The sequence below is a fragment of the Silene latifolia genome, chromosome 10 (assembly GCF_048544455.1).
Source record: "Silene latifolia isolate original U9 population chromosome 10, ASM4854445v1, whole genome shotgun sequence".
NCBI lineage: Eukaryota > Viridiplantae > Streptophyta > Magnoliopsida > Caryophyllales > Caryophyllaceae > Silene > Silene latifolia.
The window spans coordinates 165,320,093-165,462,464 of NC_133535.1; the positions used below are offsets into that span (position 1 = coordinate 165,320,093).

The 142,372-nt window shown below is 40.6% G+C and overlaps 11 protein-coding genes across 35 annotated transcripts; 5 read left to right on the forward strand and 6 right to left on the reverse strand.

Annotated features, from left to right (window-relative positions):
- Positions 1-36,133: 36,133 nt before the first annotated feature.
- On the reverse strand, positions 36,134-37,536 carry LOC141606899 (uncharacterized). Its single transcript, XM_074426260.1, has 2 exons — positions 37,274-37,536; positions 36,134-36,822 (listed from the first exon to the last, which is right to left on the reverse strand). The coding sequence occupies exons 1-2, from the start codon at positions 37,433-37,435 to the stop codon at positions 36,298-36,300; spliced, it is 687 nt and encodes a 228-aa protein (XP_074282361.1). The 5' UTR covers positions 37,436-37,536; the 3' UTR covers positions 36,134-36,297.
- Positions 37,537-38,966: 1,430 nt separating this feature from the next.
- Positions 38,967-40,421, reverse strand: LOC141606900 (putative ribonuclease P/MRP protein subunit POP5). The gene is made up of 4 exons (XM_074426262.1): positions 40,281-40,421; positions 39,675-39,868; positions 39,405-39,542; positions 38,967-39,226 (listed from the first exon to the last, which is right to left on the reverse strand). The coding sequence occupies exons 2-4, from the start codon at positions 39,832-39,834 to the stop codon at positions 39,084-39,086; spliced, it is 441 nt and encodes a 146-aa protein (XP_074282363.1). The 5' UTR covers positions 39,835-39,868; positions 40,281-40,421; the 3' UTR covers positions 38,967-39,083.
- A 1,042-nt stretch (positions 40,422-41,463) lies between these two features.
- LOC141606902 (uncharacterized) lies at positions 41,464-44,031 on the forward strand. Its single transcript, XM_074426264.1, has 2 exons — positions 41,464-41,581; positions 42,390-44,031. Exon 2 carries the CDS (start codon positions 42,397-42,399, stop codon positions 42,832-42,834), a length of 438 nt encoding a protein of 145 aa, XP_074282365.1. The 5' UTR covers positions 41,464-41,581; positions 42,390-42,396; the 3' UTR covers positions 42,835-44,031.
- Positions 44,032-44,896: 865 nt separating this feature from the next.
- On the reverse strand, positions 44,897-48,789 carry LOC141606901 (uncharacterized). The gene is made up of 13 exons (XM_074426263.1): positions 48,451-48,789; positions 47,894-48,083; positions 47,657-47,718; positions 47,233-47,434; positions 46,914-47,075; positions 46,692-46,753; positions 46,568-46,621; positions 46,252-46,369; positions 46,090-46,136; positions 45,878-45,904; positions 45,682-45,757; positions 45,455-45,588; positions 44,897-45,374 (listed from the first exon to the last, which is right to left on the reverse strand). Exons 1-13 carry the CDS (start codon positions 48,493-48,495, stop codon positions 45,279-45,281), a joined length of 1,275 nt encoding a protein of 424 aa, XP_074282364.1. The 5' UTR covers positions 48,496-48,789; the 3' UTR covers positions 44,897-45,278.
- A 12,652-nt stretch (positions 48,790-61,441) lies between these two features.
- LOC141606906 (protein RESPONSE TO LOW SULFUR 2-like) lies at positions 61,442-62,176 on the reverse strand. Its single transcript, XM_074426267.1, has one exon. The coding sequence runs from the start codon at positions 62,074-62,076 to the stop codon at positions 61,762-61,764; it is 315 nt and encodes a 104-aa protein (XP_074282368.1). The 5' UTR covers positions 62,077-62,176; the 3' UTR covers positions 61,442-61,761.
- Positions 62,177-62,682: 506 nt separating this feature from the next.
- On the reverse strand, positions 62,683-66,778 carry LOC141606903 (autophagy-related protein 13a). 2 transcript variants are annotated; one of them, XM_074426266.1, is made up of 4 exons: positions 66,466-66,679; positions 64,474-65,810; positions 64,192-64,373; positions 62,683-63,198 (listed from the first exon to the last, which is right to left on the reverse strand). In XM_074426266.1, the coding sequence occupies exons 2-4, from the start codon at positions 65,596-65,598 to the stop codon at positions 62,853-62,855; spliced, it is 1,653 nt and encodes a 550-aa protein (XP_074282367.1). In that variant the 5' UTR covers positions 65,599-65,810; positions 66,466-66,679; the 3' UTR covers positions 62,683-62,852. The 2 variants fall into 2 exon arrangements, with proteins under 2 accessions (XP_074282367.1, XP_074282366.1); XM_074426265.1 differs by having other exon boundaries at positions 64,474-66,778.
- A 4,802-nt stretch (positions 66,779-71,580) lies between these two features.
- LOC141606910 (uncharacterized) lies at positions 71,581-75,784 on the forward strand. Of its 4 annotated transcripts, none has more exons than XM_074426289.1 (7): positions 71,581-71,856; positions 71,956-72,049; positions 72,231-72,955; positions 73,083-73,194; positions 73,595-73,690; positions 73,772-73,883; positions 75,235-75,784. In XM_074426289.1, exons 1-6 carry the CDS (start codon positions 71,798-71,800, stop codon positions 73,853-73,855), a joined length of 1,170 nt encoding a protein of 389 aa, XP_074282390.1. In that variant the 5' UTR covers positions 71,581-71,797; the 3' UTR covers positions 73,856-73,883; positions 75,235-75,784. The 4 variants fall into 4 exon arrangements, with proteins under 4 accessions (XP_074282390.1, XP_074282391.1, XP_074282392.1 ...); XM_074426290.1 differs by having other exon boundaries at positions 75,357-75,784; XM_074426291.1 differs by having other exon boundaries at positions 75,218-75,325.
- Positions 75,785-76,377: 593 nt separating this feature from the next.
- Positions 76,378-84,734, forward strand: LOC141606909 (membrane protein of ER body-like protein). 18 transcript variants are annotated; one of them, XM_074426275.1, is made up of 20 exons: positions 76,386-77,004; positions 77,452-78,018; positions 78,495-78,551; positions 78,746-78,796; positions 79,195-79,254; positions 79,385-79,444; positions 79,558-79,608; positions 79,731-79,781; positions 79,955-80,038; positions 80,831-80,875; positions 81,229-81,309; positions 81,462-81,536; positions 81,684-81,758; positions 81,920-82,018; positions 82,177-82,227; positions 82,326-82,373; positions 82,457-82,504; positions 83,319-83,540; positions 83,999-84,060; positions 84,178-84,734. In XM_074426275.1, exons 1-20 carry the CDS (start codon positions 76,698-76,700, stop codon positions 84,613-84,615), a joined length of 2,532 nt encoding a protein of 843 aa, XP_074282376.1. In that variant the 5' UTR covers positions 76,386-76,697; the 3' UTR covers positions 84,616-84,734. The 18 variants fall into 18 exon arrangements, with proteins under 18 accessions (XP_074282389.1, XP_074282376.1, XP_074282384.1 ...); XM_074426273.1 differs by having other exon boundaries at positions 76,451-77,004; positions 79,192-79,254; XM_074426269.1 differs by having other exon boundaries at positions 76,587-77,004; positions 79,192-79,254; positions 82,457-82,519.
- A 483-nt stretch (positions 84,735-85,217) lies between these two features.
- On the forward strand, positions 85,218-89,183 carry LOC141606907 (uncharacterized). Its single transcript, XM_074426268.1, has 6 exons — positions 85,218-85,317; positions 86,071-86,625; positions 86,711-87,976; positions 88,062-88,386; positions 88,488-88,749; positions 88,832-89,183. Exons 2-6 carry the CDS (start codon positions 86,089-86,091, stop codon positions 89,058-89,060), a joined length of 2,619 nt encoding a protein of 872 aa, XP_074282369.1. The 5' UTR covers positions 85,218-85,317; positions 86,071-86,088; the 3' UTR covers positions 89,061-89,183.
- Positions 89,184-90,265: 1,082 nt separating this feature from the next.
- LOC141606912 (anaerobic nitrite reductase HB2) lies at positions 90,266-91,464 on the forward strand. Its single transcript, XM_074426298.1, has 4 exons — positions 90,266-90,451; positions 90,536-90,650; positions 90,976-91,092; positions 91,173-91,464. The coding sequence occupies exons 1-4, from the start codon at positions 90,357-90,359 to the stop codon at positions 91,314-91,316; spliced, it is 471 nt and encodes a 156-aa protein (XP_074282399.1). The 5' UTR covers positions 90,266-90,356; the 3' UTR covers positions 91,317-91,464.
- A 78-nt stretch (positions 91,465-91,542) lies between these two features.
- Positions 91,543-105,897, reverse strand: LOC141606911 (vacuolar protein sorting-associated protein 54, chloroplastic). 4 transcript variants are annotated; one of them, XM_074426296.1, is made up of 20 exons: positions 104,629-105,835; positions 104,398-104,460; positions 103,999-104,078; positions 103,533-103,650; positions 103,160-103,234; positions 102,309-102,465; positions 102,040-102,128; positions 99,127-99,383; positions 97,574-97,745; positions 97,383-97,466; positions 97,130-97,286; positions 96,901-97,030; positions 96,510-96,663; positions 95,568-95,649; positions 94,877-94,956; positions 93,997-94,158; positions 93,555-93,622; positions 92,696-92,776; positions 92,399-92,617; positions 91,543-91,959 (listed from the first exon to the last, which is right to left on the reverse strand). In XM_074426296.1, exons 1-19 carry the CDS (start codon positions 105,445-105,447, stop codon positions 92,473-92,475), a joined length of 2,973 nt encoding a protein of 990 aa, XP_074282397.1. In that variant the 5' UTR covers positions 105,448-105,835; the 3' UTR covers positions 91,543-91,959; positions 92,399-92,472. The 4 variants fall into 4 exon arrangements, with proteins under 4 accessions (XP_074282397.1, XP_074282398.1, XP_074282395.1 ...); XM_074426297.1 differs by having other exon boundaries at positions 92,318-92,617; XM_074426294.1 differs by having other exon boundaries at positions 92,318-92,617; positions 96,901-97,286; positions 104,629-105,897.
- Between the last annotated feature and the right edge of the window lie 36,475 nt (positions 105,898-142,372).

Sequence of the window (142,372 nt, forward strand, 5' to 3'; positions counted from 1 at the left end):
CTCGAAATAAAATTTTCCGGAAATCACATAGAAAGTTGCTCGGGTCGATAAAGCGACCACGCAAAGTTTGGGCGAAACGAGAAGACATTTGGGGTGCTTGGTGTGCCACAAACCAAAGATTCGCCAAACTCGGATTATCGTGAAAAATGTGTTAAAGCTCATTATTTGAGGCTGAAATCGAACGAGTTGATTTATGAGATGAGCTCGGACGCGTGATTGAGAAACAGGAGAAAAAGAAACAGGTTCCTGTTTACCTTCCGAACGGTCAAATTGAAGTGTATAATACACATTTTTTTGGGATTCCGGAGTCCCGAAATAAAATTCTCCGGAAATCACATAGAAAGTACCTCGGGTCAGATAAAGAGACCACGCAAAGTTTGAGCACCAACGGAAGACATTTGTGGGTGCCAGTGTGCCACAAACCAGCATTCGCCGAAACTCGGATTATCGTGAAAAATGTGTTAAAGCTTGTTATTTGAGGCTGAAATCGAACAGGTTGATTCCTGAAATCGAACAGGTCGTTTCCTAAAATGAGTTCGGACGCGTGATTGAAAAACAGGGAGAAAAAGAAAGAGGTTCCGGTACGACCTTCCGAACGGCTGAAATTGAAATGTATAATACACGGTTTTTCGGGATTCCGGGGTCCCGGAATAAAATTCTCCGGAAATCACATAGAAAGTTCCTCGGGTCAGATAAAGCGACCACGCAAAGTTTAAGCACCAACGGAAGACATTTGTGGGTGTCAGTGTGCCACAAACCAGCATTCGCCGAAACTCGGATTATCGTGAAAAATGTGTTAAAGCTCATTATTTGAGGCTGAAATTGAACGGGTTGATTCATGAAATGAGCTCGGGCGCGTGATTGAAAAACAGGGAGAAAAAGAAACAGGTTCGGTACGACCTTCCGAACGGCTGAAATTGAAGTGTATAATACACGTTTTTTCGAGATTCCGGGGTTCCGGAATAAAATTCTCCGGAAATCACATAGAAAGTTTCTCGGGTCAGATAAAGCGGCCACACAAAGTTTGAGCACCAACGGAAGATATTTGGGGGTGCCGGTGTGCCACAAACCAGCATTCGCCGAAACTCGGATTATCGTGAGAAATGTGTTAAAGCTTGTTATTTGAGGCTGAAATCGAACAGGTTGATTCCTGAAATCGAACAGGTCGTTTCCTAAAATGAGTTCGGACGCGTGATTGAAAAACATGGAGAAAAAGAAAGAGGTTCCGGTACGACCTTCCGAACGGCTGAAATTGAAATGTATAATACACGGTTTTTCGGGATTCCGGGGTCCCGGAATAAAATTCTCCGGAAATCACATAGAAAGTTCCTCGGGTCAGATAAAGCGGCCACGCAAAGTTTGAGCACCAACGGAAGACATTTGTGGGTGTCAGTGTGCCACAAACCAGCATTCGCCGAAACTCGGATTATCGTGAAAAATGTGTTAAAGCTCATTATTTGAGGCTGAAATTGAACGGGTTGATTCATGAAATGAGCTCGGGCGCGTGATTGAAAAACAGGGAGAAAAAGAAACAGGTTCGGTACGACTTTCCGAACGGCTGAAAATGAAGTGTATAATAATACACGTTTTTTTCGGATTCCGGTCCCTAATAAAATTCTCTGGAAATCACATAGAAAGTACCTCGGGTCAGATAAAGCGGCCACGCAAAGTTTGAGCACCAACGGAAGACATTTGGGGGTGCCGGTGTGCCACAAATCAGCATTCGCTGAAACTCGGATTATCGTGAAAAATGTGTTAAAGCTCGTTATTTGAGGCTGAAATCGAACAGGTTGATTCCTGAAATCGAACAGGTTGATTCGCGAAATGAGCTCGGACGCGTGATTGAAAAACAGGGAGAAAAAGAAACAGTTCCTCGACCTTCCGAACGGCTGAAATTGAAGTGTATAATACACGCCAGATTTCGGATTCCGGTCCCGGAATAAAATTTTCCGAAAATCACATAGAAATTTATTCGGGTCAGATAAAGCGACCACGCAAAATTTGAGCACCAACGGAAGACATTTGGGGGTGCCGGTGTGCCACAAACCAGTATTCGCCGAAACTCGGATTATCGTGAAAAATGTGTTAAAGCTCATTATTTTAGGTCAAATCGAACAAAGTTGATTTATGAAATGAGCTCGGACGCGTGATTGAGAAACAGGGAGAAAAAGAAAAACAGGTTCCTGATTTACCTTCCGAACGGCTGAAATTGAAGTGTATAATACACATTTTTTCGGGATTCCGTCCCTAATAAAATTCTCCGGAAATCACATAAAAAGTACCTCGGTCGAGAAAGCGGCCACGCAAAGTTTGAGCACCAACGGAAGACATTTCGGGGTGCCGGTGTGCCAAAACCAAAGATTCGCCCAAACTCGGATTATCGTGAAAATGTGTTAAAGCTCGTTATTTGAGGTCAAATCGAACAAAGTTGATTCCTTAAATCGAACAGGTTGATTCGCGAACCGAGTTCGGACGCGTGATTGAAAAACAGGAGAAAATGAAACAGTTCCTGATTTACCTTCCGAACGGCTCAAATTGAAGTGTATAATACACGATTTTTCGGGATTCCGGTCCCGAATAAAATTTTCCGAAAATCACATAGAAATTTACTCGGGTCAGATAAAGCGACCACGCAAAATTTGAGCACCAACGGAAGACATTTGGGGGTGCTGGTGTGCCACAAACCAGTATTCGCCGAAACTCGGATTATCGTGAAAAATGTGTTAAAGCTCATTATTTTAGGGAAATCGAACAAAGTTGATTTATGAAATGAGCTCGGACGCATGATTGAGAAACAGGAGAAAAAGAAAACGAGGTTCCGTACGACCTTCCGAACGGCTTTGAAATTGAAGTGTATAATACACATTTTTTCTGGATTCCGGGTCCCTAATAAAATTCTCCGGAAATCACATAAAAAGTTCCTCGGGTCGATAAAGCGGCCACGCAAAGTTTGAGCACCAACGGAAGACATTTGGGGGTGCCGGTGTGCCACCAAAGATTCGTCGAAACTCGGATTATCGTGAAAAATGTGTTAAAGCTCGTTATTTGAGGCTGAAATCGAACAGGTTGATTCCTGAAATCGAACAGGTTGTTTCCTGAAATGAGCTCGGACGCGTGATTGAAAAACAGGGAGAAAAAGAAACAGGTTCCGGTACGACCTTCCGAACGGCTGAAATTAAAGTGTATAATACACGGTTTTTCGGGATTCAGGGGTCCCGGAATAAAATTCTCCGAAAATCACATAGAAAGTTCCTCGGGTCAGATAAAGCGACCACGCAAAGTTTGAGCACCAACGGAAGACATTTGTGGGTGCCAGGTGTGCCCAAACCAAAGATTCGCCGAAACTCGGATTATCGTGAAAAATGTGTTAAAGCTCATTATTTGAAGCTGAAATCGAACGGGTTGATTCATGAAATGAGCTCGGGCGCGTGATTGAAAAATAGGGAGAAAAAGAAACAGGTTCGGTACGACCTTCCGAACAGCTGAAATTGAAGTGTACAATAATACACGTTTTTTCGGGATTCTGGGGTCGCAGAATAAAATTCTCCGGAAATCACTTAGAAAGTTACTCGGGTCAGATAAAGCGACCACGCAAAGTTTGAGCACCAACGGAAGACATTTGGGGGTACCGGTGTGCCACAAACCAGCATTCGCCGAAACTCGGATTATCGTAAAAAATGTGTTAAAGCTCATTATTTGAGGCTGAAATCGAACAGGTTGATTTATGAAATGAGCTCGGACGCGTGATTGAGAAACAGGGAGAAAAGGAAACAGGTTCCGGTACGACCTTCCGAACGGCTGAAATTGAAGTGTATAATACACGGTTTTTCGGGATTCCGGTCCCTAATGAAATTCTCCGGAAATAACATAGAAAGTTCCTCGGGTCAAATAAAGCGGCCACGCAAAGTTTGAGCACCAACGAAAGATATTTGGGGTGCTTGGTGTGCCACAAACCAAAGATTCGCCAAAGTCCGATTATCGTGAAAAATGTGTTAAAGCTCGTTATTTGAGGTTGAAATCGAAAAGGTTGATTCATGAAATGAGCTCGGGCGCGTGATTGAAAAACAGGGAGAAAAAGAAACAGGTTCGGTACGACCTTCCGAACAGCTGAAATTGAAGTGTACAATAATACACGTTTTTTCGGGATTCGGGTCGCGAGAATAAAATTCTCCGGAAATCACTTAGAAAGTACCTCGGTCGAGATAAAGCGGCCACGCAAAGTTTAAGCACCAACGGAAGACATTTGGGGTGCTTGGTGTGCCTAAAACCAAAGATTCGCCAAACTCTGATTATCGTGAAAAATGTGTTAAAGCTCGTTATTTGAGGCTGAAATCAAACAGGTTGATTCCCGAAATCGAACAGGTCTATTTCTGAAATAAGCTCGGACGCGTGATTGAAAAACAGGGAGAAAAAGAAACAGGTTCGGTACGACTTTCCGAACGGCTGAAATTGAAGTGTATAATACACGGTTTTTCGGGATTCCGGGGTATCAGAATAAAATTTTCCGGAAATCACATAGAAAGTTGCTCGGGTCAGATAAAGCGACCACGCAAAGTTTGGGCAGCAACAGAAGACATTTGGGGTGCCGGTGTGCCACAAACCAGCATTCGCCGAAACTCGGATTATCGTGAAAAATGTGTCAAAGCTCATTATTTGAGGTCAAATCGAACAGTTGATTTATGAAATGAGCTCGGACGCGTGATTGAGAAACAGGAGAAAAAGAAACAGTTTCCGTCACGACCTTCCGAACGGCCAAATTGAAGTGTATAATACACGTTTTTTTGGGATTCCGGAGTCCCGGAATAAAATTCTCCGGAAATCACATAGAAAGTACCTCGGGTCAGATAAAGCGGCCACGCAAAGTTTGAGCACTAACGGAAGACATTTGGGGGTGCCGGTGTGCCACATACCAGCATTCGTCGAAACTCGGATTATCGTGAAAAATGTGTTAAAGCTCGTTATTTGAGGTTGAAATCGAACAGGTTGATTCCTGAAATCGAACAGGTTGTTTCTTGAAATGAGCTCGGATGCGTGATTGAAAAACAGGGAGAAAAAGAAACAGGTTCCGGTACGACCTTTCGAACGGCTCAAATTGAAGTGTATAATACACGGTTTTTCGGGATTCCGGGGTCCCGGAATAAAATTCTCCGGAAATCACATAGAAAGTTCCTCGGGTCAGATAAAGCGGCCACGCAAAGTTTGGGCAGCAACGGAAGACATTTGGGGGTGCCGGTGTGCCACAAACCAGCATTCGCCGAAACTCGGATTATCGTGAAAAATGTGTTAAAGCTCATTATTTGAGGCTGAAATCGAACAGGCTGATTTATGGAATGAGCTCGGACGCGTGATTGAGAAACATGGAGAAAAAGAAACAGGTTCCGGTACGACCTTCCGAACGGCTGAAATTGAAGTGTATAATACACGTATTTTCGGGATTCCGGGGTCCCGGAATAAAATTCTCCGGAAATCACATAGAAAGTACCTCGGGTCAGATAAAGCGGCCATGCAAAGTTTGAGCACCAACGGAAGACATTTGGAGGTGCCGGTGTGCCACAAACCAGCATTCGTCAAAACTCGGATTATCGTGAAAAATGTGTTAAAGCTCGTTATTTGAGGCTGAAATCGAACAGGTTGATTCTTGAAATCGAACGGGTTATTTCCTGAAATGAGCTCGGACGCGTGATTGAAAATCAGGGAGAAAAAGAAACAGGTTCCGGTACGACCTTCCGAACGGCTGAAATTGAAGTGTATAATACACGGTTTTTCGGGATTCCAGGGTCCCGGAATAAAATTTTCCGGAAATCTCATAGAAAGTTACTCGGGTCCGATAAAGCGACCACGCAAAGTTTGGGCAGCAACGGAAGACATTTGGGGGTGCCGGTGTGCTACAAACCAGCATTCGCCGAAACTCGAATTATCGTGAAAAATGTGTTAAAGCTCATTATTTGAGGCTGAAATCGAACAGGTTGATTTATGAAATGAGCTCGGACGCGTGATTGAGAAACATGGAGAAAAAGAAACAGGTTCCGATTTACCTTCCGAACGGCAAAAATTGAAGTATATAATACACGTTTTTTCGGGATTCCGGTCCCTAATAAAATTCTCCGGAAATCACATAGAAAGTACCTCGGGTCAGATAAAGCGGCCATGCAAAGTTTGAGCACCAACGGAAGACATTTGGGGGTGCCGGTGTGCCACAAACCAGCATTCGTCGAAACTCGGATTATCGTGAAAAATGTGTTAAAGCTCGTTATTTGAGGCTGAAATCGAACAGGTTGATTCTTGAAATCGAACAGGTTGTTTCCTGAAATGAGCTCGGACGCGTGATTGAAAAACAGGGAGAAAAAGAAACAGGTTCCGGTACGACCATCCGAACGGCTGAAAATGAAGCGTATAATACACGGTTTTTCGGATTATCGTGAAAAATGTGTTAAAGCTCGTTATTTGAGGCTGAAATCGAACAGGTTGATTCCTGAAATCGAACAGGTTGTTTCTTGAAATGAGCTCGGATGCGTGATTGAAAAACAGGGAGAAAAAGAAACAGGTTCCGGTACGACCTTTCGAACGGCTCAAATTGAAGTGTATAATACACGGTTTTTCGGGATTCCGGGGTCCCGGAATAAAATTCTCCGGAAATCACATAGAAAGTTCCTCGGGTCAAATAAAGCGGCCACGCAAAGTTTGAACACCAACGGAAGATATTTGGGGGTGCCGGTGTGCCCAAAGATTCGCAAAAGCCGGATTATCGTGAAAAATGTGTTAAAGCTCGTTATTTGAGGTTGAAATCGAACAGGTTGATTTCTGAAATCGAACAGGTTGATTCCTGAAATGAGCTCGGACGCGTGATTGAAAAACAGGGAAAAAAAGAAACAGGTTCCTGTACGAGGTTCCGAACGGCTGAAATTGAAGTGTATAATACACGGTTTTTCGGGATTACGGGGTCTCGGAATAAAATTCTCCGGAAATCACATAGAAAGTTCCTCGGGTCAAATAAAGCGGCCACGCAAAGTTTGAGCACCAACGGAAGATATTTCGGGGTGCCGGTGTGCCACAAACAAGCATTCGCCGAAAGTCGGATTATTGTGAAAAATGTGTTAAAGCTCGTTATTTGAGGCTGAAATCGAACAGGTTAATTCCTGAAATCAAATAGGTTGTTTCCTGAAATGAGCTCGGACGCGTGATTGAAAAACAGGGAGAAAAAGAAACAGGTTCCGGTACGACCATCCGAACGGCTGAAAATGAAGCGTATAATACACGGTTTTTCGGATTATCGTGAAAAATGTGTTAAAGTTCGTTATTTGAGGCTGAAATCGAACAGGTTGATTCCTGAAATCGAACAGGTTGATTCCTGAAATGAGCTCGGACGCGTGATTGAAAAACAGGGAGAAAAAGAAACAGGTTCCTGTACGAGCTTCCGAACGGCTGAAATTGAAGTGTATAATACACGGTTTTTCGGGATTACGGGGTCCCGGAATAAAATTCTCCGGAAATCACATAGAAATATCCTCGGGTCAAATAAAGCGGCCACGCAAAGTTTGAGCACCAACGGAAGATATTTGGGGGTGCCGGTGTGCCACAAACCAGCATTCGCCGAAAGTCGGATTATCGTGAAAAATGTGTTAAAGCTCGTTATTTGAGGTTGAAATCGAACAGGTTGATTTCTGAAATCGAACAGGTTGATTCCTGAAATGAGCTCGGACGCGTGATTGAAAAACAGGGAGAAAAAGAAACAGGTTCCTGTACGAGCTTCCGAACGGCTGAAATTGAAGTGTATAATACACGGTTTTTCGGGATTACGGGGTCCCAGAATAAAATTATCCGGAAATCACATAGAAATTTCCTCGGGTCAAATAAAGCGACCACGCAAAGTTTGAGCACCAACGGAAGACATTTGTGGGTGCCAGTGTGCCACAAACCATCATTCGCCGAAACTCGGATTATCGTGAAAAATGTGTTAAAGCTCATTATTTGAGGCTGAAATCGAACAGGTTGATTTATGAAATGAGCTCGGACACGTGATTGAGAAACAGGGAGAAAAAGAAACAGTTCCGATTTACCTTCCGAACGGTGAAATTGAAGTGTATAATACACGTTTTTTCAGATTCCGGTCCCTAATAAAATTCTCCGAAATCACATAGAAAGTACCTCGGTCGATAAAGCGGCCACGCAAAGTTTGAGCACCAACGGAAGACATTTGGGGGTGCCGGTGTGCCACAAACCAAAGATTCGTCGAAACTCGATTACCGTGAAAAATGTGTTAAAGCTCGTTATTTGAGGTCAAATCGAACAGTTGATTCCTGAAATCGAACAGTTGTTTCCTGAAATGAGCTCGGACGCGTGATTGAAAAACAGGAGAAAAAGAAACAGGTTTTAGATGCGACCTTCCGAACTACCAAATTGAAATGTATAATACACGGTTTTTGGGATTCCGGGGTCCCGGAATAAAATTCTCCGGAAATCACATAGAAAGTTCCTCGGGTCAGATAAAGCGACCACGCAAAGTTTGAGCACCAACGGAAGACATTTGTGGGTGCCAGTGTTGTAATACTCCGTATTTATGGTCTTGGGGGTACTCTATCGAGTAGCCCTTACTCTGTCGAGTAAGGGTATGTTGCAGAATAAAATAGTTTCTGACTGTTGGGCACTCGATCGAGTAGTCAGGGGCACTCGATCGAGTAGGGGGTACTCGATCGAGTACCTTGGGTACTCGATCGAGTGTCCCGGTTTGGGGAGTTTTTCGCGGGTTTTGTTAATTATGCGATTAGGGTATTTAAACTTAATCCTCGTTGCTTTAATTCACTTTTACCAAAACCTAAAACCTGTTTAAGAGAGAAAGCAGTCAGTCATCTTCCTAATCGCATCCTTAACAATTCCCGGAGTTCAGACGGTCAGTTCGTATCGTAGTTCGTGTCGTTGGATTCCTTGCGTCGAGGGTAAGCTTTTAATATAATTTATATAATGTTTTGCTAGGTTTGGTTAAACCCTAATTTGGGATTTGGGGGTTTTATGAATAGTAAGTAATTGGTAGTCTTTATATGTTATATGTTAGGAGGAGAATTCATAGAAGAGGCGTTTTGAGACAAATTTGTAGATACCGTCTGCGTGTTGTGCTTTCCAGGTAGGATTTCCTACTCAGTATTAGTCCCATAATGGGATATTGGTGATGTGCTGTAGTTAGTTGCTTGATATGATGATTGTGTTTGTAATTGTGTTTGTGGTTGTGTTGTTGATGGTTCTCGAGATGCGTTCTCGGCTGAGTGGGGTCACTTGCGGGAGTGATCTCACGCCCTAGTTTCGCCCTTCGTGGAACCCGCCACGAAAGGGGATGTGCACATTAATGGACAGGGTTATCGCTCGTACGATGAGCGGGGCTTAGGTGGGAACGGGCTGCGTCCCCCATCGGCGTGGCTGGTCCAAAGGGACGGTCGATTGAGATGATGGGAGTTGGTGGTGTATGTGTGTGTGTGACGGTTCAAATTGTCTCTGTTTGTCTTATTGTTGTTATTTATATTGATTGTGTGATTAGTACTGCGACCCCTGTGTTGTTTTGTAAAACTGCGGTGATCCATTCGGGGATGGTGAGCGATATTGAACAGTATAGAGATGATATCTTTGGGATAGCCGGGATGGCCACGACATGACGATAGAGTCTTCCGCTGTAGTTTAGTATTTATTTACTTTTCAGTTGAGAACCGATAGTTTGGAATAATGTATTGTACTTTCAGTTTGGTTTCGAGGATTGTACTTATTCATTAAATTACTTATAATAAATGTTGGTTCTGTTTTGTCTATTTGATTATCATACCTCGGGCAACCGAGATGGTGATGTCTTCATACCTGAGTGGTCCTGGTAAGGCACTCGGAGTATGGGGGTGTTACAAATGGTATCAGAGCGACGATCCTGAAACCTGTAACCAATGAACTTAATGAACATAGGGAGTCAATTAAAATGAACCCGGGGTAAAAGTTGTAGGAGCTAGTGCAAAGGCTTGGGAGACGTCCTAAAGTCGCGGGGGTCGCCCTACAACTTTGAACCGGTCACATGGGGAAAGTGTTTGTCGAGTCATCTGTATGTTTGATTAACGTGTGCAACAAAGTGATGAAGTGTGTTGATTGTTTGGTGTTGAAATAGGAAGTTGAGTAAGTGAAAGGATATGATATGTTGAACATGTTAGTGAGATGATAACATGTTGAATGATTTACAATGTGGCTTTAGTAGCATGATGAATTGATCTTGTTGATATATAATAGATGCGTAGCATATGTATTCTGATAGCATGTGATTTTATAAAGTTAGCATGTTAGTATACGATGTAATATGCGGGTAGCTCTTACGTATTGGAGGTACTTGATCGAGTGAGGCTGACTCGATCGGATAGGTTTTTGGCGATTTTGAGTCCAGAATCGAGTTTTGGGGCACTCGATCGAGTAACTAGGGGTACTCGATCGAGTAGAAAATCACTCGATCGAGTAGCCTAGATACTCGATCGAGTGGGTTAGAGATCAGAAGGTCTGTTTGGTTCTGGAGTTTGGGTACTCGATCGAGTACATGGGGGCACTCGATCGAGTAGCCCGTTACTCGATCGAGTGGGTTTGGATACTCGATCGAGTAGGTTCTGGGCAGCGTGTTTTCGTGTTTTGAGGTTTAGTACGCGTGTTTATGTTTATCCCTTTCTTATATAGCTTCAAGATGCCGCCCAAGAGAAATGCCTTGTACGCGAGAGCCGAGCTTATGACTACGGATGACATCGTTAAGATGTTGGAACACCAGGACGCTCTTCGAGACCCCAAGAGAGTGAATGAGGACAAGGATAAGAGTAAGGAGAAGGAGGTTGACCATGCTAAAGTCAGCCTCTATATTGTGAGGTTTAACCCGAAGGAGTACAAGGGAGTTGAGGAGCCTAACCATCTTGATAGTTGGTGAGGGAGATGGAGAACATCTTGGATTTAGTCCGTTGTCCCGATGAGATGAGAGTGGATCAGCCGCATTCTAACCGAGGGAGGCACTGGCAAATGGTGGGATTCAGTAAAAGTGAGTGCCAAGGAGATATATACCAACCAGGGGTTACCCGCTATACCTTGGGAGGAGTTTCGTAGGGGTCATGAGGAAGGAGTTCGTACCTGAACATGTGAGGAGTAAGTTGAGAGAGGAGTTCGACAAGTTTAAGATTACTACCGAGATGTCCGTGGGTCGAGTACTACAGCGGTTCAATGAGAAATCCAGATATGTTGAGGACATGGGTTTGAGTGAGGAGAATCTGGCTTTGAGGTTTGAGAGAGGGCTAACCACGAAGATTATGGATAAGTTACCCGTGGGAGTCCTTACGATGTGAAGGAAGCATATGAGAGGGGGGGAGAGCCGAGAGGCTAGTGGAAATGGCTCAGGAGAGGTCGGGTGGAGAGAAGAGGAAGTCCGAGAGCGAGGGTGGTGGCCAATCTAATTTCAAGAAAGGCAACCACAATCAATCTAAGGGATTTTCTTCCGGGTCCGGGTTTAGTCTTTGGAACTTCCTTTGGGCGAGGTCGTGGGAGTGTGAGCAACAAATGGGAGTGACTGACTGCTTTGGTTGTGGTGGCGTAGGCCACAAGAGACATGAGTGCACGAGCGCACCGGATCTTTTCGAGACCCGCACGAGCTTTGCGAGCAACGGACCACCGGATCATGGCCAAACCGGGAGGTCGAGCTATCGAGTGGAGGCAACCGCAACGGCGGTAATTCTTATGCGAAGACACCGATGAACAACAACAACAATCAAGGGTCGGGTGCTAAGCCGACCGCATCAGCCTAATCTTGTCCGGGGAGGTGGGCGAAAGACCGATGGCAAGTTGTTCATGATGGACAAGAAGGCAGCGGAGGAGGATGCGCACGTTATCACCGGTACATTCCTTGTTAATGGTATTCCTACGTTTGTTTTGTTTGATTCGGGGGCTTCTCAATCGTTTGTGTCTTCGAGTCATGTAAAACAGTTGGGTTTGAGAGTATATGAGTCCGTTAGGGAGCAAGTTTTCATACCTTCAGGTGAGTCCGTATCGTGTGGGAGGTTGTTTAGAGATGTATCTTTGATAGTTGGGCAAGTCGATTTCCCTGTAGACTTGCTAGAGTTTCCTTTTAATGGTTTTGAGATGATAGTTGGGATGGATTGGTTAGGAAAGTATAAGGCTAAGATAGACTGTCATCAAAAGAAAGTGTCCCTAAGAGGTCCTAAGGGTGTAAGTGTGTCTTATCGTGGGTTTCTAGTCAAACCCAAAGTTAAGTTGATTGCACTGGTTCACCTTGAAGTCGTATCTGAGGAAGGGATGTCCTCTGATTTTGTGCCATGTGAGAGATGACCGGATAGAGAGCCCAGCGATTGATGAGATACCGGTGGTGGGAGATTTTGCGAGATGTTTTTCCGAGAGGAGATTCCGGGGTTGCCACCGAAGAGGGAGATAGATTTCAGCGTTGAGTTGAAACCGGGGACGGGGCCAATCTCTAAGGCACCGTATCGTATGGGTCCTAAGGAGATGGAGGAGCTTAGGAAGCAATTGGATGATTTGATAGAGAAGGGGTACATTAGACCAAGTGTATCGCCTTGGGAGCACCGATTCTGTTCGTGAAGAAGAAGGATGGAACTTTGAGGTTATGCATAGATTACCGGGAGCCGAACCGTGTGACGATAAAGAACAAGTATCCTTTGCCAAGGATAGATGACCTGTTTGATCGGTTGAGTGGTGCAACGGTCTTTTCTAAGATTGATTTGAGGTCGGGGTACCATCCGGTGAAGATTAGAGATGTGGACATACCGAAGACAGCTTTCACGTCGAGGTATGGCCATTATGAATATGTGGTGATGCCATTTAGGTTGTCTAATGCGCCGGCGGTGTTTATGGATTTGATGAATAGGATCTTGACGTTCTTGGATCGATTCGTAGTAGTGTTTATCGATGACATCTTAGTCTACTCTAAGACTAAGGAGGAGCATGAGGAGCATCTGAGGATCGTGTTGCGGACTTTGAGGGATCATGAGTTGTATGCTAAGCTGTCCAAGTGTGAGTTCGGTTAGAGAAAGTTGCTTTTAAGGGGCATGTAATCTCTAAAGATGGGGTAGCTGTGGATCCGGCGAAGATTGAGGCGGTGACAAAGTGGGAAGCACCAAAGAATGTTCTTGAGGTGAGGAGTTTCTTGGGTTTAGCCGGATACTACAAAGGTTCGTGAAGGATTTCTCCAAGATAGCTAGACCAATGACGGCGTTGATGAGGAAAGAGAACAGGTTTCGTTGGGATGAGAGTTGTGAGACGGCGTTCCAAACCTTAAAGGAGCGTTGACCACACTCTGTCTTGCATTACCCGAAGGGAGCGAGAATTTCGAGGTCTATACGGATGCCTCGAAGAATGGGTTGGGATGTGTGTTGATGCGAGAATGGTAAAGTAATTGCCTACGCTTCTAGGCGATTGAAGCCCTATGAGGAGAACTACCCTACTCATGACCGGAGTTGGGTGCGGTGGTGTTTGCTCTCAAGGTTTGGAGGCACTACCTTTATGGAGCAATCTTTAAGGTATTTTCCGATCACAAGAGTCTCAAGTACATCTTCACGCAGAAGGAGTTGAACATGAGACCGAGGAGGTGGATGGAGCTGATTGGTGATTACGACATGGAAATCATCTACCATGAAGGAAAGGCCAATGTGGTTGCTTGATGCTTTGAGTAGAAAGAGTGTACATTCCTTGTGTACAGCTCTATCTTTGATGAGGCCGAGGGATGAGGTAGCGAGCTTTGGGATTCATATGATGCGAAAGGAGATGCTATGGGGGATATGACAATGACATATGGAGTTTTATGATGATATTCGGGATAAGCAGGCTTTGGATCCTAAGATAGTGGAGTGGAGAGCTGGAGTAGAGAAAGGGACAGTGTCCCGGTTTTCCATTCATACAGATGGTAGCTTGAGGTTTGATGGTAGGTGGTGTGTTCCTAATGACGAGGAGTTGAAAAAGACAATCATGACAGAAGCGCGTTGCACACCATATTCATTCATCCGGTGGAGACAAGCTTTACAAGGATTTGAAGAAAACGTTTTGGTGGCCTGGGATGAAGAAAGAGACAAATGAGTTTGTGTCCGTTGTTTGACATGCCAGAGAGTTAAAGGGGAACAGAGAAGACCACAAGGTAAAGTTCAGTCTTTGGAGGTGCCTGAGTGGAAGTGGGAATCCATTTCCATGGATTTCATTGTGGGTTTACCTAAGAGTCAACAAGGTAACAACATGATTTGGGTGATAGTGGATCGTTTGACCAAGTCAGCTCACTTTGTTCCAATGAAAGATACATGGACTAAGGCACAACTGGCTATGGCCTATCGAAAGAACGTGCTTAAGTTACATGGAGTCCCTAAGGATATAGTGTCCGACGAGATGCGAGGTTTATATCGAGGTTTTGGAAGGAGTTGCGGGAATCGTTGGGAACGACTTTGAAGATGAGTACAACATTTCATCCTGCGACGGATGGGCGACCGAGAGAACAATCAAGACTCTTGAGGATATGTTGCGAGCTTGTGTGATGGATTTTGGTGGTAGGCCGGGAGCGAGAGGTTGGACTTGATAGAGTTTTCGTACAACAACAAATCTATCACACCAAAAGATATTGGCATGGCACCGTTTGAGGCTTTGTATGGGAGGAGATGTAGGAGTCCGATCTGTTGGGACGATAGTCTTTGAGGCAAAGTGGTTTTAGGACCAGAGATGGTACATGAGATGGTGGAACAGTTTAAGATGATCGGGGAACGGATGAGAGCAAAAGGGATCGACGAGAAGAGTTATGCAGATCTACATCGTCGGGACATAGAGTTTCAGGTTGGGGACAAGGTTCTTCTGAAAGTGTCTCCTATGCGAGGGGTTATGAGGTTTGGGAAGAAAGGCAAGCTAAGTCAGAAGTTTATAGGGCCGTATGAGATCTTAGAGCGAGTTGGGGAAGTGGCTTATCGGTTGGCTTTACCGGCTGCGTTGGAGAGAGTGCATAATGTGTTTCATGTATCGCAGCTGCGGAAGTATGTGAGTGACCCGTCACATGTGTTGGAGGCAGAGAGCTTAGAGCTGGATGAGTCTTTATCATATCTTGAGGTACCTAAGCAGATCCTAGACCGAAAAGTTAGGAAGACCAGGAGTGGTGAGACAGTTTTGCTTAAGATCCTTTGGTCTAACCATGAGACTGAGGAAGCTACATGGGAGGCGGAGGATATCATGAAAGAGCGTTACCCTTTCCTTTTGATCAGTATGTATGGTTACGGGGACGTAACCTTGTTTCTTTTAGGGGGGTAGGAGATGATCGCGAGAGTTTTTAAGAGTTTTTACACCCCTTTTATATGTTGTGTCGGTATGTTTGTCGGGATAAGTTGGGTTAGTAGCATGTTTTACGTTGTGTTTATTTTGACCTTCGAGTCGGGAAGCTTATGGGAGTACCTTTGTTTTGGTAGTGGTTTGAACTTCGGGGACGAAGTTCCTTTTAAGGAGGGAAGACTGTAATACTCCGTATTTATGGTCTTGGGGGTACTCTATCGAGTAGCCCTTACTCTGTCGAGTAAGGGTATGTTGCGAAATAAAATAGTTTCGACTGTTGGGCACTCGATCGAGTAGCTGGGGCACTCGATCGAGTAGGGGGGTACTCGATCGAGTACCTTGGGTACTCGATCGAGTGTCCGGTTTACGGGGAGTTTTTCGCGGGTTTTGTTAATTATGCGATTAGGGTATTTAAACTTAATCGTCGTTGCTTTAATTCACTTTTACCAAAACCTAAAACCTGTTTAAGAGAGAAAGCGATCGTCATCTTCCTAATCGCATCCTTAACAATTCCCGGAGTTCAGACGGTCAGTTCGTATCGTAGTTCGTGTCGTTGGATTCCTTGCGTCGAGGGTAAGCTTTTAATATAATTTATATAATGTTTTGCTAGGTTTGGTCAAACCCTAATTTGGGATTTGGGGGTTTTATGAATAGTAAGTAATTGGTAGTCTTTATATGTTATATGTTAGGAGGAGAATTCATAGAAGAGGCGTTTTGAGACAAATTGTAGATACCGTCTGCGTGTTGTGCTTTCCGGTAGGATTTCTACTCGCATTAGTCCCATAATGGGATATTGGTGATGTCTTTGTAGTTAGTTGCTTGATATGATGATTGTGTTTGTAATTGTGTTTGTGGTTGTGTTGTTGATGGTTCTCGAGATGCGTTCTCGGCTGAGTGGGGTCACTTGCGGGAGTGATCTCACGCCCTAGTTTCGCCCTTCGTGGAACCCGCCACGAAAGGGGATGTGCACATTAATGGACGGGGTTATCGCTCGTACGATGAGCGGGGCTTAGGTGGGAACGGCTGCGGTCCCCCATCGCGGCGGCTAGTCCAAAGTGGACGATCGATTGAGATGATGGGAGTTGGTGGTGTATGTGTGTGTGTGACAGTTCAAATTGTCTGTTTGTCTTATTGTTGTTATTTATATTGATTGTGTGATTAGTATCGACCCCTGTTGTTTTGTAAAACTGCGGTGATCCATTCGGGGATGGTGAGCGAGATATTGAACAGTATAGAGATGATACTCTTTGATAGCTGGGATGGCCACGACATGACGATAGAGTCTTCCGCTGTAGTTTAGTATTTATTTACTTTTCAGTTGAGAACCGATAGTTTGGAATAATGTATTGTACTTTCAGTTTGGTTTCGAGGATTGTACTTATTCATTAAATTACTTATAATAAATGTTGGTTCTGTTTTGTCTATTTGATTATCATACCTCGGGCAACCGAGATGGTGATGTCTTCATACCTGAGTGGTCCTGGTAAGGCACTCGGAGTATGGGGGTGTTACAAGTGTGCCACAAACCAGCATTCGCCGAAACTCGGATTATCGTGAAAAATGTGTTAAAGCTCATTATTTGAGGCTGAAATCGAACAGGTTGATTCATGAAATGAGCTCGGGCGCGTGATTGAAAAACAGGGAGAAAAAGAAACAGGTTCGGTACGACCTTCCGAACGGCTGAAATTGAAGTGTATAATACACGTTTTTTCGGGATTCCGGGGTCCCGGAATAAAATTCTCCGGAAATCACATAGAAAGTTACTCGGGTCAGATAAAGCGACCACGCAAAGTTTGAGCACCAACGGAAGACATTTGGGGGTACCGGTGTGCCACAAACCAGCATTCGCCGAAACTCGGATTATCGTAAAAAATGTGTTAAAGCTCATTATTTGAGGCTGAAATCGAACAGGTTGATTTATGAAATGAGCTCGGACGCGTGATTGAGAAACAGGGAGAAAAAGAAACAGGTTCCGGTACGACCTTCCGAACGGCTGAAATTGAAGTGTATAATACACGGTTTTTCGGGATTCCGGGGTCCCGGAATAAAATTCTCCGGAAATAACATAGAAAGTTCCTCGGGTCAAATAAAGCGGCCACGCAAAGTTTGAGCACCAACAAAAGATATTTGGGGGTGCCGGTGTGCCACAAACCAGCATTCGCCGAAAGTCGGATTATCGTGAAAAATGTGTTAAAGCTCGTTATTTGAGGTTGAAATCGAACAGGTTGATTTCTGAAATCGAACAAGTTGATTCCTGAAATGAGCTCGGACGCGTGATTGAAAAACAGGGAGAAAAAGAAACAGGTTCCTGTACGAGCTTCCGAACGGCTGAAATTGAAGTGTATAATACACGGTTTTTCGGGATTACGGGGTCCCGGAATAAATTTCTCCGGAAATCACATAGAAAGTTCCTCGGGATAAATAAAGCGGCCACGCAAAGTTTGAGCACCAACGGAAGATATTTGGGGGTGCCGGTGTGCCACAAACAAGCATTCGCCGAAAGTCGGATTATCGTGAAAAAATGTGTTAAAGCTCGTTATTTGAGGCTGAAATCGAACAGGTTGGTTCCTGAAATCGAACAGGTTGTTTCCTGAAATGAGCTCGGATGCGTGATTGAAAAACAGGGAGAAAAAAAACAGGTTCCGGTACGACCATTCGAACGGCTGAAAATGAAGCGTATAATACACGGTTTTTCGGATTATCGTGAAAAATGTGTTAAAGCTCGTTATTTGAGGCTGAAATCGAACAAGTTGATTCCTGAAATGGAACAGGTTGTTTCCTGAAATGAGCTCGGACGAGTGATTGAAAAACAGGGAGAAAAAGAAACAGGTTTCGGTACGATCTTCCGAACGGCTGAAATTGAAATGTATAATACACGGTTTTTTGGGATTCCGGGGTCCCGGAATAAAATTCTCCGGAAATCACATAGAAAGTTCCTCGGGTCAGATAAAGCGACCACGCAAAGTTTGAGCACCAACGGAAGATATTTGTGGGTGCCAGTGTGCCACAAACCAGCATTCGCCGAAACTCGGATTATCGTGAAAAATGTGTTAATGCTCATTATTTGAGGCTGAAATCGAACAGGTTGATTCATGAAATCGAACAGGTTGTTTCCTGAAATGAGCTCGGACGCGTGATTGAAAAACAGAGAGAAAAAGAAACAGGTTCCGGTACGACCTTCCGAACGGCTGAAATTAAAGTGTATAATACACGGTTTTTCGGGATTCAGGGGTCCTGGAATAAAATTCTCCGGAAATCACATAGAAAGTTCTTCGGGTCAGATAAAGTGACCACGCAAAGTTTGAGCACCAACAGAAGACATTTGGGGGTGCCGGTGTGCTACAAACCAGCATTCGCCGAAACTCGAATTATCGTGAAAAATGTGTTAAAGCTCATTATTTGAGGCTGAAATCGAACAGGTTGATTCGTGAAATGAGCTCGGGCGCGTGAATGAAAAACAGGGAGAAAAATAAACAGGTTCGGTACGACCTTCCGAAAGGCTGAAAATGAAGTGTATAATAATACACGTTTTTTCGGGATTCCGGAGTCCCGGAATAAAATTCTCCGGAAATCACATAGAAAGTACCTCGGGTCAGATAAAGCGGTCACGCAAATTTGAGCACCAACAGAAGACATTTGGGGGTGCCGGTGTGCCACAAACCAGCATTCGCCGAAACTCGGATTATCGTGAAAAATGTGTTAAAGCTCGTTTTTTAAGGCTGAAATTGAACAGGTTAATTCCTGAAATCGAACAGGTTAATTCCTGAAATAAGCTTGGACGCGTGATTGAAAAACAGGGAGAAAAAGAAACAGGTTCCGGTACGACCTTTCGAACGGTTGAAATTGAAGTGTATAATACACGGTTTTTCGGGATTCCGGGGTCCCGGAATAAAATTTTCCCGAAATCACATAGAAAGTTCGTCGGGTCAGATAATGCGACCACGCAAAGTTTGAGCACCAACGGAAGAAATTTGGGGGTGCCGGTGTGCCACAAACCAGCATTCGCCGAAACTCGGATTATCGTGAAAAATGATTTAAAGCTAATTATTTGAGGCTGAAATCGAACAGGTTGATTCCTGAAATCGAACCGGTTGTTTCCTGAAATGAGCTCGGACGCGTGATTGAAAAACAGTGAGAAAAAGAAACCGGTTCCGGTACGACCTTCCGAACGGCTGAAATCACGGTTTTTCGGGATTCAGGGGTCCCGGAATAAAATTTTCCGGAAATCATATAGAACGTTCCTCGGGTCAGATAAAGTGACCACGCAAAGTTTGAGCACTAACAGAAGATATTTGGGGGTGCCGGTGTGCCACAAACCAACATTCGCCGAAACTCGGATTATCGTGAAAAATATGTTAAAGCTCATTAGTTGAGGCTGAAATCGAACAGGTTGATTCCTGAAATGAGCTCGGGCGCGTGATTGAAAAACAGGGAGAAAAAGAAACAGGTTCGGTACGACCTTCCGAACGGCTGAAATTGAAGTGTATAATAATACACGTTTTTTTCGAGAATCTGGGGTCCCGGAATAAAATTCTCCGGAAATCAGATAGAAAGTACCTCGGGTCAGATAAAGCGGCCACGCAAAGTTTGAGCACCAACGGAAGACATTTGGGGGTGCCGGTGTGCCACAAACCAGCATTCGCCGAAACTCGGATTATCGTGAAAAATGTGTTAAAGCTCATTATTTGAGGCTGAAATCGAACAGGTTGATTTATGAAATCGAACAGGTTGATTCCTGAAATGAGCTCGGACGCGTGAATGAAAAACAGGGAGAAAAAGAAACAGGTTCCTGTACGAGCTTCCGAACGGCTGAAATTGAAGTGTATAATACACGGTTTTTCGGGATTACGGGGTCCCAGAATAAAATTCTCCGGAAATAACATAGAAATTTCGTCGGATCAGATAAAGCGGCCACGCAAAGTTTGAGCACCAACGGAAGATATTTGGGGGTGCCGGTGTGCCACAAACCAGCATTCGCCGAAACTCGGATTATCGTGAAAAATGTGTTAAAGCTCGTTATTTGAGGCTGAAATCGAACAGGTTGATTCCTGAAATCGAACAGGTTGCTTCATGAAATGAGCTCGGACGCGTGATTGAAAAACAGGGAGAAAAAGAAACAGGTTCCGGTACGACCTTCTGAACGGCTGAATTTGAAGTGTATTAATACACGGTTTTTCGGGATTCCGGGGCCCCCGGAATAAAATTATCCGGAAATCACATAGAAATTTCCTCGGGTCAAATAAAGCGACCACGCAAAGTTTGAGCACCAACGGAAGACATTTGTGGGTGCCAGTGTGCCACAAACCATCATTCGCCGAAACTCGGATTATCGTGAAAAATGTGTTAAAGCTCATTATTTGAGGTCAAATCGAACAGTTGATTTATGAAATGAGCTCGGACGCGTGATTGAGAAACAGGAGAAAAAGAAACAGTTCCGTTTACGACCTTCCGAACAGGTGAAATTGAAGTGTATAATACACGTTTTTTCGGGATTCCGGGATCCCGGAATTAAATTCTCCGGAAATCACATAGAAAGTACCTCGGGTCAGATAAAGCGGCCACGCAAAGTTTGAGCACCAACGGAAAACATTTGGGGGTGCCGGTGTGCCCAAACCAAAGATTCGTCGAAACTCGGATTACGTGAAAAATGTGTTAAAGCTCGTTATTTGAGGTCAAATCGAACAGGTTGATTCCCAAATCGAACAGTTGTTTCTGAAATGAGCTCGGACGCGTGATTGAAAAACAGGAGAAAAAGAAACAGGTTTCGATGACGACCTTCCGAACGGCTGAAATTGAAATGTATAATACACGGTTTTTCGGATTCCGGGTCCCTAATAAAATTCTCCGGAAATCACATAGAAAGTTCCTCGGGTCAGATAAAGCGACCACGCAAAGTTTGAGCACCAACGGAAGACATTTGTGGGTGCCAGTGTGCCACAAACCAGCATTCGCCGAAACTCGGATTATCGTCAAAAATATGTTAAAGCTCATTATTTGAGGCTGAAATCGAACAGGTTGATTCATGAAATGAGCTCGGGCGCGTGATTGAAAAACAGGAGAAAAAAACGAGTTCGATGCGACCTTCCGAACGGTAAAAATTGAAGTGTATAATACACGTTTTTCGGGATTCCGAGGTCCCTAATAAAATTCTCCGAAATCACATAGAAAGTTACTCGGGTCGAGATAAGCGACCACGCAAAGTTTGAGCACCAACGGAAGGCATTTGGGGGTACCGGTGTGCCTGAAACCAAAGATTCGCCGAAACTCGGATTATCGTAAAAATGTGTTAAAGCTCATTATTTGAGGTCAAATCGAATGGGTTGATTTATGAAATGAGCTCGGACGCGTGATTGAGAAACAGGAGAAAAAGAAACAGGTTACGTACGACCTTCCGAACGGTGAAATTGAAGTGTATAATACACGGTTTTTCTAATCCGGTCCCTAATAAAATTCTCCGAAATCACATAGAAAGTTCCTCGGGTCAAATAAAGCGGCCACGCAAAGTTTGAGCACCAACGGAAGATATTTGGGGGTGCCGGTGTGCCACAAAACCAAAGATTCGCCGAAAGTCGGATTATCGTGAAAAATGTGTTAAAGCTCGTTATTTGAGGTTGAAATCGAACAGGTTGATTCCTGAAATCGAACAGTTGATTCCTGAAATGAGCTCGGACGCGTGATTGAAAAACAGGAGAAAAAGAAACAGTTCTGTACGAGCTTCCGAACGGTGAAATTGAAGTGTATAATACACGGTTTTTCGGGATTACGGGTCCTGGAATAAAATTCTCCGGAAATAACATAGAAAGTTCGTCGGATCAGATAAAGCGGCCACGCAAAGTTTGAGCACCAACGGAAGATATTTGGGGGTGCCGGTGTGCCACAAACCAGCATTCGCCGAAACTCGGATTATCGTGAAAAATGTGTTAAAGCTCGTTATTTGAGGCTGAAATCGAACAGGTTGATTCCTGAAATCGAACAGGTTGCTTCCTGAAATGAGCTCGGACGCGTGATTGAAAAACAGGGAGAAAAAGAAACGAGTTCCGATTTACCTTCTGAACGGCTGAAATTGAAGTGTATTAATACACGGTTTTTCGGGATTCCGGGGCCCCCGGAATAAAATTATCCGGAAATCACATAGAAATTTCCTCGGGTCAAATAAAGCGACCACGCAAAGTTTGAGCACCAACGGAAGACAATTGTGGGTGCCAGTGTGCCACAAACCATCATTCGCCGAAACTCGGATTATCGTGAAAAATGTGTTAAAGCTCATTATTTGAGGCTGAAATCGAACAAGTTGATTTATGAAATGAGCTCGGACGCGTGATTGAGAAACAGGGAGAAAAAGAAACAGTTCCTGTTTACCTTCCGAACGGCTAAAATTGAAGTGTATAATACACGTTTTTTCGGGATTCCGGTCCCTAATAAAATTCTCCGGAAATCACATAGAAAGTACCTCGGCTCAGATAAAGCGGCCACGCAAAGTTTGAGCACCAACGGAAGACATTTGGGGGTGCCGGTGTGCCACAAACCAGCATTCGTCGAAACTCGGATTACCGTGAAAAATGTGTTAAAGCTCGTTATTTGAGGCTGAAATCGAACAGGTTGATTCCTGAAATCGAACAGGTTGTTTCCTGAAATGAGCTCGGACGCGTGATTGAAAAACAGGGAGAAAAAGAAACGGGTTTCGGTACGACCTTCCGAACGGCTGAAATTGAAATGTATAATACACGGTTTTTCGGGATTCCGGGCTCCCGGAATAAAATTCTCCGGAAATCACATAGAAAGTTCCTCGGGTCAGATAAAGCGACCACGCAAAGTTTGAGCACCAACGGAAGACATTTGTGGGTGCCAGTGTGCCACAAACCAGCATTCGCCGAAACTCGGATTATCGTGAAAAATGTGTTAAAGCTCATTATTTGAGGCTGAAATCAAACAGGTTGATTCATGAAATGAGCTCGGGCGCGTGATTGAAAAACAGGGAGAAAAAGAAACAGGTTCGGTACGACCTTCCGAACGGCTGAAATTGAAGTGTATAATACACGTTTTTTCGGGATTCCGGGGTCCCGGAATAAAATTCTCCGGAAATCACATAGAAAGTTACTCGGGTCAGATAAAGCGACCACGCAAAGTTTGAGCACCAACGGAAGACATTTGGGGGTACCGGTGTGCCACAAACCAGCGTTCGCCGAAACTCGGATTATCGTAAAAAATGTGTTAAAGCTCATTATTTGAGGCTGAAATCGAACAGGTTGATTTATGAAATGAGCTCGGACGCGTGATTGAGAAACAGGGAGAAAAAGAAACAGGTTCCGGTACGACCTTCCGAACGGCTGAAATTGAAGTGTATAATACACGGTTTTTGAATCAAAGGTCCCTTTAATAAAATTCTCCGAAATCACATAGAAAGTTCCTCGGGTCAGATAAAGCGGCCACGCAAAGTTTGAGCACCAACGGAAGATATTTGGGGTGCCGGTGTGCCACAAACCAAAGATTCGCGAAAGTCGGATTATCGTGAAAAATGTGTTAAAGCTCGTTATTTGAGGTTGAAATCGAACAGTTGATTTACAAATCGAACAGGTTGATTCCTGAAATGAGCTCGGACGCGTGATTGAAAAACAGGGAGAAAAAGAAACAGGTTCCTGTACGAGCTTCCGAACGGCTGAAATTGAAATGTATAATACACGGTTTTTCGGGATTACGGGGTCCTGGAATAAAATTCTCCGGAAATAACATAGAAAGTTCGTCGGATCAGATAAAGCGGCCACGCAAAGTTTGAGCACCAACGGAAGATATTTGGGGGTGCCGGTGTGCCACAAACCAGCATTCGCCGAAACTCGGATTATCGTGAAAAATGTGTTAAAGCTCGTTATTTGAGGCTGAAATCGAACAGGTTGATTCCTGAAATCGAACAGGTTGCTTCCTGAAATGAACTCGGACGCGTGATTGAAAAACAGGGAGAAAAAGAAACAGGTTCCGGTACGACCTTCTGAACGGCTGAAATTGAAGTGTATTAATACACGGTTTTTCGGGATTCCGGGGCCCCCGGAATAAAATTATCCGGAAATCACATAGAAATTTCCTCGGGTCAAATAAAGCGACCACGCAAAGTTTGAGCACCAACGGAAGACATTTGTGGGTGCCAGTGTGCCACAAACCATCATTCGCCGAAACTCGAATTATCGTGAAAAATGTGTTAAAGCTCATTATTTGAGGCTGAAATCGAACAGGTTGATTTATGAAATGAGCTCGGACGCGTGATTGAGAAACAGGGAGAAAAAGAAACAGGTTCCGGTACGACCTTCCGAACGGCTGAAATTGAAGTGTATAATACACGTTTTTTCGGGATTCCGGGGTCCCGGAATAAAATTCTCCGGAAATCACATAGAAAGTACCTCGGGTCAGATAAAGCGGCCACGCAAAGTTTGAGCACCAACGGAAGACATTTGGGGGTGCCGGTGTGCCACGAACCAGCATTCGTCGAAACTCGGATTACCGTGAAAAATGTGTTAAAGCTCGTTATTTGAGGCTGAAATCGAACAGGTTGATTCCTGAAATCGAACATGTTGTTTCCTGAATTGAGCTCGGACGCGTGATTGAAAAACAGGGAGAAAAAGAAACAGGTTTCGGTACGACCTTCCGAACGGCTGAAATTGAAATGTATAATACACGGTTTTTCGGGATTGCGGGGTTCCGGAATAAAATTCTCCGGAAATCACATAGAAAGTTTCTCGGGTCAGATAAAGCGACCACGCAAAGTTTGAGCACCAACGGAAGACATTTGTGGGTGCCAGTGTGCCACAAACCAGCATTCGCCGAAACTCGGATTATCGTGAAAAATGTGTTAAAGCTCATTATTTGAGGCTGAAATCGAACAGGTTGATTCATGAAATGAGCTCGGGCGCGTGATTGAAAAACAGGAGAAAAAAAACGAGTTGATGCGACCTTCCGAACGGTGAAATTGAAGTGTATAATACACGTTTTTTGGGATTCGGGGTCCCGGAAAAAATTCTCCGAAATCACATAGAAAGTTACTCGGGTCAGATAAAGCGACCACGCAAAGTTTGAGCACCAACGGAAGACATTTGGGGGTACCGGTGTGCCATAAACCAGCATTCGCCGAAACTCGGATTATCGTAAAAAATGTGTTAAAGCTCATTATTTGAGGCTGAAATCGAACAAGTTGATTTATGAAATGAGCTCGGACGCGTGATTGAGAAACAGGGAGAAAAAGAAACAGGTTCCGGTACGACCTTCCGAACGGCTGAAATTGAAGTGTATAATACACGTTTTTTCGGGATTCCGGGGTCCTGGAATAAAATTCTCCGTAAATCACATAGAAAGTACCTCGGGTCAGATAAAGCGACCACGCAAAGTTTGAGCACCAACGGAAGACATTTGGGGGTGCCAGTGTGCCACAAACCAGCATTCGTCGAAACTCGGATTATCGTGAAAAATGTGTTAAAGCTCGTTATTTGAGACTGAAATCGAACCGGTTGATTCCTAAAATCGAACAGATTGTTTCCTGAAATGAGCTCGGACGCGTGATTAAAAACAGGGAGAAAAAGAAACAGGTTCCGGTACGACCTTCCGAACGGCTCAAATTGAAGTGTATAATACACGGTTTTTCGGGATTCCGGGGTCCCGGAATAAAATTCTCCGGATATCTCATAGAAAGTTTCTCGGGCCAGATAAAACGGCCACGCAAAGTTTGAGCACCAACGGAAGATATTTGGGGGTGCCGGTGTGCCAAAAACCAGCATTCGCCGAAACTCGGATTATCGTGAAAAATGTGTTAAAGCTCGTTATTTGAGGCTGAAATCGAACAGGTTGATTTTTGAAATCGAACAGGTTTTTTCCTGAAATGAGCTCGGACGCGTGATTGAAAAACAGGGAGAAAAAGAAAGAGGTTCTTGTACGACCTTCCGAACGGCTGAAATTGAAGTGTATAATACACGGTTTTTCGGGATTCCGGGGTCCCGGAATAAAATTCTCCGGAAATCACATAGAAAGTTCCTCGGATCAGATAAAGCGACCACGCAAAGTTTGAGCACCAACGGAAGATATTTGGGGGTGCCGGTGTGCCACAAACCAGCATTCGCCGAAACACGTATTATCGTGAAAAATTTGTTAAAACTCGTTATTTGAGGCTGAAATCGAACAGGTTAATTCCTGAAATGAGCTCGGACGCGTGATTGAAAAACAGGGAGAAAAAGAAACAGGTTCCTGTACGACCTTCCGAACGACTGAAATTGGAGTGTATAATACACGGTTTTTCGGGATTCCGGGGTCCCGGAATAAAATTCTCCGGAAATCACATAGAAAGTTCCTCGGGTCACATAAAGAGGCCACGCAAAGTTTGAGCACCAACGGAAGACATTTGAGGGTGCCAGTGTGCTACAAACCAGCATTCGCCGAAACTCGGATTATCGTGAAAAATGTGTTAAAGCTCGTTTTTTTAGGCTGAAATCGAACAGGTTGATTCCTGAAATCGAACAGGTTGATTCCTGAAATAAGCTCGGACGCGTGATTGAAAAACAGGGAGAAAAAGAAACAGGTTTCTGTACGACCTTTCGAACGGTTAAAATTGAAGTGTATAAATACACGGTTTTTCGGGATTCCGGGGTCCCGAAATAAAATTTTCCGAAAATCACATAGAAAGTTCATCGGGTCAGATAATGCGACCACGCAAAGTTTGAGCACCAATGGAAGACATTTGGGGGTGCCGGTGTGCCACAAACCAGCATTCGCCGAAACTCGGATTATCGTGAAAAATGTGTTAAAGCTCGTTATTTGAGGTCAATCGAACAGTTGATTCCCGAAATCGAACAGGTTGATTCCTGAAATGAGCTCGGACGCGTGATTGAAAAACAGGGAGAAAAAGAAACAGGTTCCTGTACGACCTTCCGAACGGCTGAAATTGAAGTGTATAATACACGGTTTTTCGGGATTCCGGGGTCCCGGAATAAAATTTTCCGGAAATCACATGGAAAGTTCGTCGGGTCAGATAATGCGACCACGCAATGTTTGAGCACCAACGGAAGATATTTGGGGGTGCCGGTTTGCCACAAACCAGCATTCGCTGAAACTCGGATTATCGTGAAAAATGTGTTAAAGCTCGTTATTTGAGGCTGAAATCGAACAGGTTAATTCCTGAAATGAGCTCGGACGCGTGATTGAAAAACAGGGAGAAAAAAACAGTCGTACGACCTTCCGAACGGCTGAAATTGAAGTGTATAAATACGGGGTTTTTCGGGATTCCAGGTCCCTGAACAAAATTCTCCGTAAATCACATAGAAAGTTACTCGGGTCGATAAAGCGGCTACGCAAAGTTTGAGCAAAGAACGAAGACATTTTGGGGTGCCGGTGTGCCACAAACTAGCATTCGCCGAACCTCGGATTATCGTGAAAAATGTGTTAAAGCTCGTTATTTGAGGCTGAAATCGAACAGGTTAATTCCTGAAATGAGCTCGGACGCGTGATTGAAAAACAGGGAGAAAAAGAAACAGGTCAGGTACGACCTTCCGAACGGCTGAAATTGAAATGTATAATACACGGTTTTTCGGGATTCCGGGGTCCCGAAATAAAATTCTCCGGAAATCACATAGAAAGTTCCTCGGGTCACCTAAAGAGGCCACGCAAAGCTTGAGCACCAACGGAAGACATTTGAGGATGCCAGTGTGCCACAAACCAGCATTCGACGAAACTCGGATTATCGTGAAAAATGTGTTAAAGCTCGTTTTTTTAGGCTGAAATCGAACAGGTTGATTCCTGAAATCGAACAGGTTAATTCCTGAAATAAGCTCGGACGCGTGATTGAAAAACAGGGAGAAAAAGAAACAGGTTCCTGTACGACCTTTCGAACGGTTAAAATTGAAGTGTATAAATACACGGTTTTTCGGGATTCCGGGGTCCCGAAATAAAATTTTCCGAAAATCACATAGAAAGTTCGTCGGGTCAGATAATGCGACCACGCAAAGTTTGAGCACCAATGGAAGACATTTGGGGGTGCCGGTGTGCCACAAACCAGCATTCGCCGAAACTCGGATTATCGTGAAAAATGTGTTAAAACTCGTTATTTGAGGCTGAAATCGAACAGGTTGATTCCTGAAATCGAACAGGTTGATTCCTGAAATGAGCTCGGACGCGTGATTGAAAAACAGGGAGAAAAAGAAACAGGTTCCTGTACGACCTTCCGAACGGCTGAAATTGAAGTGTATATAATACACGGTTTTTCGGGATTCCGGGGTCCCGGAATAAAGTTCTTCGGAAATCAAATAGAAAATTCCTCGGGTCACATAAAGCGGCCACACAAAGTTTGAGCACCAATGGAAGACATTTGGGGGTACCGGTGTGCCACAAACAAGCATTCGCCGAAACTCGGATTATCGTGAAGAATGTGTTAAAACTCGTTTTTTTAATCTGAAATCGAACAGGTTGATTCCTGAAATCGAACAGGTTGATTCCTGAAATAAGCTCGGACGCGTGATTGAAAAACAGGGAGAAAAAGACACAGGTCTCGGTACGACCTTCCGAACGGTTGAAATTGAAGTGTATAATACACGGTTTTTCGAGATTCCGGGGTCCCGGAATAAAATTTTCCGGAAATCACATGGAAAGTTCGTCGGGTCAGATAATGCGACCACGCAATGTTTGAGCACCAACGGAAGACATTTGGGGGTGCCGGTTTGCCAAAACCAAACATTCACGAAACTCGGATTATCGTGAAAAATGTGTTAAAGCTCGTTATTTGAGGCTGAAATCGAACAGGTTAATTCCTGAAATGAGCTCGGACGCGTGATTGAAAAACAGGGAGAAAAAGAAACAGGTCAGGTACGACCTTCCGAACGGCTGAAATTGAAGTGTATAAATACAGGGTTTTTCGGGATTCCGGGGTCCCGGAACAAAATTCTCTGTAAATCACATAGAAAGTTCCTCGGGTCAGATAAAGCGGCTACGCAAAGTTTGAGCAGAAACGGAAGACATTTTGGGGTGCCGGTGTGCCACAAACTAGCATTCGCCGAACCTCGGATTATCGTGAAAAATGTGTTAAAGCTCGTTATTTGAGGCTGAAATCGAACAGGTTAATTCCTGAAATGAGCTCGGACGCGTGATTGAAAAACAGGGAGAAAAAGAAACAGGTCAGGTACAACCTTCCGAACGGCTGAAATTGAAATGTATAATACACGGTTTTTCGGGATTCTGGGGTCCCGAAATAAAATTCTCCGGAAATCACATAGAAAGTTCCTCGGGTCACCTAAAGAGGCCACGCAAAGCTTGAGCACCAACGGAAGACATTTGAGGGTGCCAGTGTGCCACAAACCAGCATTCGACGAAACTCGGATTATCGTGAAAAATGTGTTAAAGCTCGTTTTTTTAGGCTGAAATCGAACAGGTTGATTCCTGAAATCGAACAGGTTAATTCCTGAAATAAGCTCGGACGCGTGATTGAAAAACAGGGAGAAAAAGAAACAGGTTCCTGTACGACCTTTCGAACGGTTAAAATTGAAGTGTATAAATACACGGTTTTTCGGGATTCCGGGGTCCCGAAATAAAATTTTCCGAAAATCACATAGAAAGTTCGTCGGGTCAGATAATGCGACCACGCAAAGTTTGAGCACCAATGGAAGACATTTGGGGGTGCCGGTGTGCCACAAACCAAAGATTCGCGAAACTTGGATTATCGTGAAAAATGTGTTAAAACTCGTTATTTGAGGTCAAAATCGAAATCGAACGGTTGATTCCAAAATCGAACAGGTTGATTCCTGAAATGAGCTCGGACGCGTGATTGAAAAACAGGGAGAAAAAGAAACAGGTTTCTGTACGACCTTCCGAACGGCTGAAATTGAAGTGTATAATACACGGTTTTTCGGGATTCCGGGGTCCCGGAATAAAATTCTTCGGAAATCAAATAGAAAATTCCTCGGGTCACATAAAGCGGCCACACAAAGTTTGAGCACCAATGGAAGACATTTGGGGGTACCGGTGTGCCACAAACAAGCATTCGCCGAAACTCGGATTATCGTGAAGAATGTGTTAAAACTCGTTTTTTTAATCTGAAATCGAACAGGTTGATTCCTGAAATCGAACAGGTTGATTCCTGAAATAAGCTCGGACGCGTGATTCAAAAACAGGGAGAAAAAGAAACAGGTTCCGGTACGACCTTCCGAACGGTTGAAATTGAAGTGTATAATACACGGTTTTTCGGGATTCCGGGGTCCCGGAATAAAATTTTCCGGAAATCACATGGAAAGTTCGTCGGGTCAGATAATGCGACCACGCAATGTTTGAGCACCAACGGAAGACATTTGGGGGTGCCGGTTTGCCACAAACCAGCATTCGCCGAAACTCGGATTATCGTGAAAAATGTGTTAAAGCTCGTTATTTGAGGCTGAAATCGAACAGGTTAACTTCTGAAATGAGCTCGGACGCGTGATTGAAAAACAGGAGAAAAAGAAACAGTCAGTACGACCTTCCGAACGGTAAAAATTGAAGTGTATAAATACGGGGTTTTTCGGGATTCCGGGGTCCCGAACAAAATTCTCCGTAAATCACATAGAAAGTTCCTCGGGTCGATAAAGCTCGCACGCAAAGTTTGAGCAAAGAACGGAAGACATTTTGGGGTGCCGGTGTGCCACAAACTAGCATTCGCCGAACCTCGGATTATCGTGAAAAATGTGTTAAAGCTCGTTATTTGAGGCTGAAATCGAACAAGTTAATTCCTGAAATGAGCTCGGACGCGTGATTGAAAAACAGGGAGAAAAAAAAACAGGTCAGGTACGACCTTCCGAACGGCTGAAATTGAAATGTATAATACACGGTTTTTCGGGATTCCGGGGTCCCTGAATAAAATTCTCCGGAAATCACATAGAAAGTTCCTCGGGTCAGATAAAGCGACCATGCAATGTTTGAGCACCAACGGAAGACATTTGTGGGTGCCAGTGTGCCACAAACCAGCATTCGCCGAAACTCGGATTATCGTGAAAAATGTGTTAAAGCTCATTATTTGAGGCTGAAATCGAACAGGTTGATTCATGAAATGAGCTCGGGCGCGTGATTGAAAAACAAGGAGAAAAAGAAACAGGTTCGGTACGACCTTCCGAACGGCTGAAAAAGAAATGTATAATACACGTTTTTTCGGGATTCCGGGGTCCCGGAATAAAATTCTCCGGAAATCACATAGAAAGTACCTCGGTCGAGATAAGCGGCCACGCAAAGTTTGAGCACCAACGGAAGACATTTGGGGGTGCCGTGTGCCACAAACCAAAGATTCGCCAAACTCGGATTATCGTGAAAAATGTGTTAAAGCTCGTTATTTGAGGCTCAAATCGAACAGGTTGATTTCTGAAATCGAACAGGTTTATTCCTGAAATGAGCTCGGACGCGTGATTGAAAAACAGGGAGAAAAAGAAACAGGTTCCTGTACGACCTTCCGAACGGCTGAAATTGAAGTGTATAATACACGGTTTTTCGGGATTCCGGGATCCCGGAATAAAACTTTCCGGAAATCACATAGAAAGTTACTCGGGACAGATAAAGCGACCACGCAAAGTTTGAGCACCAACGGAAGACATTTGGGGGTACCGGTGTGCCACAAACCAGCATTCGCCGAAAGTCGGATTATCGTGAAAAATGTGTTAAAGCTCATTATTTGAGGCTGAAATCGAACAGGTTGATTCCTGAAATCGAACAGGTTGATTCCTAAAATAAGCTCGGACGCGTGATTGAAAAACAGGGAGAAAAAGAAACAGGTTCCGGTACGACCTTTCGAACGGTTGAAATTGAAGTGTATAATACACGGTTTTGGGATTAGGGTCCCTAATAAAATTTTCCGAAAATCACATAGAAAGTTCGTCGGGTCAGATAATGCGACCACGCAAAGTTTGAGCACCAATGGAAGACATTTGGGGTGCCGGTGTGCCACAAACCAAAGATTCGCCAAACTCGGATTATCGTGAAAAATGTGTTAAAGCTCGTTTTTTGAGGCTGAAATCGAACAGGTTGATTCCTGAAATCGAACAGGTTGATTCCTGAAATGAGCTCGGACGCGTGATTGAAAAACAGGGAGAAAAAGAAACAGGTTCCTGTACGACCTTCCGAACGGCTGAAATTGAAGTGTATAATTCACGGTTTTTCGGGATTCCGGGGTCCCGGAATAAAATTCTCCGGAAATCACATAGAAAGTTCCTCGGGTCACATAAAGAGGCCACGCAAAGTTTGAGCACCAACGGAAGACATTTGGGGGTGCTAGTGTGCCACAAACCAGCATTCGCCGAAACTCGGATTATCGTGAAAAATGTGTTAAAGCTCGTTTTTTGAGGCTGAAATCGAACAGGTTGATTCCTGAAATCGAACAGGTTGATTCCTGAAATAAGCTCGGACGCGTGATTGAAAAACAGGGAGAAAAAGAAACAGGTTCCGGTACGACCTTTCGAATGGTTGAAATTGAAGTGTATAATACACGGTTTTTCGGGATTCCGGGGTCCCGGAATAAAATATTCCGAAAATCACATAGAAAGTTCGTCGGGTCAGATAATGCGACCACGCAAAGTTTGAGCACCAATGCAAGACATTTGGGGGTGCCGGTGTGCCACAAACCAGCATTCGCCGAAACTCGAATTATCGTGAAAAATTTGTTAAAGCTCGTTATTTGAGGCTGAAATCGAACAGGTTGATTCCTGAAATCGAACAGGTTGATTCCTGAAATGAGCTCGGACGCGTGATTGAAAACCAGGGAGAAAAAGAAACAGGTTCTTGTACGACCTTCCGAACGGCTGAAATTGAAGTGTATAATACACGGTTTTTCGGGATTCCGATGTCCCGGAATAAAATTCTCCGGAAATCAAATAGAAAATTCCTCGGGTCACATAAAGCGGCCACACAAAGTTTGAGCACCAATGGAAGACATTTGGGGGTGCCGGTGTGCCACAAACCAGCATTCGCCGAAACTCGGATTATCGTGAAAAATGTGTTAAAACTCGTTTTTTTAGACTGAAATCGAACAGGTTGATTCCTGAAATCGAACAGGTTGATTCCTGAAATAAGCTCGGACGCGTGATTGAAAAACAGGGAGAAAAAGAAACAGGTTCCGGTACGACCTTCCGAACGGTGGAAATTGAAGTGTATAATACACGGTTTTTCGGGATTCTGGGGTCCCGGAATAAAATTTTCCGGAAATCACATAGAAAGTTCGTCGGGTCAGATAATGCGACCACGCAAAGTTTGATCACCAACGAAAGACATTTGGGGGGTGCCGGTGTGCCACAAACCAGCATTCGCCGAAATTCGGATTATCGTGAAAAATGTGTTAAAGCTCGTTATTTGAGGCTGAAATCGAACAGGTTGATTCCTGAAATGAGCTCGGACGCGTGATTGAAAAGCAGGGAGAAAAAGAAACAGGTCCGCATTTACCTTCCGAATGGCTGAAATTGAAGTGTATAATACACGGTTTTTCGGGATTCCGGGGTCCCGGAACAAAATTCTCCGGAAATCACATATAAAGTTCCTCGGTTCAGATAAATCGGCTACGCAAAATTTGAGCACCAACGGAAGACATTTGGGGGTGCCGGTTTGCCAAAAACCAGCATTCGCCGAAACTCGGATTATCGTGAAAAATGTGTTAAAGCTCGTTATTTGAGGCTGAAATCGAACAGGTTAATTCCTGAAATGAGTTCGGAGGCGTGATTGAAAAACAGGGAGAAAAAGAAACAGGTCAGGTACGACCTTCCGAACGGCTGAAATTGAAGTGTATAAATACACGGTTTTTCGGGATTCCGGGGTCCCGGAACAAAATTCTCCGTAAATCACATAGAAAGTTCCTCGGGTCAGATAAAGCGGCCACGCAAAGTTTGAGCAGCAACGGAAGACATTTTGGGGTGCCGGTGTGCCACAAACTAGCATTCGCCGAACCTCGGATTATCGTGAAAAATGTGTTAAAGCTCGTTATTTGAGGCTGAAATCGAACAGGTTAATTCCTGAAATGAGCTCGGACGCGTGATTGAAAAACAGGGAGAAAAAGAAACAGTCGTCGACCTTCCGAACGGCTGAAATTGAAGTGTATAATTCACGGTTTTTCGGGATTCGAGGGTCCCGGAACAAAATTCTCCGGAAATCACATAGAAAGTTCCTCGGGTCAGATAAAGCGGCCACGCAAAGTTTGAGCAGCAACGGAAGATGGGGTGTCGGTGTGCCACAAACCAGCATTCGCCGAACCTCGGATTATATTATCGTGAAAAATGTGTTAAAGCTCGTTATTTGAGGCTGAAATCGGATAGGTTAATTCCTGAAATGAGCTCGGACGCGTGATTGAGAAACAGGGAGAAAAAGAAACAGGGTCTGGTACGACCTTCTGAATGCTTTATCTAACCCGATGAACTTTTTTTTTGTGATTTCCGAAGAGTTTCATTCCAAAACCCTATAAAGCCAAAAAAACTGTATATATTATACACTTCAAATTGAGCCGTTCGGGAGATCGTATCGGACCCTGTTTCTTTTTCTGTTGGTTTTTCTATCAGGTGTCCGAGGTTATTCAGGATTTAACTTATTCAATTTCTGCCTCAAATAACGAGTATTAATCCCTTTTTCACAATTATCCGAGATTCCACGAATCTTGGTTTATCGCATACTGGCGCCCCCAAATATCCTCCGTTTCTCCTCAAATTTTGTGTGGCCGCTTTATCTGACCCGAGGAACTTCATGTGTTATTTTCGTAGAATTTTGTTCAGAGACCCTGAAATCCCGAAAAACCGTGTATTATACATTTCAAATTGATTCGTTCGGGAGGTCCTACCGGACCTCGTTTCTTTTTCTCCTGGTTTTGTATCAGGTATCCGAGGTCATTTCATTATTTCACTTATTCGATTTCAGCCTCAATTAACGAGTATTAACCCCTTTTTCACGATTATCCGAGGTTTCACGAATGTTGGTTTATCGCATACCGGCACCCTATATGTCATCCATTTCTCCTCAAATTTCGTGTGGCCACTTTATCTGACTGGGGGAACTTTCTATGTGATTTCCGGAGAATTTCGTTCCAAGACATTGGAACCTCGAAAAACCGTGTATTATGCACTTCAAATTGAGCCGTTCAGGAGGTTGTACAGGACCATGTTTCTTTTTCTCTTGGTTTTTCAATCAGGTGTCCGAGGTCATTTCAGGATTTAACTGATTCGATTTCAGCCTTAAATAACGAGTATTAATCCATTTTTCACGATTACCGAGGTTCGACGAATGCTGGTTTATCGTATACCGACATCCACAAATGTCCCCCATTTTTCCTCAAATTTTGTGTGGCCGCTCTGACCCAATGAACTTTTTGTGTTTTGTTGCGAGACCTCGGTATTTGGAAAAACCGTGTATTATACACTTCAAATTAAGCCGTTCGGGAGGTCGTACCGGATCTTGTTTTTTTTTCTCCTTGTTTTTCTATCAGGTGTCCGAGGTCATTTAAGGATTTAACTTATTCAATTTTAGCTTCAAATAACGAGTATTAATCAAATTTTCACTATTATCCGAGGTTCGACGATTGCTGGTTTATCCCATACCGGCACCCCCAAATGTCCTCTGTTTCTCCTCGAAATTTGTATGGCCGCTTTATCTTATCCGAGGAATTTTCTGTGTTATTTCCGGAGAATTTTGTGGGGTTAGGTGATTAAAATAAGTATAAAACTTTATTAAAAAAATGGAGGGGGGGGGGGGGAGTTATATGAATAGATGAAAAAAGAAAGGGGGAGAGTTATTATGAATAGGAGGGAGTATGTTTGAGGACAACAGCAACAACGTAATTCCTAACTTTCTGGTAAAATACAGTCACTAGTTAGGTAGAAGAGTAGAAAGCATCAAACAAATTAAATAGAAGAAAATAATATGCAATTCAGTTCAACATGGATTGAACATGAAATCTCCTGAAAAATGAATGATTGCCTAGCAACTACGGAGTAGTTATCATCATCAACTGTCAACCCATCCATTATTAAACTATCTAATGTAAACTATCTAAGGTTGTTCTTGGTCAGAATCAGCATGAGTAATAGCCCGCAATTCAACAGTGAAATCCAAGAAGTAGAACAAGACAACTAAAGTAAGACAGCTGCAAAACATAGGTATTGGACCAAAGATCCAAAGAAACAAAGGGAAAGAGAAGTAGAAGGCGCGCAATCCAAGGGACCAAAAGTAGCCGCCTTTGTTAACAATACGAGTAACATAGTCAGGAGTCAAGTAAGGGGAAGCAATGTTCTTGAAGGGGACGTTGATGAGGATGCTAGCGTGGCTGTAATACCTAATTGACTGAAGATTTAACAAAAAAGCCAATAGAAAGCAAAGGAGGATGCAGAAAAACTTAATGGAGAAACCCATAGCACTTGCATCTCCTAATACAAGTCCGAATACACGGCCGTTGCCCTGGCTAGTCATCAGAACAGCTATAACTGAGCTCAGTGTAATGCCAGTTGATGCCAATAGGGTGGATGCCATTATGTTGTTCCTCAATGTTTGTACTGCTAGAATTCCATTCTTTGTGTCCTAAATTATACATACATACATACATACACAACAAATTGAATTACTGGTAGCAGATGTAAATTTGCACAGAACAACCTCCAGATGTTTGAAATCAGAGGCTGACCAAATGTATATTATACGTACTATTTATGATGTATGTATTATCAAGTGACCAGGTTGGTTGTTCACATTCTAATTTAATTTAGAATTTTATCATAAAATCGTCAATTTTGCTGTGCACGAAAATAAGTGAGACAGTCGAGTAGAGCATTGCATGGATAATATAGTTAGTGTATACGAGTAATAATATGCGATTATTTTGGGAAGCTCCTGTATGTTGTGAATCAGATGGAAATTAATTAATAATCTGAGATGACATGCAAATAAGGCATGAGAGATTGACAGAAATTAATTATAATAAAAAAATAAAATAAAATAAAAAAGAATAGGATAGGATAGGATAGGATAGAACCTCCATCATAGCTTGAACCCAGAAACGACGATTGATAGCATGGATACCAACGACGGTTTTGGTGGGTTGTTTAACGATCTTAAGAAGAAGCCATAAATGATAGGAACCCATTATTAATAATCCAAGGGGTACCAACGTATAATCCAATATTTCCTCTTTCATTTTCTGAAGTTGATGGATCCCTAATTATTATTATTATGAGAAATATATATATATAGGTAATCAGAAAAGAGTGTGTGTAGAATGAATGGGATGAAAAAAGAATGACGCAAAACAGAGTTTAAATAAATAGGGGGGAGGATATTCGATATGAGTTGTTGTCTTGCTGAATGCTGATGATGCAATCACTTGAATCCCACCAAACTCCCCCATAAACCTCTACGCCGCTACCTTTTTCCACTCCTTTTATTTTTATTATTAATTATTAATTATACTACTCGTATTTGATTAATAAGGATCTTTATTCAATAATATAATCTTCTGATTTTGTCATGAGTCGAGTGAGCGAGTTCAGGCTAAACCTAATTATATACGAAGAATTACTTGTGTAATTAAATTAAAGATGGTGAAAGTTGAGAGACAAAAAGTACAAAGCGTCTTGCTTGTGACGACGCTAATCCTCATTCTGGTCAAGACCTCTCACAAAAAAGAGAGGACAAGGGGACTTCCCCCCCCCCACGCTGTCTTCCCCACTCACCTCTCATGGGTATTTTGTGAGAGAAAATGACGTCGTCTTCAATGAGATTTTGCCCAAAAAGTAAACCTTTCATTTCAATGGTTCACAAATGTGAATACAAAAACACTTTAAAAAGTAGAATAAAAAACATCATAAATAAATGGGCACAAGCGTGGATAACATGAGTGAGTGCTCCAACCTTAAAATGGGGGCTGTTGGAAGATGAAATGGGCCTGCCAATCTTGACTCTTGAGTCCCAAACAATGTTGTTTTAGTAACACCCATCACATAGATATTCCTTCTTTATATATCCATTCTTCATAGTTTATACTTTACTTTATATATACTACATTACCCAACTAGGAATTCTGTCCGACTCTCTGTAATGTAGCTCCTCCAATTCGACTTTGAGGGTATCCTAACTTAAGCTAATGTGTGTGCCACAACTCAATTCAAACTCATTTACTATAATTGTCTCCAATTCAAACTCAATTATTCATACTCACTCCATAACTGTTAATAGAGTGAGTGTATCTGTAAACTGTTTTAAAATCTACTCCCTCCATATACTTACTTCTTTTCCCTTATATACATACATACTACTCCGTAAGATTTACTAATACATATGCATGTGTCACGACTACCGATTACCACCCCTACATATCGTGATATACAAGGGACTCCAATTGGAACATGTATGTATTAGGACTACAAAGAACAACCGATAACCACATGCATGCCCACTGCAAACTCAAAACAGAGAAGCTAGTGTTCCTTTGTCTTCACATTAGGAAATAAATCACAAGTTGGGCACTCAAACTTGCTACACAATCAATCAGGCTACCATCATTCAAAAGTCACAGCAGACTGTAAAACATCCTAACATTTAAAGACCACCTGCTGAGCTTTAAACGTCAAGCGACATTGTACAAAGTTGAAGAAACAAGAGAAGAAGATTAATACGTCTACCCATGAACAAAGTCATCGCTTATGTGGATTCGAAGCAACACATGCAACTCGGGAATTAGTCGACATTTGTAAACCATGACTGAAATCATCTTCAATGAAACAAAGAAATTTAACATACAAAGCTACCAAAAATATCAGAGTCACCAATGTTTAAAATCAGTATCTTTAATGTTCTAAAACCTTAATCTTTTCAAGATACTTGTGCATTTCCTGATTTAACTTATCTGTGAGAGGAACTCCCTTTAAAAGCTGCTCAAATTTGGCTTCCTCACAGCTGATGGCAGCCTTTCTACAAGCCTTAATACTCCCTGAAACAAAATTATAAACATCATTTCAGCAAACGCAGACTTGGTTCATCAAGTAAACACAGACTTGGTTGATCAGCTAGAGTTGGTTGGTTGAAAAATAAAGTAACAATGAATCCTAACTACTAAAGTAGGTATTAGTGATAATAAAAAGTGATTAAGAAAATGTGATGGAACTCACCGGTCAAGTCAAGTAAATTAAATGAAGCAGGGAGATTTAGAATGGTTGACACCATTGTAATTGCTGACCAGACATTCTGGTAATCCTGCCTTGAAGTTCTAATGATGCAGAGTTTAGTTCTGGGGTTCAGGTACTTAACTAGAAAAGATATAATGCAAATGTAATCAGAAGAAAAAGATAGACACAGACATGCATGTATCTACCTTGTGTAGATAACATGAATGGGATAATGGAAAGAGATGATATGATAGGATATGATTAGGTGCTGACCCTGGAAAGAAGCAAGTGAAGAAGCGAGACCACACTCCCCAAAGTTAAGAAGAATGCTGTGTTTAATAGCTGTGGCCAAATTGGATTGGAGGTCATCAAGAGGAGCGGCTTTATCAATAGACACCTCGAACAGCATATACCTATTTTTAAATCCCACCATGGTGTGTCTGTGTGTCACAGTTTCAGCAAGCAAGCTGCCAACAAGAATAAAAACTCAGATTCAATACTAAAAAATAGAGCAAGTTAGAATGAGTACTCCGTATCGAGGGCATAGTAAATAGTGAAGTGATGAGAATTCAAAGAAAGAGTAATGAAGATACATTAGTTAGTTAGTTAGGGGTAAATGGGTAATGCAGGAATGAATCAATCAAACCAGTTGGAAATCCTTAATCTTTATTCCTAAAATAATCGGAATATGCAGTGAATACAATTACAATTACAATTGAAGGCAGCTTCAGATTGTGAATACAATTACAATTGCAGGCAGCTTGAGATTGTGAATACAATTACAATTACAATTAGAATTGCAGGCAGGTAGAAATAATAATGAAATTAAATTGGGGGATTCCAACAAAGACGACATAGATAATAAACTCAGCCGCTCACCTCTTGTTCTAACTCTGCTTAATGCCCGCCGGAACCCTACCCACTTCGATTTCTTTATTACGGATTTTATTTCCCCTTCACGCTTCAAATATCATCCTATTCATGCCCAATCTTTTTGCTCTTCCCTTTCATACTTGTCTTACGCCTCATAATTACAATTTCTATTTACTTAAATTGAAACAACAAGCTTGTTACGAGTTAAATAAAACCCACATCAAAGGATATAAATAAGTCATTTGTAATTTTTTATGCTTTTTACTTTTTATTTTATTCACTCACGTGATAATATTTAACCCGTTATAAGGTGAGCCCGGTTGATAAAAAAAATATCACGAGAGATCTATCTTAATAACTACACTTAATTTTGTCATGAGTAGGGGGCGTAGGCCCATGATTTTCATTAGTGATCCCAAAATCAAACAAAAAATGATGAAACGTTATTAACAAAACATGTACCCGACCCTCGAGTTGAATGAAACGGCTACATTCATAAATTAAAATCACAAAATGTTTATTTTAAACGGGTTAAGTAGTTTAAATAAAACAAAAGCAGAACACATAAGAAAAAATAACAGATTTGTCTTATATGTAAATGTAGAATGATATTTGACCCGTTTTAATATAAAGAGGGATATGTCGGTTTTAAAAGAAAGACGAATTGAATTAAAATTGCGGGAAGAAATCTTCAAAAAAAAAAAAAAAAAAAAAAAAAAAAAAAAAGGTGAGTGGGTCCGATGAATATATTAGAGGACGTGTGAAGATGGTAATGGTTAATAACAAAAGTGATAAAATAAAATAAAACACGTGACAGTAAATGCAGCTCCGTCTCACTCGCCAACATCTCCGTCACACTCTCTCTCTCTCTGTAAATGTATGTACGTATGGAGAAATCTGCAATATTAAATTACTAATTATTTTATTAAAGCACTGACATTTCCTTTTTGTTTATTACTTGCACTTATTCATCAAGGATATATATGTAATTTTAGATATGAGGAGAGAAAAGGCAGGGGAAAGAGACAAAAGTGGGGGAATTTGTTAGACATTTGGAGGAAATTTAAGATGAATTTAACATGATTTGACAATAACACCCCTTATCCTCTTCCTACTCATTATAAATATTCCAACTTTCCTTATTTATCTCATTTTTTCGAATATAACAAACACTGTTTTAGAGAGAGAAAGAGAGAGTTATAGAGAGAGAGTTTTGTTTTTGTTGTTTTAATTTTAATTTAAATTTTGCAGGTTGTTGGGAGTGGTTGTGTTATTAGGTCAACCTCTGTGTAATTCAGCTAAACCAAGTATGCTCCTTTCCTTGCTTTTCTTGCATTTTCCTTGTTCATTTTATTTTCATTTTTGATACTCACAAGGTAAACAAATGATTGCTCCATGAATCTTGTTGTTAAGTAGATCTGATGATTGATTATTATGCTTCTGCATTTGATTTGTTTCCAATTAGTTGATGAAGGATTATGCATCTATCAATGCCTATATGATGAATATATATGATTGTTATACCCTTAATACCAGAGATTTGGCTTACAGAACGCCTCGTATATGTGTATCTAGATATGCCTACTAATAGCACCGGAAATCATTTCTTTTAGGGCTACCAAACATGTTTTGATGTAAATGAAGAGGATGTCATACTTAACTCTCCCTGTCTAACTATAGCTTAGATAGCTTCAGAGTCGAGGACTTGGCATATTTGTTAGTGTATAACCACCTCTACGATTTGGTCATCCAAATATAACAACATTGGTTGATCTAGTCAGCCGCCTACTGCCTAGTAATGAGGCTTAAACACTCATTTGTTAATCTTTGATTAATTACACCCCTCACAAAGAATATAACGACCTTGGTTGATCTAGTCAGCCTACTGCCTAGTATATAAAACCTAAACAAATGATTGGGACAGAGAGACTCGATCACATCACATCAGTTTAAAGTGATTAACCAGCAATACAAGGTTTTTGAAAGGAAGACTCGTCCTGAAAGTTCTTTTGGCTTGGATATACTATATGTTTCTGCTTGAGCATTCCTCCATCGAGCATCAATGTGTAAAAACCTACATTGACATTGCTGCTTTCTTCTCTTCGGCTTCTGCAGACTTTCAATGGACGCACAGAACATGGCTCTCATGACGGCCTCTTCAAATGTTATTTTCATGTCTAGTATTCTTGGCCAGGATGGACCAAACCCTGGTCACAAGTGTGATTGGAAATGTGAGAACGAGCATGTTTGCGGAAACATGTACCGCTGCAGGCTAACTGGCCTGACTCACATATGTGACAAAAACTGCAACCAGAGAATTCTGTATGATAATCACAGCTCTTTCTGCAGAGTCAGTGGACAGGTCTTCCCCCTCACACCAGTGGAAGAGCAAGCTGTTAGAGGTGTGCGTAGGAAGCTCGAACCTGAGGCTTGCCCCAATGAAGGCTGCTCTTTCAAGCGTCGCCGTAGTTCAGCTATACATCCTTCTCCTTTTGAGAGATCATTTTCTGCTGTCAACCCTATCTGCAGTCCAGCTGGAGATGGCATGGACTTGAACTAGATCACTAGATAGATTCTGTTTCTCTAACCTTTTAGTGCTTATGACTTCTACATTTGGTGAACTATGTGAGACTTTCTTGTTGCGGAACCTAATGCGCCCCTTATGTGTGGCTGAAGACTCTTATTATTTCTAAATTAGTGGATATGTAGAAGAATTAAGACTTCATCTACTTGAGTATTTCTATATTGCCTTGCTGGTCATAAGCAGTAGTTTCGGTTGAGATTATTTGGTAGAAGGCATACCTTGTTAAAGTGTCGATTATTGATAATAATGTAGATTGCTCTTTTTGTCTGATGTCTGGATGTTGGCAGGAATATCTCTCTAGTCTGTAAAGCAATTTTATGCTATGGATACTATGTCCTCTTGTTGCAGTGTGTGGAACCTTCTCTTCAGATTAGTGGAGGATATCTCCTCCTTCCTCCTTCCTTGGGGGAGTAAAAAAGGGAAAATGAGAAACGGAGAGAGAGTGAGCAAACTATATTGGGATGATTGTGTTCCTGATTCATGACTGTTGAAAGTTTTAGTTCATCTCTTCAAATCTATTCTATTATTGTTACTATATTTGACATTTGACTTGTACTATTCTTTGGTGCTAATTTTTGCAGGTTTAAACTACTTTCCTATCTGAGAGTTCGCTTCTGCTTATTGTTGCTACTGTACAGCTTACTAAACTCGTTTTGAGTTGTGACTGAAATGCTGCACAGACTAATTTATCTTCATTGTTTTGACAGGAATCCAGAAAAGCAGTCAACTATGGTGTTGCATAAAGGTGTCCTAAGTAGTGCGAAAAGATTTCTGAAGCTGACGACTTGATACGTTATTGATATCCCTGCCTCTGCTATTAGTAAGATGAATGTATCTGAGGCCTGAGCAGCTTGTATCCTGTTCTAGAATCTAAACTGATTGAAACTGCCGTGTTTGAGAGCCAAAAGACTTTTGGTTGTTGACTCCCTTTCTCGACGCAGGCGAACCCACCGACAGATTGGCAAAAGCAGCGGCCGCGAAAAAAGTCCTAGAAATGGTGGTTCATTCTATTGTAGTGTAGTTCGGTCCTCGTCACCTACAACTATTTCTAGTTTTTGTCAAACCTTTTAGTGCAAGTAATCCTCAGGTTGTGAACTTGTCATGTAAAATGGTGGTTCATTAATTTATGTCACATTGACATGTTTTATTGACACATGGTTTGTGTCCCAGAAATTTATTGTGTTCGAGTCCACTGGTTCAATATTTATGCAACTTTTATTTGCTTGGCTTAAGAGCTGGTTTAGGAGAAAAGCTTGGCTTTACGGTTATTTTCCTAGACGTGGATCCAAGCAAGAAGTGAATGAAAACTTATGATGTTATCTGCTAGAAAAGGAAAGCACTCCCAAGGGCCGGCTAGCGGCAACTGTTTGTTTGAAAAGGATAAAAGTGAATGGGGAATATACTTTGGAGTACTGAGGACGTCTTCGTCTATGTCTTCCTCTATGTCACTATGTTTTAAGACTTGAGATTATGGAATCTGGTTGTACATCAAGTCTCACGTTCAAATTCTGCATATGGACTAGCCTTATTATAAAATCAAGCTAATGTTTAGAGTTGTATATTAGGTCTCACATTTGAGTTCCGCTTATCGGCTTATGGACTAGCCTCATTATGTATGTATCAAGCTACAGTATTCAGAGTTGTGATGCTGTTACTGCCTTATTGCTAACTGAAATGGTCTGATTCCGCCACCATAAATTAGCTTTCCTAATCCTGCCTATTCGGAGTTGGGCACTGTGCAAAATGGCAAGATTGGCTTCCCTGTTTGTATCCGAGTCACGTTTTTACATTGCCATCATTGAGCAGCCAAACCACAAACAATTTATAGAAAGGGAAGCCTTTTTAATTGAGCATCCAAAATAAAAATAAAAATATCACAAAGCCAAAACAAAGACAAGCTAGGCAGTAACTGTAGCAGAGCAACGCACGGCTAGGTACAGTATTTGACTATTTGGTTTCATTAAGCTATAGCTATATACTCCGTGTTGAGAACTGGTATGGGCGCTTACAGATTATATCTCTCAATTCTTGTGAAGGATAGAGAATCGAAGATAAACATAACATAATTGACATCCATTATATCCATCACTCAAGTGGACAGCAGAATGACTAAATCAAATCAACACGCTGTCTTAATGTACTGACTTAACAACTAATTATCTCATCGGTTACACTCGATAATATCGACTACAATTACTGGGTTTGCCTCCACCTATTATGTTTCAAATGACCTCCTGCACTTCTATACTCTGTGTTAGTATCATGTTCAATCTATGATATCAGAAATTAAACAATGGAGCGGAAAAGATAAATATCCTACTGTCTTCGTTGAATCAAGTAAATTTTCGTTAGGTCTGGCTTCTGGGTAGGTGCATACTGGGGCATTCTATTAGATAAGTGGAAAAATCACCGCTCATATTCTACTTCTTCGCCTTGCTTTTCTTAGTTGCCTGAGGTTTCCTTTTCTTTGGCAGCTGCTTGCCTCCTCCAGTTTTTCCTTTCTTTTGTGTTCCACCCTTCATTTTGTATCACTTTAATAAGATTGATGACATGCTAATATACAATGTATAACTACTAATAAGAGGTCAACGCATACCGCTTTTTTCTCCTGTTTTCCTTTAGGTTTTTTGCCAGTCTGCTCCTCAGCCCCTTCATTCTGATCAGCTTTAACATCTTTGGGCACTTTATCAGTTTCATCCTCGGAGTCAAAGGAGAATCCCTCCAAAGTTCCTATTCAAATATGCAATACAGAGAAAAGGAGATCAGCAACACTTACATTTTGCCGAATAAAAGAGAGTGAGTTGAATTCAAAGGAGGCCTAACCTTCAACCATGGTCTCAGCATCATAAACATTTGACTGCGCTTTCAGCTGAACAAAATCATTCATGATGGCCTCTATCTGTTCAAGGTACACAGTGAACTACTTCAACAACCCATGATCACAGGAAGTCCATCGGTATTTTGACCAAAATGCAATAGTTAACATTTCTATTGTTGATAAATGGTGAAGCTACCATACCTTAGCTTCTGACTGACCAACGCTAACCTGAAGGAGAAAAGTTCAAACTCACAAAAATCAACCTTCTTGCAATGGAAACATTTTATTTATGTAGTAGATAAATAAATCTCAGCTTTATGTTTCCGTTTGACAGTAATCACAATTGCATGACTTATGTCACTACGATAATGATACATATCAGAATAAAGATGCTAGATGAAGAGACCACGTACCACACAGAAAGTCCTTGATGGAACTATCGTAGTTCTGTATATGGTTCCTGAAATTAGAGACAGAAAGCGAGGAAAAATGAGTAGAAATGAAACATCAGAAGCACGGATTGTCCAGAAGATCAGCTATCATGGAATAATAGCACAATCTTTTACATAACAAACCTTTTAAGTCTAAAAACATTTCAGGTTCTCCAGAAGAAGTATCTGGAATAATTACCCTCCCGACAGCACCCATGTCACCACTCAAATCAATTGATTCACCTTCACACTCAACAAGGACCTGCAAAAACATGTACTGCTTATGAAAAGATTGCGTCAAAGGTAAGCACATGTATGACATGGTCTTTTGCCTCCACGTGTTGAATCCTTCTCAAGAAAAAGATGAGGGGGGATTGAGCCTAGTATTACATTGACATGGGTTGTCCGAGATACAGCAGAGAATTGAAACGACAGTAAACAATGGCTTTCACTGACCTACCTTACAGCGAGAAACTTTCTCAGGGAGTAGCAGCGCCAATGTAGATGAGCTAACCTGCAATTAGCATCACATCAACTTGCAAACTCTAACAATGTGGATAGTATAGAAATAAAACAATACCCACGCGAGATTCAATATGCTTCTCAGGTAATCCTTCCTCAACAGCATCAACATCACCTACTTCCCCTATTGACAATCGACGTGGTAAGATACCAGAATGATCAACAATAACAATTCAGAGGGGAAAAGTATACTAAAATCTCTTCCTTGTGACACTGAGGAACATGGGTGGCTGCCTAATTTTTCACAACATTTTCATGCTTCAATAAAATGGAGTAATATATACCTAAAACTTCATTATCTTCCATTTTAAAAGGCTCTTTTGCTTGATTATTGTCTGCAGATTCAACATCTTGAACCTCCAGCCTTTTCAGCGGAGATTTTCTCTTCTTGACCACTTTGGACGTAGAAGCCTCATTAACCTTTTGCTCTTCTTCTTTCATTAATTCTGATTATTTAGGAGTAGGTGATATTTCATCAGCTTTTTATTCTCTACACACAATATCTAGATAAGTAAGACTTAAGGAGTTTAAACAAAGATGAAAATTGTTAACAGATTGGTCTGGTGTCTTTAAAAGCACAGCTAGTTTTGAAGAAAATTGCACCTTCTACTTTCACAGGACTGCTTATTTTCTTCTTCCTCTTAGGTTTAACCTGGTCCAGTTTCAGCTGCTTTTTAGGGGGTTTTTCCTTTTCGGTTATCTTGGATGCTGCCACGTCTTCATCATGTATACCTTCCTCTCCTATGGCAGTATCAGTGTCAGACTCAGAATCTGATGACAGCGCCCAAACTGAATGATCCTGTGCCTGTCAAATCAAGAACGGAAATGGTGATCACTGTCATAGTCCTCAAAGTTAACGCTAACTTTAAGCTAAAAGACTGTGTGGCAAAACGCGGCAGGCGCCTTGATCTTTCTTTGTCTCGAACCCCCAGGCTTTTTCATAGGAACTGCTGTTAGACACATGAGGGAAGTCCGAAACTAATTCTAGAACTTAAGGATACAGATAGCAGGCTTGATGTGAGGTTACCGGAGTTCCGGTTGGCTTATCCAAAGATTCTTCGCACTTAAGATCATCGTCAACTTTAGTCCCTGTACGGTATGAGTGAGTGTAAGTGTGTAAGAACGAAAATGAAATAAAGAAAGAAAGCATGGGTTGGGGGATAGAGGAAAAAGAAATGAGTGGAAATGAAAGATGATGAGGCTTAATAATTGTATAAGTATGATTTCATAAGTGTTTCAGGTTTAAAGATACTAAAAGACAAACCTGGCTGATTGTGTTTTTGAGTTTTCCTCCTTTTGGAAGGTTTGTCCTGGTCGATTTTCAGTCGTTTTTTGTTGGATGGCTTAACAGTAGAAGTGGTTTCATCTCCTGTAGGATTTGGATTTGGATTTGGAATTGTATCCGCAGAAGCGTCAGAGTCAGATGATAAGGTTGTAACAGCAAGAGTAGGAGCCTGTTTGACAAGAATGCATTCAGAAACAACAATAAAGAAAGATGGATGCTTGAAATAGGGTTAGCAAAGCAGGAAGTGAGTATGTATGCCTAATCTTAAATGCTAAATTAAAGAGAGGAATTGCAGTGTGCAATCGAATCGACAGCCAAATGTATAAGCTAAGCTACATTCGATTCAATTCAATTCAATCAAGTATGTATGTATGTATGTATGTAGATTGAGCAGCAGCAGCATTAACAACAAACATGGAACCAGAAAAACACAAAAAAAATAAAACAAACTGCAGAGAGTAAGCAATATGAGCAAATACAGAAGATTGAATTAATTAATTAATTAATTAAATAGAAATGAAGAAAAGAAAAGAGACCTGAAAAGAACGCAACCAATCGGGAGACTCTTCTCTATCACCCATGATGATCAAGATTATAATCAATCAAAACAACCTAGGGTTTCATACTCATACATACACATACTCATACATACATCAATTTGTGTAAACTAACACACAAATCCTATTACGGACTACTCAGTCAGATACATACATCAATGTCGCCCAATTATTCAACTACACTACTGCCGCACTGCCGCTTATTACCACTACTTGGCTACCAAGTACCAACCCAGGATTATTTAGCTTTTCCAACCACTTTTGGTTTTGGCCCACCCCAACCCACATTTCGGCCTGTTCAAAAACGGTTCCATTCAGCCCCATTCACCGATTCGCTTATTTCTCGGTTTCATTTAACCAAACTCTAAAAGCCTAAACCTAAACCGCACCGTTTCTAACGCTTATAATAAACGCTTCAGTTAAAACCGATAATCATTCTAAATAAGTAATTTATTTTCAATTCCCAATTACTTTTCCAAGTAATTTTTTTTTTTTGTAGAAAGCCATAAAGGCCTTAAATTATATTACTAGCATCAGAAAGGGCTACAATACCAAACTCATTTGGCAAATCCGACGTCCAAAACCGACTACCATTAAACCATGGCATAGCATGTGCTAACGTATGTGCTAACTTATTGAAATTCCTACTAATATGCTTAAAAACAATCGACTCAAAATTTAAACTAAGCTGTCTAATCTCCTCATAAATCGTAAACAATTCACTTCTACCACTTCTATTCCTATTCAAATCATCAACCACGATCAGACAGTCGCTTTCAATGACAACCTTTCTTGACTGCATCCTGATTGCTTCACGCAGTCCCAACAATATCGCTTCAGCCTCCGCCATATCTACTGCACACCCCGAACCACGTTGCAACACCACAGCCCACTCAACCTCACCCGCCGAATTCCGACTAACCGCTCCCAAACCCACACCAACTCCTTCCACGACCCCTGCATCCGTATTAATTTTAGACACACCACTCCCTGGCGGTTCCCAGCTCCCCAGCCGGCTCCCTTCCACAATACTCGATACCTTATCATCCTGCACCGACTCCATCTCCCATACAATACCCCAAATTCTCCTCATAATTCCATCCACATCCCACCTTTCCTCCTCAAAAATCAACCTATTTCTCCTCTCCCATAACACCCAACAAGTGACAAGGAACAACACCCTCTTCTTCTCCCCCAACTCCCTCAACGTCGCCTCCACCCAATCTCTTACCACGGCAACACCCCGCCACTCCCCCGTACCAACTCCCACCTCCTCCCAAATCTCCTCACCCCAGCCACACCCGCGGATAGCATGGAGACAAGTCTCGCGCTCACTATGGCAGCGAGGGCACGCAACATCTACACTACCCAGACGACGAGCAATGTTCACCTTCGTTGGGATCGCTTCATGGCATAATTGCCACATAAAAACCTTAATCCGCGGGAGAACGGGTACCTTCCAAATCGTCTTCCATAACCACCCTTCATTAGCAAAATCGGACTGCTCGACCTCCGACGCCCCATCCTCAACTAGTAGCCTATATCCCGTTTTCACAGAGTACTCACCATCCCGTGTATGATCCCATACCCAACTATCCACATCACCAATACCACCAAGCCGAATACTTCGAATTCTCTCAGCTTCAAAAGGCAAAAACAACTCCGAAATCTTCGCTTCATCCCACCTATGCTCACCATCGACAAACAATTCTGCAACCCTCATATCGATACTCGCACCAACCCGTGGGGAAATAACACACCTTGACTTCGACCCCGGTACCCATGGGTCCGTCCAGACCCGGACATCAACCCCCGACCCCACACGCCGCCGAACCCCAAGCCCCATAACCTCCTTAGCTCCAAGGATACTCCTCCACGTATAACTCGGATTAAAACCAATTTCAGCATCCATAAACGAACAATTAGGAAAATACTTACTTTTCAACACCCGTCCCATTAAACTTCCATCTTCACAAAGTAATCTCCAAGCCTGTTTAGCTAATAAAGCCCTATTAAACTCCTCAAAATCTCGAAATCCGAGCCCTCCCCTGGCCTTGGACCGACATAAAATATTCCAGGCAACCCACGACATCTTCCGTCTACCATTATCCGAACCCCACCAAAATTTCGACACCATAGATCTTAATTCATCACAAAAATTGGTCGGTAGTCTAAAAACACTCATTGCATAAGTAGGAATAGATTGGGCAACGACCTTTATCGAATTTCCCTACCGCTTCGGCTAAATAGCATACCTCGCCACCCTTGTAACTTATTATTCAGCTTATCACGCACCACCCTTGCAAGAACTTGCTTCGAACTACCTATCACCGTAGGCAAACCCAAATACCTGTCATGCTCAGCAACAACACGCACTCCAAGGACAGCTTCAACAGCCAGCCGTCTGCGCACCTCAGTGCCCCTGCTAAAAGACACAGTTGTCTTCTCCTTACTCACTAATTGACCCGATGCCATCTCATACATATGAAGAATCTTCATTACACACTCCGCTTCCCTCACATTAGCCTTGACAAATATAATACTATCGTCTGCAAAAAACAGATGCGAAACCACCGGTGCCTGGGGAGCAACCCGAATCCCATGGATACTCCCTCTCTCACACTCCCGTCGTAATAAGCTCGAGAGAACCTCAGCACAAAGAATAAACAAGTATGGCGAGATAGGATCACCTTGACGAAGCCCTCGACCTGGAACCACCTCACGCGACGGTACCCCATTAACCAACACTCCATATGTAACAGAACGGACACAGCGCATCACGTTATCAACCCAACAAACATCGAAACCCATGGCTAGGAGAACCTTATGCAAAAACACCCACTCCACACGATCATACGCCTTGGCCATATCAAGTTTTAGAGCTAAATGCCCCCCATTAGACCTTGAGTTCTTCATATAATGAAAAAGCTCAAAAGCAACCAGAATATTATCAGAGATCAAACGCCCAGGAGTAAAAGCACTTTGATTTTCCGACACAAGCATACCAAGAAATAGCTTAAGTCTATTAGCTAAAACTTTAGAAATAAGCTTATATAAAACATTACACAAGCTAATCGGTCGATAGTCCGCAAGTTTATCCGGCGCCTTTTTCTTAGGAATTAAAACAATATGAGTACGATTTATCGAACAAGGAAACTCACCACCATTCAGAACACCCAACACCATTCTTGTAACAGAAGGGCCAACAATATGCCAATAAGTTTGATAGAAGAATGCATTCATCCCATCCGGTCCCGGGGCCTTTAAAGGGTGCATCTGACTTAAGGCCTCGACCACCTCCTCCGCCCTATAAGCTGCCCTAAAATGCTCATTCATCGCAGGTGTCACTCTACCCCGTACCCCATCGAACAAACTTTCAGCCTGCTCCGGCCTAGCCGACTCAAAAAGCTCCGTAAGAAAACCCTCAGCCTCCACCGTGATAGCCTCCCTGCCTACACAAAGAGTACCGTTCTTTCCCACAACTCGATGGATAGTATTCTTCTTCTTTCTCTGCCGAGCCTTCCGATGAAAGTACTTAGTGTTCCGATCCCCATCTCTAAGCCAAAGAGCCCTCGACCGCTGTCTCCAAAACACCTCTTCCTGCCGCAGCAAAGTATTAATCTCCCCCATCAATCTTTTCCTCTCTTTAACATTCCCAACAGACCTCTCATTCTCATTTAACCAAGCCAACCTCTTCCTTCTACGGGCCAAATCCCTCAAAATCTTACCAATACTCACTCCCTTCCATTTTTTCAATTCAACCGCACATCGAGAAATGGTCTCCAAAACATCCCCGTCATCAACCTCCCACACGCGCCTAATAGTATCTTCACACCCCTCCTCCCCCACCCAAATCTGCTCAAAACGAAACTGCTTCCCCGTCTCCCCCCCACCAACAGGACGCCCATCGAATTTAACCATAATAGGCGCATGATCAGACCACTCCCTACTCAAATGAAGGAGTTTTGCATAGGGAAATTGTTCACTCCAAGCCTCCGTCTTCATAGCTCTATCCAGCCGACACTGTCTATTATCCACCCCACTTTGCCCATTATCCCAAGTAAATCCGTAACCCTCATAAGATAAATCGCACAACCCACAGACATCCACAGCCTCCCTAAAATTATTCATCTGCCATTGTGCCCTCGACCCTCCCAACATCTCGTTAGCAAACAAAATCTCATTAAAATCGCCTATACACAACCACGACGAATGATCCTCCTCAGCTAGAATCCTAAGAAGATCCCAAGATAAGTATCTGTCCTGCACCAACGGCCACCCATAAAACCCAGTCAACCGCCACACCTCAGCACCCTCCCCGATATCAAAATCCATATAATGCGTCGACGCCGACCTAAGACTCACCCTAAACTCCTTCCTCCATAGAAAAGCAAGCCCGCCAGACCTTCCAACACTATCAACTTCCATACTACAATAACCCTCCAGACTAGATGTAATCCTTCTCATCTCGCTACTACTCAGCTTCGTCTCACACAGAAAGACTAAAGCCGGGGCCTCTCTTCGAATAAGATTTCAAGTCCGCCCTCTTGCATCGGGGTTGCCCAGCCCCCTGCAGTTAAGGCTCAAGCAATTCATTGGGCCCGGCGGGGTTGATAAGAATCAACCTCCGCCTCAGATACAAACATAGTCACATCCCTGTGAATCGCTGCCTTCTTCACCATTCCTTCACAAGATCCCGCCTCTTCCTCCCTTAACCTTTTTTGATTCAAGTTAACAGTACCATTAGTCACCTCTCCATCATCACCTACGGACCCAATAACCACGTCCCTCGGCCGCCTCACCCATTTCTTTCCACCCATCAACACCGACCCAGAACCAGCCATCCCTTCCCCTTCAACCACCTCAACATCAACTAAAATCTTCTCCCCTCCAGTCCTACTCTCCACACCCTGCCCCGCCACTTCTCCACCTTCACCAATCCCTAACATTAACACATCTGGCCTCTGCTCCATCAAAGCAGCCAACCTTCCCTCCTCATCACCCCCACGCTCCTGCCCCTCCCTACAATTCAGCCCCTCACCCATATCTGAGCCAATACTCACCACCACCGCACATCCCTTTCCCGACCTAGCATCAAGTTCCTCACCCGCCACAACTAACGCATCACCCACTAAAGGCCTACTCATCTTGTCCCCCTCAACGACCTCCACAGACCTCCACCTTAGCTGCTCCTTCAAACCCAGAGGACCGTCCTTAACAGGAGCATCAACCTCCGCGTCCAGCACACTCCTCACTCCCACAGTACCATTTACCCCATATTTCCTACCTTTACTTGTCAATGCAATTCGCTGTAACTTTTCTATCATCTCCTTCTCAGAACGAAGGTATTCCTCCTCAAACTCCGGTCTCAAATCTCGGCTCGTCTTCCTCCCCTCCGCAACACCCGCTCTACCAGCCCGTCGAGGTGAAGCCCGTAGTCCCTCACCATACAATAAATCATCTTCTCCATAGGGACCCTTCTCACAATCTTTCTCACCATGACCCAGGACGCCACAACCATAGCAAAACATCGGCAGCCTCTCGTATTTTACTTTGAACTCCATCGCTTTACCACTAGGCATACGAACCTTCGTCGAAGCAAGGAGCGGCTTCCGAATATCATGAAGAATACGTATACGAACCGCTTGCTCCATCTCCGGAAAAGGAGCATCATCACGCATCACAAACCTACCCAATTGCTCCCCAAGTCGGCATAAATTTTCCTCATTCGTACGCCCTTTAATTGGAAGATCATAAATTCGAGCCCATATAGGGAGATAAAACAAAGGTGTTTCCATCAAGGACTTATCCCCACTAGGCTCATTAAAACACCAAGCAAATTTATCAAAGTGCCATGGTTGTCCCTCAAGAACCCGAACTTTATCACACTCCTCCTCAAAGCGGAAAACAAAAGTCCTCTCCCGAGCATCAAGCAAGTTCCCTAACACCTTCCCTTTCGGATTCCATAGCCGGAGCATGGTATCTATGGCAGCCCGGCAATTAACCGATTTGGATGCCCAAATCTTACCCACAATAATTTTCTCCGTCTGAACCTCCTGCGTGTCTCCACCATCAACATCCCATACAAACGCATCTACCGCCTTCTCCGGACAACTCCCCAGCACCCCCTTACCCTTGCTACATTCACCACGATCCAAAGAACCCCTCGTTGGCATTACGAACAAGAGCAGAAACCGAAATCGAAACCAAACCCAAACGACAAACCTAGATAAACCCTAAAACCCTAACGAAACCCAAAAAAACGTAACGAAACACCAGAACCCTAGCGAAGAAAGCAAGTCAGTCAAACCTTAATACGCCGTGAGAAACAAAGGCCTTGAACAAAGAAGGAAAGAAAGATCACGAGCCTTGAGCAAGAAGGAAGAGCAGAGAAACCCTAGGACGAAGCTTTCATAGAGAAAGACAACAGCATTGGACAATAATAGTTTGTAAGTAAAACTATTTTAAAGTTACATAACTTGTAAATTTATCATTAATATAGTTTTTTATGACATATCTTAAAATTACGATAAAATAAAATATGAGACAAATTCACTACGCGCGCTATTAATATTTTACTTAAATCGATTGGTTAACTAATTGTTCATATATATTCTTTTGTTGTTAGTATTGTTACTTTTATTACATTCATTATTACTACTGATGCCCAATATCCTCCATGCTAGTACGAACCACAGGCAAAACACCTTTTCAACACTGATGGTAAGTAATCATAACTCAACTCCAACACGAACATTATATTGCTAAGATTTATGAGCTTTGCATTCGAGAGTTGGGCATCCCTAAATAGTACTCACTCTTTCTCCTTGTGTGTTTACTTTTCCAAGTAATTTAATTAAATATATACACGTATTAATTACAACTGAATTAAATACAAACATAATAAATGATGTATAAATCTCATTAAAATACTAATTATAATTTAATAAATTTTATTATAAAATTATATTAAATAATCACGGTGATTTGATTCTAAATTTACTAAAAAGTTATTTTGATACAAATTCTAAAATGTAAATAATTACGTTCATTGTGAAAAATGCTTTCAATTGAGTATAATTTTCATTATATTTATTGAAATATTTATTTTGATATGTAGAGATGATTAAAGTGAGTGTCTCACAATGTTTTACATTTACGTAAAAAAACATTTTAAGAAAGTTATAAAACTTAGACTATTAAATCCATTAAGAAACATATATTTGGAAGAGTCGTTGTATATATTAAAAACACCTTTTTAAAAAAACTACTAAGAGATAAGTTTGTATAGTCTGTGATAACGAGTGTGTATGTACATAGTGATCGCGAGTGCATTTGAATAATCAAAACAAAAGTAATGGTTATTAAGTAATATAGTATTATAAACGACATGAAAAAATAAAAAACACGTTAAATTTTTCTTTAATATCTTTAATTAAATATGTATAAGTCAAATATAAAATATTGATTATGACTAACCAAATACTCTGTATTACTTTTAGTTAAATATTTTATATGTTATCTTTTAAATACTTTGAAGTTAAACATAAAAAAAAAATATTTGAGAAAGTTCAACCTATTATATTTACAGGTAATAAACTCTTAAACATCGTTATATATAATTATTTAAAAAACAAAAGGTGCAAATTTCTCATAAATATGTTTGACACATATCACGTGCAAGACACAAACAAAACATTTAAATAAGTTGAGTTTGAACTCTATACGTTTGATAGATAAATGTCACATGTTATACATAAAAAAATTAAAAATTACATAAAATTATGTTCACATCATTTTGAATAAATATTAATTGATTTGAGACATAAAATATCGTGAAATGATATAATTTGAGAACTTATTGTTGATTGTTGTATTACTCGAATAAATTTTATTTTGATTAGTGTGATATTTCACCAGTCACAAATTTATTTATAAAACGTCGATCATGCATAATTAATTATCACTTATTAGTTTTAATAAAAACTCTTATGTATTTTATTTTAAAACATTGAAGTTAAACCTAGAAATATTAAATTTGAGAAAAAATTATTTATAAGAGAAAATATTGAAGGTTATATATGAATTATATAATTTTTCTTCAATTATAATCATAAAATATTAAAACAGGCCGCGCGAAGCGCGAGATACTACCTATTATATATTATGCCTACTATAAAATATAAGTAGATATACTTTAGTATTTACAAATTTAATAGTTTCTGAGTTTGGAGGCAATAAGAAAATTTAGTGTGTGTTTGGCCTAGCTTGAAAAAGTGTTTTTGGGCTCAAAAACACATTCTGGTCAAACATATTATTTTCTAAAAGTTAAACAAAAAATTCTCAAAAACTAAAAATTCATATTTTTGCCCATAGAAATAGAAGCAGCGATTTGTTGCTTCTGCTTTTGAAAAACACTTTTGAAAAATTAAACTTGAAAAACAAAAACTCATTTTTGAGAATGGAGGCCAAACATGGTCTTAATAGTTTTGGCCAACACTACCCATATTTAGGTGGTGTTTAGCCTTACTTATTTAAAATGACTTTTACTTTTTAGAAGGAGTTTCTTTACAAGTTACTTCTTGAAAAAAATCGGAGTGTTTGGCCAAACTTTTATAAAAACGTTTTCTTATAATTTTGATGTGTTTGGCCTAGCTACTTTTATCCAACTTTTTTGCTTTGTTTATTTTTTACTTTATTAATTATACAATTTATATTATTAATCTTCATGTGATGAAAATTTGTTGATGAACCATTTAAATTCTCCTAAATAAAAAAATGATGGAATTAATATTAGTAGAAGTAGAAGCATAAAATAGCTTGGTCAAACAGCACCTTATTAAAGATGATGATAATTTTTTTCGTCATGTGCCTCGAGAAATTGCAGCAAGTTATAGATGAATGAGTAAGTTATACCGATTGGTTACCTATTACTATTTACAAGGGCGGTCCCTAGATCTCGAACTTATTTTTCACGGACGATATGATACTGTTTGCAGAAGCTAGAGTCGATAATTTTCTTTTCTCCCAATACCACGGATTCTATTAAAAACGATATCACGAATGTTCTTGGTTTCGAATCTACGCTTGACTTGGGTACGTATCTAGGCATGCCTACTATTAATGGACGAGTTACTAAGGCGACTTTTGCTCACCTTGAAGACAAATTCATTAAAAGGCTAACTGGATGGCAAACTAAACACCTATCGTTAACGGGTATGAGTACTTTGGTTCAATCGACTTTGTCTACCTTGGCTAACTATAGTATGCATACGGCCAATTGCAAGCTTCCGAGATCGCTTTGTGATAATATTGATAGGAGGACTAAACGCTTCTTATGGGGGTGGGGCAGTGAGGAAATAGTCTCACTATAGACGAATATAGACGGATATATTCGTCTAAAGTGAAAGACATGTCAAATATGTTTAAAGTGATGACTTTTTTGAACCCCACCATACAACTTATTGCTTATCTTATGCTTAAAATGGGTGGATATTTGACCCGTTTATAACTATAGACGGATATCTCTTATTTGCTTTTACTTTTAATGACAATTTGTGGGAAAAGAAAAAGGTCCATTAATTAATTAGGAAGCGGTTCAAAGACCCAAGTCCCTAGGTGGCCTCGACATTCGCTCATCGAGACAGTCCAACGCAGCCTTCTTAACGAAGCTGGGATGGCGGGTTTTATCCGAGCTATCAAGTCTTTGGGCTTGTGTACTCCGTGCTAAATATTGTAACGGAAGATGCACATACTGACATACATACAATACAATTAGAATCATCTCCATTTCCTAAAAGTAATGGAGGGTCCATTTTCTATAAACGGTGTAGATTTCATCTTGCAACGATTTAACGGATCCGATTTTAGCATGAAAAATAAAAGTAAAAGCAAATAGATAAAAACAACTATATTAAATTGTGTTGTAAGAGGGAAATGAACTCTCTATTTCTTTTAGAAAATGGAGAGGATCCTTCGTATAATTTGTAGAATTATTGTTTTATGGTATGAAACTATAAATTACAATTACTGGTTGATATATACGGATGGGACATGGGAGTATGATATACAGTAGTAATTCACAAGTCAACAATATTTAAGCAGCCCACTTTAGTATTTACTTGTCATATATACCAATTCAAGGCAGGAATAATAATAATTATAATAGAGATTAATTGATGAGATGGAGTTTGATGAGTTGGATTATATATAGATAAACGAGTATGTAGTGGATGTTACAAAAAATTGAAATTGAGAAGAAATATCATCTCCAATATGAATAAAAGGCGTCAGGTAGGAGACGATGCATGTATGTATGATAGGATCAGATGAGAATTGAGATTATAGAGAAATGGCGGGATTGGTATTATTATTGTGAAGCTGGTCCATCAAGGAAGAGATATGAGCGTGATAATCACGTGCTTGCTCCACAGCTTCAACTTCAAGTTCACCTAATTGAGAAGCAAGCAGTTCCTCAGCCTCCTCTGCTATTCTCAACCTTTCCATTACTAACTCTAGTTGTTTCTTCATCATTTCTTCCCTCTTTCTACTCTCTATCAATTCTCTACCCAGTTCTTCATTCCTCTTCTTCATCTCCTCCATTAATATTATTATTTCCACATCTTCCTCTTTCTTTTTCCCTTTTTCTTTTGAGAATATATTATTAGTATTAGTATTAGTATTATGGTTTTGTTGTTGGTAGTTTGATGATTGAGGTATAGCTATTGTTGGTGCCATTTTGTTGTTAGGATTATTATTATTATTTATTATTATTATTATTAAGCTGAATTTGGAAATATTGGATTTGATTGTTAAAGGATGCAGCAATTGCCAATTGATGAGTTTGGATGAATTGGTGAAGAAACAATTGGGGAGGGCATCTAAATATAGGCAACCCAAAACTGTCTAGGTTCAAAAAGTAAAGTGAATTCTCTCTAAAAAAATCCTCTCTAAAAACCTAAATTCTCCATTTTTTTTTTATTCTGCTTTCCATCGATCATCCATCGATGGTAAAAGTTCCACAAAAGCTTTCTTAAACAACTAATATTATGCAGATCTATCTTATTTTCAATAATAGTCTCCCTTTTGGTGAGATCTGTTGTTCCGTCCCTTCTTTCGGGGTTTTTCCATTTTTTCGTGGGATTGTTATCAATATAATAAGTTTTAATCGACGAGGAGATTATCAGATTTGTTTCGTGGATGAATACATCAAGACGGCTACACTGTTTCCTTCCATCAAGAAGGATGCAAAGACATCGATTATTCATAGATTCAAGAAATTTATGATTTTGGAGCGCAGCGCATTCATTACAGATTTAGATAGTTATTTTGAATGTATTTTTTACGTTAGCAATCTTGATTTTCCTTTGTCTATTTGTTATCTTCATTGTAACCTACGCCTAGTTGATTATTAATGAGATGACAATTTCAAAAAAAACTGTCTAGGTTCAATGTATCTTGTTAATACTCGCTATTCAACTCATGTACTCCGTATTAAACAAAGTGTGTGTATCTTCACGATCTGAATCTCAGATTAATTTAATTGATTATGTATTGGATGAGCTATGCATTTCCGCCATTCATTCAATCATATGGACCCTACCATTTATTCTTTATTAAGGGAAGGGACCCTTTCTATTTCAGTTGCGTGCGTCGTCGTATATATGCGCGCCTCCTCTTTTTCAACTTTAACCCAATCCCTTGAAATGTAGCCACATACTTTTTTCAACCATACATACTTGGATCAAACATCAATAATTCATGTCCTCACCTATGTAAATGTAATCACCCTCATTCCCTCCCTATATATCTCCACCATTTATATTCCTTTTACATTGAAGATAAATATAGTCGTTTTAAAATATGATAACTCATAATATAACTTAATGGAGCACTAGTTAGTTAACATAATCTAATGTCAACTAACTCCCATGTCAACCTAGTTATGAACATCATTAAAATTCATAAATTCACTTCAAAATTCATCAACATTAAAATAAAATCTCCTCTATTGAAATCTCCTCTACATACGCCTCAAACCAATGTTGTGTATATGGTCATTACTATAAGAACCGATAGTCTCAATATGATGTTTTATATATCCCACATTTCAACACGATATCATACTAAAACGAAAAATCTTATATACTGCATTGCATGTAGAGTGTGAGCTTCACATTAGGGGTAAAATTACTCCAAACCAACTATAAAAGTAAATACGCCACATAGTATTTCATGTTTACGAAAGAGAAGATAATTGAACATAATCGTTTATGCTAATAAGTTTAAGATGAAGTTTCTTGAATCTACGTGTGAATACATGGAACCATGTATGAACAAGAACAATGGGGGATATTAAAATCCATTGATGAAGAGATTCGTAAATTGATTTAGGGAGAATTGTTTAGAGAGAGATGATGTAAATAAGATAAATGATTGTATTACCTTATGAATATGTACATAAGATCACTTGTATACAAAAGCATCTCTAGTTATTACTTCTAACTATGGTTAACTAGATGCTCTAGATCAACAAATTATCTAACAAATTATGTTAGTAGACTCTCTCCTATAAATAAATTTATAAATTCGACTACATGTATCTACTTGTGGTGCTAAAATAGCGGACACAAAATAAACTTTAATCAGCAATTTGGTCAAATAGCGTAATATGAGTGTTAAATTGGTTCAACTCTTAGTTATTCATCAGGAAAAAAAAATAGCAGATTAATCGTTCCTACAAAAAAATGTTTCGTATTAGATATAGTTATTGGACGTAAATTGAATCGAGTACCTTAAAATTTGGAAGCAACAAGGTTTGGACTTTGGAATAATAATAATAATAATAATAATAATAATAGCATTAACAATTTTAATTGAATAAACAGAACCAACACTATGAAAGTAGTCCATATTTGTTCTGTTCCCTTGTAGCTTGTACGAAGAGTAGAGATCCACCGGCTCAAAATAGTAGAAAAGCAATTAGGTATTTTATTTATATTAGTTGAGCAAATTTACAACCAGAAACAGAGAATTAAGAAAATGATATATAGTACTTCCTTTGTCCCAATCATTTATTTACCTTTGATTGAAATACTTATAGTAAAGAATATAAAAGGTAAACGAATGAACGAGACGGTTACATATCAAACATAATTATATATACTCGGTATGTAGTTAATAGTTTATGCATGTACAGAAAGCAATTGTACATGACATAGATATTGCGTGCCACACCCAATTACTCGGAATTAGATCAGATATATGAAGAGTTTGATCGGCAGTTGAAGCTCATAAGGTGAGGTTATGAGCTTGAAGCATGTTATGGGCACGAGAAAGCTGTTCCATTAACTGCAAAATACGGACATGATAATCACGTGCTTGATCAACAGCCTCAGCTTCAAACTCACCAAGCTGAGACGAAAGCATCTCCTCCGCCTCCTCGGCCAACCTCGCTCTTTCCAAAGCTCTTCTAAGCTCCTCCCTCATCTTCTCTTCTCTCATCTTGCTTGCTTTTAATCTGCTTTCCAACTCGTCGTTACGCCTTTTTAGCTCTGTTTCTTCCACCACCACCGCCTCAGGGTTTTCATCATTGTTGCGGAACATAATTGCAATGTAAGATAAGATGAGATGAGATGATTGTTTGGAGAGATTGGGTGTCCACTTTATTAGGCAAATAAGAAGCAGGCACACAAGACAAGTAATGTTACCTGCTATGCCCTTATTTATACATTATTATTACATGTCTAGGTTCCTTCCTTCAGTGACTATCTTGTCAGAATGCTGACTTTGCTGCTTCTCATTTTACTAATTTATTTATGGGGCCGTATTAGCAAATTGGCCTCAATTTTGGGATATAATACATCTGATAATCGGGATTAGTGCGGTTTAGAAGGATTCCACAAAGTTGTTAAATGAAATAAAAGGAGTATAATAAGAGAAGCTTGAATCAGACAAACCAACTGTTGAGGAAATCGGAGAGGTGAGTGTGTTCAGGGTTGATCTGCCCTGTCTTAAAATACAAGCAAACACGTGAGATTTGGGGAATACGTTTCCATCATATATGCTTACACACAATTTTAGTTGACATTTTCAGGATCCTAACTAATCACCAGACCCGCTTTTTAGTTTAACCCACATAATTAATCACTTATCTTGGAAGCAATGACCGCGTTAGAAAAGACAATTTTAAAAAAAATAGACAAGACCGTCTGAGCAAAGTTTCATAACAAAACACTCATCATAGAGTAATAATACATACTGGTTAACCAACCACCTATTTACAAGCTTTGTTAGTTTCCCCAACATCTCTACTACGAGTAGTTAACATTCTAATGCAATAAACATATTTACATGACTTATTCTCAATACCTCTCCTTCCACTAAATCTTCCTTCCTTTAATCTCCACAGGCAGAGCTTGACTATCCTTTTGGCTCAACTCTTGGTTTCCGGACTTAGACAGAAGAATGTCTTTCAACTCCCTGTAACTCTTGAGCTCTTCAAGCGCGTCTGCTGCCTTCCGAGGCATCAAGTATGCAGAACCTGTTCCAAAGTTGGTATCTTGTTGGGTGGTCTGCGAGTGGGATGAATAAAAGCTTGAATCTTGACGCAGTGGTGGGGCCGTCCTTAACATGTGTACTAGAGCACCCACTGCCGCATCCTGTGACTTCCGCCCCAATGACAGTCCAGAATTGAAATCGATCCCTTTTTTCCCATCATAACTCTGACTGCATCAACACATCACAAACTTGATTTTAGCCTACTTTGATAGCTTATACATTAAAATTATAATCATACATTTTCACTCTAGCTTGGTTCGTTACACCGTTCCTGTGACAACACTAAATTCAGTCAGCGCTATTTTCAAGTCCCAATTTGTAGAGAATGCTTAACTCAAGCAATCATATTTACTCATCATCGCTAAAACATGGCTGTGATATGAACGCACACGTCTGTCTACCCCCTCCTCTCCTCCCGTTTATAGGAAGAAATCTATCTCAGACCTATTCCACATCCCTTGATGGAAGTCTTGTGCAAGCCTATAAAGCAACATTCCCACCACCATCTCAAATGATACCGTTTCACCCCAACATTAAAACCAATACAGCAATGAGCTCAGGTGATACTGATTTTGTGAGATATCAAGTCCCAACTAGTACAATAAAACCTTGATTTCCAGGGTACTTTTGCTGACAAATTGAAAACCAACATATCCATTCCGGGTCTTTGAATTTTTTTTCTGCACCCCCTCCAAAACCACCCCACAAAACTAAAACAAACATCCACATGTTTTTACTACGTTAATTAAATGCCTCATCAGTCATCACCTCATGTGTCTCGTTTCTAGTGATTGTTACCCAGATTTCAGTTATTTCTGAAATTTGGGACACACACAGCTTTTTCACACTGTTAGCAAAAGAAGCTAGGAGGGAACTCAACTGCCATAATATGAGAATGGGAATTTTGGTTAATTCAAAAACTAGAGCACGCTAGAAGGGAACTCGGCTTTTTCACACGTTTTTCAGTCAAATAGTGATACAGACTTTAGCTTCATTGTCTAGGATCTTCATTTAAATTGCATTTATAGGCGAACAACACTTGTAATGGACTCCAACAATGCCATTATAAATCTAATCCAGCACAACTTCACATAATTACAGACGCTGGAACAATCCTTCACCATACATACAGCAAAATAAACAGAGGTGATATGATAGTACCTAGTTTGGGATTCTGACGTATCAACATCGTCAACATCGAAAGGACATGAGAAATCGCACTCATCTAAATCATCTTGAAAAGATAATTTACTTGAGCTTCTTGAAAATCCTTTATGCGGTGAGCTACCAGAAGAATACAACCCAGAAAATCGTCCAGATTCATCTTGGCTGTCTCTCAAGACCTAACACCAAATGCACAAAAAAAAGGTGAAAAAGGGTGAAGCATATGAAATTCCTTGATAAAAGCCTTTGTTCCCAGTTAACTGTCATGTAATTTATTACCTTTGGACCAATAGATTGGTTTGCCATCCCAGAATAGAAGTCTCCAGCCCGTGAAATGTCTAACTTTCGAGAAACCCTATTTCCAGATGGAGATGGAGACCCATGTGGTGCAGGTTCGGGTCTTGTATTCCTTGGAGAGAAGGGGGGAAGGGAATGTCTACTAGGGTCAGATAAATTCGGAGAAAGATATCTAGGACTTCTGTTCATCATTGGGTGAGGAATAGCCATAGGGGCAGACTCGGGCCGCAGACGAGACTGGCTAGGACTATGGCTAAAGTGGTATGCAGGTGCGGAAGGAGAGGAAGAAGGAGAGAAAGGAGGTGAAAGAGATTCTTCATAAGTGCTATTCTTATAAAGGCCCCTAGACATCTTAAAGTTTTGAGGTCTTTGGCCTTGTCTTCTGGTTTGATACGATGGATCATCATTTGGAGAAAAAGAACCACCATATACGGGTGGAGATCCACTTGAAGAATGAATTTGCATGTGGATGCCACTAGACCAGCTATGAGGGCGTTGGTTGGGCATTGAAGGTAGATTTTGAGTTCCTCTTAATGAGAATGAGGACGTACGAGGTACCCTCTCCATAGATGGAAAAGCCCTCATAGGATCAGTGGCAGGACTACCAACATAATCAGCAATTATCAAAGGAGGAAATGCAGTTGAATTTTCAAGACTAAACTCTGACAAATTTGATCTATAAGATACAGAAACACAAAGTTTACCATTTACACCCTCGACTGGGTTAAAACTATACTGCTTCATCAGTTGCTCCTCCTCCCGTGAGAAGGGATCGCTGAAAGAAGAAATCTTATACACAACATCAACATCACAGGGTTGACTTGAGGTACTAAGTTGCTTGAATATAGTATAAGCAGGCAAATGTCTCATCATTGAGAAGAGACATCGGAAAAGAATGATTGATTTCTGATACATCTTCTTATATAACGAAGAAATGTCGCCAGGATGAACAGGCATCGTCTTGTGACTTTCGTACTGAACCACCCATCTCTCAACAAGTGTCTCAACTGATGCCCCCTCAAACATGTCGCCAAGGTAAAAATCATGGGCAGAGGAATCCTGGGATTCTCGACGTACAACAATTATATCAATAACCATTGGATCCATGAGATTCCTATGCCAAAACTGGAGCTTGTCCAAAGCTTGAGGACGGTCCCCTAGCGCTAAATTGAACCATTTGTCAGTTTTTTTGGGCTTTGAATTGGCGAAGAGATCTCCACTACGATCTAGGGGTTTAAGTGAGGGAATCCTAGACTCGAGTATAACGTGGAGTGTCTTAAGAAGAAACTGAGAGACAATCTGCTCAAATCTTCCATAGTCTGATGAGGAAGTGACATGGAAATCCATAATGTTGTGTGATTAGAAAAAAAGAAAAAAAAACTGAGAAACAATCAGCCTATGCATTAAGAGCAAGGAATGCAAACCCAAATAATGAAATCCTGCAACAAGGAGCTGAGTAGTTGCCCATGTACCAAATCAATCAAGTCGACAATTAGTACTAGATCCTAGTTGAGGGTGGAATAGATGGAGACAAGCTTAAAACACAAACCAAGCTGTTTGTTTATTTAGGAGTATATTTGAATATTGTGATGAGCAAATAACAAGCAAACAGCAGTCAATCAAGATGATGGCTTTATGCCAAATAACAAGCAAACAACTGTCAATACCACATCCTTGGCATGAAAAGATGATGGCTTTATGCCAAATTACGATTAAAAAAATAATACCCAGTTGGTTTTGAATCAAAAGGAGGGAGTTTGACCAGATTCAGCAACACAACAGATGAACATAATAAGAAATTGATGATCAAGATGGAAAAATGATAATGATGAATCCAGGAATAAAGGAAACAACTTTGATGATAAACAAGCAAAAGGGCAAGTTTAATAATCCATTCAATAAATAAATTGAGTTAAATAAAAGGGATAAGAAAGAATATAAAAGTGAATAATAAAGAAACAGATGATGACTTACTACTTAATTACTAAAACAAGACGTGAAATTAATCAAGTGATTGCGTCGAGTAGAGGAATACACAGACCAATAACAATATGATATACTCCGGTGGAGGACTAAGTCAAAGTAACCGGCATTGATGAATGAGGAGGATATTAAAGATGAAGAAGAAAGGCCAATGTTTGGATCAAGGATGAATCATTGATTGAGGCCCGGATGGATTCAGAATTTTATATAAAATAAATAAATACGTTAATTAACTATGACTACCAAGTAGTCATAAGTCATAACTAATAAACACGAACACGAAAACCCGACACACAAAAGTAACGGGTTTGGGTTGAGGTTTAATTACCTATTTATATAAGTGGGTCGACACAAGTACGACACAATATTTAATTGGGTTGAGTTTGGGTTGAACTCTCTAAACACGAACTCGACACGAATAACTTGTTTACTAAATTAATCCTAGTTTTTTCCTGGTCCTACATCACATAAATAGGCTTAAACGTTTCAAATATGGACATGATACGAAAACACGACCCGAACCCGATACGAAATTAACTGGTTAGGGTTGAGGCTTGATGACTCATTTATATAAGTGAGTTCACATGACACGACGCGATATTTAATTGGGCCAGGTTTGGGTTGGAGAGTTTATGACCTGTTTACATGTAACACGAACCCGATTTTGCCAGGTCTAGTACCAGCTAACGTGTGTCTATAATTTACCAGTTTTTAGTAGAGGTGATCAAACGGCTCAAACCTATTAGACCGACCTATGCCGCTTTTTAAAAGGGATTGGGACTTTTATTTTGGCGCAAAAAAACCATGGGCGGCCCAAAAAAGCCAAAGTACTTTTGGGCTTAGCGTTTGGTAAATCGTAAATTCTAGGGTCCGAAATCCCAATTTATCCCATACGGCCCGAGATTGGGCTCGCTAAATAGGCTCACTCATTTGGCTCGGCCCGGTCTAGCCCGCACACATGGGCCCTTTTTATCATCCCGACCCGGCCCAAGCCTGCACGGGACCAACCCATGATCCGCTCTAGTTTGTAGGCCCCTTCTTTAATCTTAATTATAATTCTTATAAGTTTAGTTTAGTTTAGATTTATTAAGTTTAGTTCAGTTTAATTCAATTTAATTCAATTTAGATCTGCACAGTTCAGTTCAACTTATTATTAACCTTATTATTCAATAAGGGGGCGTTTGGTACGGGAAAGGGTAAGGGAATGAAATCAAGAAAGGGTAAGAAGAGGAAAGGTATGGGATCACCCCTAATATTCTTTATTGTTTGGTTGGATATTAAAGAGAAAGGGAATCGTCACCCTTAAAACTAACTCCACCACCTGCCACCGCCATCACGCACCACCTGTCACAACTACCCACACCGAGACCACCAACGGTAGCGTCGCCGACGGCCAACCGTCTTTTTCTCACCGACAACCACCTCGTTGTTCCCCTATCATACGGGAAAAACTTATAGGATCATAAAACCTCTCAATCAAGTTTGCAATTGTAGTCTGCATTATCAGAAAAAGAAACTGGAAGTTCAGTGCTCAGATCTTACCCTTGGAGGCACACTATCCTCCTTTTAAAAACATTCTTCTTAGCAATATAGTTCCAACTTCCAATTTTTTCAAGACTGAGCAAAGAAATCGAGACTTACTTTTCCGCCACCACTTGGGACAACAAGAGCGACTTTGGAACCAGGCTGCAATTTCAAGTTTATTCCCTGGAATTTGCAGGACATTGTCAAGTACCACATTTAGTAAGGACATAGGAGTATAGGACAGTCATCGTGATTAAAGGCAAGTAGTTTTTACCTTGAGGGACCGCCGGCGTCGCCGATGGTGGTTGTGTTGGTGGATATGGTTGACGGTGGGTGTTGGTGGCAGTGGTGGAAGGGAGTAGAAGGGAAATGGGTTATGGGGTTACCGGGGGGTGGAGGGGTATAGGTGAGTGTGGTTTTGGGGGTAAGGGAGGGTATGGGTTACCCTTTGATTGTGTCAAACAAACAACAACAAATGGAATCGTCCCATTTGATTCTCTTTCCCTTTCCTAAAGTCCCCGAACCAAACGCCCCCTAAGTTCAGTAGTTGAGATAATCTCAATCCAAATGAACAAGCTCTTATTGTAAAAAATTCATTTAATGAGTTTGAAATAAAGGAATACCGCCACTTTAACCATTTTCTCTGATCCCTTTCTTTCTTCTTTTATTTTGGAAAAGTGGATAAAAATTTACCTATATTAAATAAAGAGTGGCGTGAATCAATAAATTACGAGTTTAAAAGTTCATACATTGTGGGTTAATAACCTCAATAAAAATTTAAAATATACATTGTTTTTAATTACCAATACTTCATGACCTCATGTAACTACTTTTAAGTTTACATAAATTCTCATTATAAACGGATATCCGTCTATTGTTATAGACGGGTTATATATCCACCCACTTTAAGCATAAGACAAGCAATAAGTTACATGGTAGTATTGGTAGGGCCCAAAAATGTCATCACTTTAAACATATTTTACCCGTCTTTTATTTTAGACGAATATATCCGTCTATAATAAGACTAATTGTTAAGTTTAATATGGAGTAAAAAAAATCCTAACTTAATGTTTAAAATGTACGGAGTAAATATTATAGAGATAAAGTGAATCCATTTTTGAAATAATGGTCAAAAATAAAATATTTGTCGTTTTGGGTCGGTTTTGAAAATATTTGTCAAAATGGAGTCCACCTAGGCTTGGGATTTCTGGACCTAAAACACGCCACTACCAATGACGTGTTTATAATGAGTAGAGAAAGAAACTTCATTAAAAAATGGACTAAAACAAACACGCCATTGGGAATGGCGGGTTTCGGAGGGGAAACACGCCACCCCCTATGGCGTGTCTTATGTAATTTTTTTTTATTTTTTTTAAGTTCAGTCAGTTGAGGAAAAAAATTGTTGTAAAGACACGCCACTCCTAATGGTGTGTTTCCTTCACAAAACACGCCATTAGTAGTGGCGTGTTTCAGGTCTAGAAATTCCGAGCCTACGTGGATACCATTTTGACAAATATTTTCAAAACCGATCCAAAACGACAAATATTTTATTTTTGACCATTATTTCAAAAATGGAGTCAGATAAAGTTAAGATTAAATCCTCATGCTCACTCTATTATACTTAGGTCCTGTTCTTTTAGACTTCTATTTGCTGAATGAATTGAACTTATAGGAATTGAACTGAACTTATAGAAGCTGAACTGAACTGAACTTATAGGAGCTGAACTGAATTTATAAGAGCTGAACTGAATTTATAAGAGCTGAACTAAACTTATATGAGCTGAACTTATAGAAGTCGAACCGAACTTATAGAAATTTTACGCTATATATATATATATATATATATATATATATATATATTAATTTTTCTTACAATTACTACAATAAAAAATAAATTACATATTACATTTTTTTTTCTAACCATATATTTCCATATTATTATCATACTCGTCACTTTCATCTTCATTTTTATTTTCACTAACATCATCGAATCCATCTATTTTTTTAAGAATAATGTATATAGGATAATTTTAATATTGTTTTTTTTTGCATTGATTTTAATGAAAATTGTACTATTTTTTTTCAATTCGTCAATATTAAAAAAACGGTTATGAATTTACAGTTAATATACGTTGTATGAACTTGTCTAAACTGAACTTATAGGAGTTGAACTGAACTTATAGGAACTGAACTGAACGTATAGGAACTGAACTGAACTTATAAGAGTTGAACTGAACTGAATTTATAAGAACTGAACTGAACTTATAAAAACTTAACTGAATTTATAGGAACTGAACTGAACTTAAAAGGGCAAATAGAAGTCCAAAAGAACAGAGCCTTAGACCTGACAAACACCATGACACGAACACGAACACGACATGAAATTAACGGGTTTGGGTTAAGGTTTAATGACCCATTTATGTAAGTGAGTCGAACAGAACAGGACACGAGATTTAATTGGGTCGGGTTTGGGTTGACCTCACTAAACACGAACCTGACACGAATAACCTGTTTACTAAATTTATAGTATTTTTTTTATCCTCTATTTACATAAATACTCCATCACATCCAAACCGGCCAAAAAAACAAGTGTTAGTTTTGGTTTGAATGGGAGGGAGTATATATATTAACTTTTCAAATATCGGGTTTGCTAAAGATCGCCCCTAATTTTACTCATATCGCCCCTAAATATTACCTTTTTGCCCTTGTGTAATTAAAACCCCATTTACGTTCCTTTTTACTCATTTTCGATTTTAAATTTAAAATTTCAAAAAAACCGCTTCATAAATTAACAAAAACAAAACCGTCTCAAAATAATACGAAATAGGGATTTAAATTGAACAAAATTTGACGAATAAAGCCAAAAAACTTCAAACGATCATAACTTTGTGCTCAGGTGTCCGATTGTGACTAATTTTTTTTTTCAAATCACTTAACTCGACGAGACGAACGCAATGCAAAAAAAAAAAAAAAAAAAAAAAATTAAGAAATGGTCCATTCGTGTAAAAAACACGAATTGACCTGCAGCCAATCTTGTGGTTTACACGAACCGGCTGCCAATTCGTGTAATCCACATGAATCGCCTAGGCCCATTCGTGTGATTTACATGAACGGCCAAGGCTTGTTCATGTAAACCACATGAACCGGCTTAGCGCCAAACCGAGTTCGTTTTCACACGAATGGGCCCACTTTCCAATTTTTTTTTTTTTTTTTTTTTTTTTTTTTTTTACCATTGCGTTCGTCTCGTCGAGTTAAGTGATTTGAAAAAAAAAATCGTCAAAATCGGACACCCGAGCACAAAGTTATGATCGTTTGAAGTTTTTACATTTCTAATCGTCAATTTTGTTTCGAATTTAATCGTGCTTGATTATTAATTATCGTAAAATGGGTCACCGTCATTCATATGTTGAATTATCGATAAAAAATAGTTTTGAGAATGTGTTAGAGTAAAGGGCAAAATTGGAAAGTGAAATGAATATTAGGGGCGAGATGAGTAATATAGGGGCGATCTTTAGTAATTTTGTCAAATATTGACGTGACACGACATGAAATAAATGAGTTTGAGTTGAAGCTTGGTGATCAATTTATGTGAGTGGATCGACACGAACACGACACAAAATTTAATTGGGTCGAGTTTAGGTTAAAGGGTTCATGACTCATTTACATCTAACACAAACACGAACACGACATCACACTATCTATTTGACAGATCTAATTGTACTCCATCCGTCCCGATTATTTACTAAGAGTTGAATTTATTATAAGGAAATAGTTGAAATATGAAATAGGTCCGGTGAAGATGAATATGTGTTGCTGCCCCGTTTGTAGAAATCCAATACCAAGCTATGAAATCGAGAGGTATGATTTCCAGTTTGCATAATAATTTTACTAATTAATTAATTAATTAATTAATACAGTACAGTATAAGAAAAATGGAATGGTAAATGCAAAATGCAGGCATGTGAACAAACACTTTGAGGATGATGAAATTGGTAGGGATTTGGAATTAGCTCATCAAATTCAGAATGCCCCTCCTTCCCCTCCTCATTTGGTATGATTTATCCCCCCCAATATTATCAAAGTGGAACCCTAATTAGATTTATACATCATACATTTATACATCATACATGCACTTGGAGTTGTACTATGTGTAACCCTATCTATGGAGTTGTACTTGTTGTATGTGTTGTTGCCAATCAAGATTTTATTTCTATTTGTACTTGGATTTGCAGTTGGATTCAGACATTCCAGAAAGCAGCACTTCCAGGGATGAACCAGAAGATATTGATTTCCAAATTTGTTACATCATAAGCTTACAGACCAAGGCCCTCTTCCACAGAATTGAAGGTGGCTTTATAAACTTACTTAAAACCTGTTTAGAGACGGAAAAAAACGCCACCAGTATAGTCTCTGGATACGTTGATCATTTTCAAAGTATTCCGAAACAGGACATGGGATGGGGTTGTGGATGGCGTAATATTCAAATGCTTAGCTCACACTTACTTAGGGAAAGACCTGAAGCAAGGGAGGTTATGTTTGGAGGTTCAGCATTTGTGCCTGACATTGCTTCTCTTCAAAGATGGCTTGAACTTGCTTGGCACTTGGGTTTTGATAAGCCTGGCTCCATTTATTTTAAGGGCAAAGTTTATGGCTCTACCAAATGGATCGGAACAACTGAATGTGCTGCAGTGTTCCATTCTTTTGGTCTTCGAGCAAAGATAGTTGATTTTGATAATAGTGCCGGAAAGACAAGTGTAGGGAGGGTTTGTGGTCCTATGGATAAATTTGTTGTCAGAAGGAATCTTAACACCCACAATAGTCTGCCCAAGCCTTCTGATGTCTCTTTGCACAATAATAAACAGTACCACCTTCTTATGAAATGGGTTTGGAATTATTTTTGCCAAGACAGCCCCAAAGAATGTGGCAAGCAAAATGTTGTTGTTGTTACAAACAAGATGTGAGTGACTACTGGCTGCTGTCTTGCATGGTTGTTAAATAGTTTGTTCAGTCACCTCTTCTTCAGTTACTAGCTTTTCCTAATTGTTTCTTACTGAGTACTATTTGTTGCGAGCCTTCGTGACCAGGCCCTTATATTTTCAACATCAAGGTCATTCAAGGACAATTGTTGGAATTCAAGCCAAGCATCAAAATAATGGACCGAAGACCTACAACTTGCTGGTCTTGGATCCTGGTCATGTAAGGATAACCCTTATGCTTTCGAGCTTTCAGTCACTCTACCTTTCTTCGTGATAGGCGGTCCTTTCTTCATGTAAACATGAGCTGTCGTTGTTTGTTAGGCTTTTAGTTTACAACTTTTTCCGAAATATGCAGTATCTTTATTTCGAGAGGGGATCCTCTCCATTTCCTCTAATCGAACAATATTTAATCATTATCCACTCTCAACCTTTTCATTCAACTGACCGTTAGATCGTTTTGAGACGGAATCTAGACCATTAATAGGAAATGGAAGGAAATGGAGAGAGGAATAAATGGAGAGAAACTCAATTGCTTTATTTCCAGACTAGTTTCTGTTTTTGAATCTGGTTAAAAACTGTATCTTATATGCTGGGCGCTGTGAATGTGGAACTGTTTCCAGAGAACAGAAGCTTTGGAGAAGTCATTGAGAGAGAATTCAGGATGGCAGAAGTTTATCAAAAGAGGACTTCATACCTTAACGAACCCTCAGTACCAGGTGTGATTATCACAAATTCACAAAAGTTGCATTCAGTGGCACTCACATTTTGTTAATGAGCTTATGAGTTTTCCTGTCCAGCTATGTTATGTTGATCCCGGAATTGCACGAGGAGAGGAGGCGGAACAACTGAAGACTTTGCAAACTGTTTTTCTTCAATCGTAGAGCGGGCTCTTCAGTGTGCTTCTGGCTGGTATCTTCTATTTTTATTATTTTATCTGATCTGCTTCTCTTCCTTTGCCTCTCTCATTTTTTCTAAAATCTTTTTTATTGATCGAACAAACTAAATGGGTTAATCTTAAGGGTTAATTGTTGATTACACCCTTATAAAGCCAACTTTTTGAATCTTACTGCCTTTAATAATTTTTTTTAAAACTTACACCCAATAATTCACTTTTGTTGGAAAATTGCTTCAAATTGAAGAATCCGGTGAGATTGTTTAAAAAGTGACCGATTTACCCCTCACTTATAATACTCCTGCCTTACCCATTTCATGGTTACCGAATTCGCTATGAATACGTCCTTACCAATTCGCGATTCGCTCTTATAGAATGTGTGTGATATGTATTTTCAGTAAGCAACATGATAGAATTCGCTTTTAACAATTCGCGATTCGTAGGGCACCAAGCGAATTCGGTAACCATGAATTAACTCTCTCCTCTTTCATTACTTTTCCACTTAAAACCCCTCACCTTCCATCAAAACACTTCATTAATCAATCATTCAAAATCCTTCCAACTTCTGAACGAAGGTCTTATTGCTTGTGAGATGACATGACGGGAAATGTAACTCTTACATTCAAAACATAAAGAGTATAAGGTGAATGCATAAAGACAGGAGCAATTTCGTTATAAAAAATGAACTTAAGTGACCAAATTTTAAAATGGCCTGATTATTTCACGAGTCCAGCAATTTTCTATCAGAAGTGATTTCTTGTGTATATGTTTTTAAAAAATTTATACAAGGCAGTAATATTCAAAAAGTTAGTTTTACAAGGGTGTAATCAACAATTAACCCTAATCCTACTGTCCTTCTTTGTGCTCTGTTGCTTTACTTTCTAAGAATTTCCTGTGGAAGGAGAAGATAACTTACTCCGTATTGATCTAAGCTGTAAACCTGTAACTGAAGTTGTTTTGGTCATATACACCTTAGACATCAGAAAAAGGAAAACTAGGTAAACTTTGTCCACTGTTTGTGGCACCACGCACAAAAGAGCTGTAATTGTTCATAGGCCATTTGTAAATGATTTTGTTTCAGTTTCAGGATGTTCAAATGACTCAGTAAACTACATGACGTTTGCAGCAGTCTATAAATGTAATTCTTGGTGAAATTTCCATTATAGGTCATTCGAAAACAACTATTATGTACTCTGCTAACACGAGGATAATGATATGCTTCCATTCTAGCACACGTATCTCGGAATAGGCAGTAGTCTGTGATATAATGATGTGTGTCGGCAGGTAGAATTCTGAGCATGTCCATGACACTCAGTGTGTTGTGTCGTTGCCAACAGCTAACAACAATTAGGTTATTGAATTCTGTAGATGCTGAGCCTGTCTGACTGTGTTAAGAAAGGTTTGATGGAGCTGCTTGACACTTTAGGCTAATCCACCATATTCAGAGGCAGAAGTCCAATGTTTTTTGAAACTCTTGACTTCATTTTCAGAGTGACTGAAATCGTGTATGTGATGGACCTGGATGGGTGGAGGTATTCAGGTATTGTCCACATGCTCATTAACCAACATCAAATGGGAAGCGTGTATTAAACCCTGGGGGTCTCAGCTATAGAAGTCATCTATGATCGAGTGGATCTCCATGAAGACAATTATGGATTGTGAGAGTTGATCTCATGAACGGGACAGTAGAACTGTGACCATGGTGTAGTTGAGGGTTTTGTTGAAAAGCGTGTTATCTTTGATAGCTGTAATTGCAATTTGGATCTTGTCCATTTTGTTCACGTTTCCATCCCTCTCATGGCTCCCAGTGGCCCGGCTGGGGCTATTATTTGAGGTGGAGGAGAAATAAAGATTTAAAATGTGTGTATAAGAGGAAATGGGAGAAAATGAAGGAGCTAATTTATGGTTTTGTGCGTCTTAATGAAGAGTAATAATGATGTTAATTTTGGCAAAATGTGGATTCTGATTCTAGTCTGGAATTGGTTCCTAGTATAAGTCCATTCCTAGGACATTTCCTGTCAATTGTAGATGATGCGTCAATATCTTGGTTGCACATGAAAAGATGTGTTAAACAAGCAGTGTATGCTCGCTAATCTGTCTTATTAGCGGACAACGGTAAACAAATGAATAGAAGAGAGGAACGATAAAACAGGGTGTATAAAAAGAGAGAAAAGGTAATTGTGAAATCAAAGCGTCTTGTTTGTGACGGACAATATAGTCACAAGCTGAAGATGAATATTAATCCTCTCACAATAAGGCAAGTGGGAGGAAAATGGAGTACCCCATGAATAGTGTCACTTGCATATTGTGAGAGGGACACTATCCGTCTTCAACTTGTGACGGATCTGCAATGAGATTTTGTGTTGTGAAATAGAGGGAATAAGCGAATTTCCAAAATGTGGTTTCACATGACATGATGCAACAATATTTAGTTTTAATTTAATAATTGTGAAATCCGGTTTCACATGCAACAATATTTGTTGGAATTAATGAAGAAGGAAGCTTCCGTAGCAGATTATATGGATAGATGAAGTTAATTCCAACCAATAACAAACCAACCAACCAACCAATAACTCTCAAATGTGTCTGAATCGCAAATAATTTTCCACGATCAAAGCAGCCTGCAATTATGTCACATGATTCATATGGGTGGGTGTTGACAGCTCAAAGGTTGAACATCTAGACGATATATATAATAATAAAATAATGAGCAAAGAAAAAAGATGTGAACCAGAAAGTGTGACGATATAAAGGATGGATTGATGAGACTGACTTGGTAAAAGCAGATTAGATTAGAACGAAGGAGAGGTTGAAACTTGAAAAAAAAAACAATGGAGGTCCCATTTGAGAGAGATACAACAAATACTACAACGACAACAGCAACCATGGAGGTCCTAGATACTAATACAGATACAAATACTACAACAACAACAACTACGACTACAACAACAACAGAAAGCATCAAGAATATTAATAAACCATTAAGTCCCACCAGCAGTGACACCAGCAGCAATACCAGCTGTGTTTCTAATGACAACAACAACAACAACAACTTTGAGTATTTTGCAGATACATTGCCTAATCTTCATTTTCACGAGCTTCCTCCTTCTAAACCCACTCATTTAACACCAAATCTAGGTAACATTTTCCCACTATCTACCTTTTATCTTTTTTGTTTCTATTTTTGTCTGTTTAAAAAAAGTCAACTTTCAAGCTCTCATCTTATATGCTAGCTAACTCATCCAATTCCGATTTTGTGAGTCAACTTTGAAGCTCTCATATATATTATACCGTAATTGTAGATCCACAAATGACTAGTTTGGATTGAGGTTCACCTCTGGGTTATCTGTCGCTGTTACTCTTCCTAAGTTGCACCCAACTGTTACATTAATTCCTTACCTCCTTTTCTGGAAACTAAATCAATTAGACTACTTTCTTGCTTCATTCATGTACACGCATTGCTTCCTTACAATTATGACTGAGTATCACACTGCCTTTCAAGGAAAAAACATACACATTGAATATGCAACACAAGATTAATTATCAAGTAAACCAAACTCCTTCTTTTGCAATTTGTCACTGCAGGAACCAATGGCTTTTCTGTCCATCAAAATGGTACCACTGTTGTTCAGTCTGTTCTCAAAACCAATGTCGGAGATAACGAAATGGATGTCGGATCAAACACTTCTACTTTCTCTAAGACCCCAGATACTGCTGTTGGCCTCAAATATGTCGACAGTTTGTTACACGACAGCTCTAGTGGTGTCATACCCGCCGACATATATAATGCTGAAAATGGAATAGTGACTCAAAATGAAAACGGGGGTTTACAACAACCTCAACAAGGTGAACCTGAAGTTGAATATGATGTTGAAAGGGTAATACAAAAGCAGGAGACACATGATTTGATTTGTCCTAATTGTCGCACCTGTATTACCAAAAAGGTCATTCTACGCAGAAGAAAAAGGAAAATTCACGAAATTTCCCCAGCTGCAGATGCTTCTGGTTCAGGACTGGATCAATTTGGTTTGCCGGCAGTTTCTGATTATATAGCCAAAGAAACTCAGCAGCCTTCTCAAGTTGGCGCGCCTCCAGATTCACCTCTTGATGCCATTTCATGCTTCTCCTGCTTCAGCATTTTCGTCCCTAGTGGTAATGTTTTTCAAATCCATCTCACTGCTATATTGTATCGCTGCTATGTATTTCAAGCTTTATCTTCCAACATTGACCGCAAACAAGTTATTTCAACCTGATTTCTGTCCTTGGTCTATGATTGATACCTACGTTTAGGCTCAGAAGTTTAAACAACAGTTAGATGTTTTTGCCGTTGCTGCATTCTTTTCTTCAAGTTGTTGTTTTAGACCGTTAAGTATGATTATTATTGGATGGTCTATGTGTTCTATTATATACCCCAACTTCTGTCCATGAAACAGGTAAAAGCCAACAAGATACTATTCTGTATATTTTAAATGTTACACAAATTAATTTTCCTTTTGGTAGGATAAATTTTGGTTTTGGGATAAAGATAAGTTAGATGCTCTGTGTAATAATGGTTCTAAAGAAAGGGGACACAGAAGATTAAGATACTCCGGTAAGGTCCCTTTCTGACCACTGTGTTGACTTAACAGGAGAGGGATTTCTTTGCTGGAGATTCAAGCCTAAGGCAGATCTTTACCGACAGCCAGGTAACTTATCAGTGCCGGCTTTATTCAACTCCAAGCCATACATACTTGATACTACCATCAGAAACAATGATTATTTAAAAAGCCATGTCTTATGAGATTTGTCCAACTCTCGGCAACTTGCTATTACTCTATTAGTCTTTCCGAAGGCATAACCAAGCATTATTTCTCTGATTTTGCTGTTTATCGAATTGCAGAGACACTAAACAACGTTGGACAAGCTGTAGATTCCAAAACCGACAGCACAGGTATTTTACTTTCAGTAAAAAAAAGTCTTCCCTGTAACCTCATGGGATGGAGCGAGGATGCTTGGATCCTTCTAGAGTTTTGTTTGTTAGGAAGTATACTAACAAATGTGGCGAAGGGGGTGAATTTTTATCCAGTTTTTGCAGTCTTATATATCTATCTTGGAGTGGCTGTTTTTTCAATAAGGTTATATTAGTGAGTAGTGAACTCGTCAGCAATCGATATACAGGATTTTTAGAATCATGCATTTATGATAATGTAGGAAAAACTTCTGAGTGTTCGGCAAGAAATATGTATAGTGTACTAGATTTCCATGCGCTATCCTGCTCTGGACGATAATCATGTGCAAACAACTCGTCCTTGAAAGAGTTCTAACTTCTAATAATTGTTTCATTAGCAGGAACTAGTTTTCCTTTGTGGGTTGTGACCTGCTGTCAGCCAGCTGAAAGAAAGAAATCAGGTACATTATAATCAACTAGTTTTCATACTCGAAGTTCTGATAGACTTTGAGTGTATCAGTAATATGTCAAATCAGGATCTCCTTATCTTTAACAATTTCAAGTTCTTATGTTTTGGTCTGACACTCCTAGATTATGTAGATGAGACAGCAGCCACGCTTGGATCAATACATGGGACACTATCAGGAGATGGTAAATTCCATTTCCTATTTTGCTCCTCCGTAAATGGCTATCAGTTCCAGAAATAGTCTTCCCCAGTTAAAATTTTCTTAGGTGAATCGTCTTTTCTTGTTTCTTCTCTGCAGGTATAAAGGCCTCATCCAATCAGACAGAACCTCCTTTACCACCGTCTGATGGTTAGTGTCTTCACATGAATTATCAGCACAAGTTCCTCCACCTCCTCCTCAAGGCAGCAACTTTTATTCCACTCACACACTTTAGTAGTTAATTGGGTCTTTTTAATATTTGTAAATTGCAGATGTACAAGTATCATCTACCCTTGGAACTTTTGTGCCTGCGCACAGTACAGGTATGCGGGCACCTAGTAAATCGAATCTTGATATAATCTTCCACCAGTTATTTAACTAGATGAGCTACTAGTAGTTTCAAGTTTTCAACTCCTTTTGATCTGCCTTATTTAAGTAATGACGAGGCTTTATCTCCTCACTTTTCATATTCCTTTTCTTTTATCTGTTGCTACAGGCCGCCCACATATAGAGGGACCTCATTATGGTGCTGGAACGACATTACAAAATAAGCCCTTAAATCCCATAAAACCTGACGGTGGTACACATCTTCTCTCTATATACAGGATCGGCACGATCTAGTTTCTAGCAATGGAGGCTTACAACTTTATTTATTTATTTTTTGAGTCAAAAGGCTTGTAACTTTTTTTTTTCAGTCAAAAATACTTGTGACTTGTTACTCCCTCCATCCCAATTTTATTGTCCCCTCTCCCCTCAAAATTTATCTCAAAATTATTGCCTTCTTTCTAAATTTAGAATGTACTTGCACTATAAATCACTCATCCTTACTATTTTATTAGGCTTTCTTAAATCCATCCAAAATAGAAAGTAGGGCAGTATAAATGGGATGGAGGATTGGAGGGAGTATTATTTTAAAGACAAATTAAAATCTATTACCTTTTATAAAGATCATTTTAAAACTTGGTACCTTTTAAAATAGTGTTCAAAATTACAGAAGTCCAGACACATATCCAGTGAAAACAAGTTAGTTTTTCGGTCATTTAATTATCTATACCCTTTACCATGAGGAATTCTTGGTGATAAGGATAGTTTTTGAGGAGTGTTTTGGTTGCAAATTTTGATAAAATGCTTTAAAAGGCGAGTAGTAATTTTGAAAAAAATTAACTCAGAATGTAGTAAGATTGACAAAGGCCAACATTACAGGTAGCAAATCTTAATTTACTCTTATTTTAATTTGATTCAAAAGTCAAAAGGCTTGTAACCTTTTTTTTTTTTTTTTTTCTTCAGTCAAAAAGGCTTTTACGGAGCACCTTTTTTTGGGTCAAAAGGCTTGAATTTTCAATATTTTCTTAATGCAATTGTGATGATGCAGATGCCCCATCCTGTGAGACTCCATCTAATATAACAAATGATGAAGGTACACCTCTCTTTATCTCGGTCCCATCCTTTGTTTGTGTCTGGTAAAATGAGGTGCAAGAAATAATTTGATGGAAAAAGCTTCTATTTCATGCATCTCTTCTATTTTATTTTTTTTAACCGACATCATTCAGTGGCAGGATGAAGTAGTCAGGTTCTGTAGGGTCTGTTAGTTGAGCCAAGTTCTTTATCAGTGCATGCCTTTTGCATCTTTTTAATTAGTATGCCATTGAACAATCAGCCTCCTTGAGTTATGATGAACACATTAAGCCATTTGGATATTATCTCTCTCTTTCTGTACCTCTCAATTTCTCCGGAGTTGAATAGCGGAAGTTCCTTTTATCATTTTGTCAGGGAGGAAGTTTCCACTGTGGATCCTGACATGCTGCGAACCATCTATGGATGGAAAGAGGACGAGTCATCCAGCGAAGCTAGGTACAGCTTCAAAGTGACAAGCTCAAAGTTCAACCCATTTAGCTGTTGAGGAAGCATTAGATACTAACATTATGCTAGCGAAATTTGGAGACGAATTTAAGAAGCAGCTTGTCACACTCTTATTGCTATTGTATGCCTTCTTTTTTACGCAGATGGGACTGCACCACCACAGGAAGCTCCATCAGCAACATTCAACAACAAAAAATCTGACCATCCAGAGAAGCCAGGTACATTGTTGAAGTGTTGACTTCAAGAACTATTGTGCTGGTAGCTACATTTTAATTGTGTAAGAGATAGGATCATACTAGTGCACATAACTTGAGACTTTTTTTGGAGCCTCTATTTACTAACGTAAGGTCTTCTGTTTTATAAAGATAAAACTATGCTACCAAGGGAATCTTCATCAGAACCATCGGGCGGCACAGAATCTAATCATTTAGCAATGCCAGGTACAGTGTTAAATTGCTGATTCAAACCCTTCTCATCCATTGAAGAAACATTAGAGATAGTAAACACATCGATGTTTTGGTAGTATAGGCGGTAGCATACCGTATATTTAACGATAAATATGTTAGAGGCAGCTTAACGTTGTCTTTTTGCTAGTTTTAAGGCCTTCTGTTTTACGCAGATGGAGCTGTACCACAAATGGAATCTCCATCACTGTCAGAATCATCTGGCGAAACCATGCCTCCTTTAACCCCATCAGATGGTAAATTTCATCTTTTGCTTAGCTCAAAACAACTTATTCTCGCTTGACATCTGCGATAGTTAATTACACACTCGACTGATAACAGAGTGAGGTTTGTAAATAGTAATTTTATCGGTTAAAGACTTAAAAGGTAATTCTTCTTCATTGGAATTCTGCAGATAATCCAGTACCTCCCTTCAAGCCTAAATATCCAGCAATATTTGTTCCAGGTACAACCAGTTTTCCTTTCTCATTCTCTCCGGCTCGTTTGTGTCAATTAATTATAGCATGTTTTATTTCCTGCTAATTATTTTTTCTAACGATTTAGGCACATCATCACCATTTAAGCCCATTACTACAACAAAACCTGTCAATGGTAATCTCTGCTCAATAAGTAGAAATGATACATTTCTGCATTATTTTACTTAAAGGCTCCCATTTGTTCCTCTTACTATGCAGACATCCATGGACCACCACAGACAGAATCTCCTGCTGGATCAGGCAGTGGTAACTCTCTCTTTTGTATGTCCCCTCAATCTCGATATGGCATATCCAGGCGTGCGTATATGCCTATAGATTATGATGCAAGTGGACTCTGTATATGAGTCTTAGTCCAAGGTTTCCTTACGTTACTACAAATGGAAGGAGCTTGTATCTGACTTTCGGAAATCTAAATGTTATCATTACATCCCTGTAGGAATCTGTAGAAATTGTATAATTGAAACCTTAATTTTATCATGAGGGTAAAAGCCATCATATATTTATAGTACAAGAGATTGTATCCTAGTTTCCATAAAACAAAGTATATGGAGTAATGGAACGGAATAGGAAACTAATAACTAAACGGAATAGGAGACTTTTCCTAAAGCTAGAACAAGATACGATAATAGAATAAACTACTATTCTATTTCCTTAACAGAATCAACAACATATTTACTGTAAGATCTACTACTTTCGTCTATAAACACTAACATGAATTCCGCTTATCTGGTTCCTTTTTGGAAGACCAAATTTTAATTTAATATTTACGCAGCGGATTTTGTAGTTAAAAATATGTATTTTCATGAAAGGATTAAAGGGATACTAATGCTGTACCAACTACCAACATTTCCGTAAGCATGTGATTCCAGTTGTTGTTTAATATTGAGCTCTAGTATGATTTATTTTTACATGATCTGAAGTTATTTATTTCATTCATTTCGTCTTCCTGCCATTTTTGTTTCTTTACTTCACAAGTGGTCAGATCTGTGAAACAAATTGTACACCTAGTAAATATGAAAAACACATTATATGTAATCCTCAAAATTTTACTACATTACAGCTGTTTTGCCAATGCCTCCTAAACCGCAACCTCCAGTAATACCACCAGATGCACATGGAGGAGAGTTGGAGGTCGATGTTGAAACTGGACTTGCACGCGAACCTTCTAGACCTGGAGTGTCCGGGCTGGATATAGTTAAAGCAATTGTGTATGGTGGTCTTCTTGAATCCATTACTAGCTTAAGTGTCATAACATCTGCTGCGGGTGGAGACGCTACTACATGTAAGTTGGTCTCTCATTACACTTTATTGCTCACCGATGTTGGTAGTCTTGCAAATAATAAGTTCATAGATATGGAAATTTCCACTTTGGTAGGTGCCCTGAGCTCTTAGCTAATTCCATTTTGGTATCCTAAATTGAGTTTATTTAACTTTGGTGGCCAAAGCTTGAGTTATTTTCCACTTTGGTGACCCAAAATATAATATCCTACTTAAGGCCATCAAACCGCGAGAGTTTCCAAACCTGAGGTGACCAAAGTGGGAAAAATCTGACACAAAAATGGAATTAGCCCAGACCTCAGTCAGGGCTCATGATACCTAATTGGAAATTTCCCTAAATGTTGTTGTCACATGGTTTAACATTCAAAGTATTTGGAAGACTAGTTAGTAGATCTATGCTGCTGTTCGAGTTCACTATTCAGATTCTTCCTGTTGTTACTCATTCCCTATCTTGTGTTGCAGTAAACATTGTAGCTTTGGGACTAGCAAACGTATTTGGGGGACTTGTTGTTCTTGTTCACAATGTAAGTCAAAAAATTCTTTTTCAATACACTATGGTGCTGGGCTTCTTAATCATGAACAAGAACTCAAGTCTTGTATTAATGCATATGACTGACTCGGTTCTGAGTTTGATCATGCAGCTTAGGTTGCTGAAACATGAGCATGCGACAGAGCATTATGAAGCCCAGTTAGGTCGACCAGGACATTATATGCTCCATGCAGTAGTTGCCATCATATCATACCTTGTATTTGGCCTAATGTCACCCATCATTTACGGGTTTTCCTTCCGCAAAAGCGATAACAAGGACTACAAACTGGCGACACTGGCAGCTGCTGCTCTTGCATGCATCACACTTCTTTCTGCAGCCAAGGCATACGTCCGAAATCCTCCAAAAGGATACATCAAAACAGTGTTTTACTATGTCAGCCTCGGGTTTATGGTGTCAGGGCTTGGATATGTTGCAGGGGATGCCATCAACATGCTACTCAAGAAGCTTGGCGTCTTTGATCCGAGAGCTCCATCTGATGTGCCTGTGCTAGCAGCTGGGGTTATGAATGCGGGGTGGTCATATTATTGATTTTCTACTATTTACCGTATTTTACAAACTACCACCTTGTATTGTGTTTATTATAACTTACCACCTACATTACACGATATATATCCAATCTACCACCGTATTTCATTCCCGATCATCAATTTACTTAAGTCCCGACTCGTTAAGTTAATAAGCTATAAAATGACTAAAATACCCTTACTTTAATTTACTTAAAACCCTCGCTACCCTCTAATTAAAAGTCTTTGAACCCAAAATACAATCAATATCAAATTAAGTCAAATTAATAAAACCTTGAGCGGAATAGTGAAGAAGAAGAAGATGAAGACTTCCTGGAAGCTGTTTGGATTCAATTGTTGGCCAATGTAATATGGCTTCCAACTCTTTCTTGCTAGTAACAGAAACCCGAAGCTGTTTGGAGTCAAAATGTCAGGTACTAACTAGAGCACAAATACTACTAGGGGTTCTAAGATGCCACTCTAGTCCAGAGTTATTAAATTTCCGAGATTACTGATGGTGTCTGGAACAACTTGTTTATCCTAAATATGCCTTTTGGGAGGGAGGGTGTTACTTGTTCTGATCAAGACTCTGACAAGTTTGAAATGCTCATGTATTGGTTTGGTTCCAAACTCAGACTCAAGGTTTAACTGGAAATAATAATGCTTTGCCTCATACTCCATCTTCTCCAAACTCTACATAACATCGGAGATTACAACTTGTTGTCGGGTATTTGTTTTCTTCTTTTGTTTGCTTTTATAATTGTAGCTGTGAGTGAATGTGACATCAAGTCTCTCCATCTTCTCTCTAATTTTGCACCTTTCTCTTCTAATAACTCCATGCTCACCTAGTAACTAACTAACTAACTATGCACTAATAGTATTTATTAATAATTCAATTTAATACATACACCTTGGAAATTAAACTGGAGGAAAAAAGACTACCAATAGTGTTTGAGCAACTTCGCAATGATCAATAACAATGTCTATTGGTTTGCATATATTCCTATGCTAACTCTTTACCTTCCACTTCCTACCTTCCTTTAAAATCACTTGCCATTCCTCTCATATTTTGCACTATATTCTGCCTTTCCCTCAAAATTACTCCCTAACAGTTTTATATTTGGAGTTGGAGGTTTACAAAAATTTCTGAAATGTTTACTAGTGGAAACAAAACCGAAACCACTAACACAAGCTTACCAGAACTGGTGTTCTCGTGGTCGCTTCGTGACATACTCAACAAAAATCTATACAAGGACAAGGCACTGCACCCTTCCTTCCTTCCTCTATAAATCTTTTCCATATTTTTTAGCATTAAGTTTCGGGTTTCAGTAACTACTAGAGTATATCCTATAAAAATAACCCATTTCTTTTCCATTTTACTCTGTAGCGTCCAGTACATGTTAATTTTCTCATACAGTATCATTTTGTGATTAAAAAAGGTTAACTAATTATCTGATCACTGATTCACTGTATACAACAGGTGAAGCGGATACCAGAGATGTTCTCATCACAGGCAGCGTATACAAGATCATTTAAGCTTCCGCTTCTGGAAGAAACTCGTGCTAGTTTATGCTCTGGAATGGAATCTGTAGGTCATGCCCCTGCTTGTGAGATCACAAGAATCGATTTTTCTAAACATCATAAGCCCCCCAAGGAGTTATACTATAACATTCTCACCAAAAAGATAACAGATTTTAGGAACAATGGTGGCCATTATGAGCCAGAAGCTGGGGATCTCCTTGCTTTGACAAACACAAAGCCAAGGAGGATTGAAGATTTGATTAATAAGCCTGGTGGTGAATCTTTGATAATCGCCTTGGTGTCGCCCACTGATGATAATTCTGACATGACTCGGGTACTGTTATCCAAGGATGTTAGCGCACAACTGCGGCCAAGGATTGATAAGCCACTCATTCGTGTATTTGCGACTTACTTAGCCAACCTCATAACAAATATGAGGATATGGAAAGCACTCAATCCCGATCCTCTAGTGACCATGAATTTAATTCCAGAGATTCTCAGACCTATCCCTCAAGCTAAGTAAGATTTCTTATATTGCACATGCGTCTCTCTGTGTGTTTCATCTTTTGTTTTATTCTGTTTGCAATTTTTATTTACAGACAGGGGTGGTGGACTGTATTGATTGCTTCTCTGAAGAGAACATCATGATATTGGATAACAACTTGCGAGAAGCCATCGAGTCTTTCGGATTACATGAGTCTCAGAGAGATGATGTGTTTAGCAGCATTGGGATGAGAAAATGCTTACACAAAAGAAGCAGAGTGAAGTTTATATGGGGTCCTCCTGGAACAGGAAAGACAAAAACAGTGGCTTCTATATTGTATTCTCTTTTCAGATTAAAATGCAGGACATTAGCTTGTGCTCCAACCAACATCGTTGTTCTGAAAGTTGCTCTAAGGCTAATGGGGCTGTTAACAGATTCTCTCAAATATGATACTTACGGCTTGGGTGATATCCTTCTGTTTGGAAATGGGGACAGGATGAAGGTGGATCATCATAATGAGCTCCTGTATGTATTTCTGGACTACAGAGCTCAAGTACTCAATAAATGTCTATCCCCCTTTGATGGTTGGAAGCCTACTTTGGATTCAATGATATCTTTGCTTCAAGAGCCTAAAGAGCAGTACCTTTCATATTTGAGAAACAAGGGGAGCCTTAATGAAGATTCAGAATCAGACTCGAGCCAAAGTGAAGATGGCAATGAGACAGATGATAATGGCATTGGAGATGTCACTTATATAAAAGGTAAGACCTTGAAAAGGAATGCTAGAAAGCATTGGAAAAATGTTATTGATCAATCTTTGAAAGCAAGCAACCAGACAACCGATCATCATAAAGATAGTCAAACTGACGAGGTAATCACATTTGAAGAGTTTGTCCGAAAGAGATTTTATTCTCTTGGAGATCGCATGGATTTCTTGATGAAAGGGCTTTACACACATCTTCCAACATCATTCATCGCACTGGACGTTGTCAGAAGAATGATCTCTCTCCTCGATTTGCTTAAAATACTAAAAACCACTACGCAAAATTCTGATCATGCCTCTAGACTGACGATGAAAAGAGGGCAGTTCCTTGAGATCCTTAAGTCTCTGCCTGACCAGTTTGAACTTCCTATTACAGTCTTCACTGGCATACAGTCAGTCAAGAATTTCTGTCTGATGAATGCAAGTTTGATTTTTTGCACCGCCTCAAGTTCTGCTAAAATGCAGACTGAGGGAATGAAGCCAGTTGAAATGTTAATAATTGACGAAGCTGCACAACTTAAAGAATGCGAGTCCCTGATTCCCTTGCAGATTCCTGGTCTAAGCAATGCAATTTTTATAGGTGATGATAGACAACTGCCAGCAATGGTACAGAGTAAGGTAAGAGCTTGATTGGAATACTTGTTATTCTTACATACTTTCTCCATTATTGTCCGTCCACTTAATCATCACTTTATTGTTTCAGATTGCAGATAATGCTGATTTTGGAAGGAGCCTGTTTGAAAGGCTTTCAAAATTGGGTCAAAAGAAGCATCTTCTTAAAGTTCAGTACAGGATGCATCCTTCCATCAGTTTATTTCCAAATAACAACTTCTATCAAAAGCAGATTGTCGATGCAGCAAATGTGAAAGAAAAAGGTTACAACAAGGCATTTCTTGTGGAGAAAATGTATGGATCCTACTCTTTCATCAATGTGTCCGGTGGAAAAGAGAATTTCGACAAAGGTCACAGTCCGAGAAACTTGGTGGAGGCAGCTGTTGTAGATCAGATTATCAAAAAGCTCTACAAAAGTAAGACCTGGCCTTATTTTTGTTTTACGAAATTCATTTTACCTTGTAATACAGTGAGAAAACTGAATTTTGTATATTTAAATCTGTTTTTGGATATATAGAGTATTGCATCACGAAACAGAAAGTCAGTGTGGGAGTAATATCACCTTATAAGGGACAAGTGGGCCTGATACATGAAAACACAGGGAAGAGATATGCCAAGTGCGACAAAAACGAATTTTGTGTCAGTGTTAGATCTGTGGACGGGTTTCAAGGAGGAGAGGAGGATATCATAATAATCTCAACTGTCAGAAGCAATGGAAATGGATCTGTAGGCTTCTTATCTAACCATCAAAGAACAAATGTAGCACTAACTAGAGCAAGGTAAGACGACTAAAAGTCCCAAGTTTGATGACAACTGATAGAAGATTTACTTGACTATGAAGTTTGTTGCGTTTTTGTGTAGGCACTGCCTCTGGGTGATAGGGAATGCGACAACTCTGACGAATAGTGGAACTGTGTGGAAAGATCTTGTGAACGATGCTAAAACACGAGGGTGTTTCTATGAAGCAGACGAGGATGAAGAGGTTGAACATGCTATTCACACTGAGAATGAGACTGTAGACACTTTGTCACGCGAGTTAGCTGCTATAAATATAAGAGGTGGCCGAGGCGTCTCCAAATTTAACATATAGGTGACACTTGTACTGTTCTGGTTACAAAACCCTCGTTAAGAACATCAGCTTCAATATTTTTGTCATCGGGATTGACTTTGTATTTTCGGAATTTAGAATAATAACCGTTTCTGTTTTAGGTTATTCAATAGTTTTACATGTTATGCTGTTACAACTTGCAAAGTTGCAATGGAGTACTCGGTACATGATGATGTGAGCTCATCGCTATTTAGATGAAACTGAATATTGACTAGTAAACCAAATGGCATAGCTGGTTTAGATCACAATTATGAATTATGATAACTTTGCATAGTAATGTAATGTAATGTTGACAAATAAACGAAATGGTAACCCTAAAATTATGATTTTAACATTTTTGTAGATGAAAGATGTGACTTTAGGTGACTAGTAATGAGCAAAATAAGGCATGTATGTACTCTTGCAAGCACAAAGAGCTACTTGGATGATTCTCCACATCTCATCAAGGACAGAATACACATCATAGTTCGGTCCAATAAGAGTGCACTGCCCACTGTCTAAGGCCCACGCCTATTTGTCTGCACCATAATTATAGATAAATGTATGTATGCCCGTCTTAAAGTTAAGATTGGTCAAATAATACCACATTTTGGTAATAAAGATATAACTTTTGGTATTTTTTAATATGTATTTGATCAGTTTTAAGCTTAAAATGAATGATGTCAATCTTAAATGAGAATTTGTGTAATCTTAATGAGTCCATTTTCGAAATAATAGTCAAAAATAAAATATTTGTCGTTTTGGGTCGGTTTTGAAAATATTTGTCAAAATGGTGTCCACGTAGGCTCGGGATTTCTAGACCTGAAACACGCCACTAGTAGTGGCGTGTCTTTACAACAATTTTTTTCCACAACTGACTGAACTTTAAAAAAAAAAAAAAAAAAAAAAAAAAAAAAAAAAAAAAAAAAAATTAATAAGACACGCCATTAGGGGTGGCGTGTTTCCCCTCCGAAACCCGCCATTCCCAATGGCGTGTTTGTTTTAGTCCATTTTTTAATGAAGTTTCTTTCCATACTCATTATAAACACGCCATTGGTAGTGGCGTGTTTTAGGTCCAGAAATCCCGAGCCTACGTGGACACCATTTTGACAAATATTTTCAAAACCGACCCAAAACGACCAATATTTTATTTTTGACCATTATTTCAAAAATGGATTCAATCTTAATCTATTATTACTTGGGTTATACATTTACATTTCAGATAAGGTTTATAATATGTGCGCCCTCTCATATTTTCAGATCAGAATAAAATAGGGAGCAACCTGTATAGACAAAAGCATGGCATTCACAGAAAAGGAGGAAGGTCTGGTGAAAGAATCATGGGAGATTCTGAAGCAAAATATTCCAGAAAATAGCCTTCGATTCTTTACAATGTAAGCAACAACTTTTTACCAACTCATATGATTGATTGATTGATTTGATTTGAGTGAAATAATTTGTTAGTAATTATTTTGTAGAATATTGGAGATAGCACCTGCAGCCAAAGATTTATTCTCATTTCTAAGAGATTCCAATGAAATCCCACAAAACAATCCCAAGCTCAAAGCTCATGCTGTCAAGGTTTTCAAAATGGTGAGATTTATTCAATTACTTGTTTTAATTTACATCAAGAATCTATCAAAGTGATACTCGTAGTTAATATCGCAAATGGTTGGTTATAAATGACTTAAATTCTTCTTTTTATTTATCTTATCCAACAATCTACGCCAGTTAACCAATTTTGTAGCACAAATTCTCAAAGAAATACTCTCGTATAAAATAAAATAAAATAAAATCGTTGTTAAAAAAAACAAACCAACTTAACAGAGGGCAATCACCACGGTGATTAGTGGAGATTAAAACCCGAATTCCACCAGTTTCATATTGGAAGGTAGGCTCAATAAGAATAAATCTGCAGACATGTGAATCAGCAATTCAACTACGAGAGAAAGGTCAAGTGGTGGTTGGAGAAACAACCCTCAAGTACTTGGGAGCTCTTCATTTAAAGAGTGGGGTGGCTGATCCCCATTTTGAGGTACTCTATAATTTCACTCAAATTTAAGTCCGAGGCAAACCCTAAACAAGCACGCACTAATGAATTATAGGGTGAAATAGGTGGTGAAAGAAGTGCTACTAAAGACAGTAGAAGAAGCAGTTGGAGATAAATGGAGCGTGGAAACAAAAGATGCTTGGAGTGCCGCCTATGATCAGCTGGCTGCTGCTATTAAGGCTGAGATGAAGGCCGAAGAGACCTCTTAATTCAACATTATCATCATGTTTTGATTTAGTTTGTGCTTTTGATGAGTATTTATTGTCCATGTTTTGTAAACTTGATTTCTAGTTTGTAATTCAATGCAAAACCCTTATTTGGATGGATACACAAGGAGGAGGAAAGGGTATTGGCTCACACCAGAAGTTTCTGTTTCGAAAAGAAGCAGCCCTTATTTGGATACACAATGAGAAAAGGGGATGGGGGAAACAAGTCTTTGCTTATAAACGTACACATCTTCATGGCAAAAAGAATAGGACCGTTTCTCCCATTTCCTGAACAAACATTTGACACACATATATATGAAGCCCCATTTCAAGTACGAGTATTCAAGCTACCCATTTCAAATATGAACAAGCTAAGGTTGCAACAAGCTAAAAACAGAGAGAAAACGAGAGCGCGATGCACATACAGAAACTATTTCCTCGTATCTTTTATCCATCTGTGTTTCAGTCAATATTTTGGAGGAAAGACTTGCCCCCACACTTCATTCCAGTGACCAAAGTCTCAATGATGCTACCCATTCCAAGTATGAGTATTCAAATACTTCCTGGCTGCGGAGTGTAGACTCCCCTAACTCTGAATCTAAGGAATTCACCTTCTTAATCTACTTAGTGAACCACCACCATTTACCTGTATCAATCCAACAACCATCTTGTCATGCGACAGCACAAGTCACTCTACTGTTAATAACAATTCCCCCAAATCAAATGATGGATATAATATACTCCCTCCATTCCAATTTTATTGTCCCCTCTTCCCTCTAAAATTGTCACAAATTAATTGTCCCCTTTCTAAATTGGTAAGAAAAAGAGTGAACATCCTATATTACCCCTAATTTATTAACTACCATTCCCTCCATCACAATGATATTGTCCCTCATTTTAGCACTTTTCTGAAAATCATCCCAAAATAGAAAGTAGGACCAAAAAAATGGAATGGAGGGAGTAGCCTAAGGATAACAAAATTTCATTTTCCAGCACCGGTTAACCTGACACTACACAGAATAATATTGTTCAAAAACAGAAGCAAGAAAACCCAGCTGGGTGCCTCAAGTCATCAGATGCTTGACCTTTCTAAACCCTAGACTCAGATGTGCTGACAAAGGATTTTCTGTTCCGTACTGCCTTTGGCATGCCAAGATATTCACGTTGATGTAGCAGGTTCCCCTTCAAATCTTTGAGCCAAAAACTCATCAAGCAGTCCCCAGTTTGCAACACCAGAGTTACTACTTATACCAGTAGGAAGGGATCGAATGCACCCCAGAATTTGTTGGATGTCCCTATGCAGTCTGTAATCCAAATTTTGTATTTAGAGACAAGTAACAATCAGGCTGTGAGCTAAACAATAGGCAATATCTTAATAGCACCTTGTTTTTGCTTGAGGAGTGTTAATTTCCAAGGATGAATATGCTTCTGAAATTCTTGCATGGAATGTCTGGACCACTTGCCTGCAGATAGAGTATACAAGAAATGTATAGAAGAAGCTTTCCGTGTGTACAGCATACTTCATAGGCCAACGCAAAAGCATACTCCCACCATCCCATTTTTATTGTACTCCACTTCTTTTTGATAAATCCCAAAATAAATGGCCCCTTTCTACATTTTTAGTATAATAAATTAGTGACCTTCTAGCCTTGTCACTAGTCAAGTTAGGGTTCTATTTTATCTTGTACTAATGCACAGTCGAACTCATTGAGTTGGAACAAATTCAGAGCAAGGGTGTTGGGCATTTTTTAGTCGAGAGCTATAATAATATTTTATCATTTTTTTTCTTTATAATGTAACATCTAGTCAAATGGGGGCAAAATAATTGAGATGGAGGGAGTATGAAAGAAAAGAAGATATGAGAAGAACAAGCATGAAGTCGCCAACTGGCAAGAGACACGTCCACTGACATAGAAAGGAAATAGTGATCGATAATGGTAACATGCTAGAGGGGTACCTATACCATTTTGAAGATGTAAGCAGTCAATGGAAGCCAAAGATAGCTTTTGGAAGTGTGGGTCAGTCACATAATTGACATTTATATTTGGTTTTGGAGTTTTGCTGCCAGAGATAAACTTAACGTTCACCCACGGATATTCTCAGAACACTTTAACTCAATTCAACAGGCTTATCTTATTTGTACGCATGTAACCTCAACAAATAAAGCCACGACAGAATTATGCTTTGGGACAGACAACATATATTAAAAAAATAATTGATAATAAAGAACTTTAAGCTCACCCAAAAATCTTGTTGAGATCCACTTCATGAAGCATTCGAGACAAGATACGTTGAAGATAATTAACTTCCTACATAAAATTAGCAGGGTCGAATCAGAAAACCAAATATATATTTGTCAAAAGTCAATACACATAAGATATTAGCTTCACTTATACTTCCATTATTCAGCTCAAATACGAAGACACTAACTTTGAATGAGAGCAATTAAGGCCCTAGAAGGACAAAAAACTGAGTATATCAAATATTATAAAAAAAGAAAAAAGCACAACCACACATCAACGAAATCAAGAACTGCAAACAGAAATAAGCATGAAAGAACATAATAAAAGACTAAAGAAAATAGGCAACCGACAACGAGTTCCACCTCTGCAGTAAGCCAGTAACAGTGAGTGAAATTTTTTTATTAAGCCCTGCCGGGGGCAAGGGCCAGGGGGTTGGTTACCTTTGTCAATGATTTCGCAAACTGACTTGATTGCGTGTCACCATCATCAGGCTTGTTCCAAGTTTCAACAATTTGAGGCAACCCTCGTAAATGATGCAGCAACCTCTCACTCATAATCTGGACCAGCTTATTATGTATCTCATCTTGGTGATGCTTATAATCCTACAATGAAAGGCAGTCGTGAGTTGTTTAACACCGAAATTCTTAAAGAGTCATTTCATGGACTAAGATAGTAACATGAGTGCCTATAAAGTATAACCACATAGGCGAACTTTCAAGCAATTATGTACCTAAATAACAGCAAAACTTTTGCTTATTTTTAGTAGCATGTTATACAGTAATATAAGTCACAGAAGCATGCAATACTTCCACTTCCTTTGCTCACTTTGAATAAAAGTTACATGCATCAAGAACTCCCAGACCACATTAAACTTCATGAACCCATCCTTTCTGGCCAAATGTTAGTCAATTTACTAGATTTATAGGGGGTGTATGCCAAAGAACTCAACTTTTTAATCTCCAAATGACATATTTTAACAGAGACCATCTCACTATGTGGAGAGATTCTGTCGGACAACTAATATCCGTGAAGATTGCATTGTGAAAAGAATGCTTGTTGAAGTAGTATGCAGGCTGCAGCAAGTCTGTTACTAAACCATTGTTGCTCACTTCAAGCCCAACGAAACTAAAGTACTATAAAGCATAGCAAGTCTGTTACTAAACCATTGTTGCTCACTGCAAGCCCAACGAAACTAAAGTACTATAAAGCATACGATATATAATTTTTTTTTTTTTAAAAAAAAAAAATAAAAAAAAAAAATCTTTGCAATAGCTTCAAAATGCATCCTGGAATTAAAGGCTACAAGGAGCTAAATTCTACCTGTGCCACCCGGTCCATCGCAGACTGCAACAGTGTCTTTCTATTTTCTGGTACTTTGAGAAAAAGGATCCGCCTGATGTCTTAATATACAGATAGAAGAATATCATTAGAATTATTCAAGAGTTCCTTCCATACACTGGAGAAAGGCAATATCTAAACATCACTGAGCTTCAGAATCCTCCAATTAACTTCTTCTACAAGAAGAAAAAAGTAATCTCACCATTCAGAAACTACAGATTCATGCCAAGTTGCCAAATCCCCCTCAAAGAAAAAGCTCTCATCCAAAGAGAACCAAGTTCAGCAGAAAACCAGAGAGAAAATTCACTTCTAGTTGGAGGCTTATAATCACCAATAGTAGTCTTTGTAAACTTTCCCAATTTTTGTATTGATTTCCACTTGGCTTTTCTTCAACCTTATTTCTCCTATTTAAATCTCTTATTCGTACTCATTAACCAGAATGTCCTCATTTTTTAATGTTTTTTCCTTTGCTACTCTTCACACTTATTATTTCGCCGCCCCTTCTCTCCTTTTAGTCATTTTTTTCCCTCTTTAATGACATTTCCATGCAATAATTCAAGTTAATCAGTCCCAAAAGACCAAAACAATATGGGTTTAAGGCTTTGGTATGGTTATATTCCAAGTAAATGGTTACTTTTTTTGAAATCAGGAAGTTGTAATTATAATCACTTACCAGGAATAATAGCATAAACAAAGCTGACGACTTGACTTGCCAAAGCCAAATGCTTAGATGTTATAGATTTCAAGCCAGAGACCTGCAACATCGCAAAAATAAAAAATCAAAAACTGATAGCAGAATATAAGTCGTACAGAAAGCCAACAATCATGAAATAAACTGGAGGGAGGTTGTATTTGGATCGCAACACTGGAGGGAGGAATCAAGCTAGGCTGTGTGACTGGAGAGCGGGAGTTGGGGTTATCGGAAGGAGAGATCAACGGTGATAGGTGAAAGATCAGCGAGAACGGTGATGGGCGAGGAGTTCGGCAGCAGGTGAAGTCAGGGAAGAAGATTTTAAATGGTGTGGGGGAGGTCATGGGTGGGGAGAGTGGTGGGAAGATCGTAGGTGGGGATGGAGGAAGGGGAGGGGACGGTAGCATTGCTAGTGAGGAAGGGGAGATGGTGACTGTTGGTGGGTAATAAATCAACAGATTGGATGGTTGGTCTCACTTCTAGAAACTGAAAAAATAATTATGTTGGTAAATGATACCATTTGGCTCTGTTTCGCAATGGAGAGCCATACAATAGTCTTAAGTGAGAATTCATATAGATTTGGTATGAGTGGTTAACAAAACTATTGTGATGTGTATAGTATAGTACTATAGTTTAATAATGGCAATTTATGTAATTATGAACTGGCATTGAAAATTAGTAATTTTGATACGAAATAACTTACAAAATTGGAAAGAAAATAAATGGGAACATTATAACAGTACAACCATAAAAGGAAAGCGGGAACATTATGTCATTGCAGAGGGAGACAGGGAGTAGAAAGGATTGAAAAGAACTAAGTTTGCACCAGAAAACAAAATTTCTAAAACAAATAGAACATCAGTAACATCCTGAACAAAGAGCAACCAAAGTATCATTAAACATATAAGCAATGTAACGTTGTACCTGCATGGCGTGAGCACCAAGAACCAGCTGGCAGGACCTTGTATTAAAAAATTTCAAAACTTCTACGACACGGTGAACTATTTCTGCTGAAAGCGTTGGTAAACTATCATTCATGTCAATATACTCTGACAGCATCTTCAGCAATATTAAGCCACTGGAGAACAAAATTCATGAGCCTAAAGTTAGCAAATTCGGAGTATCATTTTAGCGAAAGAAGAAAAGCTAGCTATGGAGAAGATAACTTGAAATTCATTTATTTCTTGAGAAGATTTTAACGTGTGCCCTTAACTAAGCTGAGCTACTGACTAGACGTACTTAAAGCATATATTGCAACAGGAGATCTACAGGATGTAATGGCAATGACTGGCTCAAAAAGTAAAGGGTGACTAACCAGTTAACCATGTGATATTCAACACCTCTGTAAGTTAGTGTTTTTGTGTTACTGTTTCTGCTGCGGGCTGCAGTGGTGGCAGCATCAGTTCTATTTGTGTCATTTCCCTCACTGGAGCGCTGAGAGATCTCTACGTTTGTAGTACCATTATAAACATTGTTAGGTTGTATTTGGTCCAGAGGATGCCTAGCAACAGACTCACTGTTACTCTCCGACATGGTTGTCTCACCATTGCTCAGCGCAACATCACCATCCTGATCACCAACATCATTACCAGTAACCAAGAGATCAGAGCTCAGCATGGAAGCAACAATGGCCTGGAACTCATCGGGGACATCAACCTCAGACCATGTCTCTTGATCTAACACTGCTTTGATTTTGGCCGCCTGATTCAGAAAGCCCGAAAATGTATTCACACTAGTAAACATGATATTACTATCTGGCTAATGTCAAAACTTATTGAAGTGTGCAGCATATCTTACTCGAGACTCGTGCTGAAAATCGACAAATGCTTTCGCTTGTGACTGAAGTGTACCTCTTATACTATATCCCAACCTTCCACCTATCTGAACATGTCAGATTGATAATCATATCAGACCAGAGGTAGTGCATGTACAGTAACTTCAAAACAAAGATAAAAATATTATGTACTGTACACATCTCTCTCGCATACCTTTTCAGTAGCATTTATAAATTCTTGAGTAATGCTGTAGATACTTAAAAACTCCTGCAATCGAATCTTAGGGTGAAGAATAGCACGCACACCAAGAAGTTTTGCCCATCTTCCATGGGCAGCATCACAAGCTGCAAAGACACCCTCGGCATTTTCTCGTAACACGTCAGCTCTGTAAAAATATAGGATATCTTTAATCCACACAATTCAATAGTAGAATCATACGGAGTATTAATCATATGACTGACAAACCATAATAATATTCAAGCATATATTGTCACGTCTACAACAATGATCACGCACCACTCTACTACTACGCCTCAACGGTTTTAATTGAAGGTTCTCCCTCAACTCGATTTCAGAACAACATTACTCACTAAAACTTCCGCGGGGTTTGAGCAAGTTACATGCGGTCAAAAATCAAAATTAATGTGATCATTCATTACTACTGTCATCCTGATTACACACAACAACATCAGAGCCTTAATCCCAAAATGATTTGGGGTCGGCTGACATGAATCATCCTTTAGAACCGTCTATGGGTGAACGGACAGCTCAAAATGCGAATAGAAAAGGGAAAATGAAAAACAAAAGGGAGAGCAAAAATGTAATGCAAAGTCAAGGTAAACTTACAGGTTTTAAAATCGAATTCCGGATTTCTTTTATAAAAACTTAAAATTTAAATCGGGAGAAAAGATTAAAAAGATTTTGAAAAAATGTGTCATCCTGATTACACACAAGCTATAAATTTGCATATCTAAACACGGATGCATTCACGGAATATATACCTATATATGTACGAACGCTCAAATGCTCAATGCTTAAATTAATACTCATCCGTCTCTATTCAATCTTCGCACTTTCCTTTTTCAGAGTCCTAATTTAATCTTCTTGGTTGTTATTGGTTTTGCGGCTGCAAGGGAAGGGTAATAATAGGTTGTGTAACCAATTCGGTGTCGTATGGGGATACAGGGAGGATGGTGGATCGTGTTGAGGGAAGCGGGAGTTCGTCTCCTAGGAGACCATCTCATACTACAAATCGTGGGGTTGCTTTGTGAATGGTGGCAGGTGGTACTGGGTCGTAGCAATAGGTAAAGTGTGAGGACAGAAATAAACGAGCGAAAATAGCTTCATCCTCTAATATTTATCCATTTGCTTTTACGCTTTGTTTATGCGCCCAAACCGACTAAGAATATTATTCCGGGACATGGGGAGAATAATAGATTCATCGGGTCAATAAGACAACAACATTACACATTACCCGGATGCCTATGAAGTTCTCACTAATGGAGTGTTGAGGGAGTCACATATACGCAGCCTTACCCAAATGGTTTTTTAAAGATCCGTCAAAAAAATTCTGATAAAGACTTGACTGTACTTGTATAAGAAGCACAATTTAGTGAGATATTTTGCTTTTATCCCATCAGATTCTAAAGCCATAGAAAAGAGAGTTTTTGTGTCCAAGGAACTCACCAAGGTCAACCAGTTGATAAAAATTAAATAACTTACTATTCTAACGGTGGATGAGTTAAGGAGAAAATGAATTAGCTTACCGAAAATTTTTAGACATGCTTGACTGGCTTGTTACATCATTTGCCTTCCCTTGCAAAGTCAGGACCTTGGTAGCACTTCTTTGGGGAGAGTATGTGACTAAACTATATCCTGAGCTGTCACCATCTTGAGCAGATTCTGTTGCCGCAGCACCATGAGCTATAGCAGCAGCAACCGACTCAGCTGCATAATGACCATCCAGATTAGACATGATCCACTCTATGGATTTTTTCACTTCAGCTGCCCGAATTAAATGTGCCTGTATTTATCAGACATTGAGTTCAGCATACTTGTGTTTCACAGAAAACTATTACAATCTTAATGAGTGGAAGATCGAGAGCTAATGCAGTTGACAAAAATACTGGCTAATCGGCCGTTTCAAAAGGCCATTGGCTGTGAAGTGTGGGACATGTCGCAACCAGCACCGAGCGGCTTAAACACAATGCAACTGAAATCCCTATTGACCAATCTGTGTCCAGCACCCAATGAAATCCTAGCTCTTATGTATGAGCTTAGCCTTTCTGAGGTCGAGCTGGTAGTCAATTCACCATTATTTCTTAGGGAACCATGGAAGGAGACAGAGAGAAGACATAAATATAAATTGGGAAGGGGAAGGAAAGAAAAAGAGACCATCCACGGTGGGAAACAGGAAATTGGCTGACAAAAGAAGCCAAAAATGTTGACCAAGGCAAGTGGATAATAGTCCAGGTGTCATGCGGCATCCCATCATATTACAGTTCTATGACGAGATCCAGGGAAAATGTGGTCCTCGCACATGATACTTAATCCTAGAGAAATACGCATCTAGACAAAATTTGAAAGTGTACTATTATGATTCTAAGTCCTTCCATGACAAAAGTCAAGTATTGGAGCTGGGTGATATGTAAAGTGCACAAATCACACAGTAATGCATGATCTGACTGACTGACTGGTAAGAAAAAACAATCAAGAGTGCCTCAAGGATGACTTCTTAAAAGAGCTGCAGCTGAAAATAGACATCCGAACAAAACATATCAACAGTTGTCATCTCAGTCATGTTTAAGGAAAATGTTTCTAATGTGGCAGACTTCCAACACAACTGTTCCCCTTAATAACGTATGCAAACAGAATGAGGAGCTTCAACTTTCGACCTCTATTCTTTGACACTTGACCTAATAAACATATGAATAGAGATTAAAAGAAAGTATATATACTCCACAATTTCATACCCAAATTTATGTGAGGTGGGCAGCAAGTAGCTGAAAACCCTGAGAAGAAAAAAAAAGACGTACTCCCTCACACCTATTTGTTTCTTTGCTTTATACATGGTTCTTAAGAAAAATGAATATAATACACTAAAAGATGGTAAGTAGACCAATTAATGCAAACCCTTATTAGCAAAAAGTCATTTAACTCAAAATCAATTCACCCACACTGCCTCCATCCAACCTTATCCCACCACATCGCCTGACCACTCAAACAACTAGCTGGACCACACCGCACTTCCACCACCACCACACTACTCCAAACACATCGCCTGACCAGCCAAACAACTCGCTGGACCACACCACCACCACAATCCACTGCAGTCCGACCACCCACAACCAGAACACCACCGCTGTTATCGCACGGACCACCACTTTGAAAGCGACGATGGGCACTATTTGAGGCGCATGAGGACATAAAACACAATGATTCGATCCCAGATCTTACGATTCTATTCGTTTGAAAATTTCAAGAGGTAGGATCATAATACGATCCTACAATCTTACGATCCTACGATCCGGTTTATGATAAAAGAATAAATATATATTTTATATAGTGACACTATAAAATTCAAATCTTATATAAATTGTAAAAACATGTTCATATCAATGACTCAAAAATTATTAATTATCAATAATTTATGGATAATTTTTAATAAAAATGTATTTTGATCTTCATTTTATGTTTTTACCAAGTAAAAAACTACTCCCTCCTATTCACTAACATCTTCCACATTTCCTTAATCATTAAGTCACAATGATCTTCCGCTTTCCTTATTTGTCTATCAATTTGTGGTTAATATTACATGTAACCCCACATTCTCTCTCCTACTTTCATTTTCCTCCACATGCTATCATTCCACTAAATATTTGTCTAAAAGCAATGTGGAAGAAAATAGAGAATAGGAGGGAGTATATTTTAGTTAGTTTGTAGAATCTTACAATCCTACGATCCGGTTCTACCTACTCCATCGATCCAAGTACAATCCCAATCCTAACAACATTGGATGGGGGGCAGTTTTAGAAATTACTTGTCTCTCCTTGTAGAACTGGGTTTCGAGGTCCGAGAAAAAAAAAATGTTTGCTTTTGGGTAAGAAGGTGGTCAGGAGAGAAGAGGGTAAATGGCAGGAGCTGGGTGATGGTTTTTTGGTGGGGGTAGGTCAATGGAGCGAGGAGGTCAACCGCGTCGTCAGCCGTGGTCATGGAAAATGGGGAAAGGATGTGGAGGTTGTGGTGGTGGCCAAGGAGGTCGTGGTGGCGTGTCCACCTCAGTCATAAGTCATAAGGGGTGACAGTGGATGGAGATGGGTGGGGTAGGAAAGATGGATCGGGTGATGAAGTAGAAGTTAGGGGCTGTGGTAATTATAGCTGAGAAAATGAGTTGGCGTTTATTCTCTTAACTTTTGCCATATAAGGAAAGTTATCAAAATGGCAGGGACAAAAATATGTGTCTCGGAAGAAATACGGGAGGAACGGATAAATGTAGAGGGAAAAATATATACTGGGCACTACTAAGTAGAAGTATCTCTCAAAGATAGACAAAACACTTCATAACATCACGTACTAATTTAAAACCACGTCGCAAAAAAAAAAAAAAAAAAATTCTAGCACCAAAACCAACTTAAACAAGAAAATACATGGACAGATAGTAGAAGCTTAACCAACTTTACCAAGACAATCTTGAAAACAGCACTTAGTAATTGAATAAAGCTTTCAGTTGATAAGCTCCTCAACCTGCTTGCAAGAGATGAGCCTCCACCTATATCATACACTGAGTGTCAGAGGGTTTCCTCTTTTACTTGCACTTTTGTTTACGGAAGTGACTAACAAGTTACAAACAAAAAGAACATGATACTCCACTCAAGCCGACTGCTTTATTATAGCTTGTAAAACACTACAATTGTTCGTCAAAAATTGAACTGATTAGAATATATTTTACCATCTGCATCAGCAGTTCTCTCTCCAGCCGATAAATCTGACTCAGGAAGTCGAGCAACAAGAACAGGAAGCAGCTCTGCTACTGAAGTCTTAATAGCTGTTTTCATATCAGCAGTAAGGGTGTCACGGTACATCCTCAGGACCGATGGTAGTTTTGCCTGGAAAAAATATTCATCAGACAACAATTCTGATAGAGCGGAAGCAGCGTGTAGTAACTAGTAAGTGGATCTTGCTATGCCAGTATCCTTCTACCAATTATTTGATCACAAACACTGCAAGTTAACACATCTAACAGGTGTTATCTGAAATATTGGTATGTGTACGAAACAATTTTCCCTTTCCGGAAATCTATTTTGTGGGAATGGTGAAAATCTTCATTCAAAACTAGGAGAAGTGTCAGGGACAACATGAATAGATCAGAGTGTTCTACAGTCTTCATACCCTGTGGTTATTCGGCTATTTTCACCTGAAGGATCAGAGTAAAAATTTCCACCAACATAAAAACAAAACAATGCAAGAAAACGGATGCCTCGCAAACTTCTCTATCCTTGTGCAAGTAATTCAGAAACTCAACCATCAACAAAAGAGCATCACAGTAAGAGTTAAACAAATCATCATCCACCAACAACGCGTTAGTCTCAACAGCATTTAGACACACAAAAAAAAGGCTAAGGCCCTATTCTTTTGGACTTAAAGTCACCCCCTTTAAGTTCAGTTCAGTTTCTATAAATTCAGTTTAGTTCTTATAAGTTCAGTTCAGCAATTTGAAGTCCAAAAGAACAAGGCCCAACTCCATTTATTTTTCAGCTCTTCTTAAGTATAACAAAGTTCAAAGAGATAGATGTAACTCACGGTTCTCAGTAATCCAATTATTATTGGCAGAAGACGATCACGTATATAAGAGGTTTCTTCTTCGTCCAAATGAACCTGGAAAAAGAGTCTGCGCATTATGTTTATTATTAAAAGGTAGCCTACCCCCACCTTATTGACTCTAATGTTACAGAGAAAGAAAGGTAGTTTGAACAAAACAATCAAAGAAAAACCATCTTGTTACCGAAATGACTATGAGCTTTCACAAGAAACAGAAAGGATGCAAAACCAAAAAACAAAAAAAAAAGGCAACTTAACAAGGAAGATGCTTAGAACTACAGCCCTGAGAACAACACAACAAACTTCAAATCCTGGAGTTTTCAGAACAAATAAAAAAAAGTGACATCATACTCACATCATCAAGCCTTCCGTTACTAGATATTGAAGCTCTCTCCTTTGCTCTTGACACAATTAAAGAATCCAAATTCCCAGCATCGTGCAAAGATGCACGCATAAATTCTGCTGAAAGAATGCTACAAGAATGAATTTGATGAGTCAAAGATAGACCACTAACCCAATTCAGGATTTAAGGCCAATCATGAGCTTACATGACTAAAACATTTAAAATTAAGTGACCTACAAATATACAAAAAGAATATTGCATAGTACAAGGGATGTGCAAAGCCATAACAGCTGAGCAAGCATTATGAAATTTGATCATCATCAAATTATCAGCAATTAAATGTTACAGAAGATTTACTATCCACCAAAACAAGAAGACTTCAATCATAGAACAAGAAGAGGCGGGAGAGTAACAAAGCCAACAATATAATATGCCTTCAAAGAGGATAATACCATAGTAATTAACTAATTTCACCAACCTGTTTATGGACTCCATTGAAGCAGCTACATGGTCACGAAGATGGCGAAAGCAGTGAAGACCAGTCAACTCATCACCGTTCTAAAAAAAACGCAGGATGCAAAAGAAAAAATCAGAAGTTCAAAAGCTACATATAAATTTTTTAAGGCTCGCTTTGTTCTGCTACTTTGAAGCCATACCATCAAAGAAAACGACCCCTAATGTACTCTATAAGAAGTCACTCACCAATTATCTTACTCCTAAAACTATCGTTTCACCATTCCCAGTGTTGTTCTTATTCTCTCCAACATTTTGGAAGTTATAATTTGTAGACATCTTATATTCCAAATACAAAATTGGTCTCATAATGTGAACGGAGATGGAAAAACAGAGATAGGAAACTTAAAGGTCTGGCTTATACCAGCAAATGCTGCAAATCATCAGCAATATCCAATGCTCCGGCACAATCGGCTGATGTAACAAGCTGGATCAGAGGCAAGACAATGACAATTAACAGATTGTATCATGGCATCAACCGTAATAAGAAGCAGTACGTCACCAAAACTGGTATAAGTCATAACATACTAACATTCTAAGATTCTTCAATTAAAATGAAATAATAAGAAGCATTTGAGAAAGAAGAAGTGTGTACCAATTTGAGGGCAGTAAGAGCTTGATTGACGTAAAGAATAAGACGTAACTTGTGCTGAAGTGATAACAAGTTAGTCCTCATGGAACTAAAATCGTGAATATCCTTAGCAGTCCCAACAACATCGGCATCCAACAGGCTGACAGTCTCCTTCAAGACCCTAATCCCCTGACAGCCTTCCACAATCTTAACACTCAAGTCTCCAAGCTGCTGCTGCGCCTCGAAGAAGGAGTTTGAACGCATGGAAATCTCCTTGACCAAATGCATCTCAACGACATCAAGATAGTGAGACAACCTCTCCTGCAGGAGGAGATTGTCAGCGACAGTGGTGAAGGGGCAGGCAGCACGGAAGGTGGCACCATCTTCAAGCTGGAAATCCTCCTTAAAGTACAATGCAGGGACTTGTCTCAAGCAAGCTACCAATGCCTCACCTTGTCCTCCTCCTCCTCCTTGGCTCTTATCGGTTTCTTCTGTTTCCTTGGTGGTGTGATTCCTGATATCCTCGAATCGGGAGTATTGATCCGAAATGGAGGACAAGTATGTCCGGAAATCGGTGTCTAAGTCGGGTCTGGAGGTGTTGATGGGAGCGAATTCGGGTAAAACGAGAGAAGTAGAGGAAGACCACCAACCTAACCAAGAAGCGTCTGTAGATCGGGAAGAGTGAGGGTTGTTAAGGATGGAAGAGAGATTGTGCTCGAAAGATAAGCTTGTTGTTCTCAATAAACTGCTGCTGTTGCTGTTACTGCTGCTACTACTGCTGCTATCTCTCGACTGTGCTGCGTCGTGATTCATCCTTCCTGAGAAGGAAGCTCGCGACTCCATTTTCGATTGATTGATTGATTGATTTGATGGAGGAGACTTGCGTTTTGTTAGATCTGATCCAAACAAACAAACAAAACAAAAGCGCGGGTGATCCGTGATCAGATTAGATTAGATGAAGGATTAATACGACTAACTGGATTTGCTAATCTGCTGCCGAGTAATCTACTAAGGAAGGAAGGAAGGAAGGAAGGAAGTCGGGATTCAGATTTTGTGAAAATTGCTAACATTATGATGAATCATGAATGCCCCAAACCCCAATTGGAATTGAACGTCTACAACTTCATCATGTACGCTCCCCCCGCCCGCTTCATACCAACCAATTTGGCTACTCACGCACTATCTTTAACCCATCACAACTTCACAACACTATCTAAATTCTAATCCGACTAAAACTAAACCCCATTGACAGGTCAAACATGTAAAAGAATCCATTTCTTTCTTTTTTTTTTTTTTTTTTAAAAAGAAGTAAAAGAATCTATTATTCATTTTCCTTTATTGCGCTTGGTTTGATACCTATTTTCTTACTTCTTACCCATTTTCTAGTTTATTTTTAACCTTAACTATTAAATTAGTGTAGTTCCGTACAAATGTATGGTTTTTTAGATGAGAGTGTTAGAGATTATAACAATTAAATTGTTATTTATTCAACTCTGTTGGAAATTTAATAATAAAAAACTATTGATAATATTTCATTGGGAAAAAGAAATTTCAATAGTTTTAGCCTGAATAAGATTATGTTTAGTCAAAAAAATTGTCAACATTATTTTTAAAAATAATGTTATATAACAGCATCCACTAAAAATATCAACACTAAATGATGTTATTAATAAAATCAGATAAGATTAGTGGGTATAATCATAATAATCGTAATTGAATTTTTATCCAAAATAAATTGACATCTCATTAATTTCATTTCACCTCATTGCATTTTGATTTGAGGAAAAAAAATTGACCGTCAAAGCAAATCAAAATAATTGGGTAATGTCATGAAATGTGTATTTTAATGATTTTATTTTCTAATTCTCAGGCCATATTTTATTTCAATTAAAAAGATTATATTTTAGAGTTTATATATACAGAATGCCACGTCATCATTTTGAAACATATGACACGTCACCACATCACCACGTCGTCACTTTCATCATATTACGTCGATCCATACTCTACGTCAACACTGTCATGTTAATATTTCAGGCAACATGTCATGTCATCACCTTGAAGTATCTGCTACGACATTACTTTCACCGTGTTAAATAAATTTAATTGCAATGTAAAGGAGATAAGTCGTATGACTTCTTTACTAATATAGCTCCTTGCTCCCCGGTAGGAGAATACGGCAGGAGAATAAGGGGCCTTTGAAGTGGTCCCTTGGCTTATATGCCTTTGGGATTAGCTTTACTTGGGTTATAAGGTTCAGGTCTTTTCTGAACTCAAAGAACCGCACTCCATGTCGACACTGCTACATCATCACCTCGATCACATGCCACGTCATCACTTCGAAGTGTGTCACACCGTCACTTTTATCGTATTACGTGGAACCGCACTCCACGTCAGCACTGTCACCTCATCACTTCGAATCAAATGTCACGTCATCATTGTCCTCTTATTTGAGTCCCACTGTCGTACTTAACGAGTTAGTTAGGGTAATGATGATCATGACGACGTGGTGATGGCGAGAATGGTGACAATTAAGTTGACTAAGACGAAGAAAAAGAGAAAAACGTATAAATGGTAGGAATTACGATAGAAAAGAAGTTTTAAAAAATGACAGAAAAGAGATGTTGATCGTCGCGTTTTTTTACCCGAAACCCATATCGACCGTTTGTATAACGGTGTGATATTGAAAATATTAAGCAAAAAATGTTTAATCTTACTAATATCATATATTAAACTAGATAATAATTGAAAATATAAGAATAATTAAAGAAAATGATTTTTTTTTTTAAAAAAAGTGTTAATCTAACCCGTTTTGACTCTAAACCCGACCTGAAACCCGTATAAACCCATTTTTTCCAAATCCAAAATAGACTCGACCCGTATTTTACCCGAACCCGAAATGACCGAACCCGTAACCCGTCCGTTTGACCCATTTGACATATCTAACGTCAACGCATGTACCACCATCAGCGTCGATTCCCCACACATCTATTACAACTCTTCACCTCAACAGCGACCTTCCCCATAACAAACACTCTCGTTAATTTTAAAAGGATATTTATCTTTATCATACCATTTAATATTATTAATAATCTCATTTATCCTACAAATTGTATTTTAAGAACTTTAATTGTTTGTATCTTATTATCATGTTATCGGTTATTAAAATTGAATATAATATATTATTTCGGCAAAAGACAATATGTAATGGAAACAATGTTGTTCGTGTTATCGTGTACTAGAACAACATACATTAAGTCATCATTCAACCGTCTTATAAATACCCAACTCCAGAATTGGGATATAACCATAATCAACTAGTCTTGCTTAAAATAATAATATCCATTTTAATAGAAAGCGAATCAAAATTCGGCCAAATGATAATTATAAGAGTAACTATTTATTCATTAATGTGACCTGTTTTTATGAGAATATAACACACTCTCATTGTCTCAAGCATTGAAAAGTGAACTCTTGAACTACATATATAGACTACGTTTATTGGTAGGACTAACAAGCGTTAAGTCTTGAATAAGGACAAGAAATAATTAAAAGAAAAAAGTAAAGTAAAATAAATAGCAGAAATTATGGGTAGCTGAAGTCGTTCCCGACGGTCCATTTTGGACCTAGTGGAATGCAGGAACACCAAAATTAGAAATACGCAACACCCACTTTCTTTCATTTTTGCAGAGATTCACATGAATGTAATACTAGTGAAGTTTACTGGAGTATTATTTAACAATCCGTCTCCCTTGTGACGGAGCTAATACATACTGTTTTATGTAATAATGGATCAAGTGGTGCATATTAACTGTTTATCATATTAATGTTTACGGACAATAACATAAAAGGGGATATTTGCTCAAATTAGACCTATAATTTGAACAATGGTGACCAAATTGCAAAACTCGTTGCTCCTTGATCGGATTTAAGCTTGATCGCGTCAAACAAAAGTCAGTTTGGATCGAAAACGCGTCGAACCGAGAATAACAATTTGCAAGGCAAACTTGAGATTTTATTATAACTTGAATGATGGAATAACAATACATATGACCCTTATTTATAGTCCTAAAACCGACCTAGAGACCAGATATTACTCTCCTAAAACAAGCTGAAAACAGAACAACAATCTTTCCTAAAATCGACTTTCCTAAAGCTATTATAATTGCCTTGCCTTAGGAAATAAACTACTCTGCAATATTTAATTGCTTATTCTTAAATAATAATACTAATAATAATAATATTAAATAAGCCACCGACTTAAATTAAACTCCGAGCTGCTGTACTCCGAGTTGGACCAATGCTCCACGAGCCTTGCTTGCACTTTAGCCCAAATAAACGACATTGCTTTGATTTGCGTGTACTGCTGCATTTTCAACTTCCTTGACATCGAGCACAACTTCGTCATCTTCATTTGGCAAGGACATTTTCAGATCATCCCCTCCTCCTTTGAAAGGAATTGTCCTCGATTCAGCAATCCCGTCATCATCGAGATAGGGCGATAAATCACCTACATTGAATGTTGCATGTACTCCATAATCTCCTGGAAGCTCGACCTTGTAAGCATTGTCATTCAACTTGGCTACGATCTTGTATGATCCCTCGGCCGTTGGCATAAGCTTGTTCTTTCGTTTGTTCGGAAATCTTTCCTTCCTCAAATGCACCCAAACCAAGTCCCCTGGTTCGAACAACTTTGGCCTCCTATGCTTGTTCGATTTCTTCTTATAAGCTTTATTCACGGACTTGATTCGATCTCGTACCTGCTCATGTAATTTAATCATCGATTTTAGCTTAGACTCCGCATCCTTATACACCAACTCGTCTTTAGGCAAAGGAATAAGGTCCAATGGCAAATACGGATTCAGGCCATACACCACTTCAAACGGAGAGTGCGTAGTAGCAAAAGTAGTAGAGCGATTGTAAGCAAACTTGGCATGTGCAAGCTTCAAGTCCTAATCTTTCTGAGTTTTGCTTACCAACCCACGCAATATAGTACCCAAGATACGATTTGTCACTTCTGTTTGTTCATCAGTTTGAGGGTGATGCGAAGTACTAAACAAAAGCTTGGTTCCCACCTTTCTCCATAATGTATTCCAGAAAAAGCTTAGGAACTTCGAGTCACGATCAGAAATAATCGTTTTGGGCACTCCATGTAATCGAACTATTTCGCGGTAATACAAATCAGCCACATTACTCGCATCATATGTCTTATGACAAGCCACAAAATGCGCCATCTTCGAGAATCGATCAACAACTACCATAATAACATCCTTACCTCGTTGAGTGTGAGGCATAGCAACGATAAAATCCATCGACACATCCTCCCATGGCCTGCTCGGTACTGGTAACGGAGTATACTCATTTAAGTTAATCATGTTTTTAATATTCTAGTGTTATGTTAATACTTCTTTTCAAGGTAATTGGTTTTTTAAGTTAATATGTAATCGTCGTTTTAATATATTTTATTTAATAAAATCATGTTTCTTTTTTTGTATTTTTTTTTATCTAGAAAACTTAATTTATATTAATCGTAAATTCATTTATAACGATCATCTAAATAAATTATGATGTAAGGATATAATAAAAATATATGGTATTAAAAAAAAATTGGAAACTAGGTCTAAGTAGGGCTTTGATAAAATAACGAAATCAGGAACCAGATCTTGTAGGTAGGTTAAGAACTATATATATTAGTATTTTAATGCAGGAACTAGGTCTAGGTAGGGCTGTAGAAACAACCGATAAACATGGTCTAATTTTGGTATGTGTCGCGCTTCATGAAAGCATATCCACTTAAAAAACTCTAATGGGAATCATTCTCTTCGATACGCTCGTACGAAAAAGTTTTACAAATGAAACTACAAAGAAAAATATTAAAAGTGAAGTTTATCAGCATAAGAAAAATAGTAGAACAAGCTTAAGCTCAATCACTGGTGTGCGATATGTAATTTTGAACCCCTAACACGAAGAACCATAACAAACATATAGTTAACCTTGCATTAATAATCAAACAAGAAGAACCCGACTTGTTTGGTGTTGGGGTTGGACCTGCTGGTTGTGGGGTTGCAGCAGGAGCCAAGTCAAAAGTGTCATTCGGTGGTGAAGACAACCACGGTGGTGGAGGCACAGTTGGAGGAGGGGCGACGATTGTTATGGGTGGCGCATCAATTAGCACCTTGTCTATTCCGTGGCACCTAACCGAAGATCCAGTGATACAAATATCAGGGCTAACAAGCTTAGCGTTATTAAGAAAGAAGCTCCTTCTTCCATTGTTGGAGACCCTAAGCATGAAGTCGGGCTCTGAAGATGGAATTATGGATCCCGTTGGGAAATGGTTGATATGGTCAAACCTAAGGGGAGATGGAATGGAGTGCCTGAGCAGGAAATCAAGAACATCATTATCTAGGATTACGGTCTTTGCTAGCACTCGATTGTTGGGCATCAAAAACGTGATATTGGTTGGGATTTTATTTGAATGAACCAGGTTCAAAAGCATCACAAACGCAAAATAATTAGCCTTTTGCATCTCTTGAATACCAACGCTCAAGGTTTGGTTCATTAAAGGATTTTCATTTCCTAATATGGCTGTAGATATTAATGTAAACGCTAGAAGCCAAATGACAACATAGATAGCCATAAAATTGGATGATTTTCGATCTCTTTAACTCAGTTTATTTGTGAATAAGATGCATGCCCTCCAATATATTTACCACTTTAACTTAGCTTGGAACATGCATATCACTTGTTTCACCAACTAAAGAGTCCATACCTTCTGCATGAACAATTTTTTTCGGCTTTCAACATATTACAACTCTTAATACCATTTATAATTGAAAGAGATTAAAGGACATCACTTTTGCATGAACAAGTTTTGTTTTATCTTTCATTTTCCATTCTCTTTCCCCTTTTTCTCCAAGTTAACAATAGTCTGAACTCGTTGTAACTCCTTGTTGAGAGAAATTAAATAGGTAAAATTGTATTCCTTCAAAGAAAAAAAAATAGGTAAAATTGTATTGGCACGTCTTTTGTTCAAATCGAAAATATCATCGAGATTACAATTGGACATGAAGATGTGCTTATGTTAAATCATTGTCAGTTTGCGAGGGTTTACCAAGGATTTGCCTAAAATGGATGAATTTGCCTTAATAGAATGTAACTCCTTGACGATAGATATTAAGTTGCCACACCTTGTGTCCAAATCGAAGACACCGCCTAGCATTACAATTTAGACTTGAAGATATACTACAACCAGAATATTTATGGTAAGTTAATGCAGATTTGAGAGAGTTTTTCAATGAATTTTTTTTTTTTAAGGAAAAGCTCAAAGGCCTTACTATATTAATCGAGAATCAAAGTTAGCAGAATTGTTCGCAATCGGCGGTAACACATTCGACCACACCAATATACCAGCCACTCTAGGCAAAAGATGACGAATGAGTTACTGTATTGTTGACACGACTAGTATACGACCACAAAACTGAATTAAACGAATTACATAAAAATTATTTTCATCTAAAACTAAAGAGAACATGCTTCATCCTGTAGCTTTCCTCTTGAGCGCTTCAACCACCGACAAACAATCACTTTCCACAACGATTTTTGTATGTCCACGCCTTGCTGCTTCGCTAATCCCTTCAAGAACTGCATCCGCTTCAGCAACATGTGGCTCACAATAACGGTCTTGCATCGCCGAAATACCCCACAACACTTTGGCCTTATCATTCCGACAAACCACACCCATACTCACTCTTTCTCCCTCTTTAACACCTGCATCCACATTGTCTTTAACAAAATCCGCCTGAGGTGTAACCTAACCCTTCCTCTCGACATCAGCCACACCACTAGAGCTCCCATTTCCTTGTCTTTCCCGTGTAAAACCGCCCCTTCCATCTCTTAATTTTAAGCAATAACTCAGTCCGAAAATGACGTCCCGGGACACCGTAGGGAAATCGAGCGACAATATTAATATAGTGCCATTTTCGCAAATGATGAAGGAAAGTAACACAATTGAGGTCAGGACATTTGAAGGACACTTCAATAAGGTCCAAGAAGTCTAGTTTTAAGCCCATAACTCAGTCTGAAAATGACGTCCCGCGAGACCGTGGGGAAATCGAGCGACAATTTTAAAATAGTCTCATTTTCGCATATGATGAATGAACATAACACAATTGAGGTCAGGACATTTAAAGGACACTTCAATACGGCCCCGAGAAGTCTAATTTTAAGCCAATAACTCAGTCCGAAAATGACGTCCCGAGACCGTGACGAAATCGAGCGACAATTTTAAAATAGTGTCATTTTCGCATATGATGAAGTAACGTACCACAATTGAGGTCATGGCATTTGATAGACACTTCAATAAGGCCCCGATAATTCTAATTTTAACTTTTAAGACAATAACTCAGTCCGAAAATAACGTCACGGACTCACGGGACACCGTGGGGAAATCGAGCGACAATTTTAAAATAACGCCATTTTCGCATATGATGAATGAACGTAACACAGTTGAGGTGAGGACATTTGAATGACACTTTAATAAGGCCCGAGAAGTCTAATTTTAAGACAATAACTCAGTCCGAAAATGACGTCCCGGGACACCGTGTGGAAATCGAGCGACAATTTTAAAATAATGTTATTTTGTCATATGATGAAGGAACATAACACAACTGAGGTCAGGACATTTGAGGGACATTTCAATAAGGCCGAGAAGTCTAATTTTCAGCCAATAACTCAGTCTGAAAATGATGTCCCGGGACACCGTGTGGAAATTGAGCGACAATTTTAAAATAATTTCATTTTCGTGTAAGATGAAGGAACGTACGACAACTGAGCCCAAAACATTTGAAGGACACGTCAATAAGGCCCGAAAAGTCTAATTTTAAGTCAATAACTCAGTTTGGAAATGACGTCCCGGGACACCATGGGGAAATCGACCGAGCATTTTAAAACGGATAATTCACGCGGTGTCCTTGAGTTTTGCAACTTTGCATGAAATACCCAAATTTTTTATCCGGAAAATTTAAAGAGGTTATAACTAGTGTTTACGAGTTCAGAAAATGACGATTTTTTTTTTCTAAATCGCTCATCTTTCCGAGAACTACTATTTGAAAAAAAAATTGTCGCATTTTGATCCTGTTACTAGGAGTTATTGTGCCTCAAAGTCTTTTCGACCGAACAAACCTTGAGCGATCATATCTCTTGGTTACTAGTTCTAAACTCGTCAATTTATTTTTTTTCAAATCGTAGTTCTCGGAAAAATGATCGATTTGAAAAAAAAAATCTTCACGTTCTGAGTTCGTAAACACGAGTCATGGCCTTTTTATGTTTTCCGGATCAAAAATTTGGGTATTTCGTGCAAAGGGGCAAAATTCAAGGGTACAATGTGATTTATCCGATTTTAAAATAGTGTCATTTCGCATATGATGAAGTAACGTAACCAAATTGAGGTCAGGACATTTGAAGGACACTTCAATAAGGCCCGACAAGTCTAATTTTAAGCCAATAACTCGGTCCGAAAAAGACGTCCCGGGACACCGTGTCTGTGACACCCTCATTTATTGCGGAAAAGTAAACACGTAATTATAGAATAAAACTGCATGGATATGTTTGTAATAGGTTCATTTGGGTAAAAACCTGTAATTTTTAAAACCTGAACCTGTTATAAAGATATCCAAATTGGAAGGTGTCAAAACATACAAGGTCTAAATAGAAGTTTCATAACATAACCATCGCTAAAGTCGCGAATAGCAAAATTATACAACCAAATGTAAAGAGGGAGACATATGTCCCTAAAATGTATGTGACATAAAAAGTGTTTAAGGGTCACAATAAAATAAAGCCAATCTAGGTCCCAAGGTTACTTTGCTCGCTAGCTCGTCCATGTACCCCATATATGCATCACCTACCTGTCAATCACATTTTATACAAATACGAAAGCCACAGTCAGTGGGGAGTAACTCCGAGTTCTCTCAGCCACGAAATGTCATAATTAATATAACATGTAAACATAAGAATATGAATATGAATAACACATAGCCTTAGCATATAAATGCTAGACAATCGTGCTTATCATGTGAACAACAATATAACAACACATAGTCCTAGCATGTGAATACTATACCGACTCATACTACACTATCATGTGAATCACATAACATCCAGGAATCCAAACTCTATCAACCATAGCCGGCTTACATCTCACCTTCTATGATTCATAGAATCATCAAACAAGAAAGGACAATATATCTAGAGACAGGCATAAGTTCCTAGTACAGTCAATAGTCACTCTGTAACTCGAGTCTATACCACGAGGTAAGGTAAACACCCTAGTCCTAAACCTGCGCAGACCTAGCGACATGCGGAAACTACTGCATCCAAGACCCATGATATCAATACATGAGTACCCCTAAGGAGTCCACCAAAGGGTTGGCTAGTACTTAAGCTGACCACATACTTCTAAGAGTACGTCAGGAGGTTATGCCCTAACTTGGATATAAGCCCACCAAGCTAAGACACAAAGGCTATTAAGCCGCAAACATACACTCGTCAAAGACTATAATGGCCTATCTGCGACGAAGGCCGAAATACTCACCTAGGACCTAGTCCCAGCTTGAATACTTTAGCCCACACCACAAAAGACAAGTAGGACACCCAATTAACCATAAGAGGGGCAAAGAGTCCAAACTTGCACACACAAATGATCATACACACCCTAGCATGTGAAAGGCTATGCAAGAGCATATTCAGCTGACAATCCAACAATATCTCCAATATCAATAATAATCCAAATTTCAGCTAACCAACAGTACCATAATCCGTGAGAACAAGCTAAAATGGCAAAGAGGCAACAAGGCTCAAGCATAAGGTATCCAAAGCATCCAACAACCAACATGTGAAATGATAATCACAAATATCAAGGCATCAACATAAAACATCCAATGACAACCAATCTCACCTCAAAGACAAACCCTCGACCCGAGTCCCGCGACGGGTCATTGGTCAAATCGAGGCTGACCGGTTTAAACCTAGTTTGACCAAACTCATTCGGTCAAACTGGCCCAGCTCAGAGTCTTGGCCCATTTTGGTCCAAATCACAACATTCATTACAATATCATTCTCATGTAATATTACAATTTCTATCATGTGAACCCTATCAACATAAAGAAAACATTCCAACTTACAAAATAACTAATTCCACAAAATTCTCGCATAATAAAATAGCATAAATAACCGTCTCACACAAGGGTAAACTTTTCTATAAATTTTAATCGATAAAACGACGCCATTTACTCATACGGACTCCGAATTGAGTGATTCAAGTGGCTAAACCACCTAATTTTTCGATGCCGTTCAATCTGTCATATTTTTGGAAACATTGGAAACCGTCTCGGTCCGTCTTGACGCGTTCAGCCAAAACACGGACTTGTCACAACACATAATTCCTCATCCAAATTTGTTCCAAACAATAATATACAAATGGGTAACATAAATTAAACATAAGCATACTCATCTTACTCCATTCATTCATTTATCAACAAGATCGTGTCAAACAACAACAAACGACAACAAACAACAACAAACAACAAATACAACTACTAATGTGACACTAATTCGTCGAGTGACTCGGAATAGTTACCTTAAGCTAGAAAAAAGAGAACAATAACACTTGAGAAATAGCCATAGAAACCGAAATCACTCATCATCTTCTACAATATATGAGTCCCCTAACTCATCTTCAAAATCTTCACATATACAAACAATAAAAACATGTTAATTAGCCTTAACTCGAAACCCTGGAAAAATGTGTCTTAAACAAAATTGGGGGAAATAAAAATAGAGTTTACTATTAGATGGGGAATGAATAGAGGATTCCGAATATATAATTTTTATGCGATTTGGTGGAGAAATGAAGAAGTTATGGTGGATTTAGGGTTTGGTAAGGATGATTTTTGAGATGAATTTGGTGTTTGGAAGAAGGAAGTGATAGAATGAGAATTGAGGAAATGAAAGATGAAGAGGAGACCCATGGAGGATGGAGGGTGCATGGTTTGGGGTAGGGTGTTTGGGTGAGTTTCAATTGTTTACGTTTTGGTTAGTTTCGACGAAAATTAGAAATATACGTCGAACGCGATTTCCGAGAATATTAAAGTTCTTAAACACGATTTTACTAAAAGATTAAGTACTCATATGCCCAATATCCAAACTCGTTTACCCAACGACCGTAAGAAATGGGAAAATCCCAATTTTACGACTTTTATCCGAAATCTATTTTATCAAAGGAAAAGGTTTAAATATAGTTTAAATCACTTTTAAACATTTCTAAACTATCAAAAATGATTACATTTCTTCAAAATAAAATAAGATTATATTTTATCAAATAAATTTTATTTCAAATAAATTAATATTAAATTAAAATAGATTAAAATATTACTTTTAAAATATAATAAAGGTCTCCAAATTTACGGGGTGTTACAGTGTCGAAATCGAGCGACAATTTTATAATAATGTTATTTTTGCATATGATGAAGGAACGTAACACAATTGAGGTCAGGACATTTGAAAGACACTTTTAATAAGGCCCCGAGAAGTCTAATTTTCAGCAAATAACTCAGTTTGAAAATGATGTCCCGGGACACTGTGTGGAAATCAAATACAATTTTAAACTAATTTCATTTTCGAGTATGACGAAAGAACGTAACACAATTAGGGTCAGGTCATTTGAAGGACACTTCATTAAGGCCCGAGAAGTCTAATTTTAAGCCAATAACCCAGTCTGAAAATGACATCCTGGAATACCGTGGGGAAATCGAGCGAGAATTTAAAAATAGTGACATTTCCGCATATGATGAAGTAACGTACCACAATTGAGGTCAGGACAAACTTCTGAGTGTTCAGCAAGAAATAGTGTCATTTTCGCATCCCCAAAAACCGTGTATTATACACTTCAATTTCAGCCGTTCGAAAGGTCGTACCGGAACCCGTTTTTTTTTTCTCCCTGTTTTTCAATCACGCGTCCGAGCTCATTTCAGGAATCAACCTCTTCAATTTCAGGAATCAACCTGTTCGATTTCAGCCTCAAATAACGAGCTTTAACACATTTTTCACGATAATCCGAATTTCGGCGAATGCTGGTTTGTGGCACACCGGCACCCCCAAATGTCTTCCGTTGGTGCTCAAACTTTGCGTGGCCGCTTTATATGACTCGAGGAACTTTATATGTGATTTCCGGAGAATTTTATTCCGGGACCCCGGAATCCCGAAAAACCGTGTATTATACACTTCAATTTCAGCCGTTCAGAAGGTCGTACTAGAACCTGTTTATTTTTCTCCCTGTTTTTCAATCACGCGTCCGAGCTCATTTCAGGAATCAAGCTGTTCAATTTCAGGAATCAACCTGTTTGATTTCAGCCTCAAATAACGAGCTTTAACACATTTTTCACGATAATCCGAGTTTCGGCGAATGCTGGTTTGTGGCACACTGGCACCCCTAAATGTCTTCCATAAGTGCTCAAACTTTGCGTGGCCGCTTTATCTGACCCGAAGAACTTTCTATGTGATTTCCGGAGAATTTTATTCCAGGACCCCTAAATCCAGAAAAACCGTGTATTATACACTTCAATTTCAGCCGTTCGGAAGGTCGTACCGGAATCTGTTTCTTTCTCTCCCTGTTTTTCAATCACGCGTCCGAGCTCATTTCCAGAATCAACCTGTTCGATTTCAGGAATCAACCTGTTCGATTTCAGGAATCAACCTGTTCGATTTCAGCCTCAAATAACGAGCTTTAACACATTTTTCACGATAATCCGAGTTTCGGTGAATGCTGATTTGTGGCACACCGGCATTCCCAAATGTGCTCAAACTTTGCGTGTCCGCTTTATCTGACCCGAGGAACTTTCTATGTGATTTCCGGAGAATTTTATTCCGGGACCCCGGAATCCCGAAAAACCGTGTATTATACACTTCAATTTTAGCCGTTCGGAAGGTCGTACTAGAACCTGTTTCTTTTTCTCCATGTTTTTCAATCACGCGTCCGAGCTCATTTCCAGAATCAACCTGTTCGATTTCAGGAATCAACCTGTTCGATTTCAGCCTCAAATAACGAGCTTTAACACATTTTTCACGATAATCCGAGTTTCGGCGAATGTTGGTTTGCGGCACACTGGCACCCCCAAATGTCTTCCGTTGGTGCTCAAACTTTTCGTGGCCGCTTTATCTGACCCGAGGAACTTTTTATGTGATTTCCGGAGAATTTTATTCCAGGACCCCGGAATCCAGAAAAACCGTGTATTGCACCCTACAAATGTCTTCCGTTGGTGCTCAAACTTTGCGTGACCGCTTTATCTGACCCGAGGAACTTTCTATGTGATTTTCGGAGAATTTTATTCCGGGACCCCGAAATCCCGAAAAACCAAGTATTATACACTTCAATTTCAGCCGTTCAGAAGGTCGTACGAGAACCTGTTTTTTTTTTCTCCCTATTTTTCAATCACGCGTTCGAGATCATTTCAGGAATCAACCTGTTCGATTTTAGGAATCATCCTGTTCGATTTCAGCCTCAAATAACGAGCTTTAACACATTTTTCACGATAATCCGAGTTTCGGCGAATGCTGTTTTGTGGCACACCGGCACCCCCAAATTTCTTCCTTTGGTGCTCAAACATTGCATGGCCGCTTTATCTGACCGGAGGAACATTCTATGTGATTTCCGGAGAATTTTATTCCGGGATCCCGGAATCCTGAAAAACCGTGTATTACACTTCAATTTCAGCCGTTCGGAAGGTCGGACCGGAACCTGTTTCTTTTTCTCCCTATTTTTCAATCACGCGTCCGAGCTCATTTCAGGAATCAATCTGTTCGATTTCAGGAATCATCCTGTTCGATTTCAGCCTCAAATAACGAGCTTTAACGCATTTTTCACGATAATCCGAGTTTCGGCGAATGCTGGTTTGTGGCACACCGGCACCCCCAAACGTCTTCCGTTGGTGCTCAAACTTTGGGTGGCCGCTTTATCTGACCCGAGGAACTTTCTATCTGATTTCCGGAGAATATTATTCCAGGACCCCGAAATCCCAAAAAACCGTGTATTATACACTTCAATTTCAGTCATTCGGAAGGTCGTACCGGAACCTGTTTCTTTTTCTCCCTGTTTTTCAATCACGCGTCCGAGCTCATTTCAGGAATCAACCTGTTCGATTTCAGCCTCAAATAACGAGCTTTAACACATTTTTCACGATAATCCGACTTTCAGCGAATACTGGTTTGTGGCACACCGGCACCCCCAAATGTCTTCCGTTGGTGCTCAAACTTTGCGTGACCGCTTTATCTGGCCCGAGGAACTTTCTATGTCATTTACGAAGAATTTTATTCCGGGACCCCGGAATCCCGAAAAACCGAGTATTATACACTTCAATTTCAGCTGTTCGGAAGGTCGTACCGGAACCTGTTTCTTTTTCTCCCTGTTTTTCAATCACGCGTCCGAGCTCATTTCAGGAATCAACTTGTTCGATTTCAGCTTCAAATAACGAGCTTTAACACATTTTTCACGATAATCCGAGTTTCGGCGAATGCTTGTTTGTGGCACACCGGCACCCCCAAATGTTTTCCGTTGGAGCTTAAACTTTGCGTGGCCACTTTATCTGACCCGAGGAACTTTCTATGTGATTTCCGGAGAATTTTATTCCGGGACCCCGAAATCCCGAAAAACCTTGTATTATACACTTCAATTTCAGCCGTTCGAAAGGTCGTACCGGAACCTGTTTCTTTTTCTCCATGTTTTTCAATCACGCGTCCGAGCTCATTTCAGGAATCAACCTGTTCGATTTCAGCCTCAAATAACGAGCTTTACCACAATTTTCACGATAATCCGAGTTTCGGCGAATGCTGGTTTGTGGCACACCGGCACCCCCAAATGTCTTCCGTTGGTGCTCAAACTTTGCGTGGCCGCTTTATCTGACCCGAGGAACTTTCTATGTGATTTCCGGAGAATTTTATTCCGGCACCCACTTCAATTTCAGTCGTTCGGAAGGTCGTACCGGAACCTGTTTCTTTTTCTCCCTGTTTTTCAATCACGCGTCCGAGCTCATTTCAGGAATCAACCTGTTCGATTTCAGCCTCAAATAACGAGCTTTAACACATTTTTCACGATAATCCGAGTTTCGGCGAATGGTGGTTTGTGGCACACTCGCACCCACAAATGTCTTTCGTTGGTGCTCAAACTTTGCGTGGCCACTTTATCTGACCCAAGGAACTTTCTAAGTGATTTCCGGAGAATTTTATTCCGGGAACTCGGAATCCAGAAAAACCGTGTATTATACACTTCAATTTCAGCCGTTCGGAAGGTCGTACCGGAACCTGTTTCTTTTTCTCCCTGTTTTTCAATCACGCGTCCGAGCTCATTTCACGAATCAACCTGTTCGATTTCAGCCTCAAATAACGAGCTTTAACACATTTTTCACGATAATCCGAGTTTCGGCGAATGCTGGTTTGTGGCACACCGGCACCCCCAAATGTCTTCCGTTGGTGCTCAAACTTTGCGTGGCCGCTTTATCTGACCCGAGGAACTTTCTATGGGATTTTCGGAGAATTTTATTCCGGGACCTCGGAATCCCGAAAAACCGAGTATTATACACTTCAATTTCAGCCGTTCAGAAGGTCGTACCAGAACCTGTTTCATATTCTCCCTATTTTTCAATCACGCGTTCGAGATCATTTCAGGAAACAACCTGTTCGATTTCAGCCTCAAATAACGAGCTTTAACACATTTTTCACGATAATCCGAGTTTCGGCGAATGCTGGTTTGTGGCACACCGGCACCCCCAAATTTCTTCCGTTGGTGCTCAAACATTGCGTGGACACTTTATCAGACCGGAGGAACATTCTATGTGATTTCCGGAGAATTTTATTCCGGGATCCTGAAATCCTGAAAAACCGTGTATTACACTTCAATTTCAGCCGTTCGGAAGGTCGTACCGGAACCTGTTTCTTTTTCTCCCTGTTTTTCAATCACGCGTCCGAGCTCATTTCAGGAATCAACCTGTTCGATTTCAGGAATCATCCTGTTCGATTTCAGCCTCAAATAACGAGCTTTAACACATTTTTCACATTAATCCAACTTTCGACGAATACTGGTTTGTGGCACACCGACACCCCCAAATGTTTTCCGTTGGTGCTCAAACTTTGCGTGGCCGCTTTATCTGACCCGAGGAACTTTCTATGTGATTTCCGGAGAATTTTATTCCAGCACCCTGGAATCCCGAAAAACCTTGTATTATACACTTCAATTTCAGCCGTTCGAAAGGTCGTACCGGAACCTGTTTCTTTTTCTCCCTGTTTTTCAATCACGCATCCGAGCTCATTTCGGGAATCAACCTGTTCGATTTCAGCCTCAAATAACGAGATTTAACACAATTTTCACGATAATCCGAGTTTCGGCGAATGCTGGTTTGTGGCACACCGGCACCCCCAAATGTCTTCCGTTGGTGCTCAAACATTGCGTGGCCGCTTTATCTGACCCGATGAACTTTCTATGTGATTTCCGGAGAATTTTATTCCGGGACCCCGGAATCCCCAAAAACCGAGTATTATACACTTCAATTTCAGGCGTTCGGAAGGTCGTACCGGAACTTGTTTCTTTTTCTCCCTGTTTTTTAATCACGCGTCCGAGCTCATTTCAGGAATCAACCTGTTCGATTTCAGCCTCAAATAACGAGCTTTAACACATTTTTCACGATAATCCGACTTTCGGCGAATACTGGTTTGTGGCACACCGGCACCCCCAAATGTTTTCCGTTGGTGCTCAAACTTTGCGTGGCCGCTTTATCTGACCCGAGGAACTTTCTGTGTGATTTCCGGAGAATTTTATTCCAGCACCCCGGAATCCCGAAAAACCTTGTATTATACACTTCAATTTAAGCCGTTCGAAAGGTCGTACCGGAACCTGTTTATTTTTCTCCCTGTTTTTCAATCACGCATCCGAGCTCATTTCGGGAATCAACCTGTTCGATTTCAGCCTCAAATAACGAGTTTTAACGCATTTTTCACGATAATCCGAGTTTCGGCGAATGTTGGTTTCTGGCACACCGGCACCCCCAAATGTCTTTCGTTGGTGCTCAAATTTTGCGTGGCCGCTTTATCTGACCCCAGGAACATCCTATGCGATTTCCGGAGAATTTTGTTCCGGGACCTCGAAATCCCGAAAAACCGTGTATTATACACTTCAATTTCAACCGTTCGGGAGGTCGTACCGGACCCGGTTTCTTTTTCTCCCTGTTTTTTAATCACGCGTCCTAGCTCATTTAAGGAGTTAACCTGTTCGATTTCAGCCTTAAATAACGAGTTTTAACGCATTTTTCACGATAATCCGTGTTTCGGCGAATCTTTGGTTTTACGCACACCGCAGCCCCAAATGTCTTCCGTTGGTGCTCAAATTTTGCGTGGCCGCTTTATCTGACCCCAGGAACATCCTATGCGATTTCCGGAGAATTTTGTTCCGGGACCCCGGAATCCCGAAAAACCGTGTTTTATACACTTCAATTTCAGCCGTTCGGGAGGTCGTACCGGACCCGGTTTCTTTTTCTCCCTGTTTTTCAATCACGCGTCCGAGCTCTATTTAGGAGTTAACCTGTTTGATTTCAGCCTCAAATAACGAGTTTTAACGCATTTTCACGATAATCCGAGTTTCGGCGAATGCTGGTTTCTGGCACACCGGCACCCCTAAATGTCTTCCGTTGGTGCTCAAATTTTGCGTGGCCGCTTTATCTGACCCCAGGAACATCCTATGCGATTTCTGGAGAATTTTTTCCGAGACCCCGGAATCCCGAAAAACCGTGTATTGTATAACACTTCAATTTCAACCGTTCGGGAGGTCGTACCGGACCCGGTTTCTTTTTCTCCCTGTTTTTCAATCACGCGTCCTAGCTTATTTCAGGAGTTAACCTGTTCGATTTCAGCCTCAAATAACGAGTTTTAACGCATTTTTCACGATAATCCGAGTTTCGGCGAATGCTGGTTTCTGGCACACCGGCACCCCCAAATGTCTTCCGTTGGTGCTCAAATTTTGCGTGGCCGCTTTATCTGACCCCAGGAACATCCTATGCGATTTCCGGAGAATTTTGTTCCGGGACCCCGGAATCCCGAAAAACCGTGTATTATACACTTCAATTTCAACCGTTCGGGAGGTCGTACCGGACCCGGTTTCTTTTTCTCCCTGTTTTTCAATCACGTGTCCTAGCTCATTTCAGGAGTTAACCTGTTCGATTTCAGCCTTAAATAACGAGTTTTAACGCATTTTTCACGATAATCCGTGTTTCGGCGAATCTTTGGTTTTTAAAACGTGGCAGCCCCAAATGTCTTCCGTTGGTGCTCAAATTTTGCGTGGCCGCTTTATCTGACCCCAGGAACATCCTATGCGATTTCCGGAGAATTTTGTTCCGGGACCCCGGAATCCCGAAAAACCGTGTATTATACTACACTTCAATTTCAACCGTTCGGGAGGTCGTGCGGACCGGTTTCTTTTTCTCCAGTTTTTCAATCACGCGTCCTAGCTTATTTCCAGAGTTAACCTGTTCGATTTCAGCCTCAAATAACGAGTTTTAACGCATTTTCACGATAATCCGCGTTTCGGCGAATCTTTGGTTTTCGCACACCGCACCCCCAAATGTCTTCCGTTGGTGCTCAAATTTTGCGTGGCCGCTTTATCGACCCCAGGAACATCCTATGCGATTTCCGAGAGAATTTTGTTCCGGACCCGAATCCCGAAACCGTGTATTATACACTTCAATTTCAACCGTTCGGGAGGTCGTCTGGGACCCGGTTTCTTTTTCTCCCCGTTTTTCAATCACGCGTCCTAGCTTATTTCAGGAGTTAACCTGTTCGATTTCAGCCTCAAATAACGAGTTTTAACGCATTTTTCACAATAATCCGAGTTTCGGCGAATGCTGGTTTCTGGCACACCGGCACCCTCAAATGTCTTCCGTTTGTGCTCAAATTTTTGCATGGCCAGTTTATATGACCCCAGGAACATCCTATACGATTTTCGGAGAATTTTGTTCCGGGACCACGGAATCCCGAAAAACCGTGTATTATACACTTCAATTTCAGCCGTTCGGGAGGTCGTACCGGACCCGGTTTCTTTTTCTCCCTGTTTTTCAATCACGCGTCCTAGCTCATTTCAGGAGTTAACCTGTTCGATTTCATCCTCAAATAACGAGTTTTCACGCATTTTTCACGATAATCCGAGTTTCGGTGAATGCTGGTTTCAAGGACACCGGCACCCCCAAATGTCTTACGTTGGTCCTCAAATTTTGTGTGGCCGCTTTATCTGACCCCAGGAACATCCTATGCGATTTCCGGAGAATTTTGTTCCGGGACCCCGAAATCCCGAAAAACCGTGTATTATACACTTCAATTTCAACCGTTCGGGAGGTCGTCGGACCGGTTTCTTTTTCTCCTGTTTTTCAATCACGCGTCCTAGCTCATTTCGAGGAGTTAACTGCTTCGATTTCACCTTAAATAACGAGTTTTAAAGCATTTTTCACGATAATCCGTGTTTCGGCGAATGCTGGTTTCTGGCACACCGGCACCCCCAAATGTCTTCCGTAGGTGCTCAAATTTTGCGTGGCCGCTTTATCTGACCCCAGGAACATCCTATGCGATTTCCGGAGAATTTTGTTCCGGGACCCCGGAATCCCGAAAAACCGTGTATTATACACTTCAATTTCAACCGTTCGGGAGGTCGTACCGGACCCGGTTTCTTTTTCTCCCTGTTTTTCAATCACGCGTCCTAGCTCATTTAAGGAGTTAACCTGTTCGATTTCAACCTCAAATAACGAGTTTTAACGCATTTTTCACGATAATCCGAGTTTCGGCGAATGCTAGTTTCTGGCACACCGGCACCCCCAAATGTATTCCGTTGGTGCTCAAATTTTGTGTGGGGGCTTTATCTGACCCCAGGAACATCCTATGCGATTTCCGGAGAATTTTGTTCCGGGACCTCGGAATCCCGAAAACCTGTGTATTATACACTTCAATTTCAACCGTTCGGGAGGTCGTACCGGACCCGGTTTCTTTTTCTCCCAGTTTTTCAATCACGCGTCCTAGCTCATTTCAGGAGTTAACCTAATCGATTTCAGCCTTAAATAACGAGTTTTAACGCATTTTTCACGATAATCCGTGTTTCGGCGAATGCTGGTTTCTGGCACACCGGCAGCCCCAAATGTCTTCCGTTGGTGCTCAAATTTTGCGTGGCCGCTTTATCTGACCCCAGGAAAATCCTATGCGATTTCCGGAGAATTTTGTTCCGGGACCCCGGAATCCCGAAAAACCGTATATTATACACTTCAATTTCAGCCGTTCGGGAGGTCGTACCGGACCCGGTTTCTTTTTCTCCCTGTTTTTCAATCACGCATTCTAGCTCATTTCAGGAGTTAACCTGTTCGATTTCAGTCTTAAATAACGAGTTTTAACGCATTTTTCACGATAATCCGAGTTTCGGCGAATCTTTGGTTTTACGCACACCGCAGCCCCAAATGTCTTCCGTTGGTGCTCAAATTTTGCGTGGCCGCTTTATCTGACCCCGGGAACATCCTATGCGATTTCCGGAGAATTTTGTTCCGGGACCCCGGAATCCCGAAAAACCGTGTATTATACACATCAATTTCAACCGTTCGGGAGGTCGTACCGGACCCGGTTTCTTTTTCTCCAGTTTTTCAATCACGCGTCCTAGCTTATTTCCAGAGTTAACCTGTTCGATTTCAGCCTCAAATAACGAGTTTTAACGCATTTTCACGATAATCCGAGTTTCGGCGAATCTTTTTTACGCACACGCACCCCAAATATCTTCCGTTGGTGCTCAAATTTTGCGTGGCCGCTTTATCTGACCCCAGGAACATCCTATGCGATTTCCGGAGAATTTTGTTCCGGGACCCCGGAATCCCGAAAAACCGTGTATTATACACTTCAATTTCAACCGTTCGGGAGGTCGTACCGGACCCGGTTTCTTTTTCTCCCTGTTTTTCAATCACGCGTCCTAGCTTATTTCAGGAGTTAACCTGTTCGATTTCAGCCTCAAATAACGAGTTTTAACGCATTTTTCACAATAATCCGAGTTTCGGCGAATGCTGGTTTCTGGCACACCGGCACCCCCAAATGTCTTCCGTTTGTGCTCAAATTTTGCATGGCCAGTTTATATGACCCCAGGAACATCCTATACGATTTTCGGAGAATTTTGTTCCAGGACCCCGGAATCCCGAAAAACCGTGTATTATACACTTCAATTTCAGCCGTTCGGGAGGTCGTACCGGACCCGGTTTCTTTTTCTCCCTGTTTTTCAATCACGCGTCCTAGCTCATTTCAGGAGTTAACCTGTTCGATTTCATCCTCAAATAACGAGTTTTCACGCATTTTTCACGATAATCCGAGTTTCGGTGAATGCTGGTTTCAAGGACACCGGCATCCCCAAATGTCTTACGTTGGTGCTCAAATTTTGTGTGGCCGCTTTATCTGACCCCAGGAACATCCTATGCGATTTCCGGAGAATTTTGTTCCGGGACCCCGAAATCCCGAAAAACCGTGTATTATACACTTCAATTTCAACCGTTCGGGAGGTCGTACCGGACCCGGTTTCTTTTTCTCCCTGTTTTTCAATCACGCGTCCTAGCTCATTTCAGGAGTTAACCTGTTCGATTTCAGCCTTAAATAACGAGTTTTAAAGCATTTTTCACGATAATCCGTGTTTCGGCGAATGCTGGTTTCTGGCACACCGGCACCCCCAAATGTCTTCCGTTGGTGCTCAAATTTTGCGTGGCCGCTTTATCTGACCCCAGGAACATCCTATGCGATTTCCGGAGAATTTTGTTCCGGGACCCCGGAATCCCGAAAAACCGTGTATTATACACTTCAATTTCAACCGTTCGGGAGGTCGTACCGGACCCGGTTTCTTTTTCTCCCTGTTTTTCAATCACGCGTCCTAGCTCATTTCAGGAGTTAACCTGTTCGATTTCAACCTCAAATAACGAGTTTTAACGCATTTTTCACGATAATCCGAGTTTCGGCGAATGCTAGTTTCTGGCACACCGGCACCCCCAAATGTCTTCCGTTGGTGCTCAAATTTTGTGTGGCCGCTTTATCTGACCCTAGGAACATCCTATGCGATTTCCGGAGAATTTTGTTCCGGGACTCCGGAATCCCGAAAAACTGTGTATCACTTCAATTTCAAATTTCGGGAGGTCGTGACGGACCGGTTTCTTTTTCTCCTGTTTTTCAATCACGCGTCCTAGCTCATTTCAGGAGTTAACCTGTTCGATTTCAGCCTAAAATAACGAGTTTTAACGCATTTTCACGATAATCCGAGTTTCGGCGAATCTTTGGTTTTACGCACACCGGCACCCCCAAATGTCTTCCGTTGGTGCTCAAATTTTGCGTGGCCGCTTTATCTGACCCCAGGAACATCCTATGCGATTTCCGGAGAATTTTGTTCCGGGACCTCGGAATCCCGAAAAACCGTGTATTATACACTTCAATTTCAACCGTTCGGGAGGTCGTACCGGACCCGGTTTCTTTTTCCCCCAGTTTTTCAATCACGCGTCCTAGCTCATTTCAGGAGTTAACCTGTTCGATTTCAGCCTTAAATAACGAGTTTTAACGCATTTTTCACGATAATCCGTGTTTCGAATCTTTGGTTTTCGCACACCGCAGCCCCAAATGTCTTCCGTTGGTGCTCAAATTTTGCGTGGCTGCTTTATCGACCCCAGAAAATCCTATGCGATTTCCGGAGAATTTTGTTCCGGGACCCCGGAATCCCGAAAAACCGTATATTATACACTTCAATTTCAGCCGTTCGGGAGGTCGTACCGGACCCGGTTTCTTTTTCACCCTGTTTTTCAATCACGCATTCTAGCTCATTTCAGGAGTTAACCTGTTCGATTTCAGTCTTAAATAACGAGTTTTAACGCATTTTTCACGATAATCCGAGTTTCGGCGAATCTTTGGTTTTCGCGCACTTTTGCACCCCAAATGTCTTCCGTTGGTGCTCAAATTTTGCGTGGCCGCTTTATCTGACCCCAGGAAAATCCTATGCGATTTTTCGGAGAATTTTGTTCCGGGACCCCGGAATCCCGAAAAACCGTATATTATACACTTCAATTTCAGCCGTTCGGGAGGTCGTACCGGACCCGGTTTCTTTTTCTCCCTGTTTTTCAATCACGCGTCCGAGCTCTATTTAGGAGTTAACCTGTTTGATTTCAGCCTCAAATAACGAGTTTTAACGAATTTTTCACGATAATCCGAGTTTCGGCGAATGCTGGTTTCTGGCACACCGGCACCCCTAAATGTCTTCCGTTGGTGCTCAAATTTTGCGTGGCCGCTTTACCTGACCCCAGGAACATCCTATGCGATTTCCGGAGAATTTTGTTCCGGGACCCTGGAATCCCGAAAAACCGTGTATTATACACTTCAATTTCAACCGTTCGGGAGGTCGTACCGGACCCGGTTTCTTTTTCTCCCTGTTTTTCAATCACACGTCCTAGCTCATTTCAGGAGTTAACCTGTTCGATTTCAGCCTCAAATAACGAGTTTTAACGCATTTTTTACGATAATCCGAGTTTCGCGAATCTTTGGTTTTACGCACACCGCACCCCCAAATGTCTTCCGTTGGTGCTCAAATTTTGCGTGGCCGCTTTATCGACCCCAGGAACATCCTATGTGATTTACGGAGAATTTTTTCCGAGACCCCTAATCCCGAAAAACCGTGTATTATATAACACTTCAATTTCAACCGCTCGGGAGGTCGTGCGGGACCGGTTTCTTTTTCTCTCTTTTTTTCAATCACGCGTCCTAGCTTTTTTCGAGTTAACTTTGTTCGATTTCAGCCTCAAATAACGAGTTTTAACGCATTTTTCACAATAATCCGAGTTTCGGCGAATGCTGGTTTCTGACACACCGGCACCCCCAAATGTCTTCCGTTTGTGCTCAAATTTTCCGTGGCCGGTTTATATGACCCCAGGAACATCCTATACGATGTTCGGAGAATTTTGTTCCGGGACCCCTAATCTGGAAAAACCGTGTATTATACACTTCAATTTCAGCCGTTCGGGAGGTCGTACCGGACCCGGTTTCTTTTTCTCCCTGTTTTTCAATCACGCGTTCTAGCTTATTTCAGGAGTTAACCTGTTCGATTTCATCCTCAAATAACGAGTTTTCACGCATTTTTCACGATAATCCGAGTTTCGGCGAATGCTGGTTTCAAGGACACCGGCACCCCTAAATGTCTTCCGTTGGTGCTCAAATTTTGCGTGGCCGCTCTATCGACCCCGGGAACATCCTATGCGATTTCCGGAGAATTTTGTTCCGGACCCCGGAATCCCGAAAAACCGTGTATTATACACTTCAATTTCAGCCGTTCGGGAGGTCGTACCGGACCCGGTTTCTTTTTCTCCCTGTTTTTCAATCACGCGTTCGAGCTCTATTTAGGAGTTAACTTGTTTGATTTCAGCCTCAAATAACGAGTTTTAACGCATTTTTCACGATAATCCGAGTTTCGCGAATCTTTTTTACGCACACCGGCACCCCTAAATGTCTTCCGTTGGTGCTCAAATTTTGCGTGGCCGCTTTACCTACCCCAGGAACATCCTATGCGATTTCCGGAGAATTTTGTTCCGGGACTCCGGAATCCCGAAAAACCGTGTATTATACACTTCAATTTCAACCGTTCGGGAGGTCGTCTGCGGACCGGTTTCTTTTTCTCCATGTTTTTCAATCACGCGTCCTAGCTCATTTCAGGAGTTAACCTTGTTCGATTTCACCTTAAATAACGAGTTTTAACGCATTTTCACGATAATCCGTGTTTCGGCGAATCTTTGGTTTTACGCACACCGGCACCCCCAAATGTCTTTCGTTGGAGCTCAAATTTTGCGTAGCCGCTTTACCTGACCCCAGGAACATCCTATGCGATTTCCGGAGAATTTTGTTCCGGGACCCCGGAATCCCGAAAAACCGTGTATTATACACTTGAATTTCAACCGGTCGGGAGGTCGTGCGGACCCGTTTCTTTTTCTCCTGTTTTTCAATCACGCGTCCTAGCTCATTTCCAGAGTTAACCTGTTCGATTTCAGCCTCAAATAACGAGTTTTAACGCATTTTTTACGATAATCCGAGTTTCGGCGAATGCTGGTTTCTGGCACACCGGCACCCCCAAATGTCTTTCGTTGGTGCTCAAATTTTGCGTGGCCGCTTTATCTGACCCAAGGAATATCCTATGTGATTTCTGGAGAATTTTTTCCGAGACCCCGGAATCCCGAAAAACCGTGTATTATATAACACTTCAATTTCAACCGCTCGGGAGGTCGTACCGGACTCGGTTTCTTTTTCTCTCTGTTTTTCAATCACGCGTCCTAGCTTATTTCAGGAGTTAACCTGTTCGATTTCAGCCTCAAATAACGAGTTTTAACGCATTTTTCACAATAATCCGAGTTTCGGCGAATGCTGGTTTCTGGCACACCGGCACCCCCAAATGTCTTCCGTTTGTGCTCAAATTTTCCGTGGCCGGTTTATATGACCCCAGGAACATCCTATACGATTTTCGGAGAATTTTGTTCCGGGACCCCGGAATCCTGAAAAACCGTGTATTATACACTTCAATTTCAGCCGTTCGGGAGGTCGTACCGGACCCGGTTTCTTTTTCTCCCTGTTTTTCAATCACGCGTCCTAGCTTATTTCAGGAGTTAACCTGTTCGATTTCATCCTCAAATAACGAGTTTTCACGCATTTTTCACGATAATCCGAGTTTCGGCGAATCTTTGGTTTCAAGGACACCGCACCCTAAATGTCTTCCGTTGGTGCTCAAATTTTGCGTGGCCGCTCTATCTGACCCCGGGAACATCCTATGCGATTTCCGGAGAATTTTGTTCCGGGACCCCGGAATCCCGAAAAACCGTGTATATACACATCAATTTCAGCCGTTCGGGAGGTCGTACCGGACCCGGTTTCTTTTTCTCCCTGTTTTTCAATCACGCGTTCGAGCTCTATTTAGGAGTTAACTTGTTTGATTTCAGCCTCAAATAACGAGTTTTAACGCATTTTTCACGATAATCCGAGTTTCGGCGAATGCTGGTTTCTGGCACACCGGCACCCCTAAATGTCTTCCGTTGGTGCTCAAATTTTGCGTGGCCGCTTTACCTACCCCAGGAACATCCTATGCGATTTCCGGAGAATTTTGTTCCGGGACTCCGGAATCCCGAAAAACGTGTATTATACACTTTTCAATTTCAACTGTTCGGGAGGTCGTACCGGACCCGGTTTCTTTTCTCCCTGTTTTTCAATCACGCGTCCTAGCTCATTTCAGGAGGTAACCTGTTCGATTTCTGCCTCAAATAACGAGTTTTAACGCATTTTTCACGATAATCCGAGTTTCGGCCAATGCTGGTTTCTGGCACACCGGCACCCCCAAATTTCTTCCGTTGGTGCTAAAATTTTGCGTGGCCGCTTTATCTGACCCCAGGAACATCCTATGCGATTTCCGGAGAATTTTGTTCCGGGACCCCGAAATCCCGAAAAACGTATCACTTCAATTTCGGCCGTTCGGGAGGTCGTAAATGGGACCGGTTTCTTTTTCTCCTGTTTTTCAATCACGCGTCCTAGCTCATTTCAGGAGTTAACCTGTTCGATTTCATCCTCAAATAACGAGTTTTAACGCATTTTCACGATAATCCGAGGTTTCGAGAATGCTTTGTTTTTCGCACACCGGCACCCCTAAATGTCTTCCGTTGGTGCTCAAATTTTGCGTGGCCGCTTTATCTGACCCCAGGAACATCCTATGCGATTTCCGGAGAATTTTGTTCCGGGACCTCGGAATCCCGAAAACCTGTGTATTATACACTTCAATTTCAACCGTTCGGGAGGTCGTACCGGACCCGGTTTCTTTTTCCCCAGTTTTTCAATCACGCGTCCTAGCTCATTTCAGAGTTAACCTTCGATTCGATTTCACCTTAAATAACGAGTTTTAACGCATTTTCACGATAATCCGTGTTTCGGCGAATCTTTGGTTTCGCACACCGACCCCAAATGTCTTCCGTTGGTGCTCAAATTTTGCGTGGCCGCTTTATCTGACCCCAGGAAAATCCTATGCGATTATCGGAGAATTTTGTTCCGGGACCCCGGAATCCCGAAAAACCGTATATTATACACTTCAATTTCAGCCGTTCGGGAGGTCGTCGTCAGGACCGGTTTCTTTTTCACCTGTTTTCAATCACGCATTCTAGCTCATTTCAGGAGTTAACCTGTTCGATTTCAGTCTTAAATAACGAGTTTTAACGCATTTTTCACGATAATCCGAGTTTCGGCGAATGCTGGTTTCTGGCGCACCGGCAGCCCCAAATGTCTTCCGTTGGTGCTCAAATTTTGCGTGGCCGCTTTATCTGACCCCAGGAAAATCCTATGCGATTTTTCGGAGAATTTTGTTCCGGGACCCCGGAATCCCGAAAAACCGTATATTATACACTTCAATTTCAGCCGTTCGGGAGGTCGTACCGGACCCGGTTTCTTTTTCTCCCTGTTTTTCAATCACGCGTCCGAGCTCTATTTAGGAGTTAACCTGTTTGATTTCAGCCTCAAATAACGAGTTTTAACGAATTTTTCACGATAATCCGAGTTTCGGCGAATGCTGGTTTCTGGCACACCGGCACCCCTTAATGTCTTCCGTTGGTGCTCAAATTTTGCGTGGCCGCTTTACCTGACCCCAGGAACATCCTATGCGATTTCCGGAGAATTTTGTTCCGGGACCCTGGAATCCCGAAAACCGTGTATTATACACTTCAATTTCAACCGTTCGGGAGGTCGTACTGGACCGGTTTCTTTTTCTCCCTGTTTTTCAATCACGCGTCCTAGCTCATTTCAGGAGTTAACTGTTCGATTTCGACCTCAAATAACGAGTTTTAACGCATTTTTTACGATAATCCGAGGTTTCGGCGAATCTTTGGTTTACGCACACCGGCACCCCCAAATGTCTTTCGTTGGTGCTCAAATTTTGCGTGGCCGCTTTATCTGACCCCAGGAACATCCTATGTGATTTCTGGAGAATTTTTTCCGAGACCCCGGAATCCCGAAAAACCGTGTATTATATAACACTTCAATTTCAACCGCTCGGGAGGTCGTACCGGACCCGGTTTCTTTTTCTCTCTGTTTTTCAATCACGCGTCCTAGCTTATTTCGGGAGTTAACTTTGTTCGATTTCACCTCAAATAACGAGTTTTAACGCATTTTTCACAATAATCCGAGTTTCGGCGAATGCTGGTTTCTCACACACCGGCACCCCCAAATGTCTTCCGTTTGTGCTCAAATTTTCCGTGGCCGGTTTATATGACCCCAGGAACATCCTATACGATGTTCGGAGAATTTTGTTCCGGGACCCCGGAATCCTGAAAAACCGTGTATTATACACTTCAATTTCAGCCGTTCGGGAGGTCGTACCGGACCCGGTTTCTTTTTCTCCCTGTTTTTCAATCACGCGTTCTAGCTTATTTCAGGAGTTAACCTGTTCGATTTCATCCTCAAATAACGAGTTTTCACGCATTTTTCACGATAATCCGAGTTTCGGCGAATGCTGGTTTCAAGGACACCGGCACCCCTAAATGTCTTCCGTTGGTGCTGAAATTTTGCGTGGCCGCTCTATCTGACCCCGGGAACATCCTATGCGATTTCCGTAGAATTTTGTTCCGGGACCCCGGAATCCCGAAAAACCGTGTATATACACTTCAATTTCAGCCGTTCGGGAGGTCGTACCGGACCCGGTTTCTTTTTCTCCCTGTTTTTCAATCACGCGTTCGAGCTCTATTTAGGAGTTAACTTGTTTGATTTCAGCCTCAAATAACGAGTTTTAACGCATTTTTCACGATAATCCGAGTTTCGGCGAATGCTGGTTTCTGGCACACCGGCACCCCTAAATGTCTTCCGTTGGTGCTCAAATTTTGCGTGGCCGCTTTACCTACCCCAGGAACATCCTATGCGATTTCCGGAGAATTTTGTTCCGGGACTCCGGAATCCCGAAAAACCGTGTATTATACACTTCAATTTCAACCGTTCGGGAGGTCGTACCGGACCCGGTTTCTTTTTCTCCATGTTTTTCAATCACGCGTCCTAGCTCATTTCAGGAGTTAACCTGTTCGATTTCAGCCTTAAATAACGAGTTTTAACGCATTTTTCACGATAATCCGTGTTTCGGCGAATGCTGGTTTCTGGCACACCGGCACCCCCAAATGTCTTCCGTTGGTGCTCAAATTTTGCGTGGCCGCTTTATCTGACCCCAGGAACATCCTATGCGATTTCCGGAGAATTTTGTTCCGGGACCCCGGAATCCCGAAAAACCGTGTATTATACACTTGAATTTCAACCGGTCGGGAGGTCGTACCGGACCCGGTTTCTTTTTCTCCCTGTTTTTCAATCACGCGTCCTAGCTCATTTCAGGAGTTAACCTGTTCGATTTTCAGCCTCAAATAACGAGTTTTAACGCATTTTTTACGATAATCCGAGTTTCGGCGAATGCTGGTTTCTGGCACACCGGCACCCCCAAATGTCTTTCGTTGGTGCTCAAATTTTGCGTGGCCGCTTTATCTGACCCCAGGAATATCCTATGTGATTTCTGGAGAATTTTTTCCGAGACCCCGGAATCCCGAAAAACCGTGTATTATATATAACACTTCAATTTCAACCGCTCGGGAGGTCGTACCGGACTCGGTTTCTTTTTCTCTCTGTTTTTCAATCACGCGTCCTAGCTTATTTCAGGAGTTAACCTGTTCGATTTCAGCCTCAAATAACGAGTTTTAACGCATTTTTCACAATAATCCGAGTTTCGGCGAATGCTTTGGTTTCGCACACCGGCACCCCCAAATGTCTTCCGTTTGTGCTCAAATTTTCCGTGGCGGTTTATATGACCCCAGGAACATCCTATACCCGATTTTCGGAGAATTTTGTTCCGGGACCCGGAATCTGAAACCGTGTATTATACACTTCAATTTCAAATAGTTCGGGAGGTCGTCTGGACCGGTTTCTTTTTCTTCCTGTTTTTCAATCACGCGTCCTAGCTTATTTCAGGAGTTAACCTGTTCGATTTCATCCTCAAATAACGAGTTTTCACGCATTTTCACGATAATCCGAGTTTCGGCGAATCTTGGTTTCAAGGACACCGGCACCCCTAAATGTCTTCCGTTGGTGCTCAAATTTTGCGTGGCCGCTCTATCTGACCCCGGGAACATCCTATGCGATTTCCGGAGAATTTTGTTCCGGGACCCCGGAATCCCGAAAAACCGTGTATATACACATCAATTTCAGCCGTTCGGGAGGTCGTACCGGACCCGGTTTCTTTTTCTCCCTGTTTTTCAATCACGCGTTCGAGATCTATTTAGGAGTTAACTTGTTTGATTTCAGCCTCAAATAACGAGTTTTAACGCATTTTTCACGATAATCCGAGTTTCGGCGAATGCTGGTTTCTGGCACACCGGCACCCCTAAATGTCTTCCGTTGGTGCTCAAATTTTGCGTGGCCGCTTTACCTACCCCAGGAACATCCTATGCGATTTCCGGAGAATTTTGTTCCGGGACCCTGGAATCCCGAAAAACCGTGTATTATACACTTCAATTTCAACCGTTCGGGAGGTCGTGCGGACCGGTTTCTTTTTCTCCATGTTTTTCAATCACGCGTCCTAGCTCATTTCAGGAGTTAACTTGTTCGATTTCAGCCTCAAATAACGAGTTTTAACGCATTTTCACGATAATCCGTGTTTCGGCGAATCTTTGGTTTCGCACACCGCACCCCCAAATGTCTTCCGTTGGTGCTCAAATTTTGCGTGGCCGCTTTATCCGACCCCAGGAACATCCTATGCGATTTCCGGAGAATTTTGTTCCGGGACCACGGAATCCCGAAAACCGTGTATTATACACTTCAATTTCAACCGTTCGGGAGGTCGTGACCGGACCCGTTTCTTTTTCTCCTGTTTTTCAATCACGCGTCCTAGCTCATTTCAGGAGTTAACCTGTTCGATTTCAGCCTCAAATAACGAGTTTTAACGCATTTTTTACGATAATCCGAGTTTCGGCGAATGCTGGTTTCTGACACACCGGCACCCCCAAATGTCTTTCGTTGGTGCTCAAATTTTGCGTGGCCGCTTTATCTGACCCCAGGAACATCCTATGTGATTTCTGGAGAATTTTTTCCGAGACCCCGGAATCCCGAAAAACCGTGTATTATATAACACTTCAATTTCAACCGCTCGGGAGGTCGTACCGGACCCGGTTTCTTGTTCTCTCTGTTTTTCAATCACGCGTCCTAGCTTATTTCAGGAGTTAACCTGTTCGATTTCAGCCTCAAATAACGAGTTTTAACGCATTTTTCACAATAATCCGAGTTTCGGCGAATGCTGGTTTCTGGCACACCGGCACCCCCAAATGTCTTCCGTTTGTGCTCAAATTTTTCGTGGCCGGTTTATATGACCCCAGGAACATCCTATACGATTTTCGGAGAATTTTGTTCCGGGACCCCGGAATCCTGAAAAACCGTGTATTATACACTTCAATTTCAGCCGTTCGGGAGGTCGTACCGGACCCGGTTTCTTTTTCTCCCTGTTTTTCAATCACGCGTCCTAGCTTATTTCAGGAGTTAACCTGTTCGATTTCATTCTCAAATAACGAGTTTTCACGCATTTTTCACGATAATCCGAGTTTCGGCGAATGCTGGTTTCAAGGACACCGGCACCCCTAAATGTCTTCCGTTGGTGCTCAAATTTTGCGTGGCCGCTCTATCTGACCCCGGGAACATCCTATGCGATTTCCGGAGAATTTTGTTCCGGGACCCCGGAATCCCGAAAAACCGTGTATATACACTTCAATTTCAGCCGTTCGGGAGGTCGTACCGGACCCGGTTTCTTTTTCTCCCTGTTTTTCAATCACGCGTTCGAGCTCTATTTAGGAGTTAACTTGTTTGATTTCAGCCTCAAATAACGAGTTTTAACGCATTTTTCACGATAATCTGAGTTTCGGCGAATGCTGGTTTCTGGCACACCGGCACCCCTAAATGTCTTCCGTTGGTGCTCAAATTTTGCGTGGCCGCTTTACCTACCCCAGGAACATCCTATGCGATTTCCGGAGAATTTTGTTCCGGGACCCTGGAATCCCGAAAAACCGTGTATTATACACTTCAATTTCAACCGTTCGGGAGGTCGTACCGGACCCGGTTTCTTTTTCTCCATGTTTTTCAATCACGCGTCCTAGCTCATTTCAGGAGTTAACCTGTTCGATTTCAGCCTTAAATAACGAGTTTTAACGCATTTTTCACGATAATCCGTGTTTCGCGAATCTTTGGTTTACGGCACACCGGCAGCCCCAAATGTCTTCCGTTGGTGCTCAAATTTTGCGTGGCCGCTTTATCTGACCCCAGGAACATCCTATGCGATTTCTGGAGAATTTTTTCCGAGACCCCGGAATCCCGAAAAACCGTGTATTGTATAACATTTCAATTTCAACCGTTCGGGAGGTCGTACCGGACCCGGTTTCTTTTTCTCCCTGTTTTTCAATCACGCGTCCTAGCTCATTTCAGGAGTTAACCTGTTCGATTTCAGCCTCAAATAACGAGTTTTAACGCATTTTTTACGATAATCCGAGTTTCGGCGAATGCTGGTTTCTGACACACCGGCACCCCCAAATGTCTTTCGTTGGTGCTCAAATTTTGCGTGGCCGCTTTATCTGACCCCAGGAACATCCTATGTGATTTCTGGAGAATTTTTTCCGAGACCCCGGAATCCCGAAAAACCGTGTATTATATAACACTTCAATTTCAACCGCTCGGGAGGTCGTACCGGACCCGGTTTCTTGTTCTCTCTGTTTTTCAATCACGCGTCCTAGCTTATTTCAGGAGTTAACCTGTTCGATTTCAGCCTCAAATAACGAGTTTTAACGCATTTTTCACAATAATCCGAGTTTCGGCGAATGCTGGTTTCTGGCACACCGGCACCCCCAAATGTCTTCCGTTTGTGCTCAAATTTTTCGTGGCCGGTTTATATGACCCCAGGAACATCCTATACGATTTTCGGAGAATTTTGTTCCGGACCGGAATCTGGCAAAAACCGTGTATTATACACTTCAATTTCACCGTTCGGGAGGTCGTCACGGACCGGTTTCTTTTTCTTCCTGTTTTTCAATCACGCGTCCTAGCTTATTTCAGGAGTTAACTTGTTCGATTTCATTCTCAAATAACGAGTTTTCACGCATTTTCACGATAATCCGAGTTTCGGCGAATCTTTGGTTTCAAGGACACCGGCACCCCTAAATGTCTTCCGTTGGTGCTCAAATTTTGCGTGGCGCTCTATCGACCCGGAACATCCTATGCGATTTCCGGAGAATTTTGTTCCGGGATCCGGAATCCCGAAAAACCGTGTATATACACTTCAATTTCACCGTTCGGGAGGTCGTACCGGACCCGGTTTCTTTTTCTCCCTGTTTTTCAATCACGCGTTCGAGCTCTATTTAGGAGTTAACTTGTTTGATTTCAGCCTCAAATAACGAGTTTTAACGCATTTTTCACGATAATCTGAGTTTCGCGAATCTTTGGTTTCTGCACACCGCAAGCACCCCTAAATGTCTTCCGTTGGTGCTCAAATTTTGCGTGGCCGCTTTACCTACCCCAGGAACATCCTATGCGATTTCCGGAGAATTTTGTTCCGGGACTCTAAAATCCCGAAAAACCGTGTATTATACACTTCAATTTCAACTGTTCGGGAGGTCGTCGGACCGGTTTCTTTTTCTCCATGTTTTTCAATCACGCGTCCTAGCTCATTTCAGGAGTTAACCTGTTCGATTTCAGCCTTAAATAACGAGTTTTAACGCATTTTTCACGATAATCCGTGTTTCGGCGAATGCTGGTTTCTGGCACACCGGCAGCCCCAAATGTCTTCCGTTGGTGCTCAAATTTTGCGTGGCCGCTTTATCTGACCCCAGGAAATTTCTATGCGATTTCCGGAGAATTTTATTCCGGGACCCCGGAATCCCGAAAAACCGTATATTATACACTTCAATTTCAGCCGTTCGGGAGGTCGTACCGGACCCGGTTTCTTTTTCTCTCTGTTTTTCAATCACGCGTCCGAGCTCTATATAAGAGTTAACCTGTTTGATTTCAGCCTCAAATAACGAGTTTTAACGCATTTTCCACGATAATCCGAGTTTCGGCGAATGCTGGTTTCTGGCACACCGACACCCCTAAATGTCTTCCGTTGGTGCTCAAATTTTGCGTTGCCGCTTTACCTGACTCCAGGAACATCCTATGCGATTTCCGGAAAATTTTGTTCCGGGACCCCGGAATCCCGAAAAACCGTGTATTATACACTTCAATTTCAACCGTTCGGGAGGTCGTACCGGACCCGGTTTCTTTTTCTCCCTGTTTTTCAATCACGCGTCCTAGCTCATTTCAGGAGTTAACCTGTTCGATTTCAGCCTTAAATAACGAGTTTTAACGCATTTTTCACGATAATCCGAGTTTCGGCGAATGCTGGTTTCTGGCACACCGGCACCCCTAAATGTCTTCCGTTGGTGCTCAAATTTTGCGTGGCCGCTTTATCTGACCCCAGGAACATCCTATGCGATTTCCGGAAAATTTTGTTTTGGGACCTCGGAATCCCGAAAACCTGTGTATTATACACTTCAATTTCAACCGTTCGGGAGGTCGTACCGGACCCGGTTTCTTTTTCTCCCAGTTTTTCAATCTCGCGTCCTAGCTCATTTCAGGAGTTAACCTGTTCGATTTCAGCCTTAAATAACGAGTTTTAACGCATTTTTCACGATAATCCGTGTTTCGGCGAATCTTTGGTTTTACGCACACCGCACCCCAAATGTCTTCTGTTGGTGCTCAAATTTTGCGTGACCGCTTTATCTGATCCCAGGAAAATCCTATGCGATTTCCGGAGAATTTTGTTCCGGGACCCCGGAATCCCGAAAAACCGTATATTATACACTTCAATTTCAGCCGTTCGGGAGGTCGTACCGGACCCGGTTTCTTTTTCTCTCTATTTTTCAATCACGCGTCCGAGCTCTATATAGGAGTTAACCTGTTTGATTTCAGCCTCAAATAACGAGTTTTAACGCATTTTCCACGATAATCCGAGTTTCGGCGAATGCTGGTTTCTGGCACACCGACACCCCTAAATGTCTTCCGTTGGTGCTCAAATTTTGCGTTGCCGCTTTACCTGACTCCAGGAACATCCTATGCGATTTCCGGAAAATTTTGTTCCGGGACCCCGGAATCCCGAAAAACCGTGTATTATACACTTCAATTTCAACCGTTCGGGAGGTCGTCTGGACCCGGTTTCTTTTTCTCCTGTTTTTCAATCACGCGTCCTAGCTCATTTCAGAGTTAACTGTTCGATTTTTTTAAATAACGAGTTTTAACGCATTTTCACGATAATCCGTGTTTCGGCGAATCTTTGGTTTCGCACACCGCACCCCTAAATGTCTTCCGTTGGTGCTCAAATTTTGCGTTGCCGCTTTACGACCCCGGAACATCCTATGCGATTTCCGGAAAATTTTGTTCCGGGACCCCGGAATCCCGAAAAACCGTGTATTATACACTTCAATTTCAACCGTTCGGGAGGTCGTACCGGACCCGGTTTCTTTTTCTCCCAGTTTTTCAATCACGCGTCCTAGCTCATTTCAGGAGTTAACCTGTTCGATTTCAGCCTTAAATAACGAGTTTTAACGCATTTTTCACGATAATCCGTGTTTCGGCGAATGCTGGTTTCTGGCACACCGGCAGCCCCAAATGTCTTCCGTTGGTGCTCAAATTTTGCGTGGCCGCTTTATCTGACCCCAGGAAAATCCTATGCGATTTCCGGAGAATTTTGTTCCGGGACCCCGGAATCCCGAAAAACCGTATATTATACACTTCAATTTCAGCCGTTCGGGAGGTCGTACCGGACCCGGTTTCTTTTTCTCCCTTTTTTTCAATCACGCGTCCGAGCTCTATTTAGGAGTTAACCTGTTTGATTTCAGCCTCAAATAACGAGTTTTAACGCATTTTTCACGATAATCCGAGTTTCGGCGAATGCTGGTTTCTGGCACACCGGCACCCCTAAATGTCTTCCGTTGGTGCTCAAATTTTGCGTTGCCGCTTTACCTGACCCCAGGAACATCCTATGCGATTTCCGGAAAATTTTGTTCCGGGACCCCGGAATCCCGAAAAACCGTGTATTATACACTTCAATTTCAACCGTTCGGGAGGTCGTCTGGGACCGGTTTCTTTTTCTCCTGTTTTTCAATCACGCGTCCTAGCTCATTTCAGGAGTTAACCTGTTCGATTTCAGCCTTAAATAACGAGTTTTAACGCATTTTTCACGATAATCCGTGTTTCGGCGAATGCTGGTTTCTGGCACACCGGCACCCCTAAATGTCTTCCGTTGGTGCTCAAATTTTGCGTTGCCGCTTTACCTGACCCCAGGAACATCCTATGCGATTTCCGGAAAATTTTGTTCCGGACCCCTAATCCCGAAAACCGTGTATTATACACTTCAATTTCAGCCGTTCGGGAGGTCGTACCGGACCCGGTTTCTTTTTCTCCCTGTTTTTCAATCACGCGTCCTAGCTCATTTCAGGAGTTAACCTGTTCGATTTCAGCCTTAAATAACGAGTTTTAACGCATTTTTCACGATAATCCGTGTTTCGGCGAATGCTGGTTTCTGGCACACCGGCAGCCCCAAATGTCTTCCGTTGGTGCTCAAATTTTGCGTGGCCGCTTTATCTGACCCCAG

Bases quoted from the DNA above. Each gene is read 5' to 3' on its own strand.
- LOC141606902 (XM_074426264.1), top strand. From the start codon at position 42,397: ATGGACGCACAGAACATGGCTCTCATGACGGCCTCTTCAAATGTTATT.
- LOC141606907 (XM_074426268.1), top strand. From the start codon at position 86,089: ATGTTCTCATCACAGGCAGCGTATACAAGATCATTTAAGCTTCCGCTT. The intron at 86,626-86,710 runs GCTAAGTAAGAT...TTTTATTTACAG, and splicing joins TTCTCAGACCTATCCCTCAA to ACAGGGGTGGTGGACTGTAT. The intron at 88,750-88,831 runs GTAAGACGACTA...GTTTTTGTGTAG, and splicing joins GTAGCACTAACTAGAGCAAG to GCACTGCCTCTGGGTGATAG.
- LOC141606900 (XM_074426262.1), bottom strand. From the start codon at position 39,834: ATGGTGGGATTTAAAAATAGGTATATGCTGTTCGAGGTGTCTATTGAT. The intron at 39,543-39,674 runs GTCAGCACCTAA...TATCTTTTCTAG, and splicing joins TTCACTTGCTTCTTTCCAGG to TTAAGTACCTGAACCCCAGA. The intron at 39,227-39,404 runs GTGAGTTCCATC...ATTTTGTTTCAG, and splicing joins TAATTTACTTGACTTGACCG to GGAGTATTAAGGCTTGTAGA.
- LOC141606911 (XM_074426294.1), bottom strand. From the start codon at position 105,447: ATGGAGTCGCGAGCTTCCTTCTCAGGAAGGATGAATCACGACGCAGCA. The intron at 96,664-96,900 runs GTTAGTCACCCT...TTTGTTCTCCAG, and splicing joins GAATATCACATGGTTAACTG to TGGCTTAATATTGCTGAAGA. The intron at 92,618-92,695 runs GTGCTATTAAGA...TTTGGATTACAG, and splicing joins ACTCCTCAAGCAAAAACAAG to ACTGCATAGGGACATCCAAC.
- LOC141606903 (XM_074426265.1), bottom strand. From the start codon at position 65,838: ATGGATTTCCATGTCACTTCCTCATCAGACTATGGAAGATTTGAGCAG. The intron at 64,374-64,473 runs GTAATAAATTAC...ATTTGGTGTTAG, and splicing joins ACCAATCTATTGGTCCAAAG to GTCTTGAGAGACAGCCAAGA. The intron at 63,199-64,191 runs GTACTATCATAT...GTGTTGATGCAG, and splicing joins ACGTCAGAATCCCAAACTAG to TCAGAGTTATGATGGGAAAA.
- LOC141606909 (XM_074426269.1), top strand. From the start codon at position 76,698: ATGGAGGTCCCATTTGAGAGAGATACAACAAATACTACAACGACAACA. The intron at 78,552-78,745 runs GTAACTTATCAG...ATCGAATTGCAG, and splicing joins AGATCTTTACCGACAGCCAG to AGACACTAAACAACGTTGGA. The intron at 82,019-82,176 runs GTAAATTTCATC...GGAATTCTGCAG, and splicing joins TCCTTTAACCCCATCAGATG to ATAATCCAGTACCTCCCTTC.
- LOC141606910 (XM_074426289.1), top strand. From the start codon at position 71,798: ATGAATATGTGTTGCTGCCCCGTTTGTAGAAATCCAATACCAAGCTAT. The intron at 73,195-73,594 runs GTAAGGATAACC...AACTGTTTCCAG, and splicing joins TGGTCTTGGATCCTGGTCAT to AGAACAGAAGCTTTGGAGAA. The intron at 73,691-73,771 runs GTGTGATTATCA...TTTCCTGTCCAG, and splicing joins TAACGAACCCTCAGTACCAG to CTATGTTATGTTGATCCCGG.
- LOC141606899 (XM_074426260.1), bottom strand. From the start codon at position 37,435: ATGAAAGAGGAAATATTGGATTATACGTTGGTACCCCTTGGATTATTA. The intron at 36,823-37,273 runs GTTCTATCCTAT...TGTATAATTTAG, and splicing joins GGGTTCAAGCTATGATGGAG to GACACAAAGAATGGAATTCT.
- LOC141606912 (XM_074426298.1), top strand. From the start codon at position 90,357: ATGGCATTCACAGAAAAGGAGGAAGGTCTGGTGAAAGAATCATGGGAG. The intron at 90,651-90,975 runs GTGAGATTTATT...ATAAATCTGCAG, and splicing joins CTGTCAAGGTTTTCAAAATG to ACATGTGAATCAGCAATTCA. The intron at 91,093-91,172 runs GTACTCTATAAT...AGGGTGAAATAG, and splicing joins TGGCTGATCCCCATTTTGAG to GTGGTGAAAGAAGTGCTACT.
- LOC141606906 (XM_074426267.1), bottom strand. From the start codon at position 62,076: ATGTTCCGCAACAATGATGAAAACCCTGAGGCGGTGGTGGTGGAAGAA.
- LOC141606901 (XM_074426263.1), bottom strand. From the start codon at position 48,495: ATGGGTGATAGAGAAGAGTCTCCCGATTGGTTGCGTTCTTTTCAG. The intron at 46,137-46,251 runs GTTTGTTATGTA...CTCTAATTTCAG, and splicing joins AATGTTTTTAGACTTAAAAG to GAACCATATACAGAACTACG. The intron at 45,375-45,454 runs GTATGCGTTGAC...TACAAAATGAAG, and splicing joins GAAAACAGGAGAAAAAAGCG to GGTGGAACACAAAAGAAAGG.